The 144,179-nt window shown below is 45.7% G+C and overlaps 1 protein-coding gene and 1 long non-coding RNA gene across 2 annotated transcripts; both read right to left on the bottom strand.

Moving 5' to 3' along the window:
* Positions 1 to 8,218: 8,218 nt before the first annotated feature.
* On the bottom strand, positions 8,219 to 26,948 carry LOC120994486. Its single transcript, XR_005777422.1, has 3 exons — positions 26,936 to 26,948; positions 20,417 to 20,420; positions 8,219 to 8,321 (listed from the first exon to the last, which is right to left on the bottom strand). It is a non-coding gene; the product is annotated as an uncharacterized LOC120994486 (long non-coding RNA).
* KCNJ15 (potassium inwardly rectifying channel subfamily J member 15) lies at positions 15,835 to 84,158 on the bottom strand. The gene is made up of 2 exons (XM_040423096.1): positions 83,780 to 84,158; positions 15,835 to 18,028 (listed from the first exon to the last, which is right to left on the bottom strand). The coding sequence occupies exon 2, from the start codon at positions 18,007 to 18,009 to the stop codon at positions 16,879 to 16,881; it is 1,131 nt and encodes a 376-aa protein (XP_040279030.1). The 5' UTR covers positions 18,010 to 18,028; positions 83,780 to 84,158; the 3' UTR covers positions 15,835 to 16,878.
* Between the last annotated feature and the right edge of the window lie 60,021 nt (positions 84,159 to 144,179).

Raw genomic sequence — 144,179 nt, forward strand, 5'->3', positions numbered from 1 at the left:
GGAGGAGAAGTTGCGGGAGTTGCGCAAGAGATACACCGCCAGGATCCAGACACCGCCGAGGAAGGATGAGGTAAGGGTGCCTGTCACCACCCGTAGACCGCCTTCTGTTGCCACCGCTCCGTCAGTGCCCCAGACCGGACCCGCGATTGCTGTAAACTGCTGCACCCAGAGCACCGGACCGCTTGCTGCGGCGGTGCCAAGCCCGTTACACCCTGCAGTGATCATGCGAGGACCGGCACGGTCCACCAGAGGGTTCACCCCTAGGCCTATGGGGCCAATACCTATTAGGGGCCCCTTTACTCTACAGCTGCCCCCTGACACTGTTATGTGGGCCCATCCTCCTGTAGAGGACTACTACAGACGATACTTGCCAGCGGAGCCAAGTGGATATGATATGCCACTGTAATCAGCCTGCTAGGCCTTTGATTTGTTTCACTGCAGAAGTTTGATGTTAACCCTTCCAGGACAGGAGTCCTATGTTTCTGGTCCTTTGTTGCGGCTGCCAGTTTGTCCACGGCTCAGTGGTAGGTGTTGGCCACTGATATAACAAAGCTAACAAGGCCAAGTTGTTTCCAGGATCTCCTGCCTGCTTTTGCTATCCCACGCCAAGTTGTGCCTGTTCCTTTGTTGCACCTTTTACCCTTCACCCCCTTTTCAGGTTGATCAGGGGTTTTACAGCACTTTTCTTGCTGTCATTTTATTGTGCAACTTCATACTAAGGAACCGTGCCCGGAGACAGACTCAAAAGAACCTGAGCCTCTGAGATTTTTGCTCTTTTACAAGGAAATGTGCCCAGAGATGGACTCCACCGCATGAGAGCCTCTGTGATTTAATATGAAAATAACCTGGGTACGGACTCATGTTTGTTATTTGAGCCTCCAAGAACTTTTATACCGTTTTCTACTGTTTTATCATGGACTTATTCATTGTCATGGACTATCCTGGTTATAATGTTACGCTGTGCCAGGTCAGCGCCCCCGTTCCATTCATTATCCTGAGAGAAGAGAACGACGCCCCTTGTCACCACACTTCACTTTTGCCAATTGGACCTGATGTAAATGTAAATGCAGATGGATGACATATATGTATGCCTGCATGTCTCTATTTTCTATTTCAGGTAGAGATTCCAGTTGGGCGACCCATGATGGAGTACGAGGTCGTACTCAGCTTAAAGCAGTGGGGTATGTAGTGTACGGGACTGTAATACCCGTCACTACCAAAGTGTCACTTGGTGTGCTGTCGTCCCTCCTAATTATGGGGAAGTTGTTATATGTCAGTTTTATAAAATGTCATGTAATGTAATGCATGTATTTCCCTGTTACTGTGAGACTTGCATGTACAGGCCTGCTAGGGGTGTCATTCCAGCTTCTAGTCCATAGAGGGAGCTAGGGAGCCCTAGTTTATATAAGGCCCAGACAGGGAAGTGCAAGACAGACGGAGTCTAGTGTCTGTAATCTACAGTTGAAGATTAGACAATGTCTGAGACAAGTCCAGGCCTGAAGCCTGCTTTCCAGGAGAAGATTCCCTCCTGAATTCCCATATGCAGAAACAGGAATATGTTAGCTCAAGAGCCTGAGGAAGTTTCCAGAAGCTGAGAGAGACAGAGGCAAAGATCAGAGAAGCAAGAGGTACTCAGAAAGACAGAGGAGGTACTTATTAAAGCTATAGCCAAGGAGATAAAGCCAGAACTAGGTTAATGGGCCTTGGTGAAGAAATGCTGTATTCCAGGATCAGACAGAATTAGAGTGCAAGCTCCTGTGCTGCAAGTCCTGTGTTCAACACTCTGTAATTACCCTGCTATAACTGAATTGCCTGCATCGACCGAATTGCAAAATCGACTGTATGCTTAGGAACTGCATTTCCATTATTGTCTCTGCTCGCAAAACTACTAAAGTTGGAGTTCTGTTTTAAGACCACGTTTCCTCGATTTATTCCTGCATCCGCAAACGGCGTGCCACCGTTTACTTGGCACTGGCGTCACGAACTATCTTTACCTATACCTGCCCTTGCAGAGAGTCAGCTGTACCAGGTTAGTGTCTATTGCACTACATCACCCAGAAACAACCTACTGCACACAACATGAGTACGCTGCAACATAAGGCCAGATTCTCTGTTACGGGACCTCTTTCCTCTGCCTGGGTGCCTGGGCCTAAATGTGTGACATTGGCCTGTTCCAGTGGTGGGTGACGTGAAGCCTGATTCTCTGTTATGACATGAATACAGATTCTGCGCTGACATAAGGCCAGATTCTCTGTTACGGGACCTCTCTCCTCTGCCTGGGTGCCTGGGCCAAAATGTGTGACAGTGGTCTGTTCCAGTGGTGGGTGACGTGAAGCCTGATTCTCTGCTATGACATTAAGACAGATTCTGTGCTGACATAAGGCAGATTCTCTGTTACGGGACCTCTCTCCTCTGCCTGGGTGCCGGGGCCTAAATGTGTGACAGTGGCCTGTTCCAGTGGTGGGTGACGTGAAGCCTGATTCTCTGCTATGACATGAAGACTGATTCTGCGCTGACATAAGGCCAGATTCTCTGTTACGGGACCTCTCTCCTCTGCCTGGGTGCCTGGGCCTAAATGTGTGACAGTGGCCTGTTCCAGTGGTGGGTGACGTGGTGCCTGATTCTCTGCTATGACATGAAGACAGATTCTGTGCTGACATAAGGCCAGATTCTCTGTTACAGGACCTCTCTCCTCTGTCTGGGGCCTGGGGCCTAAATGTGTGTACAGTGGCCTGTTCCAGTGGTGGGTGACGTGAAGCCTTGATTCTCTGCCATGACATGAAGAAGATTCTGTGCTGACATAAGGCCAGATTCTCTGTTACGGGACCTCTCTCCTCTGCCTGGGGTGCCTGGGCCTAAATGTGTGACAGTGGCCTGTTTCCAGTTGTGGGTGACGTGAAGCCTGATTCTCTGCTATGACATAAAGACTGATTCTGCGCTGACATAAGGCCCAGATTCTCTGTTACGGGACCTCTCTCCTCTGCCTGGGTGCCTGGCCTAAATATGTGACAGTGCCTGTTCCAGTGGTGGGTGACATGAAGCCAGATTCTCTGCTATGGCATGAAGAGACTGATTCTCTGCTGACATGAAGCCAGATTCTTTGCTATGGCATGAAGAGACCTGATTCTCTGCTGACGTAAAGCAGATTCTCTGCTATGGGGACCTCTGTCCAATTGATATTGGGTCATTTTTATTTTTTTAATTTTTTATTTTAATTCATTTCCCTATCCACATTTGTTTGCAGGGGATTTACCTACTGGTTGCTGCCTTATGCAGCCCTCTAGCTCTTTCCTGGGCTGTTTTACAGCCTTTTTAGTGCCTAAAAAGTTCGGGTCCCCATTGACTTCAATGGGGGTTCGGGTTCGGGACGAAGTTCGGTTCGGGTTCGGATCCCGAACCCGAACATTTCCGGGAAGTTCGGCCGAACTTCTCGAACCCGAACATCCAGGTGTTCGCCTCAACTCTACCCACAAGCTCATCTTTGATGATACCAGCCCAAACCAGTACTCCACCTCCACCTTGCTGGCGTCTGAGTCGGACTGGAGCTCTCTGCCCTTTACCAATCCAGCCACGGGCCCATCCATCTGGCCCATCAAGACTCACTTCATTTCATCAGTCCATAAAACCTTAGAAAAATCAGTCATGAGATATATCTTGGCCCAGTCTTGACGTTTCAGCTTGTGTGTCTTGTTCAGTGGTGGTCGTCTTTCAGCCTTTCTTACCTTGGCCATGTCTCTGAGTATTGCACACCTTGTGCTTTTGGGCACTCCAGTGATGTTGCAGCTCTGAATATGGCCAAACTGGTGGCAAGTGGCATCTTGGCAGCTGCACGCTTGACTTTTCTCAGTTCATGGGCAGTTATTTTGCGCCTGGGTTTTCCACACGCTTCTTGCGACCCTGTTGACTATTTTGAATGAAAACGCTTGATTGTTTGATGATCACGCTTCAGAAGCTTTGCAATTTTTAGAGTGCTGCATCCTCTGCAAGATATCTCACTATTTTTGACTTTTCTGAGCTGTCAAGTCTTCTTTTGACCCATTTTGCCAAGGGAAAGGAAGTTGCCTAATAATTATGCACACCTGATATAGGGTGTTGATGTCATTAGACCACACCCCTTCTCATTACAGAGATGCACATCACCTAATATGCTTAATTGGTAGTAGGCTTTCGAGCCTATACAGCTTGGAGTAAGACAACATGCATAAAGAGGATGATGTGGTCAAAATACTCATTTGCCTAATGTTCTGCACTCCCTGTAGGGTTATCTAGGAGGTGACATGTTCTTCCCTAGTTTCCAGGCCCAGTTACTGTTCCCCTTCCCTCCTGTGTTCATTGTGGAGTTCCCCCCCACACTGATCATGAAACTACACCCCTTAAGTTATTCAAAACTGATTTTACAAACTTTGTTAACATTTAGGTGTTCCACAAGAATTAAGGAAAATCACTCAATATTTATTACCTGACTCTGCGGTTTACAGAAACACCCCATATGTGGTCGTAAAACTGCTGTAAGGGCACACGGCAGGGCGCAGAAGAAAAGGAGTGCCGTATGGTTTTTGGAAGGCAGATTTTGCTGGAATACTTTTTAGACACCATGTCCCATTTGAAGCCCCCCCCCTCCCCCACAGTAGAAACTCCCAAAAAGCGACCCCCATTTTGGAAACTATGGGATAAGGTGACAGTTTTATTGTGTAGTATTTTTAGGTACATATGACTTTGATTGCTCTATATTAAATTTTTTGTGAGGCAAAGTAAAAAAAATGGCTGTTCAGGCATAGTTTTCATTTTTTTGCTTTTTACAATGTTTATCTGACAGGCTAGATCATGTGCTATTTTATAGAGCAGGATGATATCAAATATGTCTACTTTCTTTCTTTGTTTCAGTTTTACATAATAAAGCATTTTGAAAAAAATATGTTTTTGTGTCTCAATTTTCTGAAAGACATATTTTTTAAATTTTTCTGCGATCGCCTTGTGAAGGGCCTCGTTTTTTGAAGGAAGAGTTGAAGCTTTTTATTGGTACATTTTTGGGTACTATGATTTTTTGATCATTCATTATTACACTTTATCGACAAGGTGACAAAAAAATTCACCGGTGGGGGTAAGTCATGTGATATTTTTATAGAGCTAGTTGTTACGGACGGGGTGATATCTAATATGTCTACTTTTTATTTTTTCCCTTTAACACAATAATAGCATTTTTGAAACAAAAAAAAATCATACACTGCTCAAAAAATAAAGGGAACACTTAAACAACACAATGTAAACTCCAAGTCAATCACACTTCTGTGAAATCAAAACTGTCCACTTAGGAAAGCAACACTGAGTGACAATCAATTTCACATGCTGTTGTGCAAATGGGATAGACAACAGGTGGAAATTATAGGCAATTAGCAAGACACCCCCAATAAAGGAGTGGTTCTGCAGGTGGTGACCACAGACCACTTCTCAGTTCTTATGCTTCCTGGCTGATGTTTTGGTCACTTTTTAATGCTGGCGGTGCTTTCACTCTAGTGGTAGCATGAGACAGAGTCTACAACCCACACAAGTGGCTCAGGTAGTGCAGCTTATCCAGGATGGCACATCCCAGCAGGCCGTAGGAGGGCAACATCCCAGCAGCAGGACCGCTACCCTCCGCCTTTGTGCAAGGAGGAACAGGAGGAGCACTGCCAGAGCCCTGCAAAATGACCTCCAGCAGGCCACAAATGTGCATGTGTCTGCTCAAACGGTCAGAAACCAGACTCCATGAGGGTGATATGAGGGCCCGACGTCCACAGGTGGGGGTTGTGCTTACAGCCCAACACCGTGCAGGACGTTTGGCATTTGCAGAGAACACCAAGATTGTCAAATTCGCCACTGGCGCCCTGTGCTCTTCACAGATGAAAGCAGGTTCACACTGAGCCATGTGACAGACATGACAGAGTCTTGAGACGCCGTGGAGAACGTTCTGCTGCCTGCAACATCCTCCAGCATGACCGGTTTGGCATTGGGTCAGTAATGGTGTGGGATGGAATTCTTTGGAGGGCCGCACAGCCCTCCATGTGCTCGCCAGAGGTAGCCTGACTGCCATTAGGTACCGAGATGAGATCCTTAGACCCCTTGTGGAACCATATGCTGGTGCGGTTGGCCCTGGGTTCCTCCTAATGCAAGACAATGCTAGACCTCATGTGGCTAGAGTGTGTCAGGCAGTTCCTGCAAGACGAAGGCATTGATGCTATGGACTGGCCCGCCCGTTCCCCAGACCTGAACCCAATTGAGCACATCTGGGACATCATGTCTCGCTCTATCCACCAACGTCACGTTGCCCCACAGACTGTCCAGGAGTTGCAGATGCTTTAGTCCAGGTCTGGGAGGAGATCCCTCAGGAGACCCTCCGCCACCTCATCAGGAGCATGCACAGGCATTGTAGGGAGGTCATAACAGGCACGTGGAGGCCACACACACTACTGAGCTTCATTTTGACTGTTTTAAGGACATTACATCAAAGTTGATTCAGCCTGTAGTGTGTTTTTCCACTTTAATTTTGAGTGTGACTCCAAATCCAGACCTCCATGGGTTGAAAATTTTGATTTCCATTTTTTTTTTATTTTTGTGTGATTTTGTTGTCAGCACATTCAACTATGTAAAGAACAAAGTATTTCAGAAGAATATTTAATTAATTCAGATCTAGGATGTGTTATTTTTGTGTCCCCTTTATTTTTTTGAGCGGTGTATTTTAGTGTCTCCGTAAGTCTAATAGTCACATTTTTATTTTTTTTGCCGATTGTCGGTTTGATTGATACTATTTTGGGGGGGGCATATGCCTTTTTTGATCAACTTGGTGTTGCACTTCTTTTGGCACAGTTTTTTTAAATATTTTTTATGGTGTTTATCGGACAGGGTGGATCATGTGATATATTTATAGAGCCCGTCGTTACGGACACGGCGATACCTAATATGTGTGTTTTTTCTTGTTTTCTATTTTTTATTTTAAAATCAAGGGAAAGGGGTGATTTTTATTTTTTACTTGAAACTTTATTTTTTATTATAAAAAATACATTTTTTGGACTTTTTTTTTAAACTTTTTTACTTTATTTCTGTCCCACTCTGGGACTTCAACTTTTGGGGGGTCTGATCCCTTCTGCAATGCAATACAATACATCTGTATTGTAATTCATTTACTGTTAGTGTATTACACTAGCAGGTTGCCTAGGAGACCGGGCCTGAGGCTGGATCTGCTAGGCTTCTGCACGGCATCGGGCTGCCTTCTCACCCGTCACCGCAGATCAATAGCCATCAATATAAAAATCCTGGAATAACCCTTTTAACCAGTTCCCCACCCTAAACCACCACCATGTAATTAGGCAAAAAAAAATAAAAAATGTAACATAATCTCCTTATGTGTCTTTGTTATTTGTTTCTTGTTTTTGTCAGATATCACAATTGCAGACCATGAAAAATAAACTGGAAAACCAGTGCATTGTTCTGTCAGGCTGCAGCCATGTCTCTCCCCCCTCTCATGCTAGTGCACATAAACCCAGGGGCCGGTGCTACCATAAGGCAGACCAAAGGGCTGCCTTACGGCGCACTCTGGGGGGAGGGTGGAAAAATGTGACATGGAGGGGGGAGAAATGTGACATGGAGGGCTGATGTGACATAGGGGGGGTGATTTGACATGGAGGGGGAGAAATGTGACATGGGTGTACGATGGCTTACATGGGGGGTATGATGGCTTACATGGGGGTATGATGCTTACATGAAGGCATGATGGCTTACATGGGGGCATGATGGCTTACATGGGGGGCTGATGGATGGGGGCTGATGGCTGACATGGGGGGCTAATGGCTGACATGGCGGCATGATGGCTGACATGGGGGGCTGTGGATGGGGGTTGATGTCTGACATGGGGTCTGATCTGAGGTCTGATTAACATTGGGGGTCTGATTGCTGGTCTGACCTGAGGTGTAATAGAAAATATTTTTTCTTATTATCCTCCTCTAAAACCTAGTGGTGTCTTAGAGGTTGAAAAATACTGTCCTCAAACCAGCGATTGTCTGAAGCAGAGAGAAGATACCAGGACCACACAGAGGGAGGAGCGAGCTGCTGCAGGCGGGACCAGGGCCAGGTGAGCTGCGAGGGGGGGGGGCACCCAAATGTAGCTTCTCTTGTGTTGGCAAAAATCCTTGCATCCGGCCCTGCATAAACCAGAAAGTATTGGAGGTGGGGGCTGGGTTTAAAGGAGTTCTCTCACTCTGCAAATGTCATTTATCATGTAGAGAAAGTTAATACAAGGCACTTACTAATGTATTGTTATTGTCCATATTGTTCCTTTGCTGGTGAATCTGTAATAAACTGCAGAATACTAAATCTACCAGGTGTGGTAATGTGGACAGTGCTGGAAGGCGTGTGTATCCCACTTAGGTACCTCAGCTGGGTGAGATAACTAAAATCCGGAGAGCTGCAGTGGTCTCAGCAAAGCATAGTTTGCTGAGACAGTTTTGTATACATTTTCTTCTGGGCTGGATTTTACTTGGATTGGCAGATATGTTTGATAGTGGGATCTGCCAGTCCACACCCTTCCGGCAAAATTATTCCCTTTTCACCTGAGGGTGATCGCAGGTGAGGCCTGCTCTAATCAAGGAGAGCATAAACCCAACCCTCTGTGTGTTAGTCAGGGGGGAACGAAAGGCTGAGGAAGCCTGAGTTTGGGGGACCTAGCGATGCCTGCGGAAAGAGGATCGCACGGCCAGAGTCAGGTGGACTTCTGGGCCACAATCCCCCAAAGGTACTGATGTTGTTGTAGTCACAGCCTAGAGGCTGCTGGACTGTTTGGGCTGAGGAAAGCCACATCTGATCACTTGTGTGAACAGTGTTCTTTAGAAGTGAGTCAGGGAATGATTATGTATTAGGTAGAGCCTAGACAGGCAGTAGTTATTTTGGTTGCTGTATTGTGCTAAAGTGCTAGACAATAAAGCATTGTTTTGGACTTTAATCCGGTTGTCTGCGAGAAATCTGTGATTGAGACCCCTGAGAGAGAGTGATCCCTTACACAAGAAAATCCCATTCCCTACTCCAAAACAGTGCCATAGTGAGGCAAATTTTTTCCGTATACGGAAATGGCTCCCCTCCCTCCCTAATGCCAATTTCTTAACCTAACCCTTCCCTTCAGCCCATGGCCCTTCAGCTTGGTGCTGCCTGAGGCGATCGCCTCACCCTGACCTCATTAGTGGTGCACCTCTGTAAATCCCCCTCCTCACTCAAATATATACAAATATAACCAAGACAACAGTTTGTAGCTACAGTTCGAGAAAATGCCTGTTCTGACGGAACCCTTCCCCATCTTCACAAATCTATCAGATCTTCCTTTCAAGTGATATTTGTTGTTACTGAAGCTTGTAAGGCTATGTTCACATCACTTTTTTTGTCCTACCCTTAACCTATACACGACATATATGTTAAATGGCTGCTTCCATGCAGTGACATCTCCTGAAAATGCTAGACGCTGGTGGAGATGGAGTCTGAATGCAAGGAGATAACTACAACTCCCAAAATGTTTAGGTTGTTATTATGGGGCATCAGTGGCCATTACCTGGAGAGGGATATAAGAGGACAGAACTACAACTCCCAGCATGTCACACTGTTATTATAGGACATCAATAGACATTATCGGGATAGGGGTATAAGAAAAGAGGAATTACAACTCCCAGCAATGACCTCACTGTTATTATAGGGCATCAATGGAATAGGAGAGAACTAAACTCCCAGCATGCACAGAATGTTATTATGTGGCATCTTTGGCCATTACATGGAGAGGGATATAAGAGGGCATAACTACAACTCCCAGCATTTCTAGGATGTTATTATGGGCTTTCAGAGGACATTATATGGAGTGAGTATAAAGAAAGAATTACAAGTCCTAGTATTTGACAACTTATAAAGGGAAAAATTCATCTCACACACAGAACACAGGAGCTCCGCCCAAATGGTGACATCACACAGGTCCTTGCCAGCCCTTTACCAGTTCTCTGCACTGCTGAGCTCTGCGTCAGTGGGAAAATGGGGTGAAATGAAATTGGCTGGAGTCAAATGAGCAAGATTAAAATGCAGGGAGGCAGATGATAGATCTCAGTGGAGTGGGAGAGAAAGTGGCTGTGGAGACCAAGGGCAGGGAGTCCTAAAGCAGTGCAGGAAGATTGATCTACAGCATTTCACTGTGGTTGAGCCCTGCCCTTCTCCTCAGCTTTTGTTCAATGTGTGTGTATGTCAGGCTCCTTCACCAGCTGTTCTGTAGCCAAAGATGGAGAAGACTAGGGGAGGAGAAAGTGCTTTGTCTGCAAAGATCTCTCCTAAACTGCTTACGGCAGTAGTTTGTGGAGCACCTTGTAGACGTAGCTCTGTGTGCACCATGGATTCAATGTATTTGTGTGATTTATGCTTTTTCAAGGTTTTAATTCCCCTTTAACCTCTCCACTACACTAGACCAGAGAAGATGAAATGAACCCCATCAATATGTTATTGGAACCACTAAAGAAACATACAATATTCTCTCCTCTACCCTAAAGCACCAAAAAGGGTGGCCTTAAACCCTCCACCTCTCTAGGGCCACCATTTGGGAAATATCTGCTAATCCTGTAGATGTTGGTTTAGAATTTTTATGCCAGAATTGTGGCAACATTTTGGAGCTAAATGTCACATATTAGGCCATGCTCTTTGTTGGTTAGCTGCTTCCCTTTCCTCATAAGCCACATCCCATCTAAGGCTACCTGCATATAATTTCTTTATGCCCTGGATGCACCAAATTTTGCTAATTATGTCACCTTTTGGTGAAAATTACGCCCAGAATCTAGGAGCACTCACATTACTAAATGTGGCGAATGACTTCTGTTCTACCAGTAGAAAATCAGGGAAGGAGGTATTAACCCCTACACAACCTTAGAACACCATTCAATTCTGATAAATGGTTTTCATTATGTTCCGTTGTCTAAACTTGGATGTTCTAGTCCAAACAGATAGTTTCCCTTGAACTTAACCATTCTCACTACAATGCTTATGAAAATTCTTCAGACCCTTTCACTTCTCTCACATTTTATGTTGCGGCCTTGTGCTAAAATAAAATAAAAAAATTAAGTTTTTCCCATCAATCCGCACTCAGTACCCCATAGTGAGAAAGTGAAAACTAAATTTTAGAAATGTTTGCAAACCTATTAAAAAGGCAAGGTTAAAACTTTGCATGGACATAAGTATTTAAACCCTTTGCTATGTCACTTAAATTTAGCTCTGGGGGCCTCTCATTCTGTTCTCTGAGTTGTTTCTACACCTTGATTGGAGTCACCGGTGGTAAATTCAGTTGATTGGAGAGGATTTGTAAAGACACAGCCCTGTCTATATAAGATCTTACAGCTGACCATGCAGATCAGAGTAAAATCCAAGCCATGAGGAGGAAAGAACTGCCTGTAGAGTTTAGAGACAGGATTGTGTGGAGGCACAGATCAGGAGAAGGGGACAAAAAATGTCTGCTGCACTGAAAACTCCCAAGAGCATAGTGGCCTCCATAATTCTTAAACCGAAGTTTGGCAACCAAGGCATTGGGAGAGAAGGGGCCTTGGTAAGAGAGGTGACCAAAAACCCAATGATCAATTTGTCTGAACTCCAAAGATCCTGTGTGCAAATGGGAGAAACTTCCAGAAGGTCAACCATCTCTGCAGCACTCCACCAATCTGGGCTTTATGGCCGAGAAGCATCTCCTCAGTAAAAGACACGTGAAAGTTTAGAAAACAAACACCTTAAGGACTCAGATTGTGAGAAACAAGACTCTCTGGACTGCTGAAACCAAGATTGAACTTTTTGGCCTCAGTTTTAAGCGTCATGTCTGGAGGGAACCATGCTCTGATAATCACCAGTGATGAGCGGCAGGGGCAATATTCGAATTTGCGATATTTCACAAATATTTAGGAGAATATTCGTCATATATTCGCGAATTCGAGAATTCATGATCTCCAGTCATTATTTCTTGATTGCGAAAACCGCAAAATAAAAAATTTGCAATTAAAATTTTGCGATGCGAAAAATTCGCGATCAACACTACTCCTATAGTCAAAGATATTGCAGCCTTCTCAATGGCCCACAAGCAAGAAGGGATCATGGGTACTGATGAATTTTTTTTTTAGAATATTCACGATTACGAAGATATAGCACTATATTCTGGATATTCGAAAATTCTCGAAGTGCAAATATTCGCCATAAAAATTTGCGATTAGAATATTCGTGATCAACACTAATAATCACCTGCCCAATACCATCCATACAGTGAAGCATGGTAATGGCAGGCATTGTGCTGTGGGGGTGTTTTTCAGTGGCTGGGACAGGGATTCTAGTCAGAGTTGAGGGGAAAGCTGAATGGAGCAAAGTACAGAGATATTCTTAATGAAAACCTAATCCAGAATGCTCTGGACCTCAGACTGGGCCAAAGGTTCACCTTCCAACAAGACAACACAGAGGTGGCTTAGGGACAACTCTTGTGAACATTCTTGAGTAGCCCAGCCAGAGCCCTGATTTGAACCCAATCTCTGGGGCAGACCTGAAAATGTTTTGTCCATGATGGTCCCCATCCAACGTGACAGAGCGTGAGAGGATCTGCAGAGAAGAATGGCAGAAAATCCTCAAATCCAGATGTGCAAACCTTGTGGCATCATACTCAAGAAGACTGTGGGCTGTAATCACTGTCAGATTATAGAGTCTGATTTCAAACATTCTGTTTTTACTTTATCATTATGGGGTATTAAGTACAGATTGATGGGAAAAATTGTTTATTTTATTTTAGTACAAGGCTGCAACATAATGTGGAAAAAGTGAAAGGTTCTGAAGACTTTCTGATTGCACTGTATATCTTGAAGATGTTGCACTTTTATCTATTTGTCATGAATTCCTTATGATCAGCTGTAAGATCATATTTTCTCCACGATATTAAATGTTTCAAATGTTATATTTATTTATCATTTGTTCAGTGCAGAATTTACAAATCTTAAGAAAATACATATACATTGGCAAAAAAAATTCAGTCTCAAATTTCACATTTTTTCCACCACCTTTTGACTGCAATATACCAACATGATATATACGAAAATATAGTGAATCTTATATTATTCATAAAATATATTTACAGAGATTTAAGAGCAAATTCTTAAACATTAGCAGCTGATCAGATTTCTCACTGATCTTAACAGTATATGACATTGAAGAGAAAGTCCTTTAGTGTTTACTTTTAAAACAATAAATTGCAGGCCCATGCCCCCATGACGGCACTTCCTATCCCTCTGCTCAGGCAGCTCAGCATTATCATAAGGACTCCAGGCAAGATAGTAACCAAATATTTATTTATTTTTTATTTTTACAAATAGGAGTGCTGAATTCTGATTGGTTGCTATAAGGGTCAGTGTCTCTATTATAACGCAGTACTGCCTAAACACAGAAGAAGTGTTGTCATGGGGGCTTGGGCAGGTTAGCTCTCCTCACAGGAGCTCCACCTTGGATAATTTCATATATGATGTTACATTTTTTAAGGCCGTCAGGAGCCTAAGGGTTATTGTAGGGACACATGCACCAAAGGCAATGCCTGTAGCTTTAAACTTTGATAACTTGGCATTGATTTTATTTAACATTTTTAAAGAAATAAAAATATTTTTTAAGAAACAGTACCACTTTTGTCCATGGGCTGTGGCTGATATTGCACCTAGTCTCTATTTATTACTTTTCCTTTATCATTCACATTCATTCTGAATCTCTTGGTCTCTGGTATCAATCTGCTAAAACAATGTAGAAAAATTGTGCAAAAAAAAACAACAAAAAAAAACATTGTGCTGCAAGGTGACATTGTACAGTATGGTGAGAGCAGTCAGGCAGGATTCCTCTCTAGTTCATGTTCAGTAACAAATTTCATATTTTTTTTACACCATTATATAAAAAATATTGTTGATACATGACAACCCTCACACCATCTTACTTTTTCCTTTTCTAGTATTTGGTGTTAACCTGGTACTAACTTCTTGACTAAAAGAGGTATCAGTACGTTGGAGACAAAATAGATAGGGGACAATAACAGGGCCTTTTTTATTGAACGTGGGACAGCAAGCACAGTAGGGTCTCCAAGGTTAAGGGAAATGGTTAATTTTTCATTCCCTCATCGTCTAAAGCAGTGAAGGGTTAATTTTACGTTCCCAGGTGTAGTCAATTCTGAATTCACAATGCTCTTAGAAATCCTATCATCAGTAGGTCCACTCGGAAAAAAATAAAAAGACCTCAGGCAAATGCCCAGCTTGCCCACTCATAAAACCAGCCCTTAAAAATAGCCCTAAGCAATACAGTACTTTGAAAAGAACATATGGCTTAAAGAGGATATCCAGAAAAATTATATATCTGGGACATATTAATAGGGGTCATAAAGGTCATGGGCGACTAGTTCCCCACTAATATAAATTGGAATAACGTAATTTTTTCACTGAATAGGTCTTGTCCATTGTCAACAACATCAGTAGGGAACTCCAAAAAGCTTGATCCTAGCCGATGTGAGTCTGCTCACTTAGCACATTAATTAGTGGTACCAAGTTTGGGACCACATACTGGGAGATCAGGAAAAGCTTGGGAAAGGTCTTTCAGGATGAGATCCAATCCTATTATTGGCACAAAATATAAGGATCACATGTTACTCTTAACCTCAGCCTTATATCAAGAAAAACCAAAATCACACACCTTCTGTGGCTTTCCACTTGGAACATCCTGATATATATAAAAAAAAAATTGTTGCCCGGCCATGGCCGTATCGCGGCCCACAAACAGCGGGTCCGCAATACACGGTCATCGGCCGTGTGCACCCCTTGAATGGGTCCACGATCCGGAAGGTCGTTGTGGAACGGAGGCACGGAACCATAAGGACTCCTTGTGCCACCGCCCAAGCTCTGGGAATCTGAGTGACCATTCTAGTGGCCAATGTGAAAACTGCTACATTTCAAGATTTGTTATGTGATTAGACACAACAAACATAATGCAAACACCACCATTTAAAAAAATAAAAATACCGTAAGTATAATAAAAATAAAAACCCTAATTTTAATAATAAGTCACTTTCTGACTACATCCTGTTCAAGATGTTTTATGGGGGAAAAAGCAAGTAAGACGACGGAAATAGATGCAAGGACAAGAGACATAGTCATGTCATCAGAGGCAGGCTTGGGGATGATATACTTTCAATATATTCTATATACATAAACATACAATGCTATTTATAATAAAATAATTTATTGCACAAAGATTGTTGCAGTATTTCTCAGGCTGTTCCTTTCCACAAGGATTCAGAATATTTTTTTATTTTTATTTTTTATTTTTTATAATGTAGTTTTTTTTTTGCATTCTTCAGTGATTTCTTCATATTATATACACAGCTCTCCAGTTTTAAAATGCATCTCATTCCTTAAAGGGCATCTGTCATCAGTTTTGTCCCTATGACACTGGCTGACCTGTTACATGTGCACTTGGCAGCTGAAGGCGTCTGTGTTGGTCCCATGTTCATATGTGCCCGCATTACTGAGAAAAATTATGTTTTACTATATGCAAATGAGCCTCTAGGAGCAACGGGGGAGTTGCTGTTACACCAAGAGGCTCTGCTCTCTCTGCAACGGCCGTGCCCTCTGCACTTTAAATGACAAGGCCAGGTGTGATGATGTTTACACTGCCTGACCCTGTCAATCAAAGTGCAGAGGGCACGGTCATAGCAGAGAGAGCTGAACATTTAGATGTACCGGTAACACCCCCGTTGCTTTGAGAGGCTCATTTGCATATATTAAAACTTTTTTTCTTAGCAATGCGGGCACATATGAACATGGGACCAACACAGATGCCTTGAGCTGCCAAGAGCACATGCAACAGGTCAGCCAGTGTCATAGGTGCAAAACTGCTGACAGATGCCCTTTAACTTCTTATATACAATTTGTTCCCAATATTAAATATGACCCAACATAACAAAGTGTTTCTAAGCTTTTCTAAGCCAGTTATCCTCTAACAGCCTCACACTGTGATGCCTTCCCTAAATGCACCCCCTGGAGGTTTGGTGTATACCCCATGGGGTACATGTACCACAGGTTGAGAACCTAGAACATAGAGGATCAGTAAGAAGTGAGAACTGTAGATCCATCAGTTCCTTACAAAAAAGATACATCTTAATCAGAATGTACAGAATAATTTCGTATTATGTTGAAAACTAGTGTAGTATTTTTGTTTAACTGTAGTTTTAGATGTTTCATTTGGTCCGTCTATGACCATATGCATATGACAAAGCTGTGTGCTCCAACTCTTCCAGACCTTGGAAAGCGGCACACGAAGGCCCAATAGTTCTATGTTATAGAGGCTCCATCGTATCTCCATTGGGCACTGTGCATTGTTTTTAGGAGAGAATACTTCCAAAATATGGCTTGTGGTAAAACGCGTCACAATAAATTTTCTCATGGATTCCATACAAATCTACGAGAAAAAACACACACCATGTATCACTCTGAAGGAAAACGGGCTCACGGGCCCATGGATTGCTGTGAGTATTCAACTATGGATCCATACAACAAGTATCCATAATATGGCCATTTGCATGTGGCCTAAGGGTCTTCAAGTTTACAAATGGAACACGTGCACAGATTCCCGGACCTGGGACGGTGGCACAAGGAGTCCTATGCGTACTGTATTACGGACCCATACAACATGGATCCATGTGGCCATGTGCATGAGGCCTAATGTCTTCAAGTCTACAAATGGAAATCTTCTAAGAAGTTTACAATGAAAATAATTAAGAAAAAAACTGCAAGGGGTCACCAGCCTGGGCATTCTCCACAGACAGTTAAAATTCAATACATTGATATGTCAAACATTGCTTTGTATTGACATCACCGTGAAATTGTTTATCTCTCTCTGTACCTCCTGCTGCCTTAATTCCTCTTCCAATTTATGCTTCTCGAAATTTGAAAGGTATATATTTTGTACTTCTACATTCTTCCTGATTTTATCAAAATTACTGAAATCGGCAACATATTTCCCTTGGGAGGACAAATAGACAACGGGAACGAATTCGTAACCCCAGAATATCTCCTCTGGAAGATAAGATGTTCGACTCTGGCAGACGGCGCTGGTAGACTCCACTGTGGCATTGAGAAGAACAACAAGTTCAAAGTCTTTAGTCTTTATATTATCGAGGGTCAGATCTTTTAGTGGGCTGGACTCATCAAGAACGTGGTAGAAGGTCAACGGCAAGATTAAAAAGGGACTTTCAGAAGAAGAGTCAACATGGAAACTCATATTGGCTTGTTTCAGTAGGATCTTCTCCCCTTCCTTGGTTTCATATGTATGAAGAAGTTTTCCAAAGAGTTGACATTGTATTAAAAGACTCTTCCTCATATTTGCCACTTGTACCACCAGGCACATCTTCCCATTATGTTTTGTAATAACTGCTTTATTACTGAATTTTATAGTCTCTGCCCGTTTTTTAGGTCTGGCAATTTTGGCAAGGAAAGTACCCGTGATGAAAATTTCAATCAAAGTGGTTAGGACCAACTGTATCACAAGCAAGACTATAGCCACTGGGCATTCTTCAGTGATGAACCGGAAGCCATAGCCAATTGTGGTCTGTGACTCTAGAGAAAAAAGGAAGGCACCAGTGAAGGAGTCAACGTTCATTACACAAGGAGTGTGGTTGGAAGACGGATCACTTTGTACATCTCCATGGACGATGGCTATGACAAAATAAATTACTCCAAAAAAACTCCATGTCACTAAAAAGGTTGCGGCAAACAAGGTGAGTTTATACCTCCATTTCATGTCAATGACAGTTGTCCATAAGTCTTGAAGGTACAGAAGAAAAACTCCTTCAACTTTGTCAATTTTTACATTGCTGTGGCCACTTTTTAATATCACCCTTGGTCTGTCTGTCTTCACTTCAGGCTGACTGTCACTCCCTACTAGTGGGCAGCTTGACATGTCGGAGTGTGTGACATCCATGGTCTGCTCTGGATCAGTCCTAAAAGAAAATGCATAACATTAGAATTTTTAAAAAATATTAATGTATACAGCTGTGATGGCAAAAACTACTCAATGGCAAAACCTTAAAAGGACTAGTCATCTGGGACTTGGATGACATATTGCTAGGTTATGCCATCAAAGTCAGATAGGTATGGGTCCCACATCTGAGATCCGCACCTATCTCCAGAACAGCTCTTCATTCATCTCTAAGGGAGTTCCACAAATTGTCAAGTGAGCGTGCTTGGCTATTTTCAGAAGGCCCATAGAAATGAATGGAGAGAGCACCACGCAAGTCCAGCCACTGCTCCATTCATTTCTATGGGAACTTTGGAGATAGCTGTACCAGCTGGCCCAGCTACTTTCAGCAGTAGCTGGGTTAGCTGAAAACTGCAGCAGAAAGGACACATCCCCTGAGAAAAGACAAGCTTCCTGAGATTTCAGCCTGAAGAGAATCTAGCAGAGCTTTTGGAACAACAAATGGGGAGATATCTGGATCCATGTGAGGTACAGGGCTAGCTTTGATAGAAAGAGACAGTCATGTACTATATGATGTCTGATTTTCAATTTTTACATTAATCATTGGGGAAACCCTTTAAAGGGGTTTCCAGTATTTTACATTGCTGGCTTATACTCGGGATAGGAGATCAATATCTGTTCATCAGGGATCTGACACCCCACAACCCCCACCAATCAGCTAGTCCTATCACCGAAAATAGGCTCCAGAACTACACAGATCAGTTGCATCCCAGCTCAGTTGCATTCATACATGATCCCTTTCTTTATTGGAATCTTTATCGTGTGACACACCCCATCCTCCCAGCTGACCTCAAGTCCAGACCGTTGTGTAGACACGGTGTCAGTCTTCCCTGTGTGGTTGGCTTTCTATGAACTATAGGATTACAGACACCACTTGAGTTACCAGCTACACGCTCCTTTTTCATCTGTATGTCCCTATACCGTATAATTTCTGCCCTAAGGGACCAGGATAACAGTGATAAAGGTAAGGCCATACAAGGATTAGCTGCAGCTTTATAAAACTTCCCTGACTCACACTAAATTTATATACTATCTCTGTGTGCTGTGTGCAGAATCTCCAGTGTATCCTATGAGATGCAGCTTCACTCGGCTCTCCCGGACGCACATTTCCTGTCTATGCTTTGTGTGCACTATATGCAGAATCTTCAGTGTATTTCTATGAGATGCAGCTACACACTGCTCTCAGATAGGGAGGAACCTATCACAAGCAGGAGGCAGGGGAGACAGGCTGAAGCAGAATCACATAGGCTACACTGAGACTATGTAGTTAGGAGACAACAGTTTTATATCCTGATCTATCAATGGTTGTCCTTAATGTGATGAGTCTCTGCAAAGCATAGGGGAAGCATATGGTAACTAAGAATACTGAAGAGGAGCTAAGTCTTTCTAGATGGATCTTTGCTAAATATGTCACATTGGTCCAAAAGTAGCAAAAGCTTAGTGCACAAGGTGTGGTCTGATGTAGGGACAGGGGCGTAACAAGAAGTGACTGGGCCCCACAGCAAATTTTTGTATGGGGCCCCCTCCCCCCCAAGAAAACTACTGATCGTTACACAAAAACAAGCCCTCACATAGACCGAAATATAGAAAAGTAATTTATTAAAGTAATTAAACCAAATAAAAACTATACAAGTTTTGTATCGTATTGAGCCGCAGAATAAAGACGTCATTTTTAGTGAACGCCGTGATGTCAAAACCTCAAAAACCTTGGCGGAATTGTGTGTGTTTTTTGTTTAATTTTTTTTTAACCCACAAAGAATTTATTTTTTCCCTGCTTTCTGATACAAGACATGGTAAATTAAGTGGCGACATTTAAAAAATGCATCTTGTCCCACACAAAAAAAGCCCTCATATGACTATGTGAATGGAAAAATAAAAAGGTTATGGCTAATCTAAAAATGAAAATGGGCCCGGTCTTTAAGGGGTAAAAGGTATCAAACTACAATGTTTTATATTGCTTGCTCTTTTTGAGAGCATCAGGGTTTTTGCACATTTTACATACACAGCTCTGCTACACACACAGCTCTGAGTGGCACATTATATATCACTGTGTTACACATTTTACATAAACACCTCTGTGTGGCACATTATATATAGAGATGGCCCGAATAGTTCGCCGGCGAATAGTTCCCGGTGCCCCCTATACATCATCATTGAGTAAACTTTGACCCTGTACCTCACAGTCAGCAGACACATTCCAGCCAATCAGCAGCAGACCCTCCCACCTCCCGGACAGCATCCATTTTAGATTCATTCGGAATCTGCATTCTCAGTGAGAGGAGGGAAAGTGCTGCTGCTGCTGATTCAATAGGGAAAGCGTTAGCTAGGGCAGTGTTCTGTGTCCACAGACTCATCTGCTGTAAGGACAGCGTCCTGACAGCACCCCAAAAAGCCCTTTTCAGGGCTGGTACATCAGTCTGCTTTTTTTTTATATATACATACACTCACCTAAAGAATTATTAGGAACACCATACTAATACGGTGTTGGACCCCCCTTTTGCCTTCAGAACTGCCTTAATTCTACGTGGCATTGATTCCAGAAGGTGCTGATAGCATTATTTAGAAATGTTGGCCCATATTGATAGGATAGCATCTTGCAGTTGATGGAGATTTGAGGGATGCACATCCAGGGCACGAAGCTCCCGTTCCACCACATCCCAAAGATGCTCTATTGGGTTGAGATCTGGTGACTTTGGGGGCCATTTTAGTACAGTGAACTCATTGTCATGTTCAAGAAACCAATTTGAAATGATTCGAGCTTTTTGAGATGGTGCATTATCCTGCTGGAAGTAGCCATCAGAGGATGGGTACATGGTGGTCATGAAGGGATGGACATGGTCAGAAACAATGCTCAGGTAGCCCGTGGCATTTAAACGATGCCCAATTGGAACTAAGGGGCCTAAAGTGTGCCCAGAAAACATCCCCCACACCATTACACCACCACCAGCCTGCACAGTGTAACAAGGCATGATGGATACATGTTCTCATTCTGTTTACACCAAATTCGGACTCTACCATTTGAATGTCTCAACAGAAATCGAGACTCATCAGACCAGGCAACATTTTTCCAGTCTTCAACAGTCCAATTTTGGTGAGCTCGTGCAAATTGTAGCCTCTTTTTCCTATTTGTAGTGGAGATGAGTGGTACCCGGTGGGGTCTTCTGCTGTTGTAGCCCATCCGCCTCAAGGTTGTGCGTGTTGTGGCTTCACAAATGCTTTGCTGCATACCTCGGTTGTAACGAGTGGTTATTTCAGTCAACGTTGCTCTTCTATCAGCTTGAATCAGTCGGCCCATTCTCCTCTGACCTCTAGCATCCACAAGGCATTTTCGCCCACAGGACTGCCGCATACTGGATGTTTTTCCCTTTTCACACCATTCTTTGTAAACCCTAGAAATGGTTGTGCGGGAAAATCCCAGAAACTGAGCAGATTGTGAAATACTCAGACCGGCCCGTCTGGCACCAACAACCATGCCACGATCAGAATTGCTTAAATCACCTTTCTTTCCCATTCTGACATTCAGTTTGGAGTTCAGGAGATTGTCTTGACCAGGACCACACCCCTAAATGCATTGAACCAACTGCCATGTGATTGGTTGACTAGATAATTGCATTAATAAGAAATAGAACAGGTGTTCCTAATAATTCTTTAGGTGAGTGTATATTGCAGTTGCCTGCCCGTGTGTGAGAGGCTGCAGGCTCAGTCACAGACAGCACTGTGTGCACACCATTCATACAGGGTGTGACAGAAAATACCTCGCAGATAAAAAAAATTCTATTTAATATTTTTCTGTGATCTAATCCCATTTGCAAGCCTGTGTGTGTCAGGCCCACACAGACTATACTGTGCCCACTGCCCACCACTTATATAGGGTGGTACAGTACCTTGCACGCATAGTAACACTTATCTAATAAAAAATGACAGGCAGAGGCAGGCCACGCCGCAGGGGCCGTCGTGTTCGTGGTGCTGTGATTTCCACTGGCCCTGGAATAATGCCCAGTGTTCAGAGGCCACGTACCCTGAACCCAAAAAATTCTGAGAAAATCGTTGACTGGCTAACACAGGACACCCAATCTTCAACAGCTTCCGCTAAGAACCTTGACGCACCATCCTCCTCCAGCTCAGCTTTGGTCAAGTTACCACTCTCCTGCCTGCCGCCACCACCACCACTACCACCACAGCCACCACAGCCGCTTCACTTGATCCCTCAGAGGAGTTATTTACACATCATTTGGATGAAATTAGTGATGCGCAACCATTATTGCCAGAGGATGGAGATAACAGGGATATGTCTCAGTCAGGCAGCATTACACACATGGACATACAGTGTGATGATGATGATGTTGTACCCGCTGCTGCTTCCTTTGCTGAGGTGTCAGATACAAGTGAAGTGGTTGATGATGACGATGTGTCCGTGGATGCCACGTGGGTGCCTGCTCGAAGAGAAGAAGAAGAGGGGGAAAGTTCAGAAGGGGAGACAGAGAGAAGCAGGAGACGAGTTGGAAGCAGGGGGAGGTCGTCGCAAGGAGCTAGTGGCACAGTCAGACAGCATGTATCGGCACCCGGGGTCAGCCAGACAGCACGCCAATCAACACATGCTGCTGCCACCACCAGAATGCCGTCATTGCAAAGCTCAGCAGTGTGGCATTTTTTTTGTGTCTGCCTCTGACAACAGCGATGCCATTTGCAACCTGTGCCAAAAGAAACAGAGTCGTGGGAAATCCAACACCCACCTAGGTACAACTGCTTTGCGAAGGCACATGATCGCACATCACAAACGCCTATGGGATCAACACATGATGACGAGTAGAAGCAGCACACAACCTCAAAGCCACCATCCTCCTCCTGGTCCAGCATCTTCAGCCACGTCAACCACTGCTGTCCTCCTTTCCCCCTCTCAACCACCCGCCACTCCGCCTCTCACCTTCACCAGTTCCATCTCATCTGCCCACAGTCAGGTGTCTGTAAAGGAAATGTTTGAGCGTAGGAAGCCAATGTCCCAGAGTCACCCCCTTGCCCGGCGTCTGACAGCTGGCTTGATGGAACTCTTAGCCCGCCAGCTTTTACCATACCAGCTGGTGGAGTCTGAGGCCTTCAAAAAATTTGTCGCTATTGGGACACCACAGTGGAAGGTACCCGGACGAAAAAAAAAAAAAAAAAGAGGCAATCCCAAACCTCTACTCAGTGATTGAAAAGGAAGTCATGGCATCTCTAGCATACAGTGTTGGGGCAAGGGTCCATCTGACCACTGATACCTGGTCTTTAAAGCACGGTCAGGGCAGGTATATCACCTACACTGCGCATTGGGTCAACCTGCTGACGGCTGACAAGCATGGAATGCGTGGCTCTGCAGCGGAGTTGGTGACACCGCCACGACTTGCAGGCAGGCCTACTGCCACCTCCTCTACTCCTCCTACTCCATCCTCTTCCATAACCTCCTCGGCTGAGTCCTCTTCTGCTGCGGCGTCTGGCTGCACATCAACTGAATCCCCCCAGCTCCCCAGGGGCTATTCCACATCCCGGATACGACAGTGTCACGCTGTCTTGGGGTTGACTTGCCTGAAAGCAGAGAGCCACACCGGACCAGCACTCCTGAACGCACAGGTGGATCAGTGGCTGACCTCGCACTAACTGGAGATCGGCAAAGTGGTGTGTGACAATGGAAGCAATTTGTTGGTGGCATTGAATTTGGGCAAGTTGTCACATGTGCCGTGCATGGCACACGTGTTGAATCTCATCGTACAACGCTTTGTGTCTAAGTACCCAGGCTTACAGGACGTCCTCAAGCAGGCCAGGAAGGTGTGTGGCCATTTCAGGCGTTCCTACACGGCCATGGCGCACTTTTCAGACATTCAGCGCCGAAACAACATGCCAGTGAGGCGCTTGATTTGCGACAGCCCGACACGTTGGAATTCAACACTCCTAATGTTCGACCGCCTGCTCCAACAAGAAAAAGCCGTCAACGAGTATTTGTATGACAGGGGTGCTAGGACAGCCTCTGCTGAGCTGGGAATTTTTTTGCCACGTTACTGGACGCTCATGCGCAATGCCTGTAGGCTCATGTGTCCTTTTGAGGAGGTGACAAACCTAGTCAGTCGCACCGAAGGCACCATCAGCGACCTCATCCCATTTGTTTTCTTCCTGGAGCGTGCCCTGCGAAGAGTGCTGGATCAGGCTGTAGATGAGCGTGAAGAGGAAGAGTTGTGGTCACCATCACCACCAGAAACAGCCTTGTCATCATCGCTTGCTGGACCTGCGGCAACGCTGGAAGAGGAGTGTGAGGAAGAGGAGTCAGAGGAGGAATGTGGCTTTGAGGAGGAGGAAGACCAACCACAGCAGGCATGCCAGGGTGCTCGTTGTTGTCACCTATCTGGGACTTGTGGTGTTGTACGTGGCTGGGGTGAAGAACAGACCGTCAATGACATCAGTGAGGACGAGGAACGGGAAATGAGTAGCTCGGCATCCAACCTTGTGCAAATGGGGTCTTTCATGCTGTCATGTCTGTTGAGGGACCCTCGTATAAAAAGGATGAAGGAGAACGACCTGTACTGGGTGGCCACGCTACTAGACCCCCGGTATAAGCAGAAAGTGGCGGAAATGTTACCAACTTACCGAAAGTCAGAAAGGATGCAGCAGTTCAAAACCAAACTAAAAAATATGCTTTACACAGCTTATAAGGGGGATGTCACAGCACAACGGGAATCTAACAGGGGAAGAGGTGAAAGTAATCCTCCTCCTACCACGACCACGGCGGCAAGGACAGGACGCTTTACAGACGTGTTGTTGATGGAGGACATGCGGAGCTTTTTCAGTCCTACACATCGCCACAGCCCTTCGGGATCCAGCCTTAGAGAACGACTCGACCGACAGGTAGCAGACTACCTCGCCTTAACTGCAGATATCGACACTCTGAGGAGCGATGAACCCCTTGACTACTGGGTGTGCAGGCTTGACCTGTGGCCTGAACTATCCCAGTTTGCGATAGAACTTCTGGCCTGCCCCGCTTCAAGTGTCCTGTCAGAAAGGACCTTCAGTGCAGCAGGAGGCATTGTCACTGACAAAAGAAGTCGCCTCGGTCAAAAAAGTGTTGATTACCTCACCTTCATTAAGATGAATGAGGCATGGATCCCGAAGGGACTGACAGTGGGGGATACGTTTGACTAACAACAGCCTGATGACATGCCTTGGCCTCAAAATGGTCCCCACGCTGCTGTATTTAATGTCTGCATAACCGGATGACTTTCGTGAATTCTCCACAACCAACTAGGGTTCAAGCCGCAATGTTTTAGTCACCTTTCTGCCTTGAAAATATCAATTTTTCCGGCCGCTGCGACACTAGCGGCTGCAACAATAACATTATTTTTCAGGCAAGTGTACATGCCTGGTGCTGCACTGTGGCTGCAAAAACAAAACAAAACAAAAAGGCACATACAAGTGTCAATTCCCCTTCGTGATCGTTACATTGTTGTGGTGAAGGGGCTTGCATATCACAATGAAGCGATCATCACCTCTATAAGTGTGTTGGCAATGTTGCCACACCCCAGATGATAAGGCCGTTGCTTCATTATGATCAGACCAAAAGCGATCGGCTGGATAATTTTTCATAGAAAAAAACATAATTTTTTTTATATTTTTTTTTTTAGGTTGTATGGGTGGGTTTTTAATACATAAAATAAAAAAATCATAATAAAGTCTCTTAATAGTTTATTAGAAATAATGCAGACAATTTAAAAAATCCCCATCAATTCCAATACAAAGCAAGTACAAAGCTCAGAACAAAATTATTCCAGGATGTCGTAATGGTTCGTTAATTCGACAATGGTTAATCAATTCGACACACGTCCCCGGATAGGGCACGTAACAGGGATTAAACTGATAGGAATAGTACTAGTTAAGACACCACTCATATAGGGTGTCACAGCACATTGGTCCGTGCACGCGCAGTGCCCCAACTTGGGAGTAAGAGGACCGACCAAGCTGCTTTTTCCATCTCCCGGTTCCTAAAATCAATTCATTTTGGTGTATCAGAGTTTGGTCTGTCACTGTGAAGGCAGTCGAAGGTACCCGGCCTAAATTTTTTTTCACAAAAGGCAATCCCACCCTGATATGGGACGTAGCAGGGATTAAACTGATGAGAATAGTACTACAGAAAATACCACTCATATCGGGTGGGACAGTAAATTGCACGGCGCAGACGCAGTGACCGTGGCGTGGATTCAAACAAAGGGGAGGGAGCCAGCATTTTTTTAACCATCTCCCCGTTCGAAAAATCTATTTAATAATTTGACCCCAGATTGGGGACGTAACAGGGATTAAACTGATGAGAAGAGAGAACTACAGAAAATACCACTCATATCGGGTGGGGCAGTAAATTGCACGGTACAGACGCAGTGACCGTGGATTCAAACAAAGGGGAGGGAGCCAGCGTTTTTTTAACCATCTCCCCATTCGAAAAATCTATTCAATTCACCTTTCGGGGACCCTTGGTGTTGTATGTGGCTGGGTGGAGGAAGAAACGGGACATGGCTAGCTTGGTATCCAACCTTGAAAAAATGGGGAGTTTGCGGTTGGGCAAATGGACTGTTTGCGGTTGTTTGCGATGCATTAAAAGGGGAGTTTGGTCTGTCAATGTCTGTGAGGCGGGCGTAACCCTTACATTATCTGATCGATACAACATCATACCTGATCATATACACACACTGGATGTTTTAAACCACGTTGTTAAAAAAAAAATTGGATTGTTAGGTGATTTATGCCCTTAATGGATTAAAATCCAACTCTGCGTCAACTACATAATTTTCCATGGGAGTTTTGCCATGGATCCCCCTCCGGCATGCCACAGTCCAGGTGTTAGTCCCCTTGAAACAACTTTTCCATCACTACTGTGGCTAGAAAGAGTCCCTGTGGGTTTTAAAATTCGCCTGCCTATTGAAGTCTATGGCGGTTCGCCCGGTTCGCCCGTTCGCGAACATTTACAGAAATTTGCGTTCAGCGTTCGCGAACGGAAAATTTTATGTTCGCGACATCACTAATTATATATCACTGTGTTACACATTTTACATACACAGCTCTACTACACACACAGCTCTAAGTGGCACATTATATATAACTGTGTTGCACATTTTACATACACAGCTCTGCTGTGCACATTATACATCCCTGTGTCGCATACAGCTCTGCTACATACACCACACACACTACTGTGCTGGATTCACACTATACACCTATCCAGGGCCGGTAGCGAATCTACATTTGGGCAAATTTTACTTTTCTGCCCGTCATGATTCGTCCATTTCTTGCCCCCCCCCCCATGTGCCAATATCATAGTGCCATCCTCTCCCCCTGCCCCCTAATGTGCCAGTATCAAGTGCCCCTCTCCTCCCCCCCTCCATGTGCCAGTATCATAGTGCCATCCTCTCCCCCTGCCCCCTAATGTGCCAGTATCAAGTGCCCCTCTCCTCCCCCCCTCCATGTGCCAGTATCATAGTGCCATCCTCTCCCCCTGCCCCCTAATGTGCCAGTATCAAGTGCCCCTCTCCTCCCCCCCTCCATGTGCCAGTATCATAGTGCCATCCTCTCCCCCTGCCCCCTAATGTGCCAGTATCAAGTGCCTCTCTCCTCCCCCTCCATGTGCCAGTATCATGGCGCCAATAGCCTCCCACGTGGCAGTAAAGTAACAGTCCGGTATTTAAAAAAAAAAAATAATAATAATTTTCTACTCACCTCCATGTCAGCCCGGGCCCCGAAGCAGTCGCTTCCCCTGCTTCCCCGGTAGTTACGCCACTGTGTAGGGAGCTTCCTTCCCACAATGGCACAGTATATCACAGACTGGTACCATTCTGCCGTCATTTTTACCTTATCTGCACTCTGAATAGCAGGCAATAAAACATCACTTAAGTCACTATCAGCCTTTTCCTGGAGCCTATAGACATCTCATGAGACATCTATAACTTTACTTCATTTCTTGTACAAGCCAGTTAATTCCGGGTTTTGCTCAGGGTCAATAGACATGCAGGTATTTATGTTCATGTCAGCTAGATAGTATTACCTATGCAGAATGCACACAGGTAAAGGGCCATTAAACGGGACACATAAAAAGAGCCACAGGTGCACTCATGACCGGCCTTGATATTTCAGTTGGTGTTGGCTCGGTCAATGAGTTTACACGCAAATTTCCATATTTTCAGACATACTGTATATACATAAGAGCAGGGGAAAAAAGTGCCCAAAAAGACTTTTATGTAATGTTATGCCCTGTTATGTATTTCTATGTTAATGTATGTGCACTAGCATTTGAAGGTATGGTTGGCATCAGTAATAGGAAAAACCATTCCATTCCTCCACTCTTAGTAAGAGTGAGCTGGTCCGATGAGCTAGGTTAGTGAGGAGGAACATCTGCTCCCACTCCAAGGGTCTTAGGGGGCACTGCATCAGCTCAACTATGAGGACCACAGCTCCAGGGAGACTGGAAGGTCCAAGGCTGTGGATATTATTTAGAGCTATGGTGCTACAGTCAGTGTGGTGACCAGCAATGATAGCTTCATAGATCCTGCTGCAGGTGAGGGAGAACACGTTAAGACACCCATCACCATAGCCCAGTGCAGGCAAACCCAAAAGCTTGTATTTATCAAGTGGACAACTACAGCCATGGCAATGATAAATTAGAAGAGAGGGAAGGACTACACTAGAGTGCTATTATTTGTCATCTTGCCTGCCACCATACCTCATCAGTTGGGGATAGAGACATTGTACCTTGTACAGATGACAGCTGGATGTACTATAACTCATCTTTTGCAAAACGCTTGCTGTTCTTCTACGTCTGCCTAATCCTTTTTACACCATCTTTTCACTGCACCGATTCCCAGGAGCAACGGTTCTGAGAGAGTACACCGTGACACAACATGTCATCAGGACCATTACCACTCCCATCCTCTGCACCGGATCCTCAGGGGCTCTCTGCCCAATCCAACAGTGAAAGCTCTTATGAGGCTACCAGGCTTGGGAGCATACATCATGAATGATAATATAGCTATGTGCCCACCCGTCGTGGTGCCAACCCAACTGAAATGAGAGTGCTCACCTTGCTAGTAGGGATGGCTCTAACAATCTGTCCCAATGAACACTTATATAAGAGGAGGCCACACAATCTATGGAGTCACAAGTTTGCAACCTAATAGGATATTGGACTTTGAACCATTTTCTTCTCTCGGCTCCGTGGACATAGAGACTATACAAACCTAGAATGCTAAGTGTTGGGTTCTGTTGTCTCTTCCATGGGGGGGAGGCTCCTGCTGCAGACACAGGATAATGAGGAAGAGGAGGAGGGGAACCTACTGATCAGACATAAGTTAAAAATGGACAAGGCAATAGGAGACTAAGAGAAGAACTGCTTGGATGTGATGTGGATGATCCATCGTGAGGATCGATCATCAATATCTGTAGCCCTGTAATGTCCACGATTACACTGACAGCTGACCCCTATAAAGCATTAGCTGGGAAGCCAGTCATCATTTCTGCTCTGTATTACACCATTATATGGACAGCTGTAGTATCTTTGGCCACAAGACATATTTGAAGAAGCTAGATTTCCAGCAGATGTCTTCTACTACCTGCCAGGACCCAACAGCAACCCTGAGTTCATCTGTCTGATACCTCCCAAAATACACAACGTGTAAGTCAGAGATTACCAGCGCTTAACCGGGAGCTTTGTATCATCTGCTCCATTAATCACGAATGCACACTAAGGCCATGTTCACACGTCAGCATTGACTCCGTCTCATATTGCGGCAGAAATCCAAGGCTAACAATCACATCTCCGCAGCCGGTGGGGATTGGCCCCACTGTCATTCAATTGGGATGGTACGTTTTTCATGCAGAATCTGCAAAAATTAGAAAAAGGAGAGTGCTACTTATTTCTGCGACTTATTTTCTTTTAAGAAACGTGGTAAAAAATCCATGTGGAGATGTTCCATAGCATGTGGACAGGACCAGGTAATGGATACAAAGTAGAAGAGAGAAAGAAAGATGAGATAGACAGATAGATAGATAGATAGATAGATAGATAGATAGATAGATAGATAGATAGGAGATAGATAGATAGATAGATAGATAGATAGATAGATATAATTCACAGATAGAAAATGTATATATAACTCAAAGATTTTTAATTCAGAGACGATGGATGGATAGACAGACAGGGACAGACTGATAGATAGATAGAAGAAAAAATAGCCAGCAGCACTCCGAGATATTAAAGGCAAACGGTGGTTTATTAGACCCAAAGTCAAGCGACGTTTCGACAGCTTGTTGCTGTCTTTGTCAAGCATGACAAAGACAGCAACAAGCTGTCGAAACGTCGCTTGACTTTGGGTCTAATAAACCACCGTTTGCCTTTAATATCTCGGAGTGCTGCTGGCTATTTTTTCTTCTAGCTTATTGGGCCTAGGTGCTGGTCCACTTTTGCCGGACGTGCACCCCTCGTCTACACAGTGTGCTGCCTCCTCATTTTTCCAATTAGATAGATAGATAGATAGATAGATAGATAGATAGATACAGAGATAGATAGATATGAGATAGATAGATAGATAATAGATAGATAGATAGATAGATAGATAATAGATAGATAGATAGATAGATAGATATGAGATAGATAGAGAGATAGATAGATAGATAATAGATAGATAGATAGATAGATAGATAATAGATAGATAGATACAGAGATAGATAGATAATAGATAGATAGATAGATAGATAGATAGATAGATAGATAGATAGATAGTAGATTAATAATTTATAGAAAAATTTAGATATACCTGTATAGATAGATAGATAGATAGATAGATATGAGATAGATAGATAATAGATAGATAGATAGATAGATATGAGATAGATAGATAGATAGATAGGAGATAGATAGATAGATAGACAAAGATAAAGCTTGAGCAGCACTGTGGAAAAAAATCTTAAAGGGGTTATCCGGTTATCCGAGGCTGGAAATGCCCCCCCCCCCCCCCCCCCCCCCATACGCCCAGTACTTTTTTCAAGTACTACTGTTCAATATAATATTGCTGAAAAAAAGTCCCAGTAAAGGACTGTACGTTGCATGGGTGAATAAAAGACACACTTTTTTAGTGCATGTGGAGGCGCCATGGAATCATTTCTGATAGATAGACGGACACGTTCCACGGCACTTCCAAAAATAGTGTCAATTGATTCACCAAGAAAACAGCAACGTTTCAGTCCACTCAATGGGATCTTTCTCAAGCAGTGATCTTGGGGAATAAATTGACACTATTTTTGGAAGTGCCGTGGAATTTGGCCAGTTATGTAAGTAAGGTGGGTGGATCGCCCCCACAGCCGCTGGCACCCAGATATACATTTTTCTTTTTGTCTTTTTCTGCTGTGCCGCCCTTGTTTTTACATTAAGGCCTCATGCACACGACCGTTGCGTGCATCCGCGCCATTTTTCACAGTTTAGCGGAGGTCCCATTCATTTCTATGGAGCTGTGAAAAAAAACTGACAGTCCTCCGTTTTTTTTTCCGCGTCCGTGATCCGTGATTCCTGTCCGTCCAAAAAAATATAACCTGTCCTATTCTTGTCAGTGGAAAACGGAGGACGGACCCATTCAAGTCAATGGGTCCGTCAAAAAAAACGGATGCACAACTGGTATGTCATCCGTGTCCGTTTTTTTCTACAAGACCTTGGTGCAATAAAATTACACTTTTCATTAACCTTCCTTTTTTTTCCCGTCAGACAAAAAAAAAGGAAGTCACAAGGAAACACAACTGAAGCAAAATCGGACACGGACCACTGAAGCCAAATCACGGACAGTGAAAAAACACTGTCGTGTGCATGAGGCCTTATCTACATATATAGATAGAGAGATTTGAAGATAGCATCCCATTAAATAATATTATGTTGCTTCTCTTGCAGATCTGTTACATAAAAAGTTAATATTTTATGGTCCAATAGTTTTTTCCCAGAGACGCGCTCACAGCCGGCGTGATACAGATGTTCCTGGTAATTAATGAGCATCTTGTGCTACTAGATCACTTTCATCTAAAAATATGTCCAAGATCCTGCCATTATATAAAGGTATAAATCACACAAACACACATTACAGCACAGCACTGAGCTCAAGCAAGAAACATCTTAAAGCGAAAACACTCCCCGAAGTGCCAGAAGATCTGAGCCCTGCCTGACTCATAGGACTGCAGAACGTTATGTGCCCCATCTTCGATTCTCAAGGTAGGGGGTGTATCAGCTCAACTATGAGGACCACAGCTCCAGGGAGACTGGAAGGTCCTAGGCTGGGGATATTATTCAGACCTATGGTGCTACAGTCAGTGTGGTGACCAGCAATGATAGCTTCATAGATCCTGCTGCAGGTGAGGGAGAACATGTTAAGACATGCATCACCCTAGCCTGATGCAGGCAAACCCAAAAGCCTGTATTTATCAAGTGGACACCTACAGCCGTGCCTGACTCATAGGACTGCAGAACGTTATGTGCCCCATCTTCGATTCTCAAGGTAGGGGGTGTATCAGCTCAACTATGAGGACCACGGCTCCAGGGAGACTGGAAGGTCCTAGGCTGGGGATATTATTCAGACCTATGGTGCTACAGTCAGTGTGGTGACCAGCAATGATAGCTTCATAGATCCTGCTTCAGGTGAGGGAGAACATGTTAAGACACCCATCTCCCTAGCCCGGTGCAGGCAAACCCAAAAGCCTGTATTTATCAAGTGGACACCTGCAGCCGTGGGTGCTAGTTTATAGCCATAGCAATGAGGAATCAAGAGAGAGAGAGAATGACTACCCTAGAGTGCTATTATCTGCCACCTTGCCTGCCACCATACCTCATCAACTGGGGATAGAGTGAAAGGTTACTCCCCAGCTCTCGGATCAGCTCTGGGGGTACAATTTTGTGGGCCCTCTGGTTTGGCATTATTAGTGTGGCCATGTGTATCGTAGAGATAGACCATGTTATCAGGTCCTGGGAGGGGGTCCAGCTCAGACTGGTCCCATCTCCTTTGCTCCTGGGTAGGAGAACCTTTACAGGACTCCACTCTCCAGAGGAATTGCCTTGTTAGCAAGAAAGGAGACGGGAAATCGGACCAGGGGTAAAGGAAAAAGCTTTCGTTACCCAACGCGATGGAATGTAAACTGATAATAGAGATAAAGAGAATTATGATACCGGATACTGCTCCGTGGGCTCTAACACAAACACAACACACAATTCGTAAAATGACTATACATGATCAGATTACATGGGCTAAAGGGTGCTGCCCAGCGAGACAATGGAACCTCAATTATTACTGATTGAAAACTGGAAATAAGAAAAGACGTATCGGAGAATATTACATCAGTGAAGCGTAATACTGCGCCTCTGCAGGAAATACATAACTGCACAATAAATAGAATCATGTCTCTTTCTTTTTCTCCTTCAAACAACCTTTGTACATTTGGCCATACAGGTTGTTATGTAACTTGATGTTTTTTCTGATTTTTTGTCTCCTTTGGTGCATGTAGTTATTTCACATTTTTTGTATCAGCCTTGGATTTTATCGCTATAGTTATATCCATAGGGCACGACAGAGGGGAGGACGGTTTTATCTAAGAACTTCTTCTTCACCCAAACTATGAACCTAAAGACAACCTCTGTCCATGATGGCCTCCTCCTTGGGATCCCCTTTATGAGGCAGCAGTGAGGGGATGCTCAGACAATAGTGAAAAAAAATTCTGTTAAAGATGGACATACTCTCAGTTGTTTATGGCCGTTTTGCATCAGTTTTCAATGGCTGTTATTTTTTTAATGTCACAACTCTAGCAGTGCCTCACATTATACATAATGCCACCCATAGTCCCCCTTGGACATCAATTGACCACATAGTGCCCCCCCCAGTATGATAAATGGCCCCCCATAGTAACCCCTAGTCAAATTAATGTCTCCCATAGTGCCCCCCTAGTATGATTAATGGCCCCCATAGTAACCCCTAGTCAAATGAATGGCCCCCATAGTGCCCCCAGTATGATTAACGGCCCCCATAGTAACCACTAGTCTTATTAATGGCCCCCATAGTGCCCCCCAGTATGATTAATGCTCCTTTTAGTGTTACCCTAGTATGATTAATGGCCCCCATAGTAACCCCCTAGTCTCATTAATGGTCCCCATAGTGCCCCCCAGTATGATTAATGCTCCCATTAGTGTCACCCCAGTATGATTAATGACCACCATAGTAACCTCTAGTCTCATCAATGGCCCCCATAGTGCCCCCCAGTTGGATTAATGGCCCCCACCGTAACCCCCTAATCTCATTGATGGCCCCCATTGTGTCCCCCCAGTATGATTAATGCTCCCATTAGTATCGCCCCAGTAGGACAAAGCGACCACCCCCTCTTAGTGGCTCCCATTCTGCTTTTGCCTATAAAAAAATCCCCTGATCCACTTGCACACATAGGGACACTCGACAGCAGGACCTGGCGCTCCCAGCACAGTGACGTCACATGATCACACCTCGGGTCCTGCTGCCTCCAGCGTCCCCATGCGTACAAGTGGATGAGGTGAGCATTTTTTTTTTTAACCCGTGAATGGCCCTTTGTATCCTATTGATGGGTGTTGTTAAAAATGATTCGGTTGATTTCAATGTGATCTGTCTAGCCGTTAAAAAAAACAGCCAGGTGAATAGCCCCATAGACTTCATTTAATTTGTTCTGAAAACGGCCATCATTTCCATGTGAACAAGGCCTAAAAACAGCCCTCACTGAGGCACCCCAACACTGGAAGTCTTTCAACCAACATGGTCAACATGGTCAACATCACAGCTTCCTAAGGAGGACCTGTCAGCAGAATCAAGCCTATCGAACAAGGCAGGCTGCCTGGTAGAGTTGATCCTGCTGATCGCAAAAATCCATTGCACCCTTCCAGTGAAAACACTTTTATTTTAGATGCTTCAGTCCACCAAGTGGTGGGCCCTAGCCTGACCCTGACAGTAAAAGGAAGGAGGGCATGTAAAGCATAGTAGCCAAGGTGCGCTGAATACATACAGTATATAGAAAAAAGTGTCTTTTCACAGGAACAGCTCTACGAATTTTCAACCCTCTGGTGTCATTTTAGACAGCAGGATCAATCCTACCAGGTAGCATAGCTGGTTTAATAGCATTTATTCTGCTGACAGGTGTTTTTGAAATTGGTTGACATATAGTAAATCATAGCGCTCTTCAATAGTATTGTAATGTGAGACTGTAAAAAATTTAAAAAAATTTGGCTTGTGGTTGGCTATATGAAAAGGGAACGAGAAGTAGGCTAACAGAGAAAAAAGGAAGAAGACAAAAAATTGGGTAGAAGTACAAAAGAACAAAAAGGGAAGAGCCAGGGAATAGGCCGGGGATATATATTATGTTCTTCACTATATTACTTGCCGTTCTAGAACCACTAAATACTCGTTACCTGGATCACATCCCAAATCACCCATGATGTCTACAATCTAAGGCTACATGCACACGACAGTCAAAAAAATACTTCCGTTAAAACCTGACATTTTTAATGGACTTTTTTTCACTGATGCCTTTCTGAGAAAACGGACGTTAAAAATGAACCCATTCATTTTTTTTAATGGCCATCACACGACTGTTTTAAGACCAATGGTAGTCTATGGGGTTATTCACACAGCAATTTTTTTGACTGTCAATGAAAAACATGTTCTATCTTATCCGTTTTTCACTGACAGACTGCCCCCATACAATGGAATGGGTCCATTTTTAACGTCTGTCTCTCAGAAAGGCATCAGTGAAATAAACGTCTGTTTAAAATGTCCGTTGTGTGCATGTAGCCTAAGTCTAAAATTAAACAAACATTAAAACCACCTGCCTAATTTGTATAGGTCTCCTCGTGCTGCCTAAACAGCCCTGACCTATCAAGGACATGACTTCACAAGACCCTTGAAGGTGTCCAGCCATCAACATTTTGAACAGTTCGTGCTATAGTAACTCTTCTGTGGGATCAGACCAGATGGATTATTCTTGATCGCCTTGGGTGCCCTTGACCTTCTCACAGATTCACAGGTTGTCCTTCCTTGCACCACTTTTGGTAGGTACTAAACCCTGCATAGCGGGAATACCCCACAAAGCCAGACATTTTAGAGATGCTCTGACTGTTGTCTATCCATCACATCCACTAGATCCTTACACTTGCTCATTTTTCCTGCTTCCAACCCATCAACCTCAAGAACTGATTGTTCACTCACTGCCTTGACCATGGCTATGAGATTATCATTCACTTCCCCGTCAGTGGCTTTAAATTGTGTCTGATTGATGTGTATCCCTTGTCTTACCTCTTCCTTTTTTGTGTTTGTGCTAATCTTCTTCCTTTTTGTCTCTTTTTGTCTAATTCTTCTTCCCTTTTCATTCAGCTAACCACATTCTAACCCTGTTCTTGATATTCAAACTTTTTCCCAGTACCCATTATCCCCTATATATGTTCACAAGACGTATGTAGGCCATGACATCAGACTGCATACTATTTTCCTGATACAGATGCTCTACGCCTGCAGTGACCATCTACTACATGCTACTACAGAAAGTTTAGACTAGAACATCCATAAAGCTAGCATGCAGGAAGCAAACAAAGAAAGGTATGGCAGCACAACATGTCACATACAAACAATAAAACTGGGAAACAGGGACCATTCTAAATTTAAGTGGTATTATACATAATATAAATGAAAAAAAATAGAAGCTCTTTGCGTACATTTTTGATCTACCAGGCTTCTATTTTTTTTTTTTCAATTTATAGTAGGTATAATACCACTTTAATTTAGAATGGTTTCCCAGTTTTATTGTTTGTATGTGAAATGTTGTGCTGCCACACCTTAGTTTGTTTGCTTCCTGCATCTATTACATGCGTCATTTTTTTCCTTAGTAGTACTTTTCCAATACTTGTGCACTATTGTGCCAGTTTCCCTTGCACTGTGGGTGCACTGGATACCCAGCACAGGTGCAGTGCTCCTCTTATGAGGTTGTACCAGCAACCCAGGCACTGCTTTACTTCTTTCAAGCTTGTGATGTTTTCACAGCATCCGTATATTATTCGTCTTTTTTTTTTTTAACCCTTTTCTGATTATGTGATCAAGTTCCATGGGTTTTCCTGTTGCTTCATGCTCACCTGGTTACCATGCAATTGCTAGGAACCTGAACCTGGCTTTGGTTATTTCCCAGCTTTGGTTGATTAGGGTGGAGTTGCTGATTGTCTAGCCTTATATATTCAGGCCTTACTCTGTTCTGGTTGTCAGGTATAATGTTTGTTCTCTGTGTATACTGGCATCTGTAATTGTTTCCAAGTCTTGTTTTCTGTCATTATTGCTACGTACTTCATAGGGTATATGTTATTTTTGCGACTGTTTGGATGTTGTGTAGTTCAGCCCAATTGTAAGTCCTGGAGATATCTGAGCACCAAGAGCAACTGTTGGTACTTAGGAAAGGCTGAAGTCCAGCTCTACTGTCTTGCACACAACCGCTGTTGTTACACAGAGGAACCAAAGCGTAATTAACTCCTGTCAAGCAGGGTTTTTGTCATATATCTGATGCATTTTCTACAAACCGGATTCCAAAAAAGTTGGGACACTATACAAATCGTGAATAAAAACTGAATGCAATGATGTGGAGGTGCCAACTTCTAATATTTTATTCAGAATAGAACATAAATCACGGAACAAAAGTTTAAACTGAGAAAATGTACAATTTTAAGGGAAAAATATGTTGAATCAGAATTTCATGGTGTCAACAAATCCCCAAAAAGTTGGGACAAGGCCATTTTCACCACTGTGTGGCATCTCCCCTTCTTCTTACAACACTCAACAGACGTCTGGGGACCGAGGAGACCAGTTTCTTAAGTTTAGAAATAGGAATGCTCTCCCATTCTTGTCTAATACAGGCCTCTAACTGTTCAATCGTCTTGGGCCTTCTTTGTTGCACCTTCCTCTTTATGATGCGCCAAATGTTCTCTATAGGTGAAAGATCTGGACTGCAGACTGGCCATTTCAGTACCCGGATCCTTCTCCTACGCAGCCATGATGTTGTGATTGATGCAGAATGTGGTCTGGCATTATCTTGTTGAAAAATGCAGGGTCTTCCCTGAAAGAGATGACGTCTAGATGGGAGCATATGTTGTTCTAGAACCTGAATATATTTTTCTGCATTGATGGTGCCTTTCCAGACATGCAAGCTGCCCATGCCACACGCACTCATGCAACCCCATACCATCAGAGATGCAGGCTTCTGAACTGAGCGTTGATAACAACTTGGGTTGTCCTTGTCCTCTTTGGTCCGGATGACATGGCGTCCCAGATTTCCAAAAAGAACTTCGAATCGTGACTCGTCTGACCACAGAACAGTCTTCCATTTTGCCACACTCCATTTTAAATGATCCCTGGCCCTGGCCCTAGCCTGAGCTTGTGGATCTTGCTTAGAAATGGCTTCTTCTTTGCACTGTAGAGTTTCAGCTGGCAACGGCGGATGGCACGGTGGATTGTGCTCACTGACAATGGTTTCTGGAAGTATTCCTGAGCCCATTCTGTGATTTCCTTTACAGTAGCATTCCTGTTTGTGGTGCAGTGTCGTTTAAGGGCCCGGAGATCACGGGCATCCAGTATGGTTTTACGGCCTTGACCCTTACGCACAGAGATTGTTCCAGATTCTCTGAATCTTCGGATGATGTTATGCACAGTTGATGATGATAGATGCAAAGTCTTTGCAATTTTTCGCTGGGTAACACCTTTCTGATATTGCTCCACTATCTTTCTGCGCAACATTGTGGGAATTGGTGATCCTCTACCCATCTTGGCTTCTGAGAGACACTGCCACTCTGAGAAGCTCTTTTTATACCCAATCATGTTGCCAATTGACCTAATTAGTGTTAATTGGTCTTCCAGCTCTTCGTTATGCTCAAATTTACTTTTTCCAGCCTCTTATTGCTACTTGTCCCAACTTTTTGGGGATTTGTTGACACCGTGAAAATTGGAATCAAAGTATTTTTCCTTTAAAATTATACATTTACTCGGATTAAACGTTTGATCTGTCATCTACGTTCTATTACAAATAAAATATTGACATTTGCCATCTCCACATCATTGCATTCAGTTTTTATTCACAATTTGTTTAGTGTCCCAACTTTTTTGGAATCCGGTTTGTATATACAGTGCCTTGAAATTGTATTCATACCCCTTTTTTTCACTTTACACCCCCAAAGTTAAGTTTATTTTACTGGGATTTTATGTGAAGTAGCAAGTATGTGTGAAATGAAAAGAAAAGATACGTGGTTTTCAAAACTTTGACAACATCTAACAAGTGTGGCGTGCATTTGTATTCAGCCCCCTGTACTCTGATACCTCTAAATAAAATCCACTGTGACCAATTGCCTTCAGAAGTCACCTAATTAGTAAATAGAGTCCACCTTTGTGTAATCTATTCTCAATATACCTACAGCTGTTCTGTGAAGGCCTCAGAGGTTTGTTAGAGAACATTAGTGATCAAACAGCATCATGAAAACCAAAGAACACACCAGACAGGACAGGGATAAAGTTGTGGAGAAGTGTAAAGCAGGGTTAGGGCTAAATACAAATGCATGCCACATTTTACAAAATTTTATTTCTAAAAAATTTTGAAAACCATGTATCATTTCTTTTTTTCACTTCACAAATACTTTATGTTGGTCTATCACATAAAATCCCAATAAAATGCATTTAAGTGGGTGTAACGTGAAAAAATGAAAAGGGGTATGAATACTTTTTCAAGACACTGTATTAGAATACCAATAGCCACTGTTAGTACTGCTATACCTGAAGTACAGTTCTGCGGTCTTGCACACAACCGGTGTTGTTACACAATGGAACAAAAAATCATTAACTCCTGTCACAGAAAAGTATTTGTTATATATGATGCTATATACAATCTCGACGACTACTTATTTATGGGATTATCTATTGATTTTTTGAAAACATTTTCTTCCATATGCACAACCAGTACTTTTGAAGATAGCCTTGATTTCCTAGTCTCTAGTTCTTTCTATGTGCAGCACTTTTGATACCTGCGGAGTGCAGCTGTAACGAGGTGCCGAAGGCACACTCGGTCTCCCATCAGCCGCAGACATGCTGCTTAGCTTTGGGAGCGAGGATCTGTGTTTGACCTCGTTCCCAGGGCGGCTTTGCTAGCTGGGAGGCTCCCTGCTCCTTGGTCTGCCTTGAGCACCGAGCTGATCACTCGGTGCTCGACTGGTCGGTCTGTCGGTCATGTGACGCTGGCCACGTCACATGACCCTCACTCCCCACTATAAATACAGGCAACCTGCTGGCCACAGGTTGCCTGTTAATTTAGGTTCCTTGCAATTGTTTGATACCTGTGTACTTACCTGATCCTGTTCCCTTACGATCCTTTGCCTGCTCCTCCTGTACTGCGCATGCTTCCTGGTATATTGACCTCGGCTTCCACCTGACTATTCTTTGTGGACTCCTTTGGTACTTCTCGACTCTCCTGGTATTTATGACCCAGGCTTCTCCTGACCTTTCTTTGCTTATCCCTCTGTACTGCGTTGTCCTCTTGGTTTTGACCCGGTCCGTTCACTATCCGTTATTTGTCTTGTCTGTCCTTCCCACACGTATACTAAGTTAGGGACTGCCGTCCAGTTGTCCCCTGTCATCAGGACTCGTGAGGCAAGTAGGCAGGGCCAGGGGTGAGGGTGGAGCGCAGTGGTCACTATCCTCCCCCCTGTGTGTGTGTGTGTGTGTGTGTACGTGACCGTTACAGCAGGCCATTCAGACCTAACTTGGCAGAACTGCCACTCAGGAGTCTGGAGGATAACTGCTGGGTATGGAAGCAATAATGGTAGCCATTGGTTGTCAGCTCTCTTGCTATGGAGAACAGCTTGACATGAGAAGACAGCTCATTGTCAAAGTCTCCAGTAAATACAATTTAGAAGACTTTGAAGATCAATGTATAAGTTGAGCAGGAATAAAATAACAGGTATGGATCATCTGTAGACTGTTTATCCCAGGAAAAGCTGTTGTCACTGACTGTATCATAGTAAGATAAAGGTAATGAACAATGACTTGGTCTGCAGAGACGTGTACCTAGATGAGTCATGTGATGCTAATCTCCATGAATTTGTAGTTTCCTTGTTGTATGCTGCCACTGTCTTGTTATGGTCTACATGGTTGTAAGGACATGTTGGAGTCCTCTTTGGTACATTTTATAAAGCAAGCTGGTTTATTTACAAGACATTGCGCAACTTCTTGAGTAAATGATTTTGCAAATGAAAGGCAAATAATAACAGACCGAATGTTGACTTGAGTTCCTTCTTTTTCCCGGTATTAATGTCTTGGTGCCAAAATTTCTCTGCTTTGAAAAGAGTGAGAATTTTCAGTGGTAATGAGTCAGAGCAACTGGACTGGTTGGATTTATTTTTTAACATGTTTCGTTTCTCAATTTCTCAGTTAGAATTCTCCCACTTTAAATACTGGTGACTCATGCTTCAGTCATGGAGGTCAGGTGTTAATTGCATTTGCATGACTGGAGCTATTAGGTGTAGTTACTCTGCCTCAAGAGAGGTGTTAGAGCCGCATTGTAAGTGGCCGACAATAAGTACAAGCCATTTTAATTGAGAAAGCCAGTCTGATGACTAGAAAAAATAGCCCAATTGCTCTAATTTATTACTATTGATATACCAATTCCTGGATGAATGAGAAACTTCACAGACACTGGAATCTATCAGGTTTTATGCAAGTGGATATGAACTGTGAGAGACCTACAGTATTTTCCATCTCAGCTATTAGCGGTGGTGTATAACAGGGATGGACGGTAGAAGGCTCCAGAGATTCTCTCCAGTCCAAATAAAATATTTGACTATACATGCCATGTGCATAGTCAACATACCTGGTGCCCCTCCTTGCTACCACTGTTCCTCTGCTATGTTCCCTCCTCGCATTCCTTTCAAGGCCTCAGCCACCATCTCAGACTTCCTCATGCTATAGGAAAGTCTAAGACCCCCCCCCCTCCACTTCTTTTGGAGTACATCATCACCACTGGTTCATCCAAATGCAAGGACCTTCCTACAGCACTATTTATGGGTAAGTGTAAGTTGGTGGTGGCTATCTTGATAGGGATTCAAAAAGGGACAAGAATGGAAGTAGCATGGGAAGAATCGAGGGCACCAAGGACGTTGACTATACATGTATCGCGTATAGTCAAATTTTAGGTTTTGAGTGAAGGAGACTTTCTATTATAGGTCTCTCTAAAACCTCTCTTTGGCATACTATTAATTATGAGCTCTTGTAACTATTAAGGTAGTCACTTGAGTCACTTGCATGCAGTCTTGTAGGCATTAGGAATCGGGCACTATAACGATTACGCCTCCTGTGCAGCTGCCCAGGATGCACATATGTTATGTTCCCTAGGGGTATATATATATATATATATATATATATATAGACAAGATCCACCATTCCACGCCATCACTAAACGTTCAATATCCAAAGATGTATTTTCCCATAGGGACAGCTCCTGCAGTGGTGAAGAAGGATCCAGTGCCAGATTGCCTCATTCCAGGTAGTATGAACTAGCACTGGACTCACCCCTCTTAACTAGAACTGCAATGTTAGCAAACAACAAGTGGCATACATTCAAGAAAATGGCCATCATAGCAAAGGTCATATTGGACTGAGTTTGATGACCCCCCTCCCCTATGAAGAAAAGTCCTTGTCTTTAGTCAATGCCCATGGCATGACCCTTAGGCAAAATCCACCTTGCTTCCTAGCAATGGAGTTCCACTGTCCTGTACATATTCTGTCCACTCATTATGGTATCATGTATGATCTTTTCCGCCCATAACAGTTTCATGGCCTACCTCTATGGTACATGCATCTTTGCAAACAAGAACAAGAAAATCTGGATGGAAGATCATTCAACAGTTCTCCCCACAGGGGTTGTAAACAGGAGAGAAATACCAGGCTCTCTGACCCAAGGATGAGGTCGTGTATTATTGTAGGAGGACAGCAACACAGCAAAAATTGACATGCAAATTCCTTACCACCCAAGTACACTTCGACCTACAGTATATCACATGGCTGACCGAAGATCAGCATCCCATCAAATATACCTAGATATATAGAACACACTGCATGGTTGATACAAGAACAGTCCTTTTACCAAGCAAAAAATGGACTTCTTACATTTGTATGATCTTCAACTCTTGCTCTGGAGGACCCGACCTGTCCTGTATTACACACACACCTCATTGATGAGATACATTCTGTGTAATGCCTCATGTCCCCTGTGGTGGCACTGCAGGGCAATAGAACGCTTATTGCTAGGTTTACCCACAGTTTACAACTGATCGCTGAGGGTCACTTTGTGATCTGTTTATTGCCAAGAGACCCTTGTAACAAGTAGGGATTGAAGAAATGGGAAATATGCTTTGAAGCGAAGAACCAGGTAATGATACAGTTAAATACAGCTTTAGTTAACCCAAAGTCTGTTTCTCACTTCTAGTAAAATTAATCTCATTTTTTTCCCAAGTCCCACACAAATTCCAATGAATGGTTCACCGATGGGCCAAGTTCATTCCTTGAGTTTTGGAGATAGTTGAAAGACCTTTACTGTTCATGCAAAATATGTGCTGGGATAGATCAGTCAAAATTAAAGGATATGTATTTCATTAACAGCCCTCTGAAACTCTTGCTTGGAAAACTATTGAAAGGAAGCGAGCACAGACAAAACAGAACATAATGAGCTACAAAAAGACTATGAAAAATATTTCCATTACTTAAAGGGGTTGTCCAGCGAAATATATTCAGCATTTTTCAAATAAGCATCTGGAACTGAATACATTTGCAATTGTATAAAAATGTAACAAATAATGTGGTATAGCCTATGAGTTATTCAGTAAAATCTACCTGTATAGTGCCACCTGCTTTTTGTTCTTTGCTTAATTTCTCTGTTCACTGGGGTCGCACATGCTCAGTCCCATCCTTCAACTGCTACTGTTAGAAGCTGTGACAGTTACAAAGCAAGAGCTGCTGCAGAAAAGACAGGCCCCATGAGGTATGATAGTATGCCCTCTGAGAAAGGACACGCCGCCTGAGCTGCTAGCTAAAAATTCATCTAGCGGAGCAATTGGAGAAATGAATGGGGGCAGCTCCCTTAACAATATCATAAAGTGTCCCCATGCTGTAACCTCCAGCAATCAGCTGAAATCTGTGGGCAAAATAAGTGTTCACTTTCCCTGCAGTGACACCACAGGTGAAAGAAAGTATTACACAGTGTCCATTCACAACAATGAGCTGTCTATGTAATGCACAACAGGATAGGTCCTCCAGAGCAAAAGGCACTTAATGTGGAGTTCTAGAAGCTGCTTTGGAAATATCCATGTTGGACTGTGGTCATCAGATATGACATATATGCTATTAGAAGCCATCTTTCTTGGATACCATGGAAATGGGATGCTGTGCTTGGAGAAGCAAAAACAAATGGTTGAGTATCATTACACTAGCCCCCAATGAACTTCAGAGGCCTCATTATTTTGGCAGTTATGGTAAGTACAATCACATAGCAATATGTTATAGAGGATGGCAGCATTGTAGTAGTGAATATTTAGATATCAGTAGAAAAACAAATTTACTCCAATGGTCCTCAACCTGTCCAGCTGTTGGCGACCATGAGTACACTGTACTCCATGATAGTACACCCCTCACATTTTTGTAAATCTTTTATTCTATCTTTTCCTGGGACAACACTGAGGATCTGACACTCTGATACAATGTACAGTAGTCGGTGCACAGCTTGTATAACAGTGTACATTTGGTGTGCCCTCAAAATAACTCAACACACAGTCCTTAATGTCTAAACCGCTGGCAACAAAAGTGAGTACACCCCTAAGTGAAAATGGCCAAACTGTGCCCGATTAGCCATTTCCCCTCACTGGTGTCATGTGACTAGTTAGTGTTACAGGGTCTCAGGTGTGAATGGGGAGCAGGTGTGTTATATTTGGGGTTATCGCTCTCATACTGGTCACTGGAAGTACAACATGGCTCCTCATGGCAGAACTCTCTGAGGATCTGAAAAAAATAATTGTTGCTCTACATAAAGATGGCCGAGGTTACAAGAAGATTGCCAACACCCTGAAACTGAGCTGCAGCATGGTGGCCAAGACCATATGGCGGTTTAACATGACAGGTTTCACAAAGAAGTTTAGTGCACGTGCTCAGCATCATCTCCAGAGGTTGTATCAGTGCTGCCGGCATTGCTGCAGAGGTTACAGAGGTGGGGGGTCCGCCCGTCAGTGCTCAGACCATACGCCGCACACTGCATCACATTGGTCTGCATGGCTGTCCTCCCAGAAGGAAGCCTCTTCTAAAGATGATACACAAGAAAGCCGGCAAACAGTTTACTGAAGACAAGCAGACTAAGGACATGGATTACTGGAACCATGTCCTGTGGTCTGATGAGACCAAGAGAAACTTATTTGGTGTAGATGGTGTCAGGCGTGTGCGGGGGCAACCAGATGAGGAGCACAAAGACAAGTGTGTCCTGCCTACAGTCAAGCATAATGGTGGGAGTGTCATGGTTTAGGGGCTGCATTAATGCTGCCGGCTGTGGGGAGCTACAGTTCATTGAGGGAACCATGAATGCCAACATGTCCTGTGACATACTGAAGCAGAGTATGATCCCCTACCTTCCAAAACTGAGCTGCAGGACAGCATTCCAACATGATAATGACCCCAAACACACCTCCAAGACCACCACTACCTTGCCAAAGAAACTGAAGGTAAAGTTGCTGGACTGGCCAAACATGTCTCCAGACCCAAACCCTATTGAGCATCTGTGGGGCATCTTCAAACAGAGGTTGGAGGAGCACAAGGTTTCTAACATCCACCAGGTCCGTGATGTCATCATGGAGGAGGGAAGAGGATTCCAGTGGCCACCTGTGAAGTTCTAGTGACCTCCATGCCAAAGAGAGTTAAGACAGTGCTGGAAAATAATGGTGGCCACACAAAATATTGACACTTTGGCCATTTTCACTTAGGGGTGTACTCACTTTTGTTTCCAGCGGTTTAGATATTAATGGCTGTGTGTTGAGTTATTTTGAGGGCACACCAAATGTACACTGTTATACAAGCTGTACACCGACTTCTGTACATTGTATCGAAGTGTCAGATCTTCAGTGTTCTCCCAGGAAAACATAGAATAAAATATTTGCAAAAATTTGAGCGGTGTACTGACTTTTGTGAGATACTGTATAAAGACATCCATTTAATGTGGATTGACATGCCTGTTTTGAGCTGTTGCTGCAGTGAACGGGAAACGTTATGTTCTGGTTTATGTTTTATTACATTCCATTAAAAATACAGTTAAATATGGACATAGTTATCTGGGGTGGCATTAGAAACTAAATGCTAAAGAAATGAATGATTCATGTGGTTAAAATTAAAGACTAAGAGACTGTAATTATACCTGGGTGTAGGTTCTAAAGACTCAAGTTTATTTCATTGTAGACGTTTTTTTTTTTTAATAGGATTGTATTAGGTCAGAAAACGCCCATTTTGGGTCCAGAACTGATACTTTCAGGTATCAGGTATTTCAGGAATGTGACTTTTAGGACAATGTCTGCTGCTCTGAACACATTTTGGGATTTTTTGTATATGTACATTAATTTAAATTCAGGAATCTGCAACACAACACGTTTGGCAGGAATATCCTGTATTAGCCACTAGGAGAACTGGGATCGGGACTTTCCAAATTGTTTAAGTAATTAAACTCTGAAAAGTGGAGTTGAAATGGAATGTGCCATGCAAATTATGTTTACTGATAACCCACCCCTTTGTAATAGAGATGCCCTTAAACCTAAGGCATTTGAATTTATTTTTTATTTTTTCAGCATTAGTGGGAATATTCCTTTGCTTTTTTGGTTACATGTGACCGCGGAGGTCAGTGATTGGCAGACGCGGTCACATAAAAAACGGATCCGATGTCATCACTGCAGGCACCAGCAGGAACTGGGGCAATGGGCCATATGAAAACACCTTTAAAGGGGTTGTCTCATCTCAGACAATGGGGGCATATGGCTAATAGAGCAGGCCAAAGTGATGGCTGGAGGACTCCGGTCCGGCCACCACCGAGAGCTCTCCCCATAGAAGTCATTGGGAGCGCATCACGCATGACCGGCCTTCGCTCCCGTTCACTTCTACGGGCACAACGGAAATAGCCGAGCCATGCGCAGTGCGCCCTCCACCGCTTTCGGGGCTCTGTTTAGGAGATGGGTGGGGGTCCCAGCGGTGGGACTTGCACTTATCAGACAATAGGGGCAAAAACTAGCGATATGCCCCCACTGCCTCAGATGAGACAATCCCTTTAACTTGGTGTATTTTAGCTGCTGATTGGTAGCACATGTTTTCTGAGTTTTCCTGCTGGGATAGGGGAGAGAGCTGCTTTGCTTAAAATCTGGATACAGAGTAGACCAAATGCAGTAAAATACTGGTAAAATAAAAAGGAAAATGTAACAGTTTTGCATGTATTTAGAGTATTTCCCACACATAGAAAATCATGGTGTTACGAAGCAGATGTGTATCTACTGTGTCACTTGATCGTACGACAATCGTATCCATTTTTGCTGTCTGCAAATTGCGGATCTGCAAAACACGGGTACGGGCCACGTACGTTCTGCATTTTGGGGTACGGAACGGCCAGCCCTATGTTAGAAATGTCTATTCTTGTCCGCAGTTGCAGACAAGAATAGACCACGTTCTATCTTTTTTTGCAGGGGCACAGAACGGAAGTACGCCGTGTGCTGTCCGCATTTTTTGCAACTCCACTGAAATGAATGGGTCCGCATCCGTTTCGCAAAATTGCAGAACGGATGCAGACACAAATATACGGTCGTCTGAATGAGCTCTAAGGGTGTTATCTAAGTGCCAGGGGAGTAGCTATAGTGAAAGCAGGGGATGCGGCTGCTATGGGGGCCAACCTTAGAAGGGGGCCGTCTGGGAGGAGGACTGAAAGATTCCTCAACAGTATTATACAATCACATTATATACAGTGACATAACATACAGTATATAAATGTAGGAAACGTATGGAGTGGCTGCCTGGCCTGGTCTGAGAGAGCTACGTATTTTGACTAGCTGCAGGGGTAAGGGTTGCACGGGAGAAGGGGGTTGCTGGGGGAGGAGGCGTTCAAAGATTTGCTGTGGGGCCCAGTGAGTTCTAGTTACACCACTGCTAAGTGCCCCCAGATATTCACCCTTTAAATCCTTAACAGGGATCGGGACTTTGCTGCAGGAGAATCACCAGGTCCCTACCTCCTGGAGTAGTCTCTGTTTAATTGACAGCTGACCCACAGGGGTCAAAAGACACTTGTGTGGATCACCAAGAGATCAGTCAAAACCATAGTCAGGGACAGGCTGAGGTCAGGGTAGACCAACTTCGTGCAATCCAATAAACAGTCCAAGGTCAGGGTGGGCAGATCAGAGCCAGAATGTAGACCAGGCAGAAGTCAGGTCATGCACTGAAGGATCAAGTCTGGGAATCAGGCAGAAATTGTACACTGGCAGAGAAACGGAGAAACAGCACACCACAGGATATCAGTGAATTAGAACCTATTGCTCAGAGTGCCATAAGTACCCCAAGGTGGCCAGCCATTGGCTGGGGAAGATTAGGATACACATGCTGACCCTTTAAGGACCAAAGGGAATACATGTGCACCCCCTACAGGCACAGCAGAAGCAGTTATAAGCCTGTGTGGAGGAAAGGGAAGCTGGCATTGATACTTCGGTGGCAGGGCTTACCAGATAGGGGAAGGGGAACACTGGTGGGTCCAAGCCATGGGCAAACAGGAGCGCGGGTAGGACATGCGGTAGTCGTGGAGAGGAGCATGACTGGGCATGGTATTCTGTCACGGATGGTGTTGCAGAAAGCTGGAACTTATAAATAAACATCCGACTGGCTTGATCCCAAACTAAGGAGCATATGAGTGAGCCCTATAAAACCCCTAGAGCTCTCCCTGACTGCTATGCCCATGCAAAGATCTTTATGGTAGACGATTGCATGTCCACGTACCTTATACTATCTGACACCTGAAAACCCTATAATAGTGAGGGGACACGACCACCGTCTCCCTGCACTTAATACGGACGGAGTCAGGGTCACCTACAATCAAGCCAGCAAGTAAACACAAATAAAGGAAACAGACTTATCTGAGGAATCAGGAGAAGGAGCATCCAGCAGTGAACAACCCATCCAGGAAGAAGTATAAACCGCAAAGTTAGGCAGTATGGGAGGGAATATAAAGGGAGACAATCAGTGCAAATAGATGACAGCTGGGAGAAGTAAAGGAGATGACAAAGTGAAACCAAAACAAAGAACTTCATGCAAGAGGTAACGAAGAACGTCTGACAGACCTTCTCACAGAACTGGCGGTGACAACTTCTGACATAACACACTGTTACTTTCTTCCAAAAATGATGTCTCATCGTCCACAGGTGGTATTGTAGCCTAACCCATTCACAGAGCTGCAGTCCTACACACAACCTGTGAACAGGTGTGGTGTAGTTTTTGGAAGCAGCCATGTTTTCGTAAATCTGTCCAAGCCCTTTCAGTTGTCACATTGAGTGCTGCAGGCTGTGAATGTTCATCTTTCCCATACTTTGCAATATGCATCTGATTTTCTCACACTACAGTTTACACAAAGGTGTGAAGGGACTACGAATACAGACTTGATTACATATTTATATTACAAACACGTGTGCCATCGTTGTGCAGAAAGCAGAAAGTTACAACGTGCTTATATAATAAAGGTAATTGCAGTCTCGTGGCCATATTAAATGCTTCCTATTTAATGTACATGAACCTCGCTCAGGTGCCTTCACTCTGCTGAGAACAGAATCTTGTTTTCCAAGCGTTTGCTTCATGTGGTTGTTTAGCTCATGTGTGCCAGGGTAATGATGTGCCAAGGCACGCCTGATGCCCCGAGGCCTAAACTAACAAGAGAATAGTTTTGTAACAATTGTGTGCAAAATTTCATCAACAACTGGTACCTGACCAACCACGTGACTGAACTAGGGATGAGCAAATCGACATCGGACATCCGAAGTCGATTCGCATAAGACATCGTTCCGATACTGTACGGAGCAGGAGCTCCGTACAGTATTAGAATGTATTGGCTCCGATGAGCCGAAGTTATTGCTTCGTGAAGTCTCGCGAGACTTCGGGTAATAACGTCATAAATTTATTTGTACTGTAAAAAAACATTTCCCGAACTGAACTTACAGCCTTATCATCTCTCCCACTACCTGAGTGATCTCACTATGGAGGTGTGCGGGAGCTTGGCTGTAAGTTGTATCTTAGCACCTCTCAGACCGTGTTCACACACCATAGGTAGTCTAGTGGTAGGAACCCATGCCACGCTGAGATACCTTGACGGTGGTGCAAAAGGGCTCCGATGTGTTCCTGACAGGAATACATTGGCTAAAGTCTCAGTTCTTAACATCAGCTTGAGGGATTAGCCAGTATTGGCAGTAGCATATCATTGTGGTGCACCTTTTGCAGTGATTTATGTATTTTTATATTCTCATCCACACATTATCCCATCTTGTGTAGGATGCCATTGTGGTCCGTGTGGTCCGCTCCCACTCGCACAGTTTTGAAGCTACACTCCCCAAACTCGGACCATATATTGTTGGTGTCAACCCGAATAAAAGGGTACATTTTGGGGGGACACCCCAAAGTGGGCGATTTTAGCAACAGCCAATGAAAATTTAGCTATTTTCTATACGCTACTCCTCCCACATTTTTAGGAGTACAATTACCAAACTTTGCACATACCCGAATAATTTGCTTGTGCTTTGTAAACAGATCCCACCCTCCGGGCCCCTGGGGCGACCCCCCGAAGACCCCACTTTTTGTCATAGACTTTCATTGGAAAATTGTAAACTTTTCCCAATCGTACAGCTTTGAAGTTAAACTCACCAAACTTGGGTTACTTAGTCACAGGGCCAACCTGATAATTTCTGTCACATTTTGGGGACTCTAAAAAGTGGTCGGAGCCACAAACAACCAATCAGATTTTCCCTATTGACTTCAATAAGAAAATTTTAATTGCTGTCATTCTCACAGTATTTAAGCCAGAATACCCAAACTTGGCACGGTGGGTCACTGGGTGACTGGGATTAAAATTCCAAAAAGTGGGCCGGGCCAAAAACAACCAATCAGATTTATTTGATTGATTTAAATGGGAAAAACTAAAAATGCTGCCATTCTCACATTATTGATATCATGACCCCAAATATCACAAATGTGGTCATTGGGTGTTTCCACTTCAAAGTAAGAAAAAGTGGGCGGAGCCATCAACAAACAATCAAATTTCACTCATTGATTTTCAATAGAAAACAATAAAACTGCTATTTTTACACGTTAAATGCCATAATTCCCGAACCTTAAAGTGTTAGTCACTGGGTGACTGTGGTTCACAATTAGGAAAATAAATGGGCAGGGCAACAACAGCCAATCAGATTTCAGCCTTTGACCTTAATGAAAAGCAGATAAACTGCTGCTATTACCACAGTTTAAATGCCAAGTGTCCCAAACTTAGCACAATTACTCACTGGGTAACTGCAGTCAAAATTTAGGAAAAGTGGGTGGAGCCTAAAACAGCCAATCAGATTTCACCTATTGACTTTAATGTAAAACTTTCAAATACTGCCATTCTCACAGTTTTAAAGCCAGAGGCCCCAATCTTGGCACAGACCATGACTGGGCTTAAAATTTAGAAAACTGGGCGGAGCTTAAAACAGCCAATCAAATATTGTCTAGTGCTATTCAATGGGAATATTTAAATTGCTGCCATTCTTACACTGTTAATGGCAGGGTCTTCAAACTTGGTACATTCAGTTACTGGGTGACGGGAATTCAAATTTAAAAAGCGGGCGGAGCCACAAACAACCAATTATATTTTCCCTATTGACTTCAATGAAAAAATGTAAAAAGCTGTTATTCTTACAATATGAAAGCCAGAGTCCCCAAACTCCATGGCACTCCCAAGCACCATGGGTCACTAGGTGAGTGTGGTTAGAATTTAGGAAAAGTGGGTGGAGCCTTCAACAGCCAATCACATTTCAGCCATTCGTTTTATATGGGAAAATTTAAATTACTGCCGCTCTTTGACTGTTAATGGCAGGGTCCTCAAATTTGGCACAGTCAGTCATTGGGTGACTTGGGTTCAAATTTTAAAAAGTGGGTGGAGCCACAAACAGCCAATCAGATTTCAAGCCAACATCCTGTGGTTTCTTCAGAAACGACACCATCTAGTTTTTCTTGATATGTTTAGAATGTGCCATTGCGTACTGCTGGTAGCATTCTGTTGCACCTGGTAGCCTGTGTCACGTGGCCTGTTATAGGTGGGGCTTACAGCCTCATCATCTCTCCCACTACCTGAGTGATTTCACTATGGAGGTATGTGGGAGCTTGGCTGTAAGTTGTATCTTAGCACCTCTCAGACCGTGTTCACACGTCGTAGGTAGTCTAGTGGTAGGAACCCAGGCCACACTGAGATACCTTGACAGTGGTGCAAAAGGGCTCCGATGTGTTCCTGACAGGTTGAGGGATTGCCAGAGTTGTCAGTTGCATATCATTGTGGTGCACCTTTCGCAGTGATTTATGTATTCTAGGACAGCACCCAAAAAAAAAGGGAAGAAAAGTGCATATAGTTGGCCGCTTCCTTCTCCACCTCCAGCACTATTGTCTGTGAAACAATACGTTCATGTAAAGGGAAGAAGCATAGGTTTCTTTGTTTCTGCTTACTGACCATTGTAGCAGAAACCTTCCCTTACTGTTTTGACTGAAAAGTAAGCCTTACCCCAAAATTTAAAAGGGTTGTCCAGGTGGTATTTTTTTTTTAGAAAGCGCTCACAGTGGAATAAAAAAAATTAAAAGTAGGGAAACTCACCCTCACGGATCCCCCATCACTCCCATCCTGTTTCCCGGTCCACTCTTGACACACAGAAAAATGCCTGGAGATGCCTGTTCAGCCAATCATGAGCTTCAACAGGTCACCACTGTGGCCAGTGATTGGCCGAGCAGACATCTCCAGGCATTTTCTGTGTGTTGAGATGGGAGCAGGAAGTGGGAGCAGGAAGTGGAGATCAGTGGAGAAGCATCAGAGCACTGGGGGATTGTTGAGTAGCTCTTCTTTTATTTTTGTAGACCACTTTAAGTCTGTTCTAAGAAAACCTCTTTAACTATTTCAGCAGGAAGATGGAGGATGAGAGATGTGGGTAGACCTGTCAATGGGGAAGAAGAATCGAGCCAACCTGAGTTGCCATGCTCTAACACCGTTTGCCCCATGGCAGCTGCATGCTGGTGGGCCCCCTTCCCCATATCTATGGGCCCATTTGGAGCCACATGAACCCACAAAGCAGCTGCTTTGGCTTCTTCTATGGTACATGAGTAATTCATATTCATTCCTGCTCTCCATTGCAAATGAAATCTCATCTTTAGGGCCAGTTTAGTTCAGGCAGGACTGTTCCTTCAAACACTTTCAACCTTCCTAACCCTGATTTAATTATTGCCCACATATGCAAAACAGTATGCACAGCAGAAACGCATGTTCTTTCTTCATCTAGGTGGCAATTAATTGGTAACTTTTAGTAATAAATGCCCAGTCAGGCTTGTCGGTAATGTTAATTAGTGATATGATGCAGTGAAGCTTCTGCCAGGTATTTTGAACATGTTATATAAGAGTTGTACCTAGGCTTTAGTCTGTCTCTAAATACCCTGGCCAACGCACAGTAGCTAGTTGGTGCCCTCCCTGGCATCCGACTTCCAGGGCACATTACCTGCCAGGCACCCCAAACATCAGCATAGAGACTAATATAGCTCTCCAGTAGCTCTTGGAACAAAACTGGATGCCTATCCAACCAATTTTGGTACCTGACAAATTCGGGGTCTTCTATGCAATGTCTATGGGTACTGCCGGACCTCTCTACAAAATTGCATTTTTTTTAGTTCAATCCAGCATTGTGCCAAAGATACACTGCCTGTCCAAAAAAAAAGTTGCCACCTGGATTTAACTAAGGGCTCTTTCACACTTGCGTTCTTTTCTTCCGGCATAGAGTTCCGTCGTCAGGGCTCTATGCCGGAAGAATCCTGTTCAGTTTTATCCTAATGCATTCTGAATGGAGAGAAATCCGTTCAGGATGCATCAGGATGTCTTCAGTTCCGGACCGGAACTTTTTTTGGCCGGAGAAAATACCGCAGCATGCTGCGCTTTTTGCTCCGGCCAAAAATCCTGAACACTTGCCGCAAGGCCGGATCCGGAATTAATGCCCATTGAAAGGCATTAATCCTGATCCGGCCTTAAGCTAAACGTTGTTTCGGCGCATTGCCGGATCCGACGTTTAGTTTTTTGTGAATGGTTACCATGGCTGCCAAGACACTAAAGTCCTGGCAGCCATGGTAAAGTGTAGTGGGGAGCGGGGGAGCAGTATACTTACTGTCCGTGCGGCTCCCCGGGCGCTCCAGAGTGACGTCAGGGCGCCCCACACGCATGGATGACGTGATCGCATGGATCATGTGATCCATGCGCATGGGGCGCTCTGACGTCATTCTGGAGCGCCCCGGGAGCCGCACGGACTGTAAGTATACCGCTCCCCCGCTCCCCACTACTACTATGGCAACCAGGACTTTAATAGCGTCCTGGCTGCCATAGTAACACTGAACGCATTTTGAAGACGGATCCGTCTTCAAATGCTTTCAGTTCACTCGCGTTTTTCCGGATCCAGCGGGCACCTCCGGCAAATGGAGTACACGACGGATCCGGACAACGCAAGTGTGAAAGAGCCCTAAGCAAATAGTTATGAGCCTCCTATTGGATAATTACTGCACGGGCGATTATCTTTCAGCTGGCAATAAGTTATTTAACCCCAACTGGTGCAATGAGCTGCTTCTCATTTCTTAAACAACCATGTGGAAAGACACATCTCGTGGTCGTGGAAAATAAGTTAGTCTGTTTGAGAAGGGTCAAATCATTGGCATGCATCAAGCAGAGAAAACATCTAAGGAGACTGCAGAAACTACTAAAATTGGGTTAAGAACTGTCCAACGCATTATTAAAAACTGGAAGGATAGTTGGGACCCATCGTATTCGAGAAAGAAATGTGTCCGGAAAAAAATCCTGATTGATCGTAATCGTCGATCATTTAAACGTTTGGTGAAAACAATCTAGAAAATAGAAAATAGATTCTGGGATTAGAAGAGAAGGATTTGAATAGAGCCCCGTAGGTCTTTATTGTAGACTTAAAGGGGTTGTCTCATGACAGACAATGGGGGCATATCGCTAGGGTATGCCCCCATTGTCTTATAGGTGTGGGTCCCACTGCTGGGACCCGCACCTATATCGGGAACGGAGCCCCGAAAGTGAAGGAGGACGCACTGCGCATGCGCAGCCGCTATCCATTAATTTTCTATGGGGCCAGTGAAAATAGCCGAGCACTGGCTTGGCTATTTCCATCAAGCCCATTGAAGTGAATGGGGGCAGTGTCTGGTCATGCGTGGTGCCCTCCCATTCACTTCTTTGGGGGGCCGGCTTGGTGGTGGCCGGACCAGAGTCCTCCAGCCACCACCTTGCGGGGCTCCGTTCTCGATATGCCCCGTTCTCTATATGCCCCCATTGTCTATGATGAGACAACCCCTTTAAAGCGTATATGGCTTTGCAACCATTGTTGGTGCTTCAATCCATCTTAAAAAACTAAATATAGAAAAAATTCTTAATGAAATGGGTTGTCTCATCTCATCTGCTATCTCCAGTGTTTCCATAGAAGTGAATGGATTGGTGGCTGCGCTGGTGTGCTCTCCATTGATTTCTATGGGACTGTCAAAAATAGCCGAGCACATTCAGTCAGCTATTTTTTTGAACTGTCAGAGAAATTAATGCACAAGGTGCTCGACTTCAGTTTTGGAGGCCTGTTCTGGAGATAGGTGTGTGTTTCAAAGGTGGGGACCGCACCTATAACCTAGCAATATGCCATCAAGGTCCCAGATGACACAACCCCTTTAAATATCTCCTACCGTCCTGAATCTACAGCTCCTATGCAACCTATGTGTCTGCAGGATTACACCCTGCAAACAACAAGACCAAGTTACAGGTGATGTTCTACTCTTTATGGAGCAAAAACGGAAAGAAAAACATATTGAGGATAGAAAGTCACTAGACTGTAGATCTGCTGATCAGATTGCTAATGTTAATAAAAAGTTCAGTTTCACTTAATGCAATCACAGGGGTAGGACCACCATAGATTCTGAAAAAAGGGGACCACCTGTCTGTACAGTAAATGCAGTTATCTCCATTCACTTGAACAGGGCTGTGCTCCAGTTCCTCACATGGTGAAGTCATTACGCTGACCACAGGTCCTTTGGCGGGTTTTCTTCAATCAAGAGAGAAGCAGATGGCCTCTATCAAGTGGATGAGGCGAGTATAATTTTTTACTTTCAGCCACCATTTTAGGAAAAATTTTAATTGTTATCATGAAAAGCAAGGAAATTCGGCTTTGTGGCAAATCAAATTTGTCCGGAAATTTGGATCGAAGTCCACTGCAGATACTTCTATTCGCTCAACTCTAATACTCTATATGGATAGAGGCTATGGAATGGGACCTTTCTTATAGTGGGCACCAGTCTGAAGCTGATGGAGATTACTTGCATGACCTCTTTACTAATGAACTTGTAGATGTGGTAACACAGGAGCCAATTTGTTTAGATATTTGGTTGTCAGGTGATAGGCTGTCCAAAGGGGACAACCCCTTTATGAGAAGTAGATTTCATAAGGAGTCATTGAAAGATTTAATCTCAAACTGTGGGTGGAGTTATACATTCTAATAGCAAAGACCTGACACCTCGGGTGGAAACAGGGTTGGCCTGGTCCATCAAAGTACAAGAGGATCCTCTGGTAGGCCAAGGCTCCGATATGGTAATGGCACCCAAATGTCAAGCAGAAGACAACCCCATTTGGCGTTGTCTTTGAAACCAATCTTACCATGCTCTGTATGGATAGAGGCCATTGAATGGGTCCTTTCTTCTAGTGGGCACCAGTCTGAAGCTGGTGGAGATTACTTGCATGACCTCTTTACTAATGAACTTGTAGATGTGGTAAGACAGGAGCCATTTTGTTTTGATATTTGGTTGTCAGGTGAAAGGCTTTGCAAAGGGGGCAACCCTTTTATGAGAAGTAGATTTCATAAAGACTCATTCAGAGATTTAATCACAAACTGTGGGTGGAGTTATCTATTCTAATAGCAAAGACCTGATATATTTGATGGAAACAGGGTTGACCTAATCCACCAAAGTACTAGAGGATCCTCTGGTAGGCCAAGGCTCTGATATGGTAATGGACCCCAAATGACAGCAGAAGACAACCCTACCTGGCGTTGACTTTGGAGCCAATCTTATGCTCTGTATGTATAGAGGCCATCGAGTAAGACCTTTCTTCTTGTGGGCATCAGTCTGAAGCTGAGATTACTTGCATGACCTCTTTACTAATGAACTTGTAGATGTTGGTAAGACAGGAGCCATTTTGTCATTTATATGTTAGCACATGTTCAACCCATAAAAAGAAACATCTGCAGGGCAAATCCGCACGCAAGAGCGATTTTATTGTTACTTAACATCTTCTCCATTTTCCATGGGTCCTTCAAAATTCGCTCAAGGTCAGTCACTGAGTTTGTTTGCATGCCGGCATGTTAACATTTAATCAGGGGTGTTGCGCAATGTAAGTGATGTTATTGTTACCTGAAGATGACTTCGGGTATTGAACTAAAACCTCTGGGCGCGTCCTACACTATAACTCCCAATATTACATTAACTCCATTAACTGGCCTGTCACTGTAGACTCTGGGAGTCAGATCCTGCCAAGGTCTGAGAATCTTTAGCCAAAACTTCTAAGAAGACAAAAGCATATTAAACGAGGAGTACATTAATTTCCCTAATCTCTGCGCTTATGCGACAATGTATTGATTTACTGTTTAGTTTGGACAAACTTGTTACATTCCACATTGAAAGTACTGACTCACTTCTCTACTTATCTTCACCCCCAACTTGTGCTGTCACATACAAACAATTCTGAGTACAGGATCTGTACATCGCATTTTCCTTATGGTCTATTTAAAATATGTGATTTTAGCTAGATATATTATTGATCTGCATATTCATTTATGTAATACCTGTGTACTATTCTCGCTTTTATGTAACGTTGTACCTGGTTTTTATTTTTTTATACTTCAAAATAAAGAAAATTATTGTCTCTCAAATTGAAAAATGATATCAGGTAACGGAGAGGTTTTATTTAACATTTTTATAGATGGAATGATAAGAAAATGAAGATAAAAAATTATAATAGTAATGATAAACTGACTCTCCTTTACTTTAGGAGGATGTTTGGAAATTGGAGAGTCAGTTTCCCCTAATAAGATATATTATACATTTTCATTTTGTATGTATAAATGATATCAATTGGCCCCCTTTAAACAATACACTGCGTGCATAATTATTAGGCAAATGAGTATTTTGACCACATCATCCTCTTTATGCATGTTGTCTTACTCCAAGCTGTATAGGCTCGAAAGCCTACTACCAATTAAGCATATTAGGTGATGTGCATCTCTGTAATGAGAAGGGGTGTGGTCTAATGACATCAACACCCTATATTAGGTGTGCATAATTATTAGGCAACTTCCTTTCCTTTGGCAAAATGGGTCAAAAGAAGGACTTGACAGGATCAGAAAAGTCAAAAATAGTGAGATATCTTGCAGAGGGATGCAGCACTCTTAAAATTGCAAAGCTTCTGAAGCGTGATCATCGAACAATCAAGCGTTTCATTCAAAATAGTCAACAGGGTCGCAAGAAGCGTGTGGAAAAACCAAGGCGCAAAATAACTGCCCATGAACTGAGAAAAGTCAAGCGTGCAGCTGCCAAGATGCCACTTGCCACCAGTTTGGCCATATTTCAGAGCTGCAACATCACTGGAGTGCCCAAAAGCACAAGGTGTGCAATACTCAGAGACATGGCCAAGGTAAGAAAGGCTGAAAGACGACCACCACTGAACAAGACACACAAGCTGAAACGTCAAGACTGGGCCAAGAAATATCTCAAGACTGATTTTTCTAAGGTTTTATGGACTGATGAAATGAGAGTGAGTCTTGATGGGCCAGATGGATGGGCCCGTGGCTGGATTGGTAAAGGGCAGAGAGCTCCAGTCCGACTCAGACGCCAGCAAGGTGGAGGTGGAGTACTGGTTTGGGCTGGTATCATCAAAGATGAGCTTGTGGGGCCTTTTCGGGTTGAGGATGGAGTCAAGCTCAACTCCCAGTCCTACTGCCAGTTTCTGGAAGACACCTTCTTCAAGCAGTGGTACAGGAAGAAGTCTGCATCCTTCAAGAAAAACATGATTTTCATGCAGGACAATGCTCCATCACACGCGTCCAAGTACTCCACAGTGTGGCTGGCAAGAAAGGGTATAAAAGAAGAAAATCTAATGACATGGCCTCCTTGTTCACCTGATCTGAACCCCATTGAGAACCTGTGGTCCATCATCAAATGTGAGATTTACAAGGAGGGAAAACAGTACACCTCTCTGAACAGTGTCTGGGAGGCTGTGGTTGCTGCTGCACGCAATGTTGATGGTGAACAGATCAAAACACTGACAGAATCCATGGATGGCAGGCTTTTGAGTGTCCTTGCAAAGAAAGGTGGCTATATTGGTCACTGATTTGTTTTTGTTTTGTTTTTGAATGTCAGAAATGTATATTTGTGAATGTTGAGATGTTATATTGGTTTCACTGGTAAAAATAAATATTTGAAATGGGTATATATTTGTTTTTTGTTAAGTTGCCTAATAATTATGCACAGTAATAGTCACCTGCACACACAGATATCCCCCTAAAATAGCTAAAACTAAAAACAAACTAAAAACTACTTCCAAAAATATTCAGCTTTGATATTAATGAGTTTTTTGGGTTCATTGAGAACATGGTTGTTGTTCAATAATAAAATTAATCCTCAAAAATACAACTTGCCTAATAATTCTGCACTCCCTGTATACAAACAGAGGTTATCCCATCAATAATGTAAAACATGAGAATCCGACATCAGATAGTACATGACCATCTCTTTCTAACAAAGCTAGAACCAGCCCTGTACCTCACATGGATCCAGCGCTATCCCAATTTAATTCTAAAATTGCTCTGCTAGATTTATTTTAATGCTGACAGATGTGGGGGAGCGCCCTTTTTTAGCGGACATGTCCTTTCAGCTACAACTCTCTCCCTATTACAGCTCAGGAGGCATGTCCTTTCTGCTGCAGCTCTCTCCCTATCACAGCTCAGGAGGCATGTTCTTTCTGCTGCAGCTCTCTCATTATCACAGCTCAGGAAACATGTCCTTTCTGCTGCAGCTCTCTCCCTATCACAGCTCAGGGGGAGTGTCCTTTCTGCTGCAGCTCTCTCTCCATCACAGCTCAGGAGACGTGTCCTTTCTGCTTCAACTCTCTCCCTATCACAGCTCAGGGGGAGTGTCCTTTTTGCTGCTGCTCTCTCCCTGTAACTGTCACAGCTTCTAACAGTAGATCCAGCTGGTTGCAGTTGAAGGAGGGAACTGAGCATGTGCATCCACCTCAGCAAGGTGGACAGAGAAATAATAAGAAAAAAAAAACAGCAGGTGGCGCTACCCAAATTGATTTTATTGAATACTCAGTGCCTATAATTACATGCAATTACAAAAGTATTCAGATCAGATAGAGGTGCTGGTTTAAAAAAATTCTGAATATTTTTCATGGGGCAACCACTTAGTTGACCCCAGAGTCATTTATTACATCTGTTTTTGTAAAGGCTTAGTGGCACCAACATGGGCACCATAATAGTTCTTACAGCAGTTTGTTGTCAGGCTGGCACAAATTAATATCTGTTATCCAGATAAGTGCTGCCACACACCAAAAATCCTATAACTAATCAAAAAAGGAAGCAGTTTGTGTGTGATCTACAACTTAAAGGTGCACCAGCTAGGTGAAACTATAAATGGAGTATCAGTATTTTATTGCATCACAGACATATGACCAACAAGTTGGTTCGTCCAGGACTTTAAACTGGCACCGTACTTTCATGAAACTTTTGAAATGAAGGTGACCCGAGCACCGAAACCCCCACCGATCACTAGAACGAGGGGAGAGAAGCGCACGCCATTTTGTGCAGCGAGGAGAGAGAGTGCACTAAGCGCATGCCCCTCTCCCATCATTCTAGAGATCGGTGGGGTTCTCAACACTCGGACCCTCACCGATCTAAACTTTTGATAGGTCCCTATAACATATAAAAAGTTTCATAAAGGTACAGTGGCACATAAATAATGATGGCCTATCCTTAGGATAGATCACCAGTATCAGATTGGTGGAGGTATGACTCCTGGAGCCCCCAGCGATCAGCTGTTTTTTGGTAGCTCCAGTTGGGCTGCCATAATAATTTTGTGTCAGTTTAATTATTTTTTTTTTATTATTTCTAGTTCTTGATTATTTAAATTTGCAAACTGGTGCAAAATAAAGTTTCAAAATGGATTTTCTATTGAATTTCTGTCCTTCTGATATGTAATATGTATATTATAGTCTATGGGGTCCTTAGGATCCGTTTGGCTCAGTTATGAGCCGAATCCGTCCTTTTCGTTCTCCTACTCCTAAATGGAGCAGGAGAACGGAAAGGCTGAACGGTGATGTGAACAAAGCCTTAGCTGAACGGGTTGTATGGCAATGGTTCGGGTTGGCGTGAGCTGTGTATTTTCTTTTGACTGGTATTTTAGGATTTTTTTTTTACATATGTAACTATAAGTTATATATTGTAAAAAAAATAAAAGATCTCTGGGAGGCATTCACAGTTGATATTTTAGCATGATACCTCTATGGGAGCCCCAGTTAGAGGGGAATACAGCCCATTGGGTTCATATTAGTCAGTGGCAGAGCTGATCTGGGTCTGCTAAGACCCGGCGGCTCTGCCATCATATGATCGCCGGTTGCCTGTATCCAGTCATATACCCCTTCTGTCTTCAACACAGGGTCCTTTGCTGTATCCAACAGCCAGACACTTGACTTGCTCCCGCTGGATTGTGCAAGGTTTTAACTCATTCAGTACATCTACAATTGGGATGAGTTTAGGTTTAAGCAGTTTAAAGCCCAAGATCCCATGCTGTACATTTGAGCTACACAGGTTAAAGGACATTTCTGTGTTTTTTAACAGACCCGCTCATATAGTTGCTTAGCTCATGTACATCTTCTCCATGTATTTATTCATTTATTTTCAATTTGGACTCTCCTGACCCGTTTTTACCATGTTTAGCACTTCCTGTTCCTGCATCCAACCAAACCTATGATGCACTTCTCCTTTCTCTGTCACAGCTCCAGCACCGCCCCTAACAACATCCAGCTAGTTTATAGCTCCTCCCACCCAGCTAGTTACATAGACACTCCCCTATCACTGCCCCGCCCATGGACATGACATCACAGGAAATGAGAAAGAGCTGCATGGACATGGTCATGTGACCAAAGCCCAGAACAGGAGATAGGAGCAACAATGGTAAAGGAAGACTTTACAAAATTACAAATGATTATTTTAAAACATGCTGAAGCAAACTGGAAAACCCCTTTAATGGGTTAAATAGCCTTAAAGGCGGTTAATGATGCTTTGGCGTTTCAACTTTGCGCTAATCCATTTTCCCATTGACTTAACCACTCGTCCAATTCTTTTCACGGACAGTCAAAAAGTTTGAAGGTTTTAAAAAACAAATGCTAATTTCGCCTCGGCCGCCATCATAGAAATATTTGCTTGATGGAATTTAAACAAATTAATCTAAATGAACACAGCCGCTGGGAATAGTCAACATCTGCGCTGCCATTACGAAGAGTTTGGTTACAAAAATAAGAAAGTGGAAATAATAATAATCAGCGTAAGAATGACCAGTTCAGCATGAAAAAAATCCTCATTTATTCACATACCACAGTCACATCTAGATTATCAAGATAGTTAAAAGGCACTTTAAGAGTCAGTCCTTGTGTACGGACTAAAGGTGTGCATACACTGTCCACAGCTTTCCAAAGAATGCTGGTTTGGCCGACATATATTCATCCCGACTCCCCCATACACAGGGTTCGGCCAAGTGTACATGTGTTCTCTCCCCTGAGAACAGAAGGACTTAGCATGATGAAACTCATGATGAAACTTCTCCAAGTGTCAGGAGGCCCGCATACATATAAGATAGTTGGGTGCTCCCGTCAAATTAAACCGGTTTAGACAACTTTTCTAGCCACATCTTTTGGATCAGAATATTTTAGTAATTGGATGTAATTAAAATTTTAATATCGCGATTGAGCTTTTAAAAAAATGCATCTGTACTGCGCCACCTGCTGTTTTTTTCTTTTCCTTATCTCTCTGTCCACCTTACGGAGGTGGTCGCACATGCTCAGTTTAAATCTTTAACTGCCACCAGCCATATCTTCTGTTAGAAGCTGAGGCAGTTACAGGGAGAGAGTGGCAGCAGAAAGGACACCACCCTCCTTAAGCTGTGATAAGGAGAGAGCTGTAGCAGAAAGGACATGCTCCCTTGAAAAGGGGAGCATGTCCTGTGTTTCCAGTCTGAAATAAATCTAACAGAACAATCAGAGCAATTCATGGTGAGACCTCAGGATCCATGTGAGGTACAGGGTTGTTAGAAAGGTATTGTCATGTCCTATATGACCCCTCAGGATAACTGTTGGCATTTGACCAATTTCTATCTAAAGTTCATGGACAACTCTAGGTCTTATGTTTTACATAGCACTACCTGTGATAATGTAGAATTCATCTTCATTGCCGCACATCTATACAAGTATTCCGCTGATACATTTCCATACATCTTATGAGGTCACCACAGCAGCTTATCTAGAAGGTCAGTGCCAGGGATCAGTACATGTTGGGGACATTATGGTTGGTTAGTCATTTATCCAGATACTTCGAGAATCTTCCTGGCAGATGTATCTATTTGCTTGTGCTGCAGAGTTCAGATGTTGAAGGGAACAGCTGGCGAAACAGCCAGGATGAATGTCCTACAAATATTATTGCAAGTGCGAAAAGACTAGAACTCTCGATCCCGTCAAAGCAGGTGGACAGAAGAAGCTTAAATACATCTGTAGATTGTACGATTGTAAAGAAGTCCACATGTACAGGACTATAGGGGATGAACCCTCTCATTTAAAAAGCCCTCTCCTTCCTTTTTACCTATACATTATTGAAGGATATATCCATGCACACGTCCCTGTAGAAAAGCTGCAGTGGAAAAATATGGCTGCTTTCTTTCAAAAACCGTGCCACACCTGGCCACAGCCTGGTTGAGTGTGGCATTGCATCTCACCTCCATTAACTTTCATGGAGCTCAGCTGCTATACCAAATTTAAAGGGTTATTCCCATCTCACAGATTGGGAGCATATTGCTAGAGTATGAGCCTAATGTCTGATAGGTGCAGTTCCCACCTCTGGGACCCACACCTATACCTAGAACGGAGTCCACAAAGTCCCAGAAGGTGCACTACACCATTCATTCCTATGGGAGCGGTGAAAATAGCCAAGCGACATGCTCAGCTATTTTTTGGAAGTCCCATTGAAATGAATGGGAGATGCACCATGCAAGACCGACCACCGATCCATTTACTTTTATGGGGCTGATAGAAATAGCAATTTTTGGCACTCTCATAGAAATGAATGGAGGGTGGCCACGCATGCGCCCTTCAGGATATGTGTGGATGCTAGAGGTGGGACCTGTACCTATCAGACATTGGGAGCATATCCTAGCATATGGGAATAACCCTTTAACCCACGAACAGGTGTGGCTCTGTCTTTGCAGAACCCCAGAATAGGTTATCTGCAAATTATTTTTGTTGCATAATATTATTTACTATGTTAATGCCTTGTAATACACCAGCATGTCTCTGTGGATCAGTCGAGGTTAATAATTGTGACTCTGCCCCTGTATGAAGTTAGGTGTTGGATTTAGATCCGCCCCCAGTTCAGTCAGTCGTGTGCTACTGGATAAAGTGAGCTAGAGCTACATGTGCCCACTCCTCATAGAGCTAGACCTGAACTCCAGAGAACCACTATCTCTTTTTACATAGTTAATACAGTTAAAAAGACAAAAGTCCATCAATTTCAACCAAGGGATAGGTGGGGACGCAAATCCCAGAAGGACGTAAGACTCAGATTTCTACATGTTTTCATAAGCATTTATGTTTTTTACTTTTAAGAATTCATCTAAACCCTTTTTGAAACTGTCCACTGTTCCTGCTGTGACCACGTCCTGAGGAAGTCTATTCCACAGATTCACAGTTCTTACAGTAAAGAAGCTTTGACGCTTCTGGAGACAGAACTTTTTCTTCTCCAGTCGGAGGCAGCGCCCCCTTGTCTTTTGAGCGCATTTTACATGTAACAGCTTTTCGCTGTATTTTTTGTATGGCCCATTTATATACTTGTATAGGTTAATCATGTCCCCCCTTAGACGTCTCTTCTTAAGACTAAATAAATTCTATTCTTTTAATCTGTCTTCATAACTAAGACCCTCCATGCCCCTTACCAGTTTAGTCGCTCTCCTCTGTACTTTTTCCAGCTGCAGTGCATCCTTTCTATGGACTGGTGCCCAGAGGCCGCACCAGCGCTTTGTAAAGTGGTAGTATCACATCCCTGCCCCGCGAGTCCATGCCTCGTTTAATGCATGACAATATCCTGGTGGCCATAGAAGCAGCTGATTGACATTGTATGCTGTTAATATACCATCCACAAGAACACCCAAATCCTTCTCTATAAGTGACTCTCCCAGTGCTACATCCCCTAGGACATATGAGGCACAGAGATTATTACTACCAAGATGCAGAACTTTACATTTGTCCACATTGAACCTCATTTGCCAAGTTGATGCCCAATCACTCAGTGTGTTCAAGTCAGCTTGTAGTTTGTGGACATCTTCCTTAGACTGTACAGTACTACACAGCTTAGTGTCATCTGCAAAAATATATATAGTGCTATTAATCCCGTCCTCAATATCAATAATAAATAAATTAAATAATAGAGGACCCAGCACTGAACCTTGGGGTCACCATTTATAACCGGGACCATTCTGAATAGGAATCATTGACCACAACTCTCTGGACACGGTCCTTCAGCCAGTTTTTAATCCAACTACAGACTATACTTTCCAAGCCTATAGACCTTACTTTACCTATTAAACGTCTATGAGGGACAGTATCAAAAGCCTTTGCAAAATCCAGAAACACTACATCCACAGACGCCCCTCTGTCCGGGCTTCTACTCACCTCCTCATAAAGACAAATCAGATTAGTCTGACAACTTCTGTCCATGGTAAACCCATGCTGGTTATCACTTATAATATTATTTACAGTCACATACTCCTGTATATAGTCCCTTAAGATTCCTTCAAACATTTTTCCCACAACAGAAGTTAAACTAACTGGTCTATAATTACCTGTGAAGGACCTAGATCCTTTTTTGAATATGGGCACCATGTTTGCCTTGCGCCAATCACTTGGCACTGTACCAGTCCCTAGAAAATCCTTAAAAATTATAAACAGGGGCAATGACTGAACTGAGCTCTTTAAGCACTCTTGGGTGTAATCCATCTAGACCCGGAGTTTTGTTCACGTTTACCCTATTTAACTCTGAGAGATCCACAAAGAGAAAACCATCTCTACTTCACAGTACTCGAGGAAAAGAAATTGTATGCCCTCCTATCACTTCCCCAGGCCTGGGGAACATCAGTGTGAGGACTGCTACTGTAATTATTGTAGCCAGAGTCATTACCACTCCCAACCTCCGCTCCGCTCAGGAAGAAAGCAGCCATGACACAGCTGATGCCACAACTAAAGAATGCGGAAATGAAATAAAAGCTTGACCAGGACGTACAAGCTTACAACCCACTGGTGGGAAACCAAGAGCATCTAGGCCATGACGACCACTGGTCCTCAACCTATGGCTCTCCATCTGTTGCAAAACTACAACTTCCATCATTGCCATACAACTGCCAACTTTCCAGGTATATTGGGTATTGTAGCTTCAAAACAAATGGGGTGTCATAAAATGGGGATCTTGGGTACAGACAGAGGCAGGTTATGAAGAAAGCTAGTCACATTAAGGGAATGGTGGTGGGACCAAACTACCATCTAATATGAACAGGGGTCTCCTAAGTCTCCCTTATTGCACATGTTGGGAGGATGGATTTCGCTATCCACCTGTCCGCATACACACAAAGCTGTGGTTCACCTGATTAAAAGTTTTTTTGTTTGTTTTTATTTTTTATCCAAGGTTCTGTTGGATATGCAAATTTGGCCTTTGTGCAATGAGTGCGTCACCATCACTCTTGTTGCACTCAAGCTCCACGCCAACCATGCATGAACCAGTACCTGCAGAGGGGAGCCACCCTGAGTTTTGCTTTGGGCGTCCCTCCACTATACACTATACTATACTAATACAATAAAATATATATAAAAATCCCCTAGAGTTTCAGGTTTCGTGCAGCAGGAGGCAAATCTCATTGTAGAAAATCTAGTTTAGTCTTCGCTGTGTGCTGAAAACATATTTTCTTACCCAGCTATTCACCAGCCGCACCAGCACCCACCCGACTGGTTTCTCTTGTTCCAATTCCTGTATTGTGCACGTCTGAGAGGGGGATTACTGTATATTGATGCATTAATCAGAATGCATGGCGGGCTGCCCTGGTATTGTGCATTGTCAACCTGTGCACCGCCAGCCCCGGGACTTTGGATTTCGTACATAACTTTATTGCTCCTGATAACGGGGAAGAAAATAACAATATGGACCTTGCACCAATAGATATCACAGTAAATAGAAGCCAAGGACTCATCTTCTCCTAGCCCAAAATATTCTATGTCTGCAGCACGGAGCGGTCACTGGGGGCCTAGGATGGAGTCTTACCATCTGCCGGGAGTGTGCATTCTGTGGGGGGACATCCTCGGGGGTCTTCGGTTATCTCCTGGACATATTGACAGAGATAAATTGGCTATTAGGAACAAGGGCGGATAAGACTGAGCACCTCTGCACTGAGCTGCAGAATATGTTTCCTGGCATAGAAATGTCGCAGATTTTTGCATAAGCCCCTTTTTTTGCTCAAAAATTTGCAACTTTGTTCACCCACCACTTTCCTAAAAAGTGGGTGAGAGGGGGCCCTGCAGATTCAGGATTACTTAGGCCTAGGCCAGTAATGTTTTTGGAGCTAGACATGCCCCTATTTACAAGCTCTACCACTTTCAAGACAAACCCCAGTATAATTGGATGCTGGGGCTGTGACCGATGCCACTATCCCGGTGCCACGCATGGCTAGGGACTGATTTCCAGGAGGTGCCAGCCTGCCAGGAGACTGGAGAACTGGTCTGGAAGGCCTCTACGTTTATCCAGGAGCCTTCCAGACATCCTGGGAGAGTTGTCAAATATGATCTTATGTCTTATATTAAGGCCTCCTGCACACGACCGTTGTGTGCATCCGAGTCCGTGGTTCCGTTTTTTTTTTCGCGGACCCATTGACTTTCAATGGGTCCGTGGAAAAATCGGAAAATGCACCGTTTGGCAGCCGCATCCGTGATCCGTGTTTCCTGGCCGTGAAAAAAATATGACCTGTCCTATTTTTTTCACGGTCAATGGGTGAAAAATCACGGATGCACACAAGATTGTCATCCGCGTCCGTGATCCGTCTCCGTGATCCGTGTCCGTTTTTTCCTATCATTTCAATGGCAAACTTGACTTAGATTTTTTTTTTCATTTTTCATGTCCGTGGATCCTCCAAAAATCAAGGAAGACCCACGGACGAAAAAACGGTCACGGATCACGGACCAATGGAACCCCGTTTTGCGGACCGTGAAAAAATACTGTCGTGTGCAGGAGGCCTAAGACTGATCTTTGTTAATTTTAACTTATGTTTTTTAGGCATTATGCACACGACCCTGGGGCCAACTTCAATGGGTCCGCAAGATGCGGCGAAAGATAGGCCATGTTCTATCTTTTGCAGATGCACATACCTAGAAGCCCACGAAAGAGCTTATGTGGGTTTCTGTGTGCCTTGTTTCCGTCGGCTTTTGGGTGTGTCCTATATTTCACTGCATCTTACGGATCGCGGACCCACTCAAGTCAATAGGTCTGCACCGTGATGCGGAGTGCACATGGCTGGAGCCTGTGTTTTGTGGTCCTTAACATGGACACAGTGGCCCCACGGTTGTGTGCAGGAGTCTTTAAAGAGGTGCTCCGGGATTCATATATTGATGGCCTATCCTCAGATATCAGATCTGTGGAGATCTAATTCTCAGCCCCCAGAGTCCAAGAAAACCCCCTTAAAAGGGTTTTTCAAGAAGGTAGCGAGTGCCACTGTCTTTTCGAACAGCTGATCAGCGGGGGTCCCAGTTGGCGGAACCCCACCACCACCGACCAGATACTGATGACCTATCCAGAGGGTAGGTCATCAGTATTAAATTCTCGGAAAACCCTTTTAATAGGGTTTTCTTGGACTCCTATATCCTGGGCGCTGAGAGTTGGACCCCCACGGATCAGATACTGATGACCTATCCAGAGGACATCAGTATCATCAGTATTAAAATCTCGGAAAACCCCTTTAATCCTAGATGAAAAAACACTATAATGGGAGCGTTTTAATCTTTGCTTTGGGATCTCTCTCTTCTATGTACTCCACTATCTGTCTTAGGCTACTTTCACACTAGCGTTCAGAGCGGGTCCGTCTGATGTCTGCTCAGACGGATCCGCTCCTATAATGCAGACGTTTGTATCCGCAGACATCCCAACCTGCAAAAACTCATTTCAGGGAGGTGCACTTCTCATTTCAGGTTTTTTTTCTTTTTTTTTCTTTCACAAACTTTTTATTACATTTTCTAAACATGCAGTATCTGCACACTTTGCTCTATGGTGTGGAGGGCTGGGCTCATTACCCTGCCCCAAATTATCATATTTATGTAATTGATTAAAGGGATTCTGTCACCACCTATAAGCCCTGTGAGCTAAACATCTGCTCATGTCCAGGGTAGCATTCAGATTTCTAAGGTGGCCTTATAAAAGCTATTTGTGGCTTTATTCTGCGGAAAAAAAGGTTTTACTAACCTGTCAATCATTGAATTAAGGTGCCCAAGCAGGGGAGGTCTGTGGATGCATGGTGCCCGGCCGCACGCATCGCCGTTCGTGCCCAGCGCCGCCTTCTACTCCCCAGTGCCGCCTCTCCCTCCCCTCCCTCCCCTCCCTCCCGCTTTGAGATCCCGCACGTGCGCACAGGCTCAGCCTGATGCGCCGCTGCGGACTGCTGGCATCGGCTTCTTCTTGCACTGTGCACACGCGCCGAGAAGGGGACACTGCTACAGGTTGCCGGAAAGGTTTACTGCGAGTAAACTAGAGATGGGAATGTCGGATCTTTCACATGAATCGGTTCATTCGCTGAGCTGACAAGAAGCAAGTGAACCGAAGCTTAGGTTGCGCAATGCGCATGCGCGGATGCTTCCATTCACTTGCTGACTCGCTGAGTCGGCTCTTGGTCTGAGTCAGGAAGTTTATTCTTTAAAACCCTGTGTGTAATTATCTACCCCACTGTAGGGAAAAAACAAGCATCCAAGGGGGGTGAATTTAACACTGGGGTAAATAATATAATTGAAATGGAGGGTTAAATGTGTAAATGTATTTAAAAAAAATACATCTCTCTCAATAGTTCTATAGCTACTGAATGAGACAGAAGGAGGGATGCCTTTAACATATATATCTCCTTGAGAAGCCAATTTGACCCTAAAGGGTTAATTCAACCTGTAATGTAAACTCTGTGTCATCGGTCGCTTCTCTTATCTCTCTGCTCTGCTATCAGTAAACCTTTCCGGGATATATTGTTTCACATGCGGGTGTCAGGGAGCTGCTATCTAATGGAGGGAGACTCCCTGAACCTCCGGGAGACTTGAGATCCCTGTATCCGTTCAGAACGGATCCGTCTGCATTATAGTTTGAAAAAAATTCTAAGTGTGAAAGTAGCCTGAGAGGATCCGTTCAGACTTTACATTGAAAGTCAATGGGGGACGGATCCGTTTGAAGATTGAGCCATATGGTGTCATCTTCAAACGGATCCGTCCCCATTGACTTACATTGTAAGTCTGGACGGATCCGCTTGCCTCCGCACGGCCAGGCGGACACCCGAACGCTGCAAGCAGCGTTCAGGTGTCCGCTTGCTGAGCGGAGCGGAGGCTGAACGCCGCCAGACTGATGCATTCTGAGCGGATCCGCGTCCACTGAGAATGCATTAGGGCCGGACGGATGCGTTCGGGGGCGCTTGTGAGCCCCTTCAAACGGAGCTCACGAGCGGACACCCGAATGCAGGTGTGAAAGTAGCCTTAGTTACATCTGTCTGGTCCTGGGAATGCAGTGTGAAAAAACAAAATGGCCGACATTACAGTTCCCAGAGGGGTCGCCATTTTGCTTTTTCAATGAAGTATAGCAGCTGCGTTCTAGGCATTTTTTTTTTCCTGAATACACAGGTATTTTTACCAATCATGGCTCATCTTTCAAAATTGTGGTAAAAATTATGATTGGTTGCCATGGGCAACAAAGGCAGTTTTCCGTTTAGTCAGTTTTCCTAAATCTGCCCCCTTGTACTACTGCTTAATGCAGGCCCTCAGTAGGTGATGCACGAGACCGCCACCTCCCACCATACTCTAGGCATAACACAGTAGGCCTCATTTATAAAAAAGTCTCTAACAACCTTGTTGTCCATAGCAACCAATCAAAGTGCAGCTTTCATTTCTGAACAGGTATAAACCGCGCTATGATTGATTGCTATGGATGACGAGGCCAGTATTTCTGTGATGGCTAACCTCTGGCACTCCAGCTGTGGTAAAACTACAACTCCCAAGATGCACACTTGCTTGGCTGTTCTCCGAATTCCATTGAAATGAATGGAGCATGCTGGGAGTCGTAGTTTCACCACAGCCGTTTTGATAGCTGAGGCCTAGTGTCTTATGCGAAGCCTGGGGTTGTTTTATCACGCACTGCCCCCTGGAGCTCTGCTCTAAGCATTATTGAGGTATAGCCACCCGCTAACGTGATAGCAAATCGCTAGGATATGCTGTCACTCTGTAATTAGTGGGGTCATATACTTTTTGTAACATTTTAGTTGGTAAATTTGATCATGTAAGCCCCTCCCCAGGAACGCCGAAACCTGCCGGGGCGGTGTTTACATTAGCTTCTCCCTTTTGCCACATGACAGCCTGAATTTGCTGGGACAGTCCCTGCAAAGTCAGGACAATTGGCAGCTATGAGGTTAGACCTCTGGGACAGCCCCCGAGAATGAAGCGGACACAGCACGTGTTCTCCGCACAGCAGGTGGCGCCACTGAGATAGGATCATCATCCCAATAATATGCCATCACATTATAAAGTGGGAATACCCCAAGCACGCCACCAAAATTTTTTCCAGATGTGGGCACTCCCACTTTTTGGAAACCCACTCCCTTTCATGATGCGTCACGCTCCCCTCAGAACATGTATAGGAGGGCTCCACTTACAGTTAGCGCCCATGGAGGGTTACTTTACTAAGCATTGGTAAGTAATTTCCTCCCCTATCCCTGCAGTCCTATTCATGTGCTGTCAAATGTGCAGATTTTCCACAGCTCCCTGGAGTCATGGACACTTAAATTCCCCTGCCACCTCTCCTTTAAATGCCCCTGCCACCTCTCCTTTAAATGCCCCTGCCACCTCTCCTTTAAATGCCCCTGCCACCTCTCCTTTAAATGCCCCTGCCACCTCTCCTTTAGTGTTGAGCACGAATATTCGAATTGCGAATATTTATCTCGAATATCGCAACTTCGAGAATTCGTGAATATTTCGAATATAGTGCTATATATTCGCTATATTGAATATTCGTCAATTTTTTACATCTGAAAACATGATTCCTCCCTGCTTCTTGCTTGTGGGCCAATGAGTCATTGGCCCACAAGCAACTTAAGCAGGGAGGAATCATGACTTTAGATGGGAAAAATGACAAATATAAAAAAAAAACGAATATATAGCACTATATCGAATATATTAGTTTTTTAGAATATTCGTCATATTTTTTTTTTCAATCTGTACAGTTGTTCCACTTCGGCCTACGCCTCCCCGACAAGCGTCTGGGGGTTAGATTATACCATCTGATCTGTGGACACCAATGCATGGAACGGCCGTGTGCATGAGGCTTTAGAATGTGCAGGGACACCCCCCCCCCCCCCCCAACTGGTAACACCTGGCTGTCATAAATTTCTAGGAGGAATAACAGAGGATCAGATGAGAATTCTAAGAAAAGATGCTACAGAATGTCCTAATACAGACAGGCCAGGAGGGGTGTGAGGTCCTCTTTAGGTGGGATACATTTGCCTTTGGGTGGAGAAGAAACTGTTAATTGAAACTTCTAAGAAAATGGAAAGGAGGAAATTGTTTATGGTCCTAAAGAAAAGAAAAAAGAGAATGAGAAGCAGATAATTGACGTAGCATGCGGTTCTCCTCTCTCCAGCGTTCCCTGTGTCAATAACACAGAATATGCTTTCATTGGCCGAGCGCGATTAGAAATGTCTGCTACTTCAAAGAAGTCATTTCTACCTGTGTCCAAGGAACACAGTCTGGCGGTTCTATTTACGTGGTGGATGAAAAAGCAACAGGAAACGACGCTCTGTCAGGGGAAGCAGCTGTCGGAACGAAGAACTGGCAAACCTGGGGTAGGAAGCTGCAGTGGAACCAGAAGTCCCAGCAAGCCAAACCTGCTCCTGGCTGGTAACTGAGCTAGAACTTAGAGCATATTCACACACAACAGTTTTCTGCAGCCGGCAGGTGGATTTCTGCAAGCCCCATTCTGATGCAGGGGGCAGAACCTTCTCCAACAAACCTGCCGAATGTCAATTCATCTTTAGGCTGGGTTCACACTTGAGCGTTTTACAGCGCGTTCAAACGCGCTGTAAAACGCTCAACACATGAAAACCAATGCTTCCCTATGGCCCTGGTTCTCACTTGAGCGTTTTACAGCGCTGAAAAACGCGCTGTAAAACGCCCTACGCTCAAACAAGTACTTGAGCTTCTTTGGGGCGTTTTGACGTGCGTTTGTGGCCATAGGACATTGCAGTCAGGCTGGGTTCAGACCTGAGCGTCTTTGATATGAGCGTTTAACGCGCGTTTTTGAGGCGCGTTTTTGAGGCGCGTTTTTTGCAATAGTAAACGCGCGTTTGACGCGCGTTTGTGTGATTGACTGCAATGTCCTATGGCCACAAACGCGTGTCAAAACGCCCCAAAGAAGCTCAAGTACTTGTTTGAGCGTAGGGCGTTTTACAGCGCGTTTTTCAGCGCTGTAAAACGCTCAAGTGAGAACCAGGGCTATAGGGAAGCATTGGTTTTCATGTGTTGAGCGTTTTACAGCGCGTTTGAACGCGCTGTAAAACGCTCAAGTGTGAACCCAGCCTCAATCACACAAACGCGCGTCAAACGCGCGTTTACTATTGCAAAAAACGCTCGTCAAAAACGTGCATCAAAAACGCACGTTAAACGCGCATATCAAAGACGCTCAGGTCTGAACCCAGCCTTAGGGTATGTTCACACATAGCAAATATGCTACAGATTTTATGTCTCAAAAAATGGAGGTGGATGAGATCTCATCAACTCTTTTTTGGGCTCATATTAAGGGTCCATTCACACGTCCGTAATTTGGGTCCGCATTCGTTCCGAAATTTGCGGACCCATTCACTTTTAATGGGGCTGGAACGAATGCGATCCACATCCGCATTTTCGGGATCCACATCCGCATTTTCAGGATCCGCATCCGTTTTTTCGGGATCCGCAATTCCGTTCCTGAAAAAAATAGAACATGTCCTATTCTTGTCCGCAATTGCGGACCAGAAAAGGCATTTTCTATTATAGTGTCTGTGATGTGCAGTCCACAAATTGCGGATCACACATTGCAGGTGTCCGTGTTTTGCGGGCTACTTTCACACTAGCGGCAGGACGGATCTGACAGGCTGTTCACCCTGTCGGGATCCGTCCTGCCGCTATTTCGCTGTGCCGCCGGACCTCTGCTCCAGGGGAGCATATACAGTATACAGTAATTACATAGAAAAAATTGGGCTGGGCATTACATTTTCAATGGATGGTTCCGCAAAAACGGAACGGATACGGAAGACATACGGATGCATTGCCATATGTGTTCCGTTTTTTTGGCGGACCCATTGACTTTTGCGGGCAATAATAGGACATGTTCTATCTTTCAACGGAACGGAAAAACGGAAATACGGAAACGGAATGCATACGGAGTACATTCCGGTTTTTTTTGCGGAACCATTGAAATGAATGGTTTCGTATACGGAACACAAAAAACGGCCCGTATATGGAACGCAAAAAACAGCCCGTATACGGAACGCAAAAAAAACGGTTGTGTAAACAAGCCCTTAAGGGTCCATTCACACGTCCGTGTGTGTTTTGCGGACATCAGCGATGTGCGTTCCGCATTTTGCGGACCGCACATCACCGACACTTAATAGAAAATGCCTATTCTTGTCCGCAATTGCGGACAAGAATATGACATGTTCTATTTTTTCGGGATCAGAATTGCAAACCCAGAAGTGCGGATCCGCAATTCCGGATCCGGACAGCATATCGTGCTGCCCCATAGAAATGAATAGGTCCTCAATTCCGAAATTGCAGACGTGTGAATGGACCCTAAAGCTGTAACCCCCAGAGCTCCTACGGTTCTCCTGAACAAGACATATAGGGTTCTAGGGTGATCTGAGTTCTCCTCAGTAGGATTATGGGGTTCCAGGTGTTACCTCTTTAAGACGGAGCACTTAAAGGGGTCGTCCCATTAAAAATGTTTAACATTTTTCAAACCAGCATATGGATCTGAATAGTTTTGTGATTGCATGTCATTAAAAATTTAGCGCCACCTGCTGTTTGTGCTTTTCCTCATTTCTCTGACCACTTTACTAACATTGCTTAGGTGGTCGCACATGCTCAGTTCCAGCCTTCAACTGACACCAGCCTAATCTTCTGTTAGAAGCGGTGACAGGCCTCTTGCACATGAACGTATTTTCTTTCCGTGTCCGTTCCGTTTTTTTTGCGGACCGTATGCGTAACCATTCATTTCAATGGGTCTGCATAAAAATGGAAGGTACTCCTTGGGCATTCCGTTTCCATATTTCCGTATATCCGTTCCGCTAAAAGATAGAACTTGCCCTATTATTGTCCGCATTACGGACAAGGATAGTACTGTTCTATCAGGAGCCAGCTATTCCATTAAATACGGAATGCACACGGACGTCATCCGTATTTTTTGTGGATCAGTTTTTTGCAGACCGCAAAATACATACGGTTGTGTGCAAGAGGCCTTAGGGTCCATTCACACGTCCGTAGTGTATTGCGGATCCGCAATACACCCGGCCGGCACCCCCTATAGAACTGCCTATTCTTGTCCGCAATTGCGGACAAGAATAGGACATGTTCTATTTTTTGCGGAGCCACGGCCCGGAAGTTCGGGGCCGCGGCACGGAAATGCGGATGCGAACAGCTCACTGTGTGCTGTCCGCATCTTTTCTGTCCCCACAGAGAATGAATGGGTCCGCATCCGTTCCACAAAATTACGGAACGGATGCGGACCCATTTGCGGACGTGTGAATGGACCCTTACAGAGCGAGAGCTACAGCAGAAAGGACATGTCCCCTGAGCTGTGATATAGAGAGAGCTGCAGAGGAAAGGACACACCCCTGATCTATGGCAGCTAGGGAGCAGCAGCTAAAAGGACACGCCCCTGTGCTGTGATAGGGAGAGGGCTGCAGCAGAGAGGACACACCACTGAGTTGATAGGTAGAGAACCGAAGCAGAAAGGACACTCCCCGTGAGCTGTGACAGGGAGAGAGTTACAGCAGAAAGGACACGTCTTCTGAGCTGTGATAGGGAGAGAGGTGCAGCATAAAGGGCAAACCTCGCGAGCTGTGATAGGATAATCCTTTAAGGCTAGTTTCACACTAGCGGCTAGGAACTCCGGCAAGCTGTTCTGGCGGGTGAACAGCCTGTCGGATCCGTGCTGCCGCTAGTGCGATCTTCCAGTCCTTGGCTTGTTTTCTCCCAGATTGGGACAGGGTCACATGTGCTGCCACAGCCAATGGCTGATCGAAGTGATGACGTCATTTTCTATAGGTATCATACACTGAGGGGCCTTACTAAAAGACGACCAGATCCTGGAAAACTCTTTAAACGGGTTCTCCGGGAACAACCTGTTCTAGAATGTGACCAGGACTGGTTGCCACCACTTACAAAGCTGCCTAGGAGTGTGAGGGGGCATGGCCTCACTAGGCACTACGCTCAGGCTCTTGCATATACTCCACATCGGTGAGTTTTCCCGCTAGGGTGCTCAGTCATGATGGCATTTCATAGCCATCTATTGTAGAGCAGTGCAGTAAGGTCGCGCCCTCTCACCCCCTAGGCAACTCTGCAAGTAGAGGCAACCAGTCCTTAGGACATTCGAGGACAGGTTGCTGGCAGCCACTTTAAATCATTCCCAGAGAGCCCCTTTAAGAGGTGATATTGAATTATAATGTACAGGAGACTCCATAGACCGTCCTCGGCTGGATCCTGGGCGCGGTAATTTACCGATATTTCTACAGTACTTTCCTGTGAAGTAACTTTTGAGATGTTGGCAGTAAGCAGAGTTTATGATGCGGCTGTTGTGCGAACACTTAAGACAATTCACCGTCTCATAAAAAGAGAAAGCCTAAACTTTGACCTCCTACTTATCATAGAAAACAGCAGAAGATTGGAGCGTGAGAGCGGCGGGTTCATGTACACTTGTAGTGGGGGCACGCATGTAGCAGAGCTGAATGTGTCACTGAAAGAAACACTGACAAACTCCTCTGGGACCCCTGCCGATTAGCATGATGAAGGGGCCACAGTGATCTGCACATGTGCATGGTGTTCGGAGAAGGCCACCGATACACAGGAGCCACTGGGTAAACATTGAAGGGGACTGTGCTGGTTGGCGGGGTCCTGGAGGTCTGATATAAGCTATATATATACATATCTATCTATTTATCTGTCTATTTATCTATGTATCTCATATCTATTAATTGATCTATTTCATGTCTATCTATCAACCCCAGTTCCTACATTCAGTTCTGCAAAGCAAATTTCTATAGAAAAAGTTACTATATTTCCATCAGGTTTTCACAGGGTGCTTTCGCTCTCGGTGGCGCCATTTCAGCCCTTTGTAAATGTCTGTTGCAAGGCACTTATGACACTTCGTGTAAATCATACAGAAGTATAACATATTCTACAGTATAAGCGCAGGTAAAGCCCTTACTTTACATGATATATTGTGTAAAAAACTAGAAAGCCTAGAAGTCTGAGACCATGGGGGAGGTGGACCTATTTCCATGCCTGCATCAGCATAGACTTCTGTGAGGACCAGTAACCTGAGATCAATATATGAGACTTGTTTATAGCCCTGGGGAGAAGGGGGTATGAATCTAATCTGACAAAGTGGAATTCCCCTTTAATTTTTTCTTAAGACAGATTTACATAGTACTCTTGTAGAGATACAGATCTTGAAGGCCGTCCATAACCCAAACCTATGACACATACAATACCATTAGATTTCTAGAGAAGTTGCAGAGCAGAGGCCCACAACACCTACAGGGCCATCAAACCCTCAGGGAAAAACTGGCAAATCATGGCAGAGAAAACCTTGTAAAAAAATGAATGTTGGGATTCAGATACAGTCAAAAGTGTTGATCGATGGTCTGGGGCAAGTGCCACTTGGGTCTGGGCCTAACAACACCATTGACATAAAGCCTGTCATTAGACAAAGTGGCATGTGAAGTTATCAGTAGTCAGGCTTGGTTTATTTACCAAGATTCGAGATTACCAAGACAAAATTGTCATTCATCATCATGACATTCAGAAACCACATGAGCTCATGTCAGTAGACACAAGGTCTGCTGAAGGCCACATCTACAGCAGCTTCCATGTGGACAACCCTGATGTTAAACAATATGCATCTAGTAAGTGTAGTACCAGCAGGCTCGGCGCTATAATAAGGCAAACCGAAGGGCTGCCTTAGGGCGCAGAGACGCCAAGCCAAGGAGGGGTGGAAAGATGAAACTTTTTTTTTTTAAATAAATCACTTGCGTGCCGCTGGCCGCCCGCAGCTGTTCTCCTCTGTGTGGTCCTGGTATCTTCTCTCTGGGCTCCCGACAAGTTTGAGGACCTTTCCCACTTAGCCAATCAGTGGCCGCAGCTGTGTCACGTTTCAGGCCAGTGATTTCCCGCTGAGCCAATCACTGACCTGACATAGCTGTGGCCACTGATTGGCTGAGTGGGAAAGGTCCTCAAACTTGTCTGAAGCCCAGATAGAAGATACCAGGACCAGACAGAAGAGGAGCTGCTGCAAACGGGACCAGGGCCAGGTGAGCACAATGTTTTTTATACAACATTAATGGGGGGGAATGTGACATGGAGGGGGAGAAATGTGACATGGAGTGGGAGAAATGTGACATGGAGGGGGTGAAATGTGACATGGAGGGGGTGAAATGTGACATGGAGGGGGTGAAAATGTGTCATGGAGTGGGAGAAATGTGACATGGAGTAGGAGAAATGTGACATGGAGGGGGGTGAAATGTGACATGGAGTGGGAGAAATGTGACATGGAGGGGGTGAAATGTGACATGGAGGGGGTGAAATGTGACATGTAGGGGGTGAAATGTGACATGGAGGGGGTGAAATGTGACATGTAGGGGGTGAAATGTGACATGGAGGGGGTGAAATGTGACATGGGGGGAGAAATGTCACATGGGGGGAGAAATGTCACATTTCTCCCCCTCCATGTCACATTTCTCCCCCTCCATTTCACAGTTATCCCCCTCAATGTCACATTTCTCCCCATCCATGTCACATTTCGCCCCCTCCATGTCACATCACCCCCTCCTTCTTACATCACCCCCTTTGTGTCACATTTCTCCCCCCCATGGCACATCATCCCCCATGTCACATTTCTCCCCCCCATGTCACATCCATCACCCCCCATGTCACATTTCTCCCCCTCCATGTCACAATTTCCCCCCTCTATGTCACAATTTCCCCCCTCCATGTCACAATTTCCCCCCTCCAAGTCACATCACCCCCTCCGTGTCACATTTCTCATCCCACCCCATGTCACATCACCCCCTCCATGTCACATTTCTCCCCCTCCATGTCACTTTTCTCCTCCTCCATGTTATGTCACCCCTTCCTTTTTACATTACCCCCACCGAGTGGGGTGGAGGAGCCAAAATGTAGCTTCGCTTGTGTTGGCAAAAATTCTTGCACCAGCCCTGAGTACCAGATATTCAAACCTAGTATTTGCTCTGAAGAACAATGGAGTGGAAAAGGTGGTTGGCCCAAACCACCATGAGTGATGAAAATCTGCACAGGGCACTTTAAGGGTCATGTAGTCTATAGGAACAGAGAAGATGGTAGGGGAAGCTTCATCAGAGTTGTAGAGAAGGGAAGATACAAGCATGGCATTTGCATTTTTCTCTATATCCATTACACCCCGGTACTGTATGTCCATGGTAGTTCAAAGCCCATGGAGTGGAGAAGATGGTTGGCCCAATCCACCATAAGTGCTGTGAATAAAGGACATTAAGGGTCATGTTGTCTATAGGAACAGACAAGATGGTAGGGGAAGCGCCATCAGAGTTGTAGAGAAGGGAAGCTACAAGGGTGGCATTTGCATTTCCCTCTATATACGGTACACCCCGATATTGTATGTCCATGGTAGTACAAAGCCTTGTAGATAACAGGTTCTATTTATCTCAGTCTTGTAGTCTTTTTCTATGGATGTAGCATTTTTGTTCATGATGGATAAGATCCAACCATGTCTAACTTTGAACCTTCTGATAATCATTCTATGTTAACTTTAGTATGAGTGCTCAAAGCAAGACATTAGCAGAGCTTTGTATAACTCAACAGAGTAAAGCCAGTGACAACGAATCCTATCACATCGCCACATGAAGAGTACATAAAAAGTTATTCAGTCAAGCCAATATTAGGGTGGTCATAGACATTAGTAAGTTAGCTGATGTTGAACAGCAGTTGAACAAACATCTGGTGAACATTCATTTTGTAGACACAGCCGTACACATTTTAGTTTATATTGGCCGTTACAGTTGTTTAAACTGCCCATACTTGCTCAATGGAGCCAGGTGATGGACTTAAGATCTTTCTAGGAACATTCTTTCAAAGAAAGATCTTTCACCTGACTATTGGATGAATTTATTGCACATGACCTAATTCTTTTCAAACTATAATAGTCTGTCATCGCCAGCTAAAATGATCATTTGTTCACCCAAATGACATTCATTTTAGTTGAAAATTTTTGAAGTCTCTAGAGTCAACCAACCACCATCATATATCTAACTTGGGGCTCTCCAGTTATGGTGTGATGCCTTCTCAGAAGGCAAAAAAAATATTGGAGTCCTAAGAAAACAACAAATCAACATAAACGTAATAAAATACTAAACACTGATAGCAGTCAGTCAAGCAAAAAACAAACAAACTCCACAACTTAAGGATGAGCCTAGGTGCACAGATTAGGATGTTTACTTGTTTACTTTATTCCACCCCTTTCTCCAGCTATTCCTGTGTATTGTTTCTTTTTTTCCCACTCTCACAAGTCCATTGATGGGTTAAATAACAATGGGGACTTTTTTGTTATTTTGTGTTTTAACCTGTTAATGATTGCAGTTTTTGTGACTTTTTGTATGCTTCTAAACTGAAGTTCTATCCCCTATTATAATCATTGTATTTAAAAACATGACCATCCAGTGGAATCTTTTAACATGTCCAGCACAATGGGTTTCAACTGATCAAATTGATCATTTTGTTTTTTATAGGTACAAAGGTTATTATCACAAGGACATGAAAGGAGTTGTAGATATTGGTAGACCCATTGCTAGGGTCTGCCACCAACGTTCATTCGTCATGTATTCAGTCTCCATGATACCTGCTAGAACGATGTGGTAGTGACGCTAGGAAGGAGCTGGAACATGTCATCTCCTGTTGGCTCCACTTGGCTTTCTCCAAAGGATATATGGTTGACCCTTTATGGTCTACATTGAGACAACCCCTCATAGAATTAAAATTTGCGTCATCCATAACCTACGATTGCGTCGTCTTTACCCAATTATTGTCCATTCATTAGTCACATCTCTACGTACAAGCCAACGAATGATCCATAAAAATTTTGGTAAAATTGGGAATCTTTGCTAGCAAAATTAGTCAACCACCAGCTGAGTTTATAAAAGGGATATTTTTGTTTCCTATTTCTCTTCCTACTGGTTTTCGCAGGATGCGGATATCCCTAAGTATTTGTAATGTTATAAGTCTGATGACCATTTGATCATGTCTGCTTCAAAATGAATATCTAAATTCAGCTCCACTCAAAATCCTAAGAATTCAGGGGTACCTTCAGTTAACATTCCCACCTTCTCACTCTCACAATCATCCCAGGAAGCTGAGATATAGGAAGCTGTTTGTAGAGGATACTTCAGCTATCCCTTAGTCTGCCAGTGACATGGAAGAAGCAAAGTAGTGACCCTGGAGGGTCAAAAAAAAATTCTATTTTCGACTCCTGAACCCCGTGGAGCGTCTATTTTGCTTCTGGACTCCTGTGAGTGTGATATGACGGGATTTTGGATAGTAACACCTAGGTTATCATAGGCTTTAGTTTTCTGGAAAGGCATTACACCCCCCCCCCCCTTACAACATCCATTTATAGTACAGTTTGTGTCGACCCATACTGTGTCAGGATGTGGTTAAAAGGAGAAGGAAACTGAACTGAAGTCGTCTAATTCAGCGTAAACGTCGTCTAATGTTGCCCTGGACTCTTACATGGATTTACAGGAGCTGCTCTTGTTACCTTTTTCACCACTATTTTCTTCACTGTGATAAAAGTAGCCCAAAAAAATGCAAAAAATCCCACAAAACAACAACAAAAAACCCTCATGTGCATGCAGCCTTCAGTTCCAGCTGTTCCCTACAGTTTCTGGGAGTGGCCAAACACATTGTGATATTGTCAAATGGTATGGTAATGCCGCACTGTGTGCGAATATACTCTTATATAGAGTTTCTAAAAGCAAAAATCTGCAGTAATATCTTCTCCGCTCCTGCATAACAAAGCATCTTTGCCAGTCTTGATTCTGGGAAAGTTGGGTAACAAGCCAAGACACATTGGTGGTCACCCAGATTTCCTACTCCTTTAACCTGTTTACTATCACTTTGATAAGCTTTCAAGTCTAGGATACTATGTAACTAAAAATGTAACAAGACAAAAAAGTAAATAAATAAAACCATATACAAAGCATGAATTCCTAGCTGCAGTCACAGCAGGGCTCCCTGCCTTATTATATTGCCACCAACTTTTCCATACAGCTTCCTAAACCAAGCAAGGAAAGACAAGTTCTGCTACATCAGAAACTTTTCTTGGGTGTTGCAGTCTGATTTGCAAAGTTGTGCTAACAATGTGTACAAAACAAGGTTGGTTACTCTATGATCTAAGGTCCCAGAACATCTGCAGCAGAAGGTATGTCCTTACCTGAGTCAGAGAGTCACAGTCCTTGGAGGTTCTGAAGACATGTCTTCAACAACTTCTTAGTAAACACAGTTCTCAGACACCCAGGAACAAGTCAGTTCAAGCCTGTGTTGTAAGCAAGCACCTGATGTTATAAAGAGCAGAGGAATCTGAGAAGACTTCTAGTGATGATGTCAGCAGCATGTCTTGAGATCTCCAGCCCAGCACATGTTCTATGGCAAGGGACAGCCACACTCTGCACCCAGACACACACCTGGCTTGAAGGAAATAGTTGGACTTGCTAGGAATGCGGGTGTTCTTGGTCTGTCTTAGTGCCACCCTTTCATTGCCAGGGCAGTTGAAGTCTTTCTCATATCAAAGCTGCAGGTTAATGAGTGGCTATGCAGACACAAGGAATGAGTGCAGCAACACGTACTTCTGAAGTTTGGCAATGCAGAGAGATGACCACATTTGCAGAAGTTGCAATAGGTCGAATTTAATTTGTATAGACATTAGGAATGTGGTCAGGCAACCGATGAGAAGGCATAGATTTTACATAGAGGAGGGGGCCCTGGGAAAAATTAAATTGTACGAATTTTCTATGCTGCTGTTTTAGGCCACCCAGCCACCTATTTAAAGGGGTTTTCATATTGATGGCTTATCCTCAGATCGGTGGGGGTCCGACTCCTAGTGATTGAGGAGGCACTTGCGCTCCAGTGAGCGGAGGAGCTTCCTTGAAGCTTTCCAAGCTCAGCGTTATCCATTGAATCGAACTGAGAAGCACCTAGGCCATGTGACTGATGAACATGATGTCACTGGAGCGTGCTGACCCCTTCAAACATCTGATCGACAGGGGAGGAGGGAGTCCTGAGGATAGGCCATTAATATGTGATCAGTGGGGATCCGACTCATAGCACCCCACCGATCAGCTGTTTAAGAAGGCAGCGGAGCTCCTATGCAGCTCCTATGGAGCTCCTATGCAGCGGAGCTCCTAGGCAGCGCAGCTTCCTTGCAGCTTTACAAGCTCAGCACCGTCCATTGAATGGGACTGAGAAGCGCCTAGGCCATGTGTCTGTTGAACATGATGTCACTGGCGTAGGAAGAGGCCCCCCACGATCACATATTGATGACCTATACTGAGGATAGGCCATCAATAGGAAAATCTCAGACAACCCCTTTAAAGAGAGGAGTGGCCAGGGCCTTCTAGACCCCCTAAGAGTAAAGCAAAGGCTCACTCTGTATCTAAATACCCTGACCTTTGCAAAGTGGTTTATTGACATCCCCTAGCAACCAGCACCCATGGCATGTGCACCAGTTGGTCCAAATCTGCACACTCCTCAGACCCATTCTTCCTTCTACCTGTGGACAGAAGGGTCAATGCACCAGTGAGTAGGGTCACATAAGGTCCCTTAGCAGCTACAGAGCTAACTTTAGGTTACCAAACACCTTGGGTTTTCCTGAACTCATAGGTTTACTTTGGTTTTGGGTAACGCAAAAGGTAACTCCATGTACATGTGTCTAGATTATCAATGAGATATTTTACGATTGCTTTCCTACTTACTGTGGCTGCATCCTATTGTGAAGCTGTAAGCCGTGTACCGGGGTGGGCTCCCCAGGATACATCGAAGTCACGAACGAGGAAAGCAACTCCAACACCAGCTTTTGCCAAAACAGAATTTTACTAACACGTGGTAATAAACACAACCACAAATGTTGAGAACATAAAATAAATTTACATACACCCAGCACGAAGGCTGAGACCCCTGTGTTGCACAGCATGGCGCCCTCTGATGGATGCCGTAGGAAATTTTGCGGTAATTTATCTACTGGCGGGCACAACTAAAACTGCCTTGCCGTACCTATTATTACCCTGAAGCAAACATGAGCAATTGTTTGGGTGCTTAGTACGGGTTAGCCTGCAGTGCAACACAACAGTTTACAATCTTACCGTGCACTATAGTATTCCCCCTCCCATAAGTAGTCTGGTAGCACGTGCCTGAATATTACTCCTGAGCAAAACGCTGAACTGTATTGAGTTCGTGGGGGTGTTTATCAGCTCTCAAATGTGCAATGTCCCTTTAAGTATTGGAGTCCTTGTAGCAACAGTCGCAACACTTTAGGCCTGACACAAAGCGGAGACCCTAAGTAGCTAACTACAGAACTGGTCTCAGTCTCTAGGAGCCAACACTGCAGTGTGTTGCGTGCACGATCTTACCGACCCGGGTCTGCTCTTTATCTGCTGATAACTCGGAGCCGAACAACCAGTCTCTCCAGCAAACATGAAGTCCCGCAGGGTGTGCAGATTTGTTACTCAGGTCTTATCAGCCTTCCTGGAAACAATCCTCCTTTCCCTAACCAGGATCTGGTCTTGGACAACGATCAGCTTCACTCAGCTGCAGCTGTGGTCACTGAGGGGTCACTCCTGGATCCATCAGATAGTCTGCTCACACACAGTTCCTCAGTCCAGCTAGCTTCTAAGATGGCTGCTGCTTCTTCTAGCAAGTTCTGAAAAACCACACCTCTCATGAATATGAAAATATATGCAGTCTGTTAGCTGTGTCTTGGAAACAGCAGCATATTGTGTCCAAACAGCAGAATGTCAGTCTAGATCATTTAAATTCATTTAGACAAACACAATGTTCAGACAATGAGAGCTGTTTCCCCATCTCACATGCCACCCCATTAAAGGTAACCCTCTTCATACAAACTCATCCTGGGCATAACACTGTGGAGGAACACGAGCATTGGGCCTCGTTGACCTTCGTAGAGTGACAGGCTCAGAAGCGCTGGGGACGTCAGGCACATTTAATGGGAGAGGAGCTGTTGACTGCACAACACTTTCCCTGGGTGGCAAACTTGCCACGGCTGGAGCCTCTGTGGGTACCGGGGCAGGGGCAACCCACCATTCCTACTCCTCCTCCTCTAAGGGAATTTCCTCTGTATTCTGAGAAGGAGGAGGCATCTCCTCCGCGCACACTGGCTCATCAAAATTACAACGCCTCAATATGTTACGGTGCAAGTTTCGTGAGGGCCCCCCAGTGAATGTAGACACCCGAATACCTGTATAAAGTGTTTGCAGACCGTTTCAGCTGCCGACTCTGCCGTCTGGTCTCTAGTGGGCACAGCCACCGCATACTTTGTGAAATGATCTGTCATGACTAAACAGTATGAGTAATAACGAGACCAGCACTCCGTAGTTTCTTTGCAGAGTAGAAAACTTCTTTATTCGTCACCCATACGTGACGCGCGTTTCGGCACAAATATGTGCCTTTATCATACAACAGGTGATAGTGCTACTATTTTTCTACTCTGCAAAGAAACTACGGAGTGCCGGTCTCGTTATTACATGTCTGTGGGGATCCGACCTATTGACCGTGCACCCGGACCTTAAAGTTAGCACAGTGCCGTCCATTTCTTCCGATTCTAAACAGTATGAGTGTCCCGAGGCAGAGTACCCAATCTGTACGTAATCGATCATAAGGAGCTCTAGGGGCGCTGAGGTCTGGATGGCCTGAACAGGAGCCCACTGTTCAGTACACTTACTCAGCCCGCAGGGCCGACACTTAAGACATGCCTTGGCCACCATGTCTGCCAAATCTGGACAGTATACTAGCCGTTGGAGCTGCTTAAACGTTTTATCGCTCCCAAAATGGGCACTCCTCTCATGGGCTTCCCGGGCAGCCTCCGGTCCCAATGACATGGGGATGACAATCTGTCGCTGGTACTGCAACTCTGATTGCAAGTATATGTTCCGACACAGGAGGCCCTGGGTAACAGTTAGTTTATCCCACTGCCCCGACATCTTTTGTCCCTCTGATCCGCTCTTTTTGTCGAGGCCAGTTCTTGGTCTGGACCCATTCTTTCACTTTCCACCGGTCCGGACAGCTATTCTGGACTCTCTCCCAATCAGCCAACATCTTTCCCAACACCATGGACATCCTGGACGCCACCCCACTTGAATGTGCCACGTCCTGGAACATGGGTAATTAACCAAGTTCAGAAGTTTCAGTGTCCTCTAGCTCTTCATCAGCACTCTGAGTCGACAACCCTACAGGGACTCGGGAGAGTGCATCGGCGTTGCCATTCTCCCTACCTGACCAGCACTTAATGCGGTATTGGTACTTAGAAAGGCGAGCTAACCACCTCTACTCTAGCACACCGAGCTTGGCATTCTCCAGATGTGCTAACAGGTTGTTGTCCGTCATCCTGGTACCTCTGCACCTGTCAGGTACTCCGTGAACCTTTCGGTCATGGCCCACACCAGTGCCAATAGCTCCAATTTAAAGGAGCTATAGTTGTCAGGGTTGCCCTCTGACTCCCTCAGAGACCGGCTGCCATAGGCAATAACTGTCTCACATCCATCCTGGACTTGGGATAACATGGCCCCCAGACCTTGTAGACTTCCGTCAGTGTACAGCAGGAATGGGGTGTCGAACCACGCATAAGCCAGAATCGGGGTACTGGTCAGTGCTTCCTTCACAGTTTCAAAGGCCTCTTACTGCCGGGTTCCCCACTCAATAGGACGATTCTTCGGGCTCCCCGCAGTGCCCCTTAATAACTCGTTTAACAGGCCCACCAAATGAGCGAATTTGGATATAAACCTCCTGTAGTAGCCGGCCAGTCCCACAAATGCCCGCACATTGCGTAGTGTACTTGGCTGGGGCTACTTCTGGACGGCCTCCACCTTGCTGGGGGCCGGCTTTATCCCGTCCTGGGTGACCAAATGTCCCAAATACTCTATCTGCTCTCAAAACAGTTGGCACTTCTTGGGCTTGATCTTGAGCCCATGTTCTTGAAGCCATCTTAGGACCTGTCGTAGCTTTTGGAGGTGATCTTCAAAGGAGGCCCCAAACACTACTTTGTCGTCTAGGTATATTAATACGACTCGAAGTTGAGATCTTCCAGACAGTGCTCCATCAACCACTGGAATGTTCCCGGGGCATTGGAAAGGCCGAATGGCATCCGATTGAACTCGTAGAGTCCCATATGTAGGATGAAGGCCGTCTTCGCTTTGTCCGTCTTGGCCACCTGTTCCTGCCAATACCCACTGGCCAGGTCAAGAGTCGAGAAGAACTTTGCATGACTCAGGGTGGACAATGACTCCTCAATTTGCGGTAGGGGGTCGGCATCCCAGACGGTCTGGGCATTCAGCTTACGATAATCCACTCAGAACCGGAGACTCCCATGCTTCTGCACCAAGACTACTGGAGCAGCCCAGGGACATTGACTCTCCTGGATCACCTGGTTTTCCAACATGCTGGCCACCATGTCCTTCACCTCCTGATACATTTTAGGTGGGATTTGTCGGTAATGTTCCCTGATTGGTGCAGCATCGCCGGTGGGGATTTCATGCTCGATGGCAGAAGTCCTCATCATGTCTTGAGAAAGCCTCCTGAAATTCCAAAAGGGTGTCTTCCAGCAGCTTCATGTCATGGTCCCTCCTGTGAGAGAGGTGAGAAGATCGGATAGACTTGCTGCACGTGAGGCTATCTGACAGGTCTCTCTGTTTTCCTCTATGTATGTTGTTTGGCTGGATCTCACATCTCTCCTCAGGTGCCGCTCGTTATCAGTGATTAGGCTCTATTTAGATCTGTCTCACACTGCTGACATGCGGTTGATAGTTTCTGCTTGGAGTTGCTAGTGCTGGTTTGTCTTGGATCTCCTGCTTTTCCATACATCTCTAAAGCTAAGTACTTGTTACCTTTTCTGTTTCTTATTATCTTGTGTGTGTTGTTTCTAGGCCTCAGGGAGACGCAGGTTCCTTTATTCTGGAAGGAACCAGCTGTCTCATCCCCTGCTACCTTTCCTAGGGCTCGTTAGTTTTAGCAGGGCTTTAGGTATCCGGTGTATGAGTATTTCCACCATCAGGATCTGCTCATACTGGCAGGAGTTAGGGAAAGGCCTAGGGATTACTAGGAGGTCACCATCCCTCTTCCTTAGCTTTTGAGGCCTAGATTGTTGTCTATTCGTTGTGGTGTGTAATTGGTGTTTTCCCTTCCCCTAAATCTGTGACATTATCAACCGCCCAAAACCGTTATCCTTTGTTTTATCAGTGCAGCTATGAATACGATTCTGCACTGGTTGATCGTATGCAGGGGCTGTCTTTGGAGGTGGCTGACCTCCGCATGGCCGTTGCACAGTTTCAGAGACCACAGGCGGTGGGTTCCGGCACCGGGAACCAGGCCTGCCCTGAACCGAAGCTTGCTCTCCCGGATAGGTTTTTCGTGGAAAGTGACAACTTTGTTCGGTTCAGGGAATCGTGCAAATTATATTTTAGACTGCGCCCTAGCTCTTCTGGGGATGAGAGTCAGGGAGTGGGGATTATTATTTTGTTACTGATAGGTGATGCTCAGTCTTGGGCTTTCTCTTTGTCGACTGGTTCACAATCCCTCCGGTCGGTAGATGAATTTTTGAGAGCTCTGGGACTTATCTACGATGACCCAGATTGGGTTTCCCTGGCCGAATCTAAGTTGCATTGCTTGCGGCAGGGAGAGCATTCAGCTGAGTCCTATTACTCTGAATTTAGGAGGTGGGCAACTGATACGGAGTGGAATGACCCAGCTATCCGTAGTCAATTTTGTCAAGGACTGTCTGAGAACCTGAAGAACGCCTTGGCATTTCACGCAAATCCAGAGTCATTGTAGGCGGCCATGTCTCTGGCGGTGCATATTGATAGACGCCTGAGGGAGAGATTTAAAGTTCCTCTCGCTCGGGACGTATTATCATACAGAGAAGCGGTCTCTTCTGACACTCTGGGTAAAGAGACACTCGAGCTCGTGTTTGGTGATGAGCTAATACAATTGAGTCAGGTCATACCTGGACCAGGTGATAAAAACTTTAGGGTTAGGAAAAGACTTTGCTTTTTCTGTGGTCAAGGAGGACATTTTGTTAACGTATGTCCTTATGTTAAACATCAAGGTGAAAAGGGAAAAAAATGTCCTAATGTGTCCTCTTCTCACTCTTGGTAGTGTGAATGGGGAAGTTGAGAATGTACTTTTGTCTTTTACCGGTAGTACCCGATTTCTCCTGCCTGCCAAGGTCGCGCTAGATTCCAAAACTGTGGAAATGGAAGTATTTATTGACAGTGGGGCAGAGGTTAACTTAGAGGATGGCCAGTTTGTCCGTATGCATGGTTTGACAACATATTTCTGTGCATTAGACAAAAATATTTCTGTGTTTGCGATTGATTCCGCCCCTCTCTCTCAAAAGTATCTGTCTCCAATGGTGCAGGACATTCACCTAAAGGTGGGAGATTCTCATATTGAATCCATTTCATGTTTTGTGCTGGAGGGTTTGCCTGCTCCTCTGGTGTTAGGTTTACCATGGTCAGGGCTGGGACAAGGTCCACCACCAACAGAGGCTGAGCTGCCCAAGTGCGCCCCCCTTCCCCCTGGGGCGTTCCTTGTAATTTTACCCCATCCAGAACCCCATCAGACCTCAGATCAGATGGAAAAGAATGTTATCTTTATTTAAGAACTATCTTACTTCATTTCAGGGCAGACTCTCACGCTCTATCCCTGCTGCTGCCCGCGCTGCTCCTGGTCTCCAGAGGCCGCACATGTGACCTGACTGCGTACAGCACGTCAGGTCAAAGTGCGCGCTGTACTCAGCCAGTCAGGCAAGCGTTGTCGACAACCACAGATTTACACTGTAAATCACCTTTTTTTGTAAATGACTGTCTTATCACAGTCATGGCCGACATATCCTATCCATATGCCAATGTCAAAGGAAGCAGCACTGAGAATAAACTGGGCAGTGCACTGAGAAGTAATACACAGTCACAGAGCATACAGTTACTGTAATGATGGCATCCATTCCCAGCATTATATTTAGAGCCATCACTTTCTCAGATTACAGAGTGGACAATGCTGCCATGCTGATGGTGCCAGGTTATAACATGCCAATGCCAGCCTGATGACAGTCATCACTTTCTCAGATTACAGAGTGGGCAATGCTGCCCAGCTGATGGTGCCAGGTTATAACATGCCAATGCCAGCCTGATGACAGTCATCACTTTCTCAGATTACAGAGTGGGCAATGCTGCCCAGCTGATGGTGCCAGGTTATAACATGCCAATGCCAGCCTGATGACAGTGTACTACACTGTCATCAGGCTGGCATTGGCATGTTATAACCTGGCACCATCAGCTGGGCAGCATTGCCCACTCTGTAATCTGAGAAAGTGATGGCTCTTATAATGCTGGGAATGGATGCCATGATTACAGTAACTGAGTGTAGTATGAGTGGCCGCACATAACGGTAATATAATATACACCACAGCTCCGCTCACCTCTACACCCTGGGGATGCCAGTTGCCAGAGCAGGTGCCCGCTCCCAGTGTGCTGTTGCCTGCTGATGCCCAGCCCGCGCTGCTCCTGGTCTCCAGAGGGCGCGTACAGCGCGTCAGGTCAAAGTGCGTGCGCTGTACGCAGCCAGTAAGCGTCGACTGAACAGACAGCAGAGACCAGAGCAGCGGAGCGGCCGAGCCAGGAGGCGGAGCAGGGAGGGAGCACGTAAGTCAGTGCAGTGCTCACTACTCCCTCCGTCCTCCAGGCAGCGCGGCCGGCAGCCCGGCATTCGCGGCAGCAGTAGCGACGGCCGCCCAGAGGCTGGGGAGCTGGCCTGCGCCCTGAGGCTGGAGCCCCCCCAGCCTCTGTGTCGGCCCGGCCCTGACCATGGTTAACCAAACATAACCCTACTATCGATTGGCCAGCGAGACAGATTCTCTTAACACGTCGCTTTCTGTTGTAACTACTACATTTTTACCTCCTTTCCTTTCAGATTTTTCTGATGTATTCTCTAAGGGTGGAGACCAGGAGTTGCCTCCTCATCGGGAGTATGATTGCTTCGTCAACCTTATTCCCAGAGCTAGATTGCCAAAGTTTCGGTTGTATAATCTTTCTAAACCTGAAAGAGTAGCCATGCGAGTTTATATCACTGAGAGTGTGGCTTAAGGTTATATTAGACCATCCAAATCACCAATGGTGGAGGGGGTTCTTCTTTCTTAATAAAGGATGGAAGTCATAGGCCATGTTTGGACTTCCGTGAGCTTAATCGCATCACTATCCATGATCCCTATCTCCTTCCTTTGAGCCCAGATTTATTCAATCAGATTGTCGGCGCCAAGGTGTTCTCTAAATTGGATTTGAGAGGTGCATATAATCTGATAAAAGTCAAGGAAGGGGACAAATGGAAAACGGCCTTTAATACTCCTGAGGGTCATTTTGATAATCTGGTCATGACTTTTGGTTTGTCCAATGCTCCTGCAGTTTTTCAACACTTCATCAATGACATCTTTCATCATCTGGTGGGCAGGTTTGTGGTGGTTTATCTGGATGATATTTTAATTTATTCCCCTTATATGGATCACGTGAGACAGGTCTTACAGATCCTAAGAATAAATTGTATGCCAAAATGGAGAACTGTGTATTTGCAGTCCCTGAAGTGCAATTCCTGGGGTACCTACTCTCATCTTCGGGTTTTCGTATGGATCTGGAAAAAGTCTGCGCTGTGTTGGACTGGGATCGACCCGAAGATCTGAAGGCACTTATGCGATTTTTGGGTTTCACCAACTACACTACTGTAAATTTATCTTGAATTACTCAACTGTTGTTAAACCATTAACTGATATGACTAAGAAAGGCGTGGATTTCTCAGTCTGGTCTGAAGAAGCATTGCATGCTTTTTCAGCAATAAAGGAATGTTTTGCTTCTGCTCCTATTCTGGTACAACCAGATGTGTCACAACCATTTATTGTGGAAGTTGACGTATCAGAGGTAGGGGTTGGAGCAGTCCTGTCGCAGGGTTCTTCTCCTAGCAAATGGCGCCCTTGTGCTTTTTTCTCTAAAAAACTCTCTTTTGCTGAAAGAAATTATGATTACAGTTGAGCGGACACCTGGATGTTCGGGTTCGGCAGGTTCGGCCGAACTTTTAAAAAAACATAGAAACATAGAAACATAGAATGTGTCGGCAGATAACAACCGAACTTGACCCCGAACCTGAACCCCATTGAAGTCAATGGGGACCCCAACTTCTGGGCACTAAAATGGCTCTAAAATAGTCCTGGAAAGGGTTAGAGGGCTGCAAAAGGCATCAAAATGTGCTTAAGAGCATGGCAACTGTTCTGCAAACAAATGTGGATAGGGAAATGACTTAAAATAACATAAAATACAGAAAAATTTAAAATAACAATCTGGATCTAGGAGTAGGAGGTTAAGGAGGCGGTGGATGGGTGGATGTGGCGGTGTAGGTTGACGTGGCGGTGTAGTTGGAAGCGGCAGTGAAGGAGGAATAGGTAGACAAAACTGATTTGTGTTATTTTTTATTTTTAAATTGGGGTATCCCCCAAAATATTGGGACATATAACAAAATAAAACAAAGAATAAGTGCACTTGAGTACAAGAATGGATGGTTGAGGCTGGTATAAATGTCTATTCTGCACAAGGTACGGACAAGTCCTGTGGGATCCATGCCTGGTTCATTTTAATAAACGTAAGCTTGTCCACATTGGCTGTGGCCTGTGATAATGCTCTCTGCCGTGCTAAACACACGTTCACACTATACACTGGCTGCAGGGCAGGTCAACACCTCCAAGGCTGACAAAGCTTTTCCACATTTTGGCCATGCTAACCCTGCCTTCTCAGGTGCTGGCGGTGCCCCAGCTGCGTTGGCGACCTCTTCCTCCTCCTCTGCCTTCGCCTTGTGCTTCCACTGTGCCCCCGCTGTCAGGTGGGAATGCCATCATCAGCGTGCGTTTGTAGTCGCGCATCTTCCGATCAGTAACAGATGTTTTCACTAAAAAATAAGAATTATTAAAATTTAGGGCATTAAAATTGGCACTTTTTTGCATAAAAATGGCTCTAAAATAGTCCTTGAAAAGACTAGAGGGATGTAAAAGGCAGTAAAATGTGTTTAAGAGCATGGCAACTGCTCTGCAAACAAATGTGGATAGGGAAATAACTTAAAATAAAATAACTAAAAATGACAAATTATTAACCTGCAACTCAGAGAAGGAGGTGGATATGGAGTCGGAGGTTGAGGAGGCGGTGAATGTGGTGTTGTAGGTGGAGGCAGCAATGGAGGAGGAGGAGGAGGCAGCCAACAATGTTTTTTAATTTTTTTTTATTGGGGTAGGTAGCTCCCAAAATATTGGGACAAATAAAAAAAAAAGAAAACAAAGAATCATTGCACTTGACTTGAGTACAAGAATGTATGTTTGATGGTGGTATAAATGTCTATTCTGCACAAGGTACAGACAAGTCTTGTGGGATCCATGCCTGGTTTATTTTAATGAACGTGAGCTTGTCCACATTGGCTGTGGACAGGCGGCTGCGCTTGTCTGTGATGACGCCCCCTGCCATGCTAAATACACGTTCAGATAATACACTGGCTGCAGGGCAGGCCAGCACCTCCAAGGCGTAAAGGGCAAGCTCAGGCCATGTGCCCAATTTGGGGACCCAGAAGTTGAAGGGGACAGACCCGTCATTCAGTACATGTAGGCGTGTGCACACATACTGCTCCACCATGTTGGTGAAATGCTGCCTCCTGCTAAGACGTTCCATATCAACTGGTGGTGCTGGTTGTTGTGGCGTGCTGACAAAGCTTTTCCACATTTCGGCCATGCTAACCCTGCCTTCTGAGGTGCTGGCGGTGCACCAGCAGCGTTGGCGACCTCTTCCTCGTCCTCTGCCTTCACCTTGTGCTTCCACTGGCAACGAAAAGCTGTCCTCTGTGGGAGGTGTATCGTCTGTGTCCTCTGTATCCCCCCATCCACGCACCAGTGATGGCCATGAGCTGGTCTGGGTGCCACCCTGCTGTGAACATGGTTCCTCCTCCTGCATCTCCTCCTCCTCATCCTCCACCTCCTCATCCTCCAGAACTGTGCCCTGGCTGGACAATTTTGTACCTTGGGTTTGTGGGTGCAGGAACCCACCCTCAGAGCCACTTGGGAATGACTGGCCGGAAACCCTACGAAATGATCCCTCTTCCTCCTCCTCCTCCTGTGCCACATCCTCTTCCATCATCGCCATGAGCGTTTTTTCAAGGAGGCATAGAAGTGGGATAGTAACGCTGAGAACGGCGTTATCGGCACTGGCCATGTTGGTGGAGTACTCGAAACAGCGCAACAAAGAACACAGGTCTCGCATGGAGGCCCAGTCATTGGTGGTGAAGTGGTGCTGTTCCGCCGAGAGACTGACCCGTGCGTGCTGCAGCTGAAACTCCACTATCGCCTGCTGCTGCTCGCACAGTCTGGCCAGCATGTGCAAGGTGGAGTTCCCCTTGTGAGCATGTCACATATGAGGCGGTGAGCGGGAAGGCCGAAGTTACACTGCAGCGCTGACAGGCGAGCAGCAGCAGGGTGAGAACGCCGAAAGCGTGCACATGTAGTGTACGGGAGCTGTAATGCCCGTCACTACAGAAGGGTCACTTGTGTGCTGTCGTTTCCCCTTATTTATGGGGAGGTTGGTATGAGTCATCTTCATAAAATATAATGTAATGTAATGCTATGTACTTCCCTGTTACTGTAAAATGTGCATGTACAGGCCTGCTAGGGGTGTCATTCCAGCTCTTAGTCACTAGAGGGAGCTAGGGAGCCCTAGTTTATATAAGGCCCAGTCAGGGAAAGGAAGAGGAGTTGGAGTAAGAAGAGTTGAAGTGGGAGCTGAGGTTGGAGATTAGACCATGTCTGAGTTAAGTCCAGGCCTGGAGCCTGCAGACCAGGAGAGGGTATTGCAGTCCCTGTAACCGGGTTCCAGATCCAAGGAGAAGGTTCCCCTCCTGAGTTCATATATGCAGAAGCAGGAACACCACAGTTAACCAGCCTGAGGAAACTGAGAGAGACAGAGGCAAGTCCAGAAAAGCAAGAGGTACTAAAGACAACAGAGGAGGTACTTGATAATTATAAAACCAAGGATATACGCCAGAGCTAGGGCATCGGGCCTTGGAGAAGAGTTTCTATGTTCCAGGATCAGTCAGGAATAGAGTGCAAGCCGCCTGTACTGCAAGTCCTGTGTTTAACACTCTGAAGTCACCTTGCTATATATTGCCTGCATCAAATGTATTGAAACCAACTGTCTTTAAAGGAACTGCGCTTCCATCTATGTCCATGTATGATGACTACTAAAGTTTGAGTTCTGTTTTAACATCACGTGGTTCCTTAGTTATTCCTGCTATCAGCAAATGGCGTGCCACCGTTTAATTGGCAGTGGCGTCACGAACATTACTTATCATTACCTGCCCTTGCAGAGAGTCAGCTGTCTCAGGTTAGAGTCACGATTGCACTACAACACCCAGGAACATTTCTAAACCTAACTTGAGTACGCTGCACTTCTCTTTTGGCGTCACGAACAGGATGCGCACGCTTTCTAGTGCAAGAAGCGTGAACTTTGTGCCTTATACAGTTACCCTGTGACCAAAGTGACAAATTGCCTGCTTATTTAAAGTGGACTTTGTGGACTGAAAAACATACCAAAAGTGTCCCTAAAACCTCCAAAAAGCACTGTGCAGTGTTGCGCTATCAAGAGGAAGGAAATCGCCACATTGGAGTGTGGTTTTATGGACTTTTTACAATCCTGCTTGCCGTCAGTGAATAGACAGCGTTTCTTGCTAAAAGATGGCCGCTGAGCTTGCTGAATTTACTGCTGCGTCATCTTCATCCCGAGAAGGCGGGAAAAGTGGGCGCCTTTTTACTGAAAAAGCGGGAAAAGGTTCAAGGTCAGGCGCCACCGCCTGTCTGGACATTTGCATGTCTGCCAGCATGGACTCCGCCTTCCACATACTGGAATACCTGGGGGGCGGCCTCCCAGTGCAATGGGAGGATCTGGCTGAACTTATTGGCGCCACCCTGTCGCTCTCCGTAGAAGGATCGAGCATGTTGGAGAGTGAAGACGGCTCTGCTGGGATGTCCGCGCCTGAGTTTCTGAACACGGCTGATATTGGTGTAGAGCCAGAAGAGGCTCAACTGGCCTACTCTCCGGGACCGGAGAGACCCGCCTGCCCGCCACCGGGGAAAGAACCAGAGCACTACTATGGCTCTTGGAGAGATTTCTTTCAGCCCTCTTTCAAGTGGTCCGCATTAATGGCAGAGATCCGGGAGGCCGCCATAAAGAAGAATACCAAAACTAAAATATATTATGAAGAACTAACCAAGAATATTCACGAGCGGCACACCAATACCCAACCCCGCCTGGAAAGGAGAAAGGGGTTGGTGGTGTCCTTTGACAAGACCCGTGGCTACGGGTTCATACAGGACTATGTTACCGGCAGAGACTTATACGTCAACCGGAGATCTGTCAAGAGAGACTACCTCCCTGCGCATCTGCATAATCTCCGCGAGGGAGAGAAAGTAGAGTTCACCCCGGCAGAGAGCCTGCGAGGCCCATATGCAACTGCCGTGTCCCGTCCTAAGAGAGAACCGGAGGACTGGGAGGCAGAAGAGGACTATTCTGGCTGCGAGCGGGCACCTGAGCGCTCTCCAGAACCAGCCCATCACGCGTTCCAAGAGCGGGGCTCTTTCATTGGTCCTAATGTATTCTGGCAGCCCACCGTGTTGGAGAAATGGGTGAGTCCCTATCCGTCCCCCGAGCTGCCTCGCCGGGAGAAAACAATCCAGGACTTGGAGAATCTCAAAGGACTCCGCGTTACCCTAGAGAATATCCGGAAGGGTAGGAGACCCGATGCGCCACCGGAGCCTGCGGCGGCCGCGTCCGATACATCCTGCACTGTACCTGCGCCGGCGGCGCCAGCAGAGGACAGCGATTCTGACACTGAAAGTATAGGTGACCAGATCGTCCGGCTGGAGGAAAAGTTGCGGGAGCTGCGCAAGATTGCCACCGCCAGGATCCAGACGCCGCCTAAGAAGGACGAGGTAAGGGTGCCTGTCACCACCCGTAAATCACCTTCTGCTAACATTGCTCCGTCAAGGTCCCAAAGAAGTCCCGCTAATCCTGTGACTTGCTGCACAGAGCCCACCGGACCGCTTGCGGCGGCGGTATCAAGTCCACCACCGCCTACAATAATTATGCCTGGACCGGTACGGTCCACAAGAGTCTTTACCCCTAGGCCTATGGGGCAAATACCTATTAGGGGTCCCTTCACTTTGCAGCTGCCCCCTGACACTGTAATGTGGGCACATCCACCTGTAGAGAACTACTACAGCCCTTATTTGCCAGCAGAGCTGGGCAACTATGATGCGCCCTTGTGAATTAGCCTGCTAGGCCTTTGATTTATTTTTGCCAAGGGATGATTTTGAAAAGTTAACCCTTCCAGGACAGGAGTCCTTTGTTTCTGGTCCTTTGTTGCTGCTGCCAGTTTACCCACGGCTCAGTGGTAGTGGTCACCCACTGAAATAATAAAGTCAACAAAGCCAAGTTTGTTTCCAGGACCTCCTGCCTGCTTCTGCTATCACACACCAAGTTGTGCCTGTTCCGTTGTTGCACCTTTTACCCTTAACCCCCTTTTCAGGTTGATCAGGGGTATTACAGCACTTGTTTTTAGCTGTCATTTTTATTGTGCAACTGGATTCCAAGGATATGTGCCCAGTGATAGACTCAAAAGTACCTGAGCCTCTGAGATCTTTGTTTTTAAGGAAAGGTACCCAGAGATGGACTCCACTGCACGAGAGCCTCTGTGATTTCTAAGAAAGGAACCTGGGTACGGACTCATATTTGTTCTTTGAGCCTCCAAGAACTTTTATACTGTTTTATCTTTTCTGCTGTTCTATTAAGGACAATTTGCACATATGGACTATCCTGGTAATAATGTTACGCTGTGCCAGGTCAGCGCCCCAGTTCCATTCACTATCCTGAGAGAAGAGAACGATGCCCCTTGTCACTACCCTTCACCTTTGCCAATTGGACCTGATATGAACGTAAATGCAGATGAATGACATATATGTATGCCTGCATGTGTTTTTTTTTCTGTTTCAGGTGAAAATTCCAGTTGGGCGGGCCCTGATGGAGTACGAGGTCGTACTCAGCTTAAAGCAGCGGGGTATGTAGTGTACGGGAGCTGTAATGCCCGTCACTACAGAAGGGTCACTTGTGTGCTGTCGTTTCCCCTTATTTATGGGGAGGTTGGTATGAGTCATCTTCATAAAATATAATGTAATGTAATGCTATGTACTTCCCTGTTACTGTAAAATGTGCATGTACAGGCCTGCTAGGGGTGTCATTCCAGCTCTTAGTCACTAGAGGGAGCTAGGGAGCCCTAGTTTATATAAGGCCCAGTCAGGGAAAGGAAGAGGAGTTGGAGTAAGAAGAGTTGAAGTGGGAGTTGAAGTGGGAGCTGAGGTTGGAGATTAGACCATGTCTGAGTTAAGTCCAGGCCTGGAGCCTGCGGACCAGGAGAGGGTATTGCAGTCCCTGTAACCGGGTTCCAGATCCAAGGAGAAGGTTCCCCTCCTGGGTTTATATATGCAGAAGCAGGAACACCACCGTTAACCAGCCTGAGGAAACTGAGAGAGACAGAGGCAAGTCCAGAAAAGCAAGAGGTACTAAAGACAACAGAGGAGGTACTTGATAATTATAAAACCAAGGATATACGCCAGAGCTAGGGCATCGGGCCTTGGAGAAGAGTTTCTATGTTCCAGGATCAGTCAGGAATAGAGTGCAAGCCGCCTGTACTGCAAGTCCTGTGTTTAACACTCTGAAGTCACCTTGCTATATATTGCCTGCATCAAATGTATTGAAACCAACTGTCTTCAAAGGAACTGCGCTTCCATCTATGTCCATGTATGATGACTACTAAAGTTTGAGTTCTGTTTTAACATCACGTGGTTCCTCAGTTATTCCTGCTATCAGCAAACGGCGTGCCACCGTTTAATTGGCACTGGCGTCACGAACATTACTTATCATTACCTGCCCTTGCAGAGAGTCAGCTGTCTCAGGTTAGAGTCACGATTGCACTACAACACCCAGGAACATTTCTAAACCTAACTTGAGTACGCTGCACACAGATGGCCCGCACTTTATGCAGCAGCTCTGACATGTCGGGGTAATTTTTAAGGAATCTCTGCACCACCAAATTCAGCACATGCGCCAGGCAAGGGATGTGCGTCAAACCGGCTAGTCCCAGAGCTGCTACGAGATTTCGCCCATTATCGTACACCACCAGGCCGTCCTTGAGGTTGACTGGCCCAAACCACTCATCGGTCTGTTGTTCAAGGCCCGTCCACAGCTCCTGCGCGGTGTGGGGTTTGTCCCCCAAACAGATAAGTTTTAAAACTGCCTGCTGTCGTTTACCCCTGGCTGTGCTGAAGTTGGTGGTGAAGGTGTTACGCTGACCGGATGAGGATCCGGTAGAGGATGAGGAAGCAGAGGAGGAGGCAACAGGAGGCAAACTGAAGCGCCCTGCAATCCTCGGTGGTGGAAGGACATGCGCCAAACTGCTATCCGCCTCAGGCCCAGCCGCCACTGCATTTACCCAGTGTGCTGTTATGGAGATATAACGTCCCTGACCGTGCTTACTGGTCCACGTATCCGGTCAGGTGCACCTTGCCACAAATGGCGTTGCGCAGTGCACACCTGATTTTGTCCCCTACTTGGTTGTGAAGGGAAAGGGATGGCTCGCCTTGAAAAGTAGTGGCGGCTGGGCACGACCTACTGTGGGACAGCCACCGCCATAAGGCGTTTAAAACTATCCGTCTCCACCAGACGGAATGACAGCATTTCAAAGGCAAGTCATTTAGAAATGCTGGCATTCAGGGCTAGGGATCGCGGGTGGGTAGGGGGGTACTTCCTCTTCCTCTCCAGCGTTTGGGATATGGAGAGCTGAACGCTTCCGTGGGACATTGTGGAGATGCTTGGTGACCCAGGTGTTGGTGTTGCTGGCAGATCCTCTTTTTGTGGGGTGCCAGGTGGCACTGTCCCTTATTTGAAGCTCTCCTCATATTTTTTGAATTTAGGATCTTGCCCTAAATGGGTATTTAATTAATAGTAGAAAAGAACGACAGTATGTAAAAGGTGTATCTCAAACGGCCTGAACCAGACTAGGCCTCAATTAAAGATTTCTTTGCACAAAAAGGCTGTATTTCAAATGCCTAATTCAAACCCCTGTATGTATAGGGGGGATCACACAAGCCCTGAACCAGTGTAGGCCTGAAGTAAATATATTTTTGCACAAAATAGCTGCATTTCAAATGGCTGTATTTCAAATGCCTAATTCAAACCCCTGTATGTAGAGGTGGTATCTCACAGGGCCTGAACCTGTGTAGGCCTGAATTCAATATTGGAGCACCAAATGGCGGTATTTAAAATCTCTGAATGTAACCCAAATGTATTAAGGGTGTATCTCACAATGACATCTGCATCAAAAGTTGCCAACTAAATTTTTTGTGCCCAAATTGTTTAAAAACTGAATTTGACAGCAGTATATAAGCCTGTAATTTCACACGTGCTGATGCTGCAAGGCCTGAAAATAGTGTTTTTTGTCAAAAGAGTGTGTTTTTTAAACCCCAGAAAATGATGGGTGTATTTCTACCTTAAATTGCACACTGACTAATCCACATGTTGTAGATTGCCAAATAAGTCTTTTTTTGCTAACAGAATATGAAAGCTGTATATATTAAACTTGAATTTAACACTTGCAGATCTGGAAAATACTGTTTTTTGATTTTAAAAAAAGTGTGTTTTTCAAACCCCAGAAAATGATGGGTGTATTTCTACCTTAAATTACACACTGACTAATACAGATGTTGTAGATTGACAAAAAAGTCTTTTTTTGTTAACAAAATATGAAAACTGTATATATTAAACTTGAATTTAACACTTGCAGATCTGGAAAATACTGTTTTTTGATTAAAAAAAAAAGTGTGTTTTTCAAACCCCAGAAAATGATGGGTGTATTTCTACCTTAAATTGCACACTGACTAATACAGATGTTGTAGATTGCCCAAAAAGTCTTTTTTTGCTAACAGAATATGAAAGTTGTATATATTAAACTTGAATTTAACACTTGCAGATCTGGAAAATACTGTTTTTTGAAAGGAAAAAAAGTGTGTTTTTCAAACCCCAGAAAATGATGGGTGTATTTTTACCCTAAATTGCACACTGACTAATACAGATGTTGTAATTTGCCCCCCAAAAATGGTGATTTGCAATGTCCCAAAAGCTCAGATGCAGTGCTGGTGCACTAAGCATGCATAAAATGGCCGCCGCCGCCGCCACCCACCTAACTATCAGAATTCTAAAAGTTAGTATTTTTTGGTCAATGAGCTCAGGGCAGGGTAAAACGATAGTGCCCTGCACCCACATAACTATTTGTCTGTAGATCGCTGAGTTAGATTCTCTCCTATGCTCTCCCTGAAATCACAAGTCCAGCAGCATCCTCTCCCTACACTTGTAACAGCAGAGTGACGTGCAGCGCTACGTGACTCAAGCTTATATAGAGCCTGGGTCACATGCTGCTCTGGCCAATCACAGCCATGCCATTAGTAGGTATGGCTGTGATGGCCTCTTGGGGCAAGTAGTATGACGCTTGTTGATTGGCTGCTGTGCAGCCTTTCAAAAAGCGGCAAGAAAGCGGCGAACACCAAACCCGAACCCAAACTTTCACTGAAATGTTCGGGTTCGGGTCCAGGGTTCTAAAATCCTAAAGTTCGGTACGAACCCGAACTTTACAGTTCGGGATCGCTCAACCCTAATTATGATGTAGGTAATAGAGAGTTGTTGGCCATTAAATTGGCTTTTGAAGAGTGGCGTCATTCGTTGGAAGAAGCGATTCATCTCGTTAAAAATCTGGCCTACCTGCAGTTGGCTAAACGTCTGAACCCAAGGCAGGCCAGATGATCATTGTTTTTTACTACATTTAATTTCATTGTCACTTATCGTCCTGGGATTAAAACCGTCAAGGCGGATGCCTTGTCGCATAGCTTTCCCGGGGGGGGGGGAATTTGGAGGATCCTGCTCCGATATTGGCTGATGGGGTATCCGCCCTTTATCCTGAACTTGAGGCAGAAGTGTTGGAGGCCCGGGAAGAGACACCCGATTCCTGTCCTCCAGGGAAGTTGTTTGTCCCTACGACACAAGGTGTTTAAGGAACATCGCAATACTGTTCTTGCGGGACACTCTGGGAGCAGATCCCCTGTGGATCTCATTTCTAGAAGATTCTGGTGGCCAGGGTTATGTAAATGTATTGAGGGCTATGTGACAGCTTGTGAGACTTGTGCGCGTGCTAAGGTGGCTCATACTCAGCCTTCAGGATCTCTACTTCCCTTGTCTATCCCATCCCGACCCTGGACTCATTTGTCCATGGACTTTATCACAGATTTGCCTAATTTTTTTGGGAATACTGTGATTCTGGTGGTTGTTGACCGCTTCAGCAAGATGGCGCACTTTATACCATTATCAGGTTAACTAATGCCAAAACTCTAGTTCAAATGTTTGTCGATAACATCGTGAAACTACACGGCATTCCCTCCGATGTGGTGTCTGATAGATGGACTCAATTTGTTTCATTCTGAATCAGATTCTGTAAGGCGTTCTGTACTTGTCTGGGGGTCCAATTGTCCTTCTCTTCAGCCTTTCATCCTCAGTCGAATGGGCAGACTGAGCGCACTAACCAAAATCTGGAGACTTATTTGAAATATTTTGTCTCTGAGAATCAAGAGGAGTGGTCTTCATTTTTGTCGTTGGCTGAGTTTGCCATAAATAACCGTAGACAGGAGTCCACTGATAAGTCACTGTTTTTTGGTGCATATGGGTTCCATCCGCAATTTGGCACATTTTCTGGTACTAAGACGTCTGGTATAGCTGAAGAGGAAATATTCTCCTCTTCGTTGTCATCTATTCGGCGGAAGATTCAAAACAATTTAAATAAAATGGGAAAAAAGTATAAACATATGACTGACAAGAGACGTGTGAGTGGTCTGGACCTGAGAGTGGGTGATTCTGTGTGGCTGTCCACAAGAAACATTAAGTTGAAGGTACCCTCTTGGAAGTTGGTAGCAAGGTTTATTGGGCCATACAAGATCTCTGCCATTATTAATCCGGTTGCTTTTCGTCTTTGAAGATTCAGAATTTGTTTCACAAGTCATTGCTGAAAAGATATGTTGAACCTGCTGAACCGTCCTCCCTGCCACCACCTCCTGTCATGGTGGATGGTAATCTTGAGTTTCAGATTGCCAGGATAGTGAACTCACGTATTCTTCGTGGATCTCTTCAGTACCTCATGCACTGGAAGGGTTACGGTTCAGAGGAAAGAATGTGGGTTCCTGTGACCGACGTGAATGCCAGTCGCCTTGTGAGGGCCTTTCACAGGGAGAATCCTGATAAAGTCGGTCCTGGGTGTCCGGACGCCACCCGTAGTACTGGGGAGTACTGTCATGGTCCCTCCTGTGAGAGAGGTGAGAAGATCGGATAGACTTGCTGCACGTGAGGCTATCTGACATGTTTCTCTGTTTTCCTCTATGTATGTTGTTTGGCTGGATCTCACCTCTCCTCAGGTGCCGCTCGTTATCAGTGATTAGGCTCTATTTAGATCCGCCTCACACTGCTGACCATGCGGTTGATAGTTTTTGCTTGGAGTTGCTAGTGCTGGTTTGTCTTGGATCTCCTGCTTCTCCAAACATCTCTAAAGCTAAGTACTTGTTGCCTTTGCTGTTTCTTCTTATCTTGTGTGTGTTGTTTCTAGGCCTCAGGGAGATGCAGGTTCCTTCATTCTAGAAGGAACCAGCTGTCTCATCCCCTGCTACTTATCCTAGGGCTCGTCAGTTTTAGCAGGGCTTTAGGTATCCGGTGAATGAGTATTTCCACCATCAGGATCTGTTCATACTGGCAGGACTTAGGGAAAGGCCTAGGGATTACTAGGAGTTCACCATCCCTCTTCCTTAGCTTTTGAGGCCTAGATTGTTGTCTATTCGTTGTGGTGTGTATTTGGTGTTTTCCCTTCCCCTTAACGTGTGACGCTTCTGTTGTCCTGGAGTCCGGGTCTTGCAGTCCACCCCCATCCGGGCTATGATCACTCGACCGTTCCACTCCGCTGTTTGGGTCTCCCTTTGATGGACCTCTACAGCATAGGTCCAGGCTGATCTCCTATCTGGCTGTAGCATGAAGCCCCTTCGTCCAAGGATGTCCCCTTAGGGCATATAAACTTTGGCCAGCAAGGTATTCCCAGGAACGGTTAACTCGCAGTCTTTAACATTGAAGCAGCATACAGGTCACATCCATTCTTCACAATAGCGAGGGCCCGGGTTACCAGTGGGCGAGTCTGGTTTCCTCTTGGTAAGCAGGCTCGATCAGAACCTCCAGTACATTCAGCTGTTGTCCAGTCCCCACTGGCAGCGTCAATATTTGTTCTTGTCGAGTTGGGATCTTCACCGGGGTCCTCTGTGGCACCTTCCCGTGTCCAATGGGCCGACCGGACATGTGCTCTTTTGCAGACTACAGCTCCTTACCATCTGCTGTAGAACTTTCTGGGTTGGCCGGTGTGTGGTGGCCCGTTGCCAATACTTCGGCCCTTCTTTGGCATAGAGTTGGTGGTCTGGGTCTCTCAACACATTCATACCTAGTGTCACATCCATTCCTCTCCAGGATGAATGGTCCACCAGCACGACCCTCTTCTTGCTGACGTCTTGCCAAAACAGTCGAACCGGCATCCAGACTATCCCTCGGACATCCATCTCTCTGTTATTGGCATCCATCAGCCTTATGACGGTCTTCCGGCTCCATCATAAGTCCAAAGTGTCTTTCGAAGAACTCCAGAGGCTTAAAGGTGCACTCCGACCCTGTATCAACTAGGCAGTGTACCTTCTGTCCTTCCAACTCGGCTTCCATAACGGGACTGCTGGCATATAGGTCGTGTTCTTCACACATAGGGCTTAGCTTCTGGTGTACTGCCGCAGGACGCCCAGCTACTGCGGTGGTCGGAAGTTTAACGTCGGCTCGAACTTCATCTGTTCAGGGCACTCTCTGGCCATATGGCCGTACTGTCGACAAGCCCAGCAGAGGGGCCCTCTTTAAACATGCCCCCGCACCTGATTTATCCTGGGTGGAGTGGCGCGGGGTGTTGGGGTCATTTCCAGATGCCGGGGAAATTTTGCCCTCATCTGGGACACTTCCAGCCGAAGTTCTCTCAATTCTGATTGCAGGGCTTGGACCACCATTTAAGGACTCTGGGTCTCCAGACCCCGGTCAGTCCCCTGTAGAATGGTGGCTACTAACTACTTTCGCCGCCACAGGTATGTGCTCTTCCTCTCTTTCCACGGCAGCTAGGTAGACGCTGTAGAGTGCCATGTCAGCCATCGTCCGGTCCATCTCTTGCAATTTGTCTTGTAAGAACTTGTTGGAGAGCAACACTATGAACTGGTCTCTTAGTAGCCGGTCCACCTCCCGTAAGGCTCCCATGGCCTCTGGGTCTCGCCGCTGTATTTCATTTAGCGTCTCCTGTAGGGCATTGGAGTACTGCATCAGGGTCTCGCCCGCTCGATGTGGTCGGTTGAAGAAGTGGCTCCTCAACTGCACTACTTTTGCATGCCCTCCTTGGGCTCTCTCTAGCAGGGAGAATATTTTTTCTAGGGTGTCTCTCTCGAATTCGGACCTTACCATCACTGTCCGTCTGACGTCACCCTCTAGAGCCCCCAATGCAACCTCTGCCTGCAGCTCGGGGGTCAAGTTACACAATCTAACCGCGCTTCGCACCCTTTCAGTCCAGTCCTGCAACATCATGTTTTTACTGTCAAATTTTGGCAGATGATGCAAAAGCTCCCCCATGGGGATGTACCCTACTGTTGCAAGCATGGCGGGGGCAAGCTGTATCAGCGGTGATGGGGCAAGTTGGTCTTGCACTGGCGCAACCTGAGCTGGGTCCTGGACCGGTGCCATTGGCGCCGGGGGAAGGTCTCCAACTGCGTTCCCGTCCATAACGGTCACTGTATCCTTCCGACTATGCCAAGTTGTAAGCCGTGTACCGGGGTGGGCTCCCCAGGATACAGCGAAGTCACGAACGAGCAAAGCAACTTCAACACCAGCTTTTGCCAAAACAGAATTTTACTAACACGTGGTAATAAATACAACCACAAATGCTGAGAACATTAAATAAATCTACATACACCCAGCCTGAAGGATGAGACCCCTGTGTTGCACAGCACGGCGCCCTCTGAAGGATGCCGGGAAAAAATTTGCGGTAATTTACCTACTGGTGGGCATAACTAAATCTGCCTTGTCATACCTATTATTACCCTGAAGCAAACATGAGCAATTGTTTGGGTGCTTAGTACGGGTTAGCCTGCAGTGCAACACAGCAGTTTACAATCTTACCGTGCTCTATAGTATTCCCCCTCCCATAAATAGTCTGGTAGCGCGTGCCTGAGTATTACTCCTGAGCAAAACTCTAAACTGGATTGAGTTCGTGGGGGTGCAATGTCCCTTTAAGTAATGGAGTCCTTGTAGTAACAGTCGCAACACTTTAGGCCTGACACAAAGCAGAGAATCTAACTAGCTAACTACAGAACTGGTCTCAGTCTCTAGTTGCCAACACTGCAGTGAGGTGCATGCACGATCTTACCGACCCGGGTCTGCTCTTTATCTGCTGATAACTCGGAACCGAACAACTAGTCTCTCCAGCAAACATGAAGTCCCAAAGGGTGCGCAGATTTGTTCCTCAGCTCTTATCTGAAAACAATCCTCCTTTCACTGGACAGGATCTGGATCTTGGACAATGATCAGCTTCACTCAGCTGCAGCTGTGGTCACTGAGGGGTCCTCTCACCCCTGGATCCATCAGATCGTCTGCTTACACACAGTTCCTCAGTCCAGCTAGCTTCTAAGATGGCTTCTGCTTCTTCTAGCAAGTTCTGAAAAACCACACCTCTCATGAATATGAAAATATATGCAATCTGTTAGCTGTGTCATGGAAACAGCGGCATCTTGTGTCCAACCAGCAGAATGTCAGTTTATATCATTTAACTTAATTTAAGAAAACACAATGTTCAGACAATGAGAGCTGTTTCCCCATCTCACAAAGCAACGACTTTATGCACCCCCTGACAGCTGTAGGTTGTTAAAGAATGCTGGGAGTTGTAGTTTTAGCGACAGCTGGAGAGCAGAAGATCAAAGACTAGCAGACTATGACACACTACTTAAGATAGCCCATCCTAAATTGATCCATTATAATTAATACCCATATACTTCCATCTTCATCCAACAGTGTATACCCCAGGTCACCAAGCCCATCAGTCATGATCTACCTTCAGATCTCTGGGTTCTTTACTTCAGGTCACGGCAGTGAAGTAACAGTCTGGACAGAAAACATAAAGGAGTCTCCTACCTGCACTGTCCATACCCACCTTCCTGCCTCAAGACATTATACTTACTCCTGGGGTCAGTGGAGTACAATGTTTGTATTTTTAAAGGAAGACACCATGATGGCATTCTTAAAGGCAACCGGTCATTAGATTTAGATCCAAAACTACCACCAGGATGCCAACAGCTTCACAATGATGATGTCTATTCTGAGACATAACACATGTCGAGAGTCACGTGGGTGGAGTTACTGTCCTGAACAGTCACACTGACTAGTCTTGCTTCTGACTTGATTAATGATCCTCAGGTCTTGTATGTTGTCATGAGATCCCTTTCACAAGGCACAGATAAAGCTGAGGCCAGTACATCTTGCTCTATGCCACATGAGGCAGATACCGCTGGAGGGCACTTGTGATGACAGACATAGGGGGGCCTTCAAACATCAGTTAAGCCAGGTGGGGGACCAGCCAGAGTCTCCTGGAGGGTAATTTTAACCCCAGCACTCTTTTGAATCTCTTGTAGAAAACCCAAGAACATCATTGTGACACTACCAATGTTGTGGGAAACAGGATTGCTTGTTTGTCAGGTGACTGACAGTAATGGAAACAAGTGTTCATCCCCAATAATTGTCCTAATGTTCTGTCCTTTTACTTACAGTACCCTTCATAAGGTTTGGACCAGGGGTGCACCGCAAATGAGGCGAGGTGAGGCGATTGCCTCAGGCAGTGCCAGGTAGGGACAAAGTGGGGGGCAGCCGAAGGGCCATGGACAATGAGCGCTTCTATTGTGGAAGTGCTGAACTTTGCATATTCAACTGTATTGTTGTTTTTACTTTTTAGGACAATGATACAAATAAATGCTGCAGCGGGGCATGGGAGTGATGTCTCCTTGCCCCCTCCCCCATTCCCTCTAATAGGCCTTAGTCCTAGTGCCTGTAGTCTATCAGAGGTCGTGTGTCATCATCTTCTGCATACAGCTCAGGGCAGAAACCAGAAGAACAGAAGAGGTTGCTGTCAGCAATATAGAGATAAGTATTTTAGTGCATTATTTTTATTTGACAGCATGTTGTTTGGCCACAATAAGGGGCGGGGGACATTATTTTGTAACTGGGGGGAACAAACTATGGGAACATTGGGGGCTCCAAAAAAGGGCAGTTTTGTACTGGCACACATTATAAAGAAGCATTATTTGTACTGGCACATATTATAAGGGGGTATTTTTATACTAGCACCGTTTCAGTTTTTGCCTCAGGCAGCAGAAAGGCAAGGTGCACCCCTGGTTTGGACACAGCTTTCAGTCCATAGTTTTTCATTATTTTTTTTTTCTACATTGTAGATTCATATTGAACATATGAAGATGGTGAAGGAACACAGATGGAATTAAGTAGTAAACAGAAAAGTCTTAAACCAGAATATGCCTTATAGTTTAGATTTCTCACAGTCTCCCAAAATTGTAAAAAAAAAGTGTGAAAGAGCCCTCTATAAATAGTAATAAATACATGTGGCACAACATGACTGGGTCAATTGCATGATTTTCCTAACTTATGACGTAAAGTCATGATTTTATTAAAGACACGGAGGCGAGTATTGCTTTCTCTTCCTTTACTGACCAACCAATAGCAGCAAAGAAAACAAAACAAGTAACCATGGTAACAGACCCCTCCCTCATAAGACCAGTATAATAGTCCTGCTTTGCATAGATTCCTCCTCTTTCTTTGGCGGTGACACTCCTCTGTAAATGCTGAACGTCTATCCATTAAACTCCAACAACGAACTGAACTCGACCGGAATATGAACTCTACAAATGAAGAACGGAAATGTAGTAGAACCAAAAACGACTGTAGGCGTCAGGCGTAGCTTGGTGGTAATATTCATCCTAAGAAAACATAAAAAGAAGAAAAAACGGGTAATCGGAACTGCTCAGACTATAGATCAATCATCAATCCTGTAAAATAAATACACAGGTATCCGTCATGTGAAAATACACTAATGATGGAAACAACAGACCCTTCACAGGAAACAGGGAGGAAACAAACTCGGAGAGGGGCAATACTCGCCTCCGTCATAAGTTAGGAAAATCATGCAATTTTATTACATGACACGGAGGCTCCTATTGCGAGTTTAAAGCTGACTTACCAAAGAGGAAAAAACGTGAACAGGAGGACGAAAGAACAATTCGCGAAACGTAGAAACTCGAGACTAATCTGCTAGTCTCATAATGTCTTCTAATCTCGCACCTGCGTCTGCCATGGAGGTTGCAGAAGCCCCTCTCGTAGAGTGTGCAGTAAAAACCGAAGTGTCCACCCCTGCCAAGGACATAATCCACTTAACCCATCGGGCCAGAGTGATGCTAGTGACAGGAAGAAAGGGACGACGATACGACAGAAAAAGCTGAGGGCACGTTGCCACACGATACGAGGCAGTGCGTGACTCATATTCCCTCAGACAGGCGACTGGGCAGAGGGCCGGAGCATCCGGGAAGCTAGGATAGGACACGGATTTAATATTGGTCTTGGTGCGGCGTGTAATATTGAACACCACCCCGACCGGAGTGAAGGAGCGAGCGTCATGGTCCAAGGCTCGGACATCAGAGACTCTCTTACAAGAAATCAAACAGAATAAGGAGACCGACTTGGCCGAAAGCTGTCGCAAAGAAAGGTCTGCGTTAGGCGGCCAAGATGAGAACAAGGATAATACAGAAGACACATCCCAAGTGGCAGAAAAACGGGGTCTGGGAGGACGAGAAAGACGAACGCCTTTAAGAAGGCGGCATACCAAAGGGTGTTGACCAGCAGGGCAACCATCAAATCCCTGGTGAGAAGAAGAAATGGCTGAGCGAAAAACATTGATGGTACGATATGCTTTACCGTCATCGAAAAGCGAAGTAAGAAAGTTAAGGATCTCCGTCACAGAAGCTGAAATGGGATCCACGTGTCTAGCCAGGCACCAATCAGCCCATGATTTCCAGGCTGCCCGGTAAGCCGGTCTAGTACCGGGGGCCCATGCGTCCTCCAAGAGGCGTCTAGTAGATTCCGAAACTCCTGCGACGCTCCAGGGTTCCCTGAAATCCTGCAGGCTAGGAGTTGGAGGGTTTCTTCTAAGACGAGAGGATGTTGCAGACCTGACGGGTCTAACAAGAGATCCGGGAAGACTGGAAGGAGGAAGGGACACTGGATCAGGCATTCCATCAGCTGAGGAAACCATGACTGGGAGGTCCAAAAAGGAACCACCAGGACTAGTTCGGCCTCCTGGTGGCAGACTTGGGCTAACACTCGGTGAATCAGAGCAAATGGGGGAAAGGCATACATGAGGCGGCCGGACCAGTTCAGTAGGAAGGCGTCGGTGGCTTCCACGTCTGGATCTGGGCGCCAGCTGAAAAAACTGGGAAGTTCAGTATTCAAACGAGATGCGAATAGATCTATACAACAGGGGCCCCATCGGGAGGATATGGATGAGAAGACCGTCGAGTCCAATCGCCAATCGCTGGAGTCGGATAGAAAACGAGAACTCCAGTCCGCGTGCGTATTGTGAAGGCCGGGTAGATTCCGCAACCACGGTGATCTCCTTGGACAGGCAAAAAGTCCAGAAGTCTCAAGCCAGATGGGATAATGCGGTCGAGTGTGTGCCGCCCATGGCGTTGACATATAGAACTGCGGAAATGTTGTCCATCCGTAATCTGATGCAGGTAATGGTCAGTCCGTTCGCCAAGCTGCGAATAGCAAAGAATCCCGCAAGAAGCTCCAAGGCGTTGATATGGAATCTGGACTCTTTCTCGGACCAACGTCTTCTGGTGGTCACTCTGTCGCAATAAGCGCCCCATCCCAGTAGGATGGCGTCCGACTCTATTGTGAAGTCTGGACGCGGGCAGAAAATAGCTTTGCCATTCCAAACTTCCAAGTTCCGGATCCACCATGTCAGCTCGTCCCTGGTCTCCTCGTCTAACGTGATCAGGTCTGCGTATGACGCCCCCGCGTGAAGGTGAGATATCTTGAGGCGTTGCATGGCATGGTAATGTAGGGGTGCTGGAAAAACTGCCTGAATAGAGGACGAAAGGAGGCCGATGATGCGGGCCAGGCTGCGTAAGGATACCTGTGGAAGGGATAATGTCTGCCGGAGTTCCTTGCGGATGGCCTGGACTTTGGATGACGGGAGGCTTAGAGTTTCTGTCGTTGAATTGATTGTGAAGCCTAAAAACTCCATGGATTGGGAAGGAGTAAGGCAGGGCTTCTCCATGTTGAGGAGAAAACCGAGGTGGGACAATAGGTTCATTGTCCAGGATAAATGTGTGAGTAGGGTAGACCGGTCCCGCGCCATGAGGAGGATATTGTCTAGGTAAACAATCTGACGAATTTCGCGACTGGGGAGACAGGATACGACAGGGCGCAGTAACTTGGTGAAGCACCAAGGAGCTGAGGAGAGCCCGAAAGGGAGACAGGTGAACCGCCACATCTTCATGTTCCATTGGAAACAAAGCAGGTTTCTGGATGTCTCGGAAACTGGCACTGTTAAATTGGCGTCCTTTAGGTCTAGTTTGACCAACCAATCTCCGTGGAGGAGCATGTCTCTGAGGAGGTGGATGCCCTCCATCTTGAAGTGGCGATAACGGACAAAGGCGTTCAGTGCCTGAAGGTTGATCACTGGACGCATCTGGCCTCCCTTTTTGGCCACCAGAAACATGTTGCTGATAATGCAATCGGAGGGATCTGGGGCCGGTTCTATCGCGCCCTTCAGACAAAGTTCCTTCAATTCCCTGTGCAAAATGTGAATGGGAGGAAGCACCAATTCTATGTGAAACCCCCGTACGGTAGTGAGAATCCATGGGTCGGCAGTGATGGCTGACCATGCGTGGGAACTTTTGTCTTGATGCCGCTGCAGCCAATCACTGGCCACAGTGGAGATCTGCTCCCCTTGCATCATATGACCATTTAACATTATACAAGGGAAGCAGTAGTCAGTTATTGGATGTAACGGCATCAAACAGGAAGTTTTCATGAAGGGACTCAAGACAAGCAACGGAAGCTGAGGAGCAAACAAGCCAGGACCCAGCACTGGGCATCAGGTAAGTATGATCACAGAAATTAGTGTATACAAACCTTTGAAGGAGTAATTTTTTTTAAGGGGGTTTCAAACCGATATTCTTCTATATGTGACACAGAATGGGTTAAAAAAAGAACTATCCCCACTGCACTCCTTAAAAGGCCAATCACTTAAGAGAGGCGCAACCAGTGACCACGTCAGCAGGCATCAGCGCTCTCCATACATCCCCCCTCTACACAGAGCGCTCTCCATATACCCCCCCTCTACACAGAGCGCTCTCCATACACCCCCCTCTACACAGAGAGCTCTCCATACACCCCCCTCTACACAGAGCGCTCTCCATACACCCCCCCTCTACACAGAGTGCTCTCCATACACCCCCCTCTACACAGAGCGCACTCCATACACCCCCCCTCTACACAGAGCACTCTCCATATACCCCCCTCTACGCAGAGCGCTCGCCATACATCCCCCCACACAGAGCGCTCTCCATACACCCCCCTCTACACAGAGCGCTCTCCATACACCCCCCTCTACACAGAGCGCTCGCCATACATCCCCCCCACACAGAACACTCTCCATACACCCCCCATCTACACAGAGCGCTCGCCATACATCCCCCCCACAGAGCACTCTCCATACATCCCCCTTTGAACAGACTGCTCTCCATACATCCCCCTCTACACAGACCGCTCTCCATACATCCCCCCTCTACACAGACCGCTCTCCATACATCCCCCCTGTACACAGACCACTCTCCATACATCCCCCTCTACACAGACCGCTCTCTATTAGAGTTGAGCGGACACCTGGATGTTCGTGTTCGGCAGGTTCGGCCGAACTTTTAAAAAAAGTTCGGGTTCGGGACCCGAACTTGACCCCGAACCTGAACCCCATTGAAGTCAATGGGGACCCGAACTTTTGGGCACTAAAATGGCTCTAAAATAGTCCTGGAAAGGGCTAGAGGGCTGCAAAAGGCATTAAAATGTGCTTAAGAGCATGACAACTGTTCTGCAAACAAATGTGGATAGGGAAATTACTTAAAATAACATAAAAGACAGAAAAATTAAAAATAACAATCTGGATCTAGGAGTAGGAGGTTGAGGAGGCGGTGGATGGGTGGATGTGGCGGTGTAGGTTGACGTGGCGGTGTAGGTGGAAGCGGCGTTGAAGGAGGAATAGGTAGCCAACACTGATTTGTGTTATTTTTTATTTTAAAATTGGGGTATCCCCCAAAATATTGGGACATATGACAAAATAAAACAAAGAATAAGTGCACTTGAGTACAAGAATGGATGGTTGAGGCTGGTATAAATGTCTATTCTGCACAAGGTACGGACAAGTCCTGTGGGATCTTTGCCTGGTTCATTTTAATAAACGTAAACTTGTCCACATTGGCTGTGGCCTGTGATAATGCTCTCTGCCGTCCTAAACACACGTTCACACTATACACTGGCTGCAGGGCAGGTCAGCACCTCCAAGGCTGACAAAGCTTTTCCACATGTCGGCCATGCTAACCCTGCCTTCTCAGGTGCTGGTGGTGCCCCAGCTGCGTTGGCGACCTCTTCCTCCTCCTCTGCCTTCGCCTTGTGCTTCCACTGTGCCCCCGCTGTCAGGTGGGAATGCCATCATCAGCGTGCGCTTGTAGTCGCGCATCTTCCGATCAGTAACAGATGTTTTCACTAAATTTAGTTCCCTGTCAGCAATGCACAGCAGGGGTTCATTCACGGCAAAAGGGGGTTCATGTCACCCAGCAATAGAACAGAGGATTTTGAGAGATTTAGGCCCCTGTCACCCAGGCACAGCAGGGGTTCATTCACTGCAAAAGGGGGTACATGTCACCCAGCAATACAACAGAGGATTTTGAGAGATGTAGGCCCCTGTCACCCAGGCACAGCAGGGGTTCATTCACGGCAAAAGGGGGATCTTGTCACCCAGCAATAGAACACAGGATTTTGAGAGATTTAGGCCCCTGTCACCCAGGCACTGCAGGGCAAGCTCCAAGGCATACAGGGCAAGCTCTGGCCATGTGGACAATTTGGAGACCCAGAAGTTGAATGGGGCAGAAACATCAGTCAGTACGTGTAGGCGTGTGCACAGGTACTGTTCCACCATGTTGTTTAAATGCTGCCTCCTGCTAACACGTTCCGTATCAGCAGTTGGGGCCGGTTGTTGCGGCGAGGTGACAAAGCTTTTCCACATGTCGGCCATGCTAACCCTGCCTTCTGAGGTGCTGGCGCTGACACAGCTGCGTTGGCGACCTCTTCCTCCTCCCCTGCCTTCGCCTTGTGCTTCCACTTGTCAGTCAGGAATGCTCTCAGGAGCGCGTCTACCAGCGTGCGCCTGTAGTCGCGCATCTTCCGATCACCCCAGGTAACGGGGATCCAGCAGGGTGGCCACCCAGTAGTCCGCACACGTTAAAATGTGGGCAACTCTGCAGTCGTTGCGCAGGCACTGCAACATGTAGTCGCTCATGTGTGCCAAGCTGCCCTGAGGTAAGGACAAGCTGTCCTCTGTGGGAGGCGTATCGTCTGCGTCCTCCGTATCCCCCCAGCCACGCGAGCTGCGTTGGATACCACCCCGCTGTGAACATGCTTCATCCCCATCCTCCTCCTCCTCGTCCTCCAGTAGTGGGCCCTGGCTGGCCAAATTTGTACCTGGCCTCTGCTGTTGCAAAAATCCTCTTTCTGAGCCACTTTTAAAAGACTGGCCTGAAAGCGTTAGAGATGACCCCTCTTCCTCCTCCTCGTCCTGGGCCACATCCTCTTCCATCATCGCCCTAAGTGTTTTCTCAAGGAGACATAGAAGTGGTATTGTAACGCTGATAACGGCATCATTGCCACTGGCCATGTTGGTGCAGTACTCGAAACAGGGCAACAGGGCACACAGGTCGCGCATGGAGGCCCAGTCATTGGTGAGGAAGTGGTGCTGCTCCGCAGTGCGACTCACCCGTGCGTGCTGCAGCTGAAACTCCACTATGGCCTGCTGCTGCTCGCACAGTCTCTCCAGCATGTGCAAGGTGGAGTTCCACCTGGTGGGCACGTCGCATATGAGTCGGTGAGCGGGAAGGCCGAAGTTACGCTGTAGAGCAGACACAGCCGAGCGGCGGCAGGATGAGAACGTCGGAAGCGCGCACAGACGGGCCGCACTTTATGCAGCAGCTCTGACATGTCGGGGTAGTTGTGAATGAATTTCTGCACCACCAAATTCAGCACATGCGCCAGGCAAGAGATGTGCGTCAAACCAGCTAGTCCCAGAGCTGCAACGAGATTTCGCCAATTATCGCTCACCAGCAGGCCGGGCTTGAGGCCCACTGGCAGCAACCACTCGTCGGTCTGTTGTTCTATACCCCGCCACAACTCCTGTGCGGTGTGGGGCCTGTCCCCCAAAACACATCAGTTTCAGAACAGCCTGCTGACGTTTACCCCTGGCTATGCTGAAGTTGGTGGTGAAGGTCTGTCGCTGACTGGATGAGGAGGTGGTAGAAGCGAGGAGGAAGCCGAGTAGGAAGAGGAGGTCACAGGAGGCAAAGAATGATGCCCTGTGATCCTTGGCGGTGGAAGGACGTGCGCCAAACAGCTCTCCGCCTGGGGCCCAGCCGCCACTACATTTACCCAGTGTGCAGTTAGGGAGATATAGCGTCCCTGGCCGTGCTTACTGGTCCACGTATCTGTGGTTAGGTGGACCTTGCCACAGATGGCGTTGCGCAGTGCACACTTGATTTCATCCGATACTTGGTTGTGCAGGGAGGGCACGGCTCTCCTGGAGAAGTAGTGGCGGCTGGGAACGACGTACTGTGGGACAGCAAGCGACATGAGCTGTTTGAAGCTGTCCGTCTCCACCAGCCTGAATGACAGCATTTCAAAGGCCAGTAGTTTAGAAATGCTGGCATTCAGGGCCAGGGATTGAGGGTGGCTAGGTGGGAATTTACGCTTTCTCTCAAAGGTTTGTGAGATGGGGAGCTGAACGCTTCCGTGTGACATGGTGGAGATGCTTGGTGACGGAGGTGGTGTTGTTAATGGCACATCCTCTGTTTGCTGGGCGGCAGGTGCCAACGTTCCTCCAGAGGCGGAGGAAGAGGCCGAGGCAGCAGCAGAAGAGGGAGCAGGAGGGGCCTGAGCCCTTTCTTGGTTTTGAAGGTGCTTACTCCACTGCAGCCCGTGTCTCGCATGTAGATGCCTGGTCATGCAGGTTGTGCTAAGGTTCAGAACGCTAATGCCTCGCATCAGGCTCTGATGGCACAGCGTGCAAACCACTCGGGTCTTGTCGTCAGCACATTGTGTGAAGAAGTGCCATGCCAGGGAACTCCTTGAAGCTGCCTTTGGTGTGCTCGGTCCCTGGTGACGGTGGCCAGTAGCAGGCGAACTGTTTTGGCGATGGCTGCTCTGCTTTTGCACCCTGCTCCCGCTTTTGCTACGCTGTTGGCTCGGTCTCACCACTGCCTCTTCCTCCAAACTCTGAAAGTCAGTGGCACGACCTTCATTCCATGTGGGGTCTAGGACCTCCTCGTCCCCTGCATCGTCTTCCACCCAGTCTTCCTCCCTGACCTCCTTTTCGGTCTGCACACTGCAGAAAGATGCAGCAGTTGGCACCTGTGTTTCGTCATCATCAGAGAGGTGCTGAGGTGGTATTCCCATGTCCTCATCAGGAAACATAAGTGGTTGTGCATCAGTGCATTCTCTGTCTTCCACCCCTGGGGAAGGGCTAGGTGGATGCCCTTGGGAAACCCTGCCAGCAGAGTCTTCAAACAGCATAAGAGACTGCTGCATGACTTGAGGCTCAGACAGGTTCCCCGATATGCACTGGGGTGATGTGACAGACTGATGGGCATGGGTTTCAGGTGCCACCTGTGCGCTTTCTGCAGAAGACTGGGTGGGAGATAATGTGAACGTGCTGGATCCACTGTCGGCCGCCCAATTGACTAGCGCCTGTACTTGCTCAGGCCTTACCATCCTTAGAACAGCATTAGGCCCAACCAAATATCGCTGTAGATTCTGGCGGCTACTGGGACCTGAGGTAGTAGGTTTAGTAGGACGTGTAGCTGTGGCAGAACGGCCACGTCCTCTCCCTGAACGAGAGGCTCCACCAACACCACCACCACGACCATGACCGCGTCCCTTATTAGATGTTTGCCTCATAGTTAGCATTCACAAAGCAAAGTAAAAAGTGGTTAAGTATGTTAAAAATAATTAACCGCCAATATAAACCCTGATGTAGGGTATTGCACTAAATCTTTTTTTTTTTAAACTCTATATGACAGCAGTATTTCTGGCCTAAATGTGTCACCTATGCAAGTGTAATCCCAGATGTGCAGTATATCAGAGGGATTTTTCACCACAGTATCCTAAAAGCCTTATTTGTGGCCTAAATGTGACAGTCACCTATGCACGTGTAATCACAGATGTGCAGTATATGAAAAAAAGTGTTTTTTTAACAACAGTAACCTAATAGCCATATTTGTGGCCTAAATGTGACAGTCACCTATGCACGTGTAATCACAGATGTGCACTATATCAGAGGGTTTTTTTCACCACAGTATCCTATAAGCCTTATTTGTGGCCTAAATGTGACAGTCACTTATGCACGTGTAATCCCAGATGTGCAGTATATTAGAGTTTTTTTTCACCCTAATCAAAAAGCTGTATTTCTGTCCTAAATGTGACAGTGATTTATGCACGTGTAATCCCAGATGTGCAGTATGTGAGAGGCTTTTTTCACCCCAGTGTGCCAAAGCCGTATTTCTGGCTTAAATGTCACAGTCACTTATACACGTGTAATCCCAGATGTGCAGAATATTAGAGTTTTTTTTTTTACCCCAGTATGCCAAAGCCGTATTTATGGCCCAAATGTGACAGTCACTTATGCTTGTCTAATCCCAGATGTGCAGTATATTAGAGGTTTTTTTCACCCTAACCAAAAAGCTGTATATCTGTCCTAAATGTGACAGTCAATTATGCACGTGTAATTCCAGATGTGCAGTATATGATTGGCTTTTTTCACCCCAGTAACCAAAAAGCCGTATTTCTGGCCTAAATGTCACAGTTACTTATGCACGTGTAATCCCAGATGTGCAGTATATGAGAGGCTTTTTTCACCCCAGTATGCCAAAGCCGTATTTATGGCCTAAATGTGACAGTCACTTATGCACGTGTAATCCCAGATGTGCAGTATATTAGAGGGTTTTTTCACCCTAACCAAAAAGCTGTATTTCTGTCCTAAATGTGACAGTCACTTATGCTTGTCTAATCCTACATGTGCAGTATATTAGAGGCTTTTTTCACCCCAGTATGCCAAAGCTGTATTTCTGGACTTGCAGATAGCCTGTGCTGGTGCACTATCGTTGCATAAAATGGCTGCCGATCATGTATTGATATTGACTAACTAAAGAAAAAAAGTTAGTTTTCAGCAGTAGTTGGCTCAGGGCAGGCTTAAAAAAATTGTGTACAAAAAACAGTTCTTGATAAGATTTCTCCCTGATCTCTCCCTCACAGCAGCTGCAGCCTCTCCCTACACTAATCCGAGCAGAGTGACGGGCGGCGCTACGCGACTCCAGCTTAACCCCTTAAGGACACATGACGTACCGGTACGGCATGTTTCCCGAGTCCTTAAGGACACATGACGTACCGGTACGTCATGGCTTTAAATAGCAATGCCGGCGCCGCGGGGGTTAATCGGAACGGGATGCCGGCTGAAATCATTCAGCCGGCATCCTGTAACAATGCAGGGGGGGGGGGGGGTCATTTCAATTCAGACCTGCGGTTTTCTGCGTTTCCGGTCCATTCGGGTGTCCTGTGACCCGATGAACCGGAAAAAGACTGCGATCGGTGGCGTAATTATACACCACCTATCGCAGTCCGAGGATTTGGAGAGGCGGTGCTGGCTCTGGTGCTGAATGCCGCTGTCCAGGGTGCTGATTGGTGCAGGGGAGAGAGGCGCGAGATTCAAACTTCCTGCGCTCCTCTCTCCCCTCCTCTTCCTGTCCAGCACCCTGACCGTGCAGCATCGTCCAGCACCAGCTCCTGTGTCCCCCTAATCGCCATCCATCACCCTCCTGCACCCATCGCCACCCAGGTAGGTTAGGGTCAGTGAGGGAGAGGCACCGTTAGGCAGGGAAAGAAGGGAAAAGTTAGAAAGAAAAAAAAAGCACATTTATTCTAAACTTTTTTGTTTCAGCTTTCAGACCCCAGACCCCCCCTGCCACTTGCCCCCCCGCATCCCCCCCACCACCAGCCCCCCCCCCCCCCACCACCAGCCCCCCAATCCACCCACCAACCCCCCCTCCCCCCCCCACCAGACCCTTCCCCCACCACCACTTTTTTTTTTTTCTGCGTGCTCTGACTGTCCGGCACTCTTAGCGTCCGGCCACTGTTAGCGCATCGCCCGCCCCACCACCCCACCGACCGCTGATCAGCGTTGAACCGCTGATCAGCAAGTTTGAACTTTTTTTTTTTTTTTTTCTAACACTTGCCCATTTTTTTTGCCTGGACTTTTTAGTACGTGAACATCCGTGCCCCCACACACACGCACATAGAATAAAGGTTTACACGCACATACACACGCACACACACACACCCATGGCCCGCCGGATGTTCTCGGTGGAGGAGGCATACGCCCAGATTGCCTCCGACTCCGAGAGCCCTAGTGAGGATGAGGATGACCCCACGTTCCTTTTGTCATCCGCATCCTCCTCATCATCATCGGATGACGATGAGCCACCAAGGCAGCGGAGACGCCGCCAGGCGGAGCCAGGGGCCCCACATGCTAGGGATCCTGTGGCCCACCCTAGTACGAGCCGCCCTGGGGTTCGTACTGGTTTCCCGGCCCACCAAATAAGCCCACCGGAGCCCCCTGCCGATGAACTTAGCTGGTGTCCCCCAGTGGACTTTGAGCCCGAGATTCCGGATTTTGCTGGCAATCCAGGAATCCAGATTCCCACAGTGGGGTTTACTGAAATGGACTTTTTTAGTTTTTTTTTCAGTAACCCACTGGTGAATCTGATGGTGGAGCAGACGAATCTGTACGCCCAACAGTTCGTCGCTCAAAACCCGGGCTCATTTTTGGCTAGACCCGGTGGCTGGACGCCGGTCAGTGCAGCCGAGATGAGGACATTTTGGGGCCTCGTGCTGCATATGGGTCTAGTGCAAAAACCCAGTGTCAGGCAATACTGGAGTGGGGACATACTCTACCAGACCCCACTGTACAGTACGGCCATGACACGCTCCCGGTTTGAGGCCATCCGGAAATGTCTGCATTATTCCGATAATGCAGCATGTCCCCCCCGAAGTGATCCTGCCTATGACCGGCTGTACAAGATACGGCCGGTCATCGATCACTTTGGGGCCAAATTCATGGAGGCCTACGTACCTGGAAGGGAGGTCGCGGTTGATGAGTCTCTCGTTGCGTTCAAGGGGAGACTCAGTTTCCGCCAATACATTCCCACAAAGCGGGCGAGGTATGGCGTGAAGCTATACAAAATTTGTGAGAGTACCTCAGGGTACACTTACAAATTTCGTGTGTACGAGGGGCGAGATTCCTGGATTCAACCACCAGAATGTCCCCCCACTCTGGGTGTTACCGGGAAACTCGTGTGGGACCTTATGTACCCACTGCTGGATAAGGGTTACCACTTGTACGTGGACAACTTTTATACCAGCATTCCCTTGTTCAGGTCCCTTGCCGCCAGATCCACGTTCGCTTGTGGGACCGTGCGGAAAAATCAACGCGGCCTCCCTGCCCACCCCCTCCAGGTACCTATCCCCAGGGGTGAGACCCGTTCCCTTACCAGTGGAAGCCTGTTGCTGGTCAGGTATAAGGACAAGAGGGATGTCCTTATGCTGTCCACAATCCACGGTAACAGCACCACCCCCGTCTCTGTGCGAGGTACCGCGGCAACGGTCCTCAAGCCCGATTGTATCGTCGCCTACAATCGGTATATGGGAGGAGTTGATCTCTCTGATCAAGTCCTCAAGCCATATAATGCCATGCGCAAAACCCGGCATGGTACAAAAAAGTTGCGGTCTACTTGGTACAGGTTGCCATGTACAACTCTTTTGTACTATCCCGAAGCGCTGGCAGCACAGGGACATTCCTCCAGTTCTATGAGGCAGTCCTCAAAGACCTGATCTTTTCGGACCGGGAAAGAGCAGGCCGGAGTACCTCGGGAACTGGAGGCGCCCGGATCGTCCCTGGCCAACACTTTCCAGGTGTGGTCCCCCAAAAAAGATGCAGAGTGTGTCACAAGAGGGGGATACGGAAGGACACCACCACTCAGTGTGACACGTGCCCCGATCATCCGGGCCTCTGCATTATCGATTGCTTCAGGGAGTATCACACTTCCATGGAGTACTAAATTTTTATAATCCCCAACAGTCCACTAGAGAACATAAAAAACTATGTCTCTCAGACTTTGGAGACACAGAAACAATTTTTCTTTCCCCAAAAAATATTAGTTTTAGTGCAGGCATCCTCAAACTGCGGCCCTCCAGATGTTGTAAAACTATAACTCCCAGCATGCCCAGACAACCTAATGCCATCAGCAGGGCATGGTGGGAATTGTAGTTTTACAACATCTGGAGGGCCGCAGTTTTAGGATGCCTGCTTAGTGTCTCCAAAGTCTGAGAGCCATACATATTGGGCATCGTCGCGTGCGTAAAAGTCGTCGCTATAAAAATTACTTTTGACCAAACGCCTCGGATGAACGGTGTTAAAAATATAAAATAAAAACGGTGCCAAAACACCTATTTTTGGCAAAATTTCAATTTGAATCCATTTTGCCGGTAATAAAGCAAGGGTTAACAGCCAAACAAAACTAAATATTTATTGCCCCGATTATGTAGTTTGCAGAAACACCCCATATGTGGTCGTAAATGGCTATATAGCCGCACGGAAGGGCATAGAACGAAGGGAACTCCATATGGTTTCTGGAAGGCAGATTTTGATGGACAGTTTTTTTTTGGACACCATGTCCCATTAGAAGCCCCCCCTGATGTAGCCTAGACTAGAAACTCCAAAAAAGTGACCCCATCTAAGAAACTACACCCCTCAAGGTATTCAAAAGTTACTTTACAAACTTTGTTAACCCTTTAGGTGTTCCACAAAACTAAATAGCAAATGTAGAAACAATTTTAGAATTTAATTTTTTTGTTACATTGCCTCAAAAAGAGTAATATAGAGCAACCAAAAATCAAATTTACCCCTAAAATAGTCCCAAAACAACAACCACCTTATCCAGTAGTTTCCTAGATGGGGTCACTTTTATGGAGTTTCTACTCTAGGGGTGCATCAGGGGGCTTGAAAGGGTACATGGTGTAAATAAACCAGTCCAGCAAAATCTGCCTTCCAAAAACCATATGGCGTTCCCCTTCTTCTATGTCCTGCCGTTTAGCCAAATAGTAGTTTACGACCACATATGGGGTGTTTCTGCAAACTACAGAATCAGGGCAACCCATTTTGAGTGTTGTTTGGCAGTTAACCCTTGTTTTACTCCTGTAAAAAATTGATTATATTGGAAAATTTTCCAAAAAATAGAAATTTCAAAATTGTTTCTCCATCTGCCATTAACTCTTGTGGAACACCTAAAGGGTTAACAAAGTTTGTAAACCCAGTTTTGAATACCTTGAGGGGTGTACTTTCTTAGATGGAGTCACTTTTTTGAAATTTCTATTCTAGGGGTGCAACAGGGGGCTTCAAATGGGACATGGTATAAACAAAACCAGTCCTGCCAAATCTGCCTTCCAAAACCCATATGGTGTTCCCCTCCTTCTATGTGCTACCGTTCGGCCAAACAGTAGTTTACGACCACATATGGGGTGTTTTTGCAAACTACAGAATCAGGGCAACCCATTTTGAGTGTTGTTTGGCAGTTAACCCTTGTTTTACTCCTGGAAAAAATTGATTATATTGGAAAATTTTCCAAAAAATAGAAATTTCAAAATTGTTTCTCCATCTGCCATTAACTCTTGTGGAACACCTAAAGGGTTAACAAAGTTTGTAAACCCAGTTTTGAATACCTTGAGGGGTGTACTTTCTTAGATGGAGTCACTTTTTTGAAATTTCTATTCTAGGGGTGCAACAGGGGGCTTCAAATGGGACATGGTATAAACAAAACCAGTCCTGCCAAATCTGCCTTCCAAAACCCATATGGTGTTCCCCTCCTTCTATGTGCTACCGTTCGGCCAAACAGTAGTTTACGATCACATATGGGGTGTTTCTGCAAACTACAGAATCAGGGCAACCCATTTTGAGTGTTGTTTGGCAGTTAACCCTTGTTTTACTCCTGTAAAAAATTGATTATATTGGAAAATTTTCCAAAAAATAGAAATTTCAAAATTGTTTCTCCATCTGCCATTAACTCTTGTGGAACACCTAAAGGGTTAACAAAGTTTGTAAACCCAGTTTTGAATACCTTGAGGGGTGTACTTTCTTAGATAGAGTCACTTTTTTGAAATTTCTATTCTAGGGGTGCAACAGGGGGCTTCAAATGGGACATGGTATAAACAAAACCAGTCCTGCCAAATCTGCCTTCCAAAACCCATATGGTGTTCCCCTCCTTCTATGTGCTACCGTTCGGCCAAACAGTAGTTTACGACCACATATGGGGTGTTTTTGCAAACTACAGAATCAGGGCAACCCATTTTGAGTGTTGTTTGGCAGTTAACCCTTGTTTTACTCCTGGAAAAAATTGATTATATTGGAAATTTTCCAAAAAATAGAAATTTCAAAATTGTTTCTCCATCTGCCATTAACTCTTGTGGAACACCTAAAGGGTTAACAAAGTTTGTAAACCCAGTTTTGAATACCTTGAGGGGTGTACTTTCTTAGATGGAGTCACTTTTTTGAAATTTCTATTCTAGGGGTGCAACAGGGGGCTTCAAATGGGACATGGTATAAACAAAACCAGTCCTGCCAAATCTGCCTTCCAAAACCCATATGGTGTTCCCCTCCTTCTATGTGCTACCGTTCGGCCAAACAGTAGTTTACGATCACATATGGGGTGTTTTTGCAAACTACAGAATCAGGGCAACCCATTTTGAGTGTTGTTTGGCAGTTAACCCTTGTTTTACTCCTGGAAAAAATTGATTATATTGGAAAATTTTCAAAAAAATAGAAATTTCAAAATTGTTTCTCCATCTGCCATTAACTCTTGTGGAAGACCTAAAGGGTTAATAAAGTTTGAAAAAACAGTTTTGAATACCTTGAGGGGTGTAGTTTCTAGAATGGGGTCATTTTTGGGAGGTTTCTATTATCTAAGCCTCACAAAGTGACTTCAAACCTGAACTGGTCCATAAAAAGTGGGATTTTGAAGATTTCTGAAAATTTTAAAATTTGCTTCTAAACTTCTAAGCCTTGTAACATCCCCAAAAAATAAAATATCATTCCCAAAATGCTACAAACATGAAGTAGACATATGGGGAATGTAAAGTCATCACAATTTTTGGGGGTATTACTATGTATTACAGAAGTAGAGAAACTGAAACTTTGAAATTTGCTAATTTTTCAAAATTTTTGGTAAAAATTGTATTTTTTTATGCAAAAAAAATTAACTTTTTTGACCCAATTTTAGCAGTGACATGAAGTACAATATGTGACGAAAAAACAATCTCAGAACGGCCTGGGTAAGTCAAAGCGTTTAAAAGTTATGAGCACTTAAAGTGACACTGGTCAGATTTGCAAAAAATGGCCTGGTCCTTAAGGTGAAATAGGGCTGTGTCCTTAAGGGGTTAAATAGAGTCTGGGTCACATGCTGCAGTTGGCCAATCACAGCCATGCCAATAGTAGGCATGGCTGTGATGGCCTTTTGGGGCAAGCAGTATGACGCTTGTTGATGGGCTGCTGTGCAGCCTTTCAAAAAGCACCATAAAAATCGCTGAACACCGAACCCGAACTTTTACGTAAATGTTTTGTCGCATGTATGGAGAGCGGTGTGTGTAGAGGCAGGATGTATGGAGAGCGGTCTGTGTAGAGGGGGATGTATGGAGAGCAGTCTGTGTAGAGGGGGATGTATGGAGAGCAGTCTGTGCAGATGGGGATGTATGGAGAGTAGAGTTGAGCGAACCCGAACTCTAAAGTCTTGTCGCCATCTGCAAATTTTAAGGCGCATTAAATCTGGAGCGCTGTGAACGAACTGCAGTTGTTGCATTGTGCATGTGAATATAGTTGGCCATGGTAAGGAACCTGTTTATTCTCTAAGACAATGGTGGTTCTCCGGACTGTTTCTTCTGCACTTGCACTTGACCCTTGGCCCGATTGTTATAAACTAACTTATTGCCATCTCTGCACATACCAAAGGTACAGATGTGACCGTCTCTATTTTAACGTTGCAGTAAGTTACCACTTACAGATGTAGCATGGTTAATTAACACACAAACTCTTAACTCAAATTTCCTAACTCATTGTGTTATCTTGAAACAAAAGCCATTGAAAAGCAATTGAAGGTTCAGATAACACGTTTCATGAAGCATGTGTGTTAACTCTACTACATCCGTACATTTCAATGGCCATTGTTTTGCTGCAATTGTTAACTTAATTGGATTAAGTATCAAGGTAGGAATGGCTACACCTGTACAATCGAGCAGATTGTTGTCCATTCACCACCAAAGTAGTAATTACCATATACTGGATCTCATACTTACGAAATACGAGTTACAAACTCTCATGTTTCTCCACCCTTTCCCATGTCCTGAAGATCCCTGAAGAAGGAGGGCCCCAGTTCGGGTTGACAATGGATAAAATGAACGTAAGCTAGGCTACTACACCAAGGGGTAACTTGAACGTTCTGGGTCCCAGTGCAAAATGTATAGCAGAGCCCTCTCAGCATGCACTTTCTATAATACCAGTGTCTTCTTATGAGGCACAAAGGTCTTTGGGTCCCCTTGGACTCCCTGGCCCAGTAGCGACTGCTACCTATGCACCCCCTATAGCTACACCCCTGCTACTACACCTGTCCATAGGTGCTGAAACCTTAGGAAGCCATGGAACAATAACATTGAGAAGCTCGTATTGCCCTTTCATCATCAAAGGGATGGAGGTAAAAGCCAGCAGCAGTCATAGAGTAGACCAGCTCCAAAGTGTTGTCCTATTGGGATATTAGCTGTGGTGTCCCCTCTACTTTATGTAGGCTGGTGAAATAGACCTGAAACAAGTCCCTAGATTATATTTTGGAAAATAATCTTGTAATGACTATAGGATTTTAGGAAACAAATCATATAAATACCCTATTAGGGCATTGTAGTCAATATAAGGAAGGGAGGGGTCATTCATTTGGGACATCCATTAGGTAATCCGAGCATCTACAAAGAGCGTCAGTGGTAATAAGTCAGCTTGTATCTTCTTAAATCACATTTTTGCTAGTCATCCGACAGGCTTTCTCAATTAGAAAGACTTGTACAAGAAATTTCCATCAGTAAATACTGAGGACTCATGCTTCAGTCAGCATGAGCAAGCATCAGAAGCGTGAGTCACCTGTATTTCAAGGGGTTGTCCCAAGACAAATATGGTGGCCAGCGTTTTCTTCCTGGCTCCTGCTTTGTTCCTGCACTGTGTAGCTCTGGCCAATTAACTGACTCAAGCCAATACCCAAGTATCCCTGGCTTTATAAGGATCCTTCCCCCATTACGCTACTTTTGATTCCTTAGTTTTGCAAAGCTGTGTTCTTGCTCCATTTGGTATCGACCCACCTGGTGTTCCTGACCTCATCTACTTGTCTCCTCAATTTCAGAGATCATTCTACAAAATGGAACCGTTCAAAGCAGGGGTGCTCCACCAATGAGGGCAGGTAAGGTGATCACCTCAGTCAGCACCAGGAAGGGGCAAGAGGGGGGCAGCAGAAGGGCCAAGGGCCATTTCATTGTGGCAAAGGGGTTAGGTTAAGAAATTGGCGGGGGGGGGGGTCAAAACTTGTTCATACAGTATAATGTCTCCTTGTGGCCCCATACAGTTGTTACGCTGAGCGCTCCGGGTCCCCTGCTGGCCTCGGAGCGCTCACAGCGTATGTTCCCAGGCAGCACTCCAGCGTCTCGGCGTGTGCGTCCTCGCTCTCTAGGGCGCGCGCGCGCCGGGACTCTTAGATTCAAAGGACCAGTGCACCAGTGATTGGTGCCTGGTCCAAAGGGGTTATTAAGGGTTAAGGTTGTGAGAGGCAGTGCTGACTTAATTAGGCTGCACCTGTGCACTGCCCATTTATACCTTCTCCTCCCACAGCCTTCTGCCGGATCTTTGTGCCTTGTGCCTCAGAGAAAGCGTTCCCTATTATGTTAGTTTGCCTTACCTGTTGCCGTACCCGTTGCTACCGTCCACTCGCCTTTGAACCTTTGCCGCCTGCCCTGACCGCTGCTGCGTCCGACTTCGCTCTTGCCTTCTCCCTGTGTACCACGCCTTATCAGTTGCCAGAGAGGTCGAGTTGTTACTAGGGGACACGACCTGGTAGTTACCGCCGCGGCAAATCCATCCCGCTTTGCGGCGGGCTCTGGTGAAGACCAGTAACTGCTTAGAACCGGTCCTCTAGTACAACCCGCGCCATCGCCTCTCTGGTGCAGAGGATTCACTACCTGTCCTGCCGGTTCGTGACAGTAAGATCCGGCCATGAATTCCACTGATGTTCCCCTGCCAAGCCTGGAGGACCTCACCACCATTGTGGCCCAGCAGGGTCAACAGCTGGCCCAGTTGACCGCTATGTTGCAGCAGCTCCTGCCTTCTCTGCAACAGCCAGCTCCTCCGTCTGCTCCTGCTGCATCACCTCCGCCTGCAGTTACCACCGGTTCCAGAATCCGTTTGTCCCTACCAGACAAATATGACGGAGATCCTAAGCAGTGCCGTGGGTTCTTGTCGCAGTGCTCTCTCCACCTCGAGCTTCTGTCCGACCAGTTTCCTTCTGAGCGAGCAAGGTAGCCTTTATTCTCAGTTTACTGTCCGGGAAGGCCCTGGCCTGGGCTACACCACTATGGGACCGCGCAGATCCTGCCACCGCATCCGTCCAGAGCTTCTGCCTAGAGTTCCGGAATGTTTTTGAGGAGCCTGCCCGGGTTACCTCCGCAGAGACTGCCTTACTAAATTTGACCCAAGGAGGTTCTTCCGTGGGTGACTATGCCATTCAGTTCCGCACTCTGGCCTCTGAGCTGAACTGGAACAATGAAGCCCTTTGTGCCACCTTCAAGAAAGGACTTAACAGTGAAGTAAAGGACGTTCTGGCTGCACGTGAGCTTCCTTCCACTCTTTGTGACCTCATCTTGCTGGCCACTAGGATAGACAAACATTTCGCCGAAAGACAGGAGGAACTCCTCCTTGAAAAGGAAAAAGCTCGTCCTAGACGCTTTCCTCGTCTGGCTCCCGTTTTTCCGCATCCACCTCAACCCGCTACTGGGTTTTCCGCCGTGGAAGCCATGCAGGTGGATCGGTCACACTTGACTCCGCAAGAACGAAGCCGCCGCAGAAACGAGAACCTGTGTCTGTACTGTGCCAGTACCGAGCACTTCCTTAGAGATTGTCCTCTCCGTCCACCGCGTTCGGGAAACGCTCGCACCTAGTAAGCGTGGGAGAGGCGTTGCTAGGTGTGGATTCTTCCTCTCCACTTCTCATCATACCCGTACAGTTGATCATCTCTTCCAAGTCCTCTTTCTCCGCAGCCGCCTTCTTGGATTCCGGTTCAGCTGGCAACTTCATTCACGCCTCCTTGGTTGACAAGTACCGTATTCCAGTAATCCATCTACCCAAGCCGTTTTTCATCTCTACTGTTAACGGTGAGAGACTCTCAGCCACCGTGCAGTTCCGTACCCAGCCTCTACAGATGGACATCGGAATATTTCATACCGATACTTTAGAGTTCTTTGTCCTTCCCTTCTGTTCCTCCGAACTCCTCCTGGGTCTGCCGTGGCTTCAACGTCATAGTCCTGTCCTGAATTGGTCCACCGGTGAGATCCTGCGTTGGGGCTCCTCCTGTTCGGACCGCTGTCTCAAGCCTGCTCTGGTCAAACAGAACCCGCAAGTTTCTCCGCCTTCTGGGCTGCCCAAGCCATACCATTCCTTCACGGATGTCTTCTGCAAGAAACAAGATGAGGTTCTTCCTCCTCACCGATCCTATGATTGCCCGATCGACCTGATACTCGGTTCTACTCCACCTCGGGGCAGAATTTATCCTTTCTTACCTCCTGAGACTCTTGCCATGTCCGACTATATACGTGAGAACCTACAGAGAGGATTCATAAGAAAATCTTCTTCTCCTGCTGGGGCCGGTTTTTTCTTCGTGACAAAAAAAGACGGCTCCCTCCGCCCCTGCATTGACTACAGAGGTCTTAATAAAATTACCATCAAGAACCGTTACCCTCTGCCTCTAATCTCTGAGCTATTTGATCGTCTCCGAGGGGCTAAGATCTTCACTAAATTGGACCTCCGAGGGGCCTATAATCTGATCGGTATCCGTGAGGGAGACGAATGGAAGACCGCCTTTAACACAAGGGACGGCCATTTTGAGTATTTGGTGATGCCCTTCGGCCTCTGCAACGCACCCGCTGTCTTCCAGGAATTCGTCAATGATATTTTCAGGGACTTACTTTACACCTGCGTGGTCGTATACCTGGATGATATCCTCATCTTTTCCTCCAATTTGGATCAACACCGGGTCCATGTGCAACAAGTTCTTACTCGTCTCAGGAGAAATCGCCTATACGCTAAACTTGAAAAATGTCTATTTGAACAGACCTCCCTGCCTTTCCTGGGATACATTATCTCAGCCCAAGGACTTCAAATGGACCCAGCCAAACTCTCGGCGGTTCTGGATTGGCCACGTCCCTCTGGTCTCCGAGCCATACAAAGATTTCTGGGCTTTGCGAATTACTACAGGCAATTCATCCCTCACTATTCCACTCTGGTAGCTCCTATCGTTGCCCTCACTAGAAAAGGAGCTAACCCCAAATCCTGGACTTCCCAAGCCGAGGAAGCCTTCCAGTCCCTGAAATCCGCCTTTGCCTCTGCACCCGTTCTCTCTAGACCAGATTCCACCAAGCCCTGCTCTCTTGAAGTGGATGCCTCCTCGGTGGGAGCCGGAGCTGTCCTCACCCAGAAGTCTTCCCGGGGCAAGACTTCAACTTGTGGCTTCTTTTCAAAAACATTCTCTTCCGCAGAGAGAAATTACTCCATTGGGGACAGGGAACTGCTGGCTATTAAATTGGCACTGGAGGAATGGAGACATTTACTCGAGGGCGCCACACATCCTGTGTACATCTTCACGGACCACAAGAACCTGGCTTATCTCCAGTCTGCTCAGAGATTAAATCGCCGTCAGGCTCGTTGGTCTCTGTTCTTAGCCCGCTTTAACTTTGAGATCCATTTCCGTCCGGCTTGTAAGAACATTAGGGCAGATGCTCTGTCTCGCTCCTCTGATGTGGTGGGCGACGAGTTAACACCTCGATATATTATCCCTCCAGAACGCCTTATTACAGTCGCTCCCGTGGACCTACGCCTTCTTCCTCCTGGCAAATTCTACGTACCTCCACGTCAGCGGCTGCAAATTCTCAAGTGGGGCCACGCCTCCCCTTTTGCCGGTCATTCAGGGGTGCTAAAGTCTCTCCAACTAATCTCCCAAAGGTACTAGTGGCCTTCTCTGGAGAAAGATGTCGCAGACTTCGTCCAGGCCTGTATGATTTGCGCCCGGGATAAATTGCCTCGCCAGAGACCAGCGGGTCTCCTCTTGCCTCTACCTGTTCCTGAAGTTCCCTGGTCTCACATCGCCATGGACTTTATTACTGATCTTCCCTCCTCCCATGGCAAATCCGTTATTTGGGTCGTGGTGGATCGCTTCTCCAAGATGGCTAACTTTGTACCCCTGCCCGGTCTACCCTCTGCACCCATGTTGGCCAAACAATTTTTCCAACACATCTTCCGTCTCCATGGCCTTCCCAAACATATTGTCTCGGATCGTGGGGTACAATTCGTCTCCAAATTCTGGAGGGCTCTATGTGCCTAGCTCGGGATCAAATTGGACTTTTCTTCTTGGTACCACCCTCAATCTTACGGCCAAGTAGAATGGGTGAAAAAGATTTTGGGTGACTATCTGCGTCACTTTGTATCCTCTTGCCATGACGACTGGGCTGATCTACTTCCCTGGGCGGAGTTCTCCTACAACTACAAACAATCCTCTGCCTCTAACAAGTCTCCTTTCTTTGTAGTTTTTGGCCGTCATCCTCTTCCACCTCTGCCGCAGTCTCCCACTCCTTCTTCTGTACCTGCCGTTGACAGTCTTGTACAGGATTTTTCCTCCATCTGGCGAGAAACCCACGCTGCTCTCCTCAGGGCTTCCGCCCGTATGAAGGTTCAAGCTGACAAGAGACGCAGATCTCCACCGGAATTTCGCCCAGGTGACAAGGTGTGGCTCTCCTCTAGGTACATCCGATTTAGGGTCCCAAGTTACAAGTTGGGCCCTCGTTTCTTGGGACCCTATAAAATCAAGAGTTGTATCAATCAAGTTTCTTATCAGCTCCATCTTCCTCCCTCCCTCCAAATCCATAACTCCTTCCATGTCTCCCTTCTTAAACCTGCTGTCTTTAACCGTTTTTCTCCCAAGCTTGTTTCTCCCACCCCTGTCGCCGGTACCTCCGATATATTCTCTGTCAAGAAGATCTTGGCGACCAAGATCTCCCGGGGGAAAAGATTTTTTTTGGTCGACTGGGAGGGCTGCGGTCCTGAGGAGAGGTCATGGGAGCCGGAGGAGAACATCCTGGACCGCAGTCTCATCCGCAAGTTCTTCGGTACCAAAAAGGGAGGGAGACCAAAGGGGGGGGGGGTACTGTTACGTTGAGCGCTCCAGGTCCCCTGCTGGCCTCGGAGCGCTCACAGCGTATGTCCCCAGGCAGCACTCCAGAGTCTCGGCGTGTGCGTCCTCGCTCTCTAGGGCGCGCGCGCGCCGGGACTCTTAGATTCAAAAGACCAGTGCACCAGTGATTGGTGCCTGGTCCAAAGGGGTTATTAAGGGTTAAGGTTGTGAGAGGCAGTGCTGACTTAATTAGGCTGCACCTGTGCACTGCCCATTTATACCTTCTCCTCCCACAGCCTTCTGCCGGATCTTTGTGCCTTGTGCCTCAGAGAAAGCGTTCCCTACTATGTTAGTTTGCCTTACCTGTTGCCGTACCCGTTGCTACCGTCCACTCGCCTTTAAACCTTTGCCGCCTGCCCTGACCGCTGCTACGTCCGACTTCACTCTTGCCTTCTCCCTGTGTACCACGCCTTATCAGTTGCCAGAGAGGTCGAGTTGTTACTAGGGGACACGACCTGGTAGTTACCGCTGCAGCAAATCCATCCCGCTTTGCGGCGGGCTCTGGTGAAGACCAGTAACTGCTTAGAACCGGTCCTCTAGTACAACCCGCACCATCGCCTCTCTGGTGCAGAGGATTCACTACCTGTCCTGCCGGTTCGTGACAACAGTATAATGTTTCCTTGTGGCCCCCATACAGTATAATGACACCTTGTGCCCCTACACAGTATAATGTATTCTTGTGGCTGCCCCATACAGTATAATGTATCCTTGTGGCTGCCCCATACAGTATAATGTCTCCGTGTGGCCCCCATACAGTATAACGTCTCCTTGTGGCTGCCCCCACACAGTATAACGTCTCTTTGTGGCCCCCATACAGTAGAACGCCTCCTTGTGGCTGCCCCACACAGTATAATGTCACCTTGTGGCTGCCCCCATATAGTATAATGTCTCCTTGTGGCTTCCCCATACAGTATAATGTATCCTAGTGGCTGCCCCATACAGTATAATGTCTCCTTGTGGCTGCCCCACACAGTATAATGTCACCTTGTGGCTGCCCCCGTACAGTATAATGTCACCTTGTGGCTGCCCCCATACAGTATAATGTCTCCTTGTGGCCGCCATACAGTATAATGTCTCCTTGTGCCCCCACACAGTATAACATCTACTTGTGGCTGCCCTCATATAGTATAATGTCTTCTTGTGGCTGCCCCATACAGTATAATGTCTCCTTGTGGCTGCCCCCATACAGTATAACGTCTCCTTGTGGCTGCCCCCATACAGTATAACATCTCCTTGTGGCTGCCCCATACAGTGTAACGTCTCCTTGTGGCTGCCCCCATACAGTATAACGTCTCCTTGTGGCTGCCCCCATACAGTATAATGTCTCCTTTAGTGTTGAGCGAGCATGCTCGGCTGAATACCTATTCGGCTCGAGCATCGCTATGCTCGGCAGATCCGAGTGCTCGGCCGAATACTTCAGGTGCTCGAGTACAATTTAATACAATGGAAGTCAATGGGAGAACCCCAGGCACCCCCTGCTCAGAAGAGAAGAGGGTGTCTGGTTCATAAAAAAAGGTTAGAAATTGATGGAAACCCCATCAAAATAAGAAGAAGATAGCTGTATGCGTCTTAATGACGGAGATTTAATGTACGACATACAATAGACAACCACACAAAGGCTATATGCTAAAAGCCAGGTATGTGCAAGCCATCCATCTATCCATTCATCCATGAGACAGATAACAGCCAGCATACCTTACAATGGCAGCCTTGTGCACTATGAGATATTCCAAACCAGCTCTCATCTGACTGAGAACCAGTAAACCTCAAAGTTATTTTGCATCTGTTGGATGGCTTGGGTGGACCTGCACACCTTGATCAATATCATTAGGGCGACAAAAAGTTTTCTGATTGTCGTAACATAATATTCAATAACCTTTCTATACAGTTCTGTCATGTAAAATCTCATTTGCATAAACATTAGATTAGTGGTATACGAGTCCCTATCAGATTGGAACAGTTTCAATGGAGTCCAGGAGAAATGGGACTACTTAAAAGTGGCACTATTGAAGGCAACAGACAATTGCATTAGGCTTGTCAGTAAAAGCAAAAAAAGGAAGAGACCACTGTGGTACTCAGCAGAAGTGGCCAAAATCATTAAAAACAAAAGATAGCATTTAGTAATTATAAAAAAAAAAAAACGAGGATGACAGGAAAATTTATAAGATTAGGCAGAGAGCAGTTATAAGAGCTTCTAAAGCACAGGCAGAAGAGAAATTAGCTCAGTCAGTGAAAAAATGCCATAAGACATTTTTCAGATACATAAATGAAAAAGGAAACTAAAACAAGGAATTACCAAATTAAAAACAAAAGAAGGAAGGTATATGGAAGAAGATAAAGAACTAGCTGACTGCCTAAATGAATACTTCTGTTCAGTTTTTACAAAGGAAAATGAAGGAAAAGGACCTCAGTTAGGAAGGAAGACTAATGAATATTTTGATGCATGTGTCTTTACAGAGGAAGAGGTTCTAAGTCAGCTGTCTAAAATTAATACAAATAAGTCACAGGGGCCTGATGGGATACACCCAAAGCTATTAAAAGAGCTTGGTGGTGAACTAGCAAAACCATTAACAGATTTATTTAACCAATCACTGGTAACAGGAGTCGTCCCAGAAGATTGGAAATTAGCAAATGTTGCGTCCATTCACAAGAAAGGCAGTAGGGAGGAATCGGGCAACTATAGGCCAGTAAGCCTGACATCAATAGTGGGGAAATTAATGGAAACCATACTTAAGGAGAGGATTGTGGAACATCTAAAATCTCATGGATTGAAAGATGAAAAACAGTATGGGTTTACTTCAGGGAGATCATGTCAAACTAATCTTATAGATTTTTTTGATTGGGTGACTAAAATAATAGATGGCAGAGGTGCAGTAGACATCGCTTATCTAGACTTTAGTAAGGCTTTTGCTACTGTCCCACATAGAAGGCTTATCAATAAATTGCAGTCTTTGTGCTTGGACTCCCATATTGTTGAATGAATTAGGCAGTGGCTGAGGGACAGGCAACAGAGGGTTGTAGTCAATGGAATATATTCAGACCATGGTCTTGTTACCAGTGGGGTACCTCAGGGATCTGTTCTGGGACCCATATTGTTTAATATCTTTATCAGCGAAATTGCAGATGGCCTCGATGGTAAGGTGTGTCTTTTTGCTGATGACACAAAGATTTGTAACAGAGTAGATGTTCCTGGAGGGATACACCAAATGGAAATGGATTTAGGAAAACTAGAGAAATGGTCAAAAAACTGGCAACTAGGGCTACTTTCATACTCGCGTTTGGTGCGGATCCGTCATGTATCTGCGCAAATGCATCCGTTCAGATAATACAACCGCATGCATTCGTTCAGAACGGATCCGTTTGTATTGTCTTTAACATAGCCAAAACTGATCCATCTTGAACATCATTGAAAGTCAATTGAGGACGGATTCGTTTTCTATTGTGGCAGATTGTGTCATAGAAAACGGATCCGTCCCTATTGACTTACATTGTGTGTCAGGACGGATCCGTTTGGCTCAGTTTCATCAGACGGACACCAAAACGCTGCAAGCAGCATTTTGGTGTCCGCCTCCAAAGTGGAATGGAGGCGGAACGGAGCTAAACTGAGCCAAACTGATGCATTCTGAGCGGATCCTTATCCATTCAGAATGCATTAAGGGCAAAACTGATCCGTTTTGGACCGCTAGTGAGAGCCCTGAACGGATCTCAGAAACGGAAACCAACACGCCAGTGTGAAAGTAGCCTAAAATTTAATGTTGATAAGTGCAAGATAATGCACCTGGGGCGTAAAAACCCAAGAGCAGAATATAAAATCAGTGATACAGTCCTAACCTCAGTATCTGAGGAAAGGGATCTAGGAGTCATTATTTCAGAAGACTTAAAGGTAGGCAGACAATGTCATAGAGCAGCAGGAAATGCTAGCAGAATGCTTGGGTGTATAGGGAGAGGAATTACCAGTAGAAAGAGGGAGGTGCTCATGCCACTCTACAGAGCACTAGTGAGACCTCATTTGGAGTATTGTGCTCAGTACTGGAGACCATATCTCCAGAAGGATATTGATACTTTGGAGAGAGTTCAGAGAAGAGCTACTAAACTGGTACATGGATTGCAGGATAAAACTTACCAGGAAAGATTAAAGAACCTTAACATGTATAGCTTGGAAGAAAGATGAGACAGAGGATATATGATAGAAACTTTTAAATACATAAAGGGAATCAACAAGGTAAAAGAGGAGAAAATAGGGGGCAAAGGTTTAAAAGTAATATCAGGAAGTATTACTTTACTGAGAGAGTAGTGGATGCATGGAATAGCCTTCCTGCAGAAGTGGTAGCTGCAAATACAGTGAAGGAGTTTAAGCATGCATGGGATAGACATAAGGCCATCCTTCATATAAGATAGGGCCATGGGCTATTCATAGTATTCAGTATATTGGGCAGACTAGATGGGCCAAATGGTTCTTATCTGCCGACACATTCTATGTTTCTATGGGAAAGACATGCAGATGAGTGGAATATGCCTTGTTTTTCAGCTGTCATAAGACTATGAAAACCAATAGATGGGTAATTGAGTTATGAACAGCGCCATCTATTGGTTTCACAGTCTTATGACAAGAGTAAACTAATAGTTTTGTCAGAAGACTATGAAACCAATAGATGGCACTGTTCATAACTCAATAGCGCCATCTATTGGTTTCATAGTCTTCTGACAAGAATATTAGACTATGAGTCTTGGGACAAGCTTATTAGTGTAGCCGTTTGCATGGAAAATTTGCAATAAAAATTTGCGATTAGAATATTCGCGATCTACACTAGGATGATATCTGACACTGGGAAAGCTGGGTAATAACAGTAAAAAAAACTGACACTGGGAAGCTGGGTAATAGCTCAGTGTAGATCGCAAATATTCTAATCGCAAATTTTTATTGTGAATTTTCCATGCTAAAGGCTACACTAATAAGCTTGTCAAGACTCATAGTCTAATATTCTTGTCAGGAGACTATGAATAGCGCCATCTATTGGTTTCATAGTCTTCTGGCAAAACTATTAGTCTATTCTTGTCATAAGACTGTGAAACCAATAGATGGCGCTGTTCATAACTCAATAGAGCCATCTATTGGTTTTCATAGTCTTATGACAGCTGAAAAACAAGGCAGATTCCGCTCATTTGCATGTCTTTCCCATGTCTTTCCCATATGCCCATGTTTATGCAAATTCGTTTCTACATGACAAAAAACTGTATAGAAAGGTTATTGAATATTATGTTAGGACAATCAGAAAACTTTTTGTCGCCCTAATGATATTGATCAAGGTGTGCAGGTCCACCCAAACCATCCACCAGATGCAAAATAACTTTGAGGTTTACTGGTTCTCAGTCAGATGAGAGCTGGTTTGGAATATCTCATAGTGCACAAGGCTGCCATTGTAAGGTATGCTGGTTGTTATCTGTCTCATGGATGGATAGATGGATGGCTTGTACATACCTGGCTTTTGGCATATAGCCTTTGTGTGGCTGTCTATTGTATGTCGTACATAATAGGAGTCTAAGATGCATGTGTTTACAAACCATTTTTGATGGGGTTTCCATCAATTTCTAACCTTTTTTTATGAACCAGACACCCTCTTCTCTTCCGAGCAGGGAGTGCCTGGGGTTCTCCCATTGACTTCCATTGTGCTCGGTAGAACACACGAGCATACTGATGTGTTCGGCCAGAGCACACAAGCACTTTGGTGCTCGCTCAACACTAGTCTTCTTGTGGCTGCCCAATACAGTATAACGTCTCCTTGTGGCTGCCCCCATACAGTATAATGTCTCCTTGGGGCTGCCCCCATACAGTATAACGTCTCCTTGTGGCTGCCCCCATACAGTATAATGTCTCCTTGTGGCTGCCCCCATACAGTATAACGTCTCCTTGTGGCTGCCCCCATACAGTATAATGTCTCCTTGTGGCTGCCCCACACAGTATAACCTCTCCTTTTGGCTGCCCCTGTCCCCATACAGTATAACGTCTCCCTGATGCTGCCCCCATACAGTATAACGTCTCCCTGTGGCTGCCCCCATACAGTATAACGTCTCCTTGTGGCCGCCCCATACAGTATAACGTCTCCCTGTGGCTGCCCCCATACAGTATAACGTCTCCTTGTGGCCGCCCCATACAGTATAACGTCTCCTTGTGGCTGCCCCCATACAGTATAACCTCTCCTTGTGGCTGCCCCTGTCCCCATACAGTATAACGTCTCCTTGTGGCTGCCCCCATACAGTATAACGTCTCCTTGTGGCTGCCCCCATACAGTATAACGTCTCCTTCTGGCTGCCCCACACAGTATAATGTCTCCTTGTGTTTTTTTTCTTTTAAACGGGTATTTATCGAGATATATATCGTTATCGTGATACATTTCTTAATATCGTTATCGTCTGAATATTATTGATATCACCGAACCCTAGCTGCACCCCTGGTTCAAATTTAACCCCCCCCTTTCGGAAATGCACGAGGCAGGTTAATAGTGTTGATTACCACATTATGAGACTATGCCAGTGTCCCAGCTGACTGAACACGATAAACCAGCGCCGGCGGTCACATTGATAGTGGAGGAATATAACAGAATAATGCCAAAATCTGTGTTTATCTGGTAACCGAAAGCCGAGCAGTGTTTATAGAATGGTTGCTTGATACTGCCTGCGATAAGACTGTTTGTGTAACCTTGTAATACATACCTTGTGCTGCCATGTCTGCTTGTTCCCATACTATAACATGATTATGCACCACAAGGAGCCCAGACAGCTAGGGCAACAAAGGAGCAAGTCAAGCAGAACCAAGTCTATTGTACACACTACCAGTGCAGATTAGAGCAGGTGTGCAGAAGACCTGTCATGTCGCCCCAAAGACTACATCAGTATGATCAGTTCTGCAAGCAGCAGCCAGACAGGGCAGAGGGGGCATCAGCCTTTATCTGATGCATTAATCCCAGGTGCCTGTAGGTGGCAGCATAGCTTATTGCAGCATTTGTTAAAGGGGTTTCCCAGGCTTTTAATATTGATGACCTGTCCTCAGATCAGTGGGGTTCGACACCCAGGACCCCTGCCGATCAGCTGCATGAAGAGAAGGCATTCTCAAGAGAAGTGCCAATGTGCTGTCTCCTGTCTCTCTTCCTGCTGGCCGCCTCTATGTAGACAGTGAGCAGGAAGGCACGCGCATACTTTAAACAGCTGATTGGTGGGGGTGCCTGGTGTCGGACCCCCACCAATCTGTGGACAGGTCGTCAATATTAAAATCCTGGAAAACCCCTTTAATAAAAAATAAAATCATGCTACCATTTAAAGGCGTAGTCTTATGAATACAACCCCTTTTATAAAATGAAGCTCTGGCAAGTTGTGGTCAGTCAAACAATGTAGTCCTCACCACTAAATGGATGAGTGGGAGGTGTTGATACTTAGTGACTCTCTGCTTGGGCTCTTAGAGGGGTCCCGTTCATGGAACCCCTCTCTATGATGTCCATGTGGCCTCATAGGTCTTATGGAGTAAGAAGACCCCTTTAAATTCTGTGCTGATCTGAGATTCTACAATCCCTACTCTTGTATATGTATTATGTAGTATTGCATACTTCCTTGCTTCTTCTTACTGCAGTAACGCTTGAAAAGGACCCATTACCTCTGTTTTAGTAATGAATGAATTGCCAGCTGTCTGCAGTAAAGGTCCAGATGGATGTTATCTGTTGGGGGGTGTCTCTGCCTAGTCTGACATTATCCATTCAGGGCTTCGTGTGTCAGTGCAGGGACATACCCCCAACTGGTAACACCCATCTGGACCTAGATTGTGCAGGGACACACTTCCAACTGGTAACACCCATCTGGACCTAGATTGTGCAGGGACACACTTCCAACTGGTAACACCCATCTGGGCCTAGACTGTGCAGGGACACACATCAAACTGGTAACACCCATCTGGACCTAGACTGTGCAGGGACACACATCAAACTGGTAACACCCATCTGGACCTAGACTGTGCAGGGGCACACATCAAACTGGTAAAACCCATCTGGACCTAGACTGTGCAGGGACACACATAAAACTGGTAAAACCCATTTGGAACTTCATTGCACACAAGCATTACTCTTCTGTAGAGATGAGTGAAGTATCCATAAATTCGATTCAGCTGCTTCGCTGAATTTTACAAAAAAATTAGCTTAGCGTCACGAAGCGCATTTCTTTGTAAGTAGTGGGTGCAATGACAGGGAGCAGCGATTGCGCATTTCCCCGTCATTGTACCCTTTAGTTGTCGCGTTCATGATCTCAGCATCTGATAGCAATAATCGGGTGTAAAATAAAATAATACTTGACTCATCCATTTGCTCGCAATGGGCCAGCCGCCGCCATCTTAATTGAAAATCTAGCGCAAAATCTTGTGCGGCCTGTCATCACGTCGGCCTGCGTGGTGACATCATACGTCACCACGCATGGGAGTTTGTGCGAGACAGGGGCGGACTGAGAACCCTCAGGGCCCCCGGGCAAAATAAATCAAGGGCCCCCTTACAGGCCCCACCCATGTTCTGCTGCAAGCCCCACCCTTGTCCCGCCTCCATGCCCCGCCTCCAGCCACACCCTACACAATATTTAATAAGATTTCAAAGTTAAAGCGACACAAAAGGCACCCAGATCACTTCAGCTCATTGAAGTGGTCTCGGTACAGTGTCCCTTTTGCAAATCGAGCTGAAATGTTCTAGAGAAACTGCATTGTTTACGTTCCAGCAATAAGTCAGCCTCTAGTGGCAGCCACCTGAGGGCTTCCTGGAGTAAAACAGACCTTCGGTCCGGTATCTGACGCTGGACGTCCTCACACTCTGCATGATGACCTCCAGGGTCATATTTTTTCCCCATAGGAAAGCATTGATTCAATGCTTTTGTATGGGGTGATCTAATCTCAGCGTCTATTAGTGAGCCTCTGTTAGAAGCAGTGTGGGCATAACTACTGTGAAGGGGGCACATATCTGGGCATAACTACTGTGAAAGGGGGGGGAGGCCCTTCACAGTAGTTATTAATCCCTTTCAGCAGTCCCCCCTTCAGTGAATGGGGGACTGCTGAAAGGGGTTAATAACTACTGTGAAGGGCCTAGCCGTCTGGGCAACCCCACAGATCATCCCCCCACCCACCTTGTACTTGTTCCACTGATCGGCTACTTGCGGGCTACATGGGCATGAGTTCAGTCACTTCGGTGCGCAATCCCACCCTGTGGCGCGTGATCCCGCGAGACCCGTGACCTACAGCGGCGGGTCTTGCGGGATCACGCGCTGCAGGACGGGATTGCGCACCGAAGTGACTGAACTCATTCCCGCGCAGCCCACAAGTAGCGGAACAATTACAAGAGGGGTGGGGAATAGCCAAATTAAAAAATATTTTGAACCAAAAGGTGTTATGGGGGCTCTGTGGATGGCACTGTTATGGGGGCTCTGTGGATGGCACTGTTGTGGGGGCTCTGTGGATGGCACTGTTATGGGGGCTCTGTGGATGGCACTGTTGTGGGGGCTCTGTGGGTGACACTGTTGTGGGGGGGATCTGTGGGTGACACATATATAGCACCAGATCCCCCCCCCCATAACAGTGTCCCTGTGAGTGAATGATCCCCAATACAGGGTCTGGGGGCCGGCATCTGGTGTTGTAATGGCAGCGGAGACCGGTGCAGTGAATGTATTCTATTACACCGGGCCCCGCTCACTGTAATACTAATATTCATATGTGAACAACTTGAAATCCTCTGCGATCCTCTCCCTCTCTATACTCACAAACTCAGTAGCAGGCCGGGTGGCAGCGCAACTCACTGACGTCACGCGCCTGCTCCTCCCACTTAATTCATAAAGTGGGAGGAGCAGGCGCGTGACGTCAGTGAGTTGCGCTGCCGCCCGGCCTGCTACTGAGTTTGTGAGTATAGAGAGGGAGAGGATCGCAGAGGATTTCAAGTTGTTCACATATGAATATTAGTATTACACTGAGCGGGGCCCGGTGTAATAGAATACAGTGACTGCACCGGGCCCCGCTGCCATTACCAGGCTAGCATAACATTCGGAATCGGGGTGCTGGGCCCGGCATAACATTAACACATAATGTTATTCTGCGGCGGGCCCCCATCCCGGCCGGGCCCTCGGACCATGTCCGAAGTGCCCGACCGGTCAGTCCGCCCCTGGTGCGAGATCTTCAATCAAGATGGCGGCGGCCGGCCGATCGCGAGCAAATGGACGAGGTAAGTATGATTTTTTTTTTTTACACTATTCAGGGAAAATCGATTTGCTACCACGAAGCACAAGGAAATTCGGCCTCGCGGCAAATCAAATTTTCCCTGAAATTCTGATCAAATTCGTGGACTTT

This window comes from Bufo bufo, chromosome 3 (assembly GCF_905171765.1).
Source record: "Bufo bufo chromosome 3, aBufBuf1.1, whole genome shotgun sequence".
In the NCBI taxonomy this organism is placed as follows: Eukaryota; Metazoa; Chordata; class Amphibia; order Anura; family Bufonidae; genus Bufo; species Bufo bufo.

Excerpts from the sequence above, each read along its gene's own strand:
- KCNJ15 (XM_040423096.1), bottom strand. The coding sequence starts at position 18,009 with ATGGATGTCACACACTCCGACATGTCAAGCTGCCCACTAGTAGGGAGT.